General features: G+C 39.8%; 3 protein-coding genes across 3 annotated transcripts; 2 read left to right on the forward strand and 1 right to left on the reverse strand.

The window, feature by feature from the left end:
• The first annotated feature begins 24,090 nt into the window (after positions 1-24,090).
• On the forward strand, positions 24,091-50,915 carry FAM180A (family with sequence similarity 180 member A). Its single transcript, XM_062570017.1, has 4 exons — positions 24,091-24,129; positions 24,243-24,319; positions 46,924-47,024; positions 48,038-50,915. Exons 2-4 carry the CDS (start codon positions 24,244-24,246, stop codon positions 48,377-48,379), a joined length of 519 nt encoding a protein of 172 aa, XP_062426001.1. The 5' UTR covers positions 24,091-24,129; position 24,243; the 3' UTR covers positions 48,380-50,915.
• Positions 50,916-52,920: 2,005 nt separating this feature from the next.
• Positions 52,921-79,450, forward strand: SLC13A4 (solute carrier family 13 member 4). The gene is made up of 16 exons (XM_062570029.1): positions 52,921-53,019; positions 58,998-59,126; positions 61,720-61,856; positions 62,410-62,591; positions 64,362-64,416; positions 66,063-66,102; positions 66,767-66,844; positions 68,271-68,461; positions 69,769-69,888; positions 72,786-72,887; positions 73,867-73,968; positions 75,031-75,128; positions 76,274-76,404; positions 76,801-76,962; positions 78,513-78,650; positions 79,313-79,450. Exons 1-16 carry the CDS (start codon positions 52,921-52,923, stop codon positions 79,448-79,450), a joined length of 1,902 nt encoding a protein of 633 aa, XP_062426013.1.
• A 12,188-nt stretch (positions 79,451-91,638) lies between these two features.
• STMP1 (short transmembrane mitochondrial protein 1) lies at positions 91,639-97,410 on the reverse strand. Its single transcript, XM_062570042.1, has 3 exons — positions 97,256-97,410; positions 93,979-94,032; positions 91,639-92,098 (listed from the first exon to the last, which is right to left on the reverse strand). Exons 1-3 carry the CDS (start codon positions 97,268-97,270, stop codon positions 92,018-92,020), a joined length of 150 nt encoding a protein of 49 aa, XP_062426026.1. The 5' UTR covers positions 97,271-97,410; the 3' UTR covers positions 91,639-92,017.
• Positions 97,411-103,975: the final 6,565 nt, after the last annotated feature.

Genomic DNA, 103,975 nt, shown 5'->3' on the forward strand with positions numbered 1-103,975 from the left:
ATAGTGAACCCAGTCACTCTTCTGTGTGAAGAACTGTTAAGTAACATTGCTGTATTTTACCGAGTGGTCACTCCAAATCAAACTAACTTAATTCAAGGGGAGCTAACTAAAGAGCACTAACTCCAACTGTTACTGAACAAACAATTTCTAAATCCTCAGTACCTGAAAAACAACAACAAAAAGTATACTGAAAAGACACTTAAATGAGAACTTAACAAGACTGTCTATTTTGGCTGAGCCAATCAGTCCAGAATACAGAACCCGCAACTGCTCCAGATGAAGAGGCACAGAAGAACAGTATGCATATGTGCCTTTCTGTGGGAGATAGAGAATAGAGGGACTCTTCCAAGACCTGATTTATCTCATAACATTGCAAATGAAACTGAACAACACAAATATTCTCATTTTCACAACCTGAAGGGAATTCTTCTGGGCATCCCACACAAATGGTACCAATGTAAGAAGAATGTAGCTTCTGGAATTGTACAGGTTACAGAAGCTCTTACCTAAGCAAAGCCATCTCCTAAACAGGAAAAGACTTCTAGTTAACAGACCTGTAAGATTTACTTCTAAAAGTAAATGTATCTAGTTTTACTATGACAGATACAGAGGCACTATGGAATAACCTGAGGGTGGCAATTTTTAACAACGTACCTCATATTTGTTTGATGAAGTTATAAAAGATAATTTTTATAACAATTTTTATGAGTATATTGTTCTACCTTAATGGAAGCTGAGAAAGACATAAGCTGGAAAAATGTGATGATACTCCAGGGAGAGAGATGGGAGAGGAATAAGTGCAAAGACTGTTTTCAGGTATCAAACCACAGCAAGATGTCTGCTCTGCCAATGTTGATATCAGTCACCAAAAAGCTGCAAAGCTGAGGAGTCCTGTTGGGAGAAGTGTGAGATGGTCACAAGATTTTAAGCAGTCTGTTGTTACCCAGAATTATCTAAAGGAGTTGAGTTCTAAATGCAAGAAATAGCAAGTCTTAGGGTGCCAGGTAAGGACTGACTAGGGTGCCATGTAAGACTGACTAGTTTCAAGGGGTTTATCCTAAATATTGTGTTTTAGGGAAGCTGTTTGTCTACTGAAGATCTCTCAGAGTTCTTGGAGATAAGAGAAATGCATTGTCGCAGCCTGGCCAGACCTGCTGAGACAACTGCAGCTGGTAAAAAGAGGATTGTAGTACACAGACCTGGCAGAGAGCAGAAGAACGTGGTGCCTCCCTCCGTACACAGGCATTTAGTGGGATGTGATGGCTAGGAATGGTGAGCTGGGAAGGTCAGTGGTAGCAGCCCTGTGTTCATGCTACATTTCACTGATCTACTTAATCCTGAAACAACGTGATTGTATTTAAACTGCAAGCACTTTCACGCATTTATTCTTTTTCACATTTCTCTTCTTACTGCTGGGTTTTCACATCCCTTCCATCTTCAGCTGCAGTTTACAGATACTGGTCTAAACCACAGCAGGACAGGCAGGCTGAGCTTGCTCTACACCTCAAGAAACAGAGCTAACAGCATTTCATTTGTCATCTCTAAGGACCTATGTCCCAGGAGCACCCTGTTCCCAACCTGTTATGCTTAGTGCTCGTTTCTGTGCTTCCAGCCTCACCATACAGCAGTGCAGCACTGCCAGAGTGGGCACCGGAGATGGCTCTGTCCCAGGCAGGGCTCTGGAGCGTGCTGCCATCCCCGGGCATGGGGCAATGCACAGGGCAGTCCTCCCACTTTACCTGACGAAGAGGAACAAGAAAAAATCTTGGTGTAACGAGCGATAAGCTAGCCCAGGAACCCGCAACCCTCTGGCACAGATGAGGATGGCACTTAGTATGTGAGTTCTGCCTCCTCCTTCCTTCCCCCCACCCCCCCCAAAAAACAAAAAGAAAAAAGAAAAAGCCCATTTCTCAGCAACCTGTCTTGTAGATACTCACTAATAATAAGTTGGTACTCCTTCCATTATAGAACCTCACTAACAATTAAAAGAAAAAAAAAAACACAAAACCTAACTTCTCTGGCCGTTACAACTGTTCATTAATAAGCCAGTGCCTTTCCCTTTATATTTGCTGTCTAATGAAGCCATCCTTTTCTTCACTAAAAGTATCTAAGGTAGGTTCTTCTTAAGGTGGTAGAACTACTTTCCTTTGTATGAGGATTTTAACTCTTTCATTGCCTCATTGATTACGCCTGTGTGGTCCCACTGACCAGGAGCAAGTACAGCAGCTCCTCAACTTTTGGGTTTTCCTCTCACTTTTTACTCCTCTTTTCAGCACCTCAACTATACTTCTTATATTATTCAAAGATATATAGGCACCTAGTTCCCACTGAAAGCAATATGAGTAAGGCTGTAAATAATGCAAAGGACCTGACTAAGCTCTCTGAGGCAGGTGTTTCTGGCTCTCTGCCTACAGAGCTTAGGACAATAGAGACCTGATGTTAAGTTTGGATTGCTAACCTGGCTGTAACAGCAAAGATAAAAAACATCCCTTAACATTAGGTGGGTATTGGCTTATCAACTACTACAGTTGTTTTTGTTATGAGCAGAGGCAGGGAGAATTGAAAGGACTTTTAAGAACATTTTAAACAATAGCACTTTTTTTCCATGATACTAACCCATGAGAAAATAAACAACTATCCCCTCAGGAACTAAGTACAATATTAACAAAAATACATTTAGTAACATGTTCATAAATAAAGCTACAGACTGAGGACTGCTGATTTATTACATGTGTATCAAAGAGCAATGCCTCTGGGAAAAGCCAGGTCTATTATGTACGAGCTGGGCAACTCTGGGCACGTGTGCAAAGCCCTGTTGGGCCCCATGCACAGGGCCTATACTGCAACACTGGAACACTTCCAGTGCGACTTCTTCTCGCACACGCAGAAGATCTTGGCTTTCCCAGCCAAAAACAAGGGGTGGGCATCAGTATTTTAAGCTGCTAAAAGAAGTAGAAACAGTCCTGGGTGTAGGAACTGGAGCCTTGTCTCTTTGAGCTTCCACATTGCTGTTAAGGCAAAGTAGACTGGATAGCTACTACTTTATAAAGTAAACGAAAGGTTTCAGCGCTCACTCTTTTAAGCAGGACATGTATTTGTACTTCTTCCTAAGTGGATTCAGTGCAGATTCAATGGATTCACTTCCTCCCCTTTCAATCAGCTGAGGAGTCATCTGCTGTCTTTCTCTAGCTCTGTGATAGTTCAGTTACTCCATGCAAAATCATTCCTTCAACGAAAAGGTGACTGATGAGGTGACTAATTCTACCCAGTCAGATTACTCTGTTGGAGCTTCTTCAGGTAGGTAGCAGATGCTGAGCACACAAGTTTTGGACTTAAGCACCTAAATTCCACTTTATATGTCATCATCCTTTTGCAGATTTGGACTTTTAAAAATGTAGATTCTTGTGCCCACAGAGTAGAAGGATTTTCAAAAACTTCCTTTGCTCTTTCTCTGCATATTTAGATACCTAAATACCTTTGCAAGTTCAACCTGAAGTAACCTAAACAGTTCAGGCATTCCTTCTCATTTGTCACACAGTTCATGACTATCTGAAGTCTTTGATCTTCTAGGCAGAATATCCAGCACACTGGCATTAAACTGAAATTGGGGAACTACAAAGTGTAAACATTCATGCAAATTTATATGATCAGGACACTTGTTTAGGGCTTTCTTAGGGTGAGGAGATACAATGTCATCTCTGGAAGAGCAAAATGACTTTTAACACCCTTTGTCTCATTTTTTGTGAAAAGGACAGTGGGTTATATCACTAAGCAATAGGGAAATTAATATTATTACAATCTATTTCTTGATATATGACTAAAAAAATACACAGAACAGCTGAAGCCAGGGAGGCCTGTGAGAAGCCTTGGAATAGGACACTATTCTTTAAACCATATGCTTTAAATTGACCATATTAGTTAAATTAAAAACTGATTAAGTTAATCTGGTATTTACTCTTCTATACACACAGCCTATTCTTTCATCCCATAGAAGTATGAGTATGTACCTCATGTACCCTGCATCATCTCACTTATTTAATGATTCTCCAAAAATTCTTGAAGTCACACAAGTACTAAAGTCTGGAATAGGCACTGAGATAGTCTAATCTCATATTTTAAAATTCGTGAATAGCATTAAAGGAATGATTAACAGTATGCTAGAGCCTTTTTGCAACACTAGATTCATAGAATCAGAAAAATTAAAGTTAGAAGGGACAAGGGACCTTGGGACATAATCTAGTTCAACTTCCCACTCAAAGTTAGAGCAGGTTACTGAGGGCCTTGTCTAGTAAAGTTTTAAATTTATTTCTAGGGATGGGTAATTCTTCCAGTGCTGCAGCACTTTCAGGAGAAGACATTTTTCCCTTTGTCCTGATGAAAATTCCTGTGCTGCAGTTTGTATCTATGGCTGTTCTTTGGCCATTCACTGTGCACCCTGAAGGGGAGGATGGTTTCATCTTCCCCAAAGCTTCCCTGTATGTAGAGGAGTAACTAGATGTTCTTTTAGCTTTTTCTTTTGCAGGCTGAACGAGCCCAGTTCCCTCAGCCTCTCCTCATATCATGTGCTCCAGCTCCCTGACCCTGGTCTGGTTGCTTTCCATATTGCTGCTCCCTAGTGTCCCAGGATGCCCTGAAGGTGAATACAGTCTTCCAGATGTGTCCCAATGGTGCTGACAAGGGAATAACCACTTTCCTTCACTTGCTGGCTATGCTTTTGCTCATGTTGCCCAATATACACTTCAGTATTCATCTGATGTTTTTGTTTTAAACTAGCTAGATTGGGGATTTTTTTATTTGTCTTGAGGGTTGATAATTCAGTACTTCTTTGCCACGAAGACTGAAGAAACACTGTTGATGATTGGTTTTATTTTCATATTAAGGGAAGCTAAGTTCTCAAGAGAATACCAGTTCACTGCAGTTTAGGGATTAGGGGAAAACATCAAACATTACAGATAAAAATTATGAGAGCTGGCACCAAGAATTGTCCGCTACTCTAGATCCTGTAAAAAGGAAAAGCAAAATGCACTTTGGAAGGAAAATGAAATTGCGTTTGTGTTTTTAAAGGTGCCATTCAGCCACTGTGGATGCCATTTGATCTAAAACAACAGTCTCCCCTAGGATGTTGACCAGTCAAGCTATTCTGTGCAAGGGGAAGAGTGATATTGGCTCCTGACACCAGTTCCGTTGCTGGAAAGTCAAAAAACATCAGGAGTCCATAACTGTTAAAATTTGTCTTCACTTATCCTTTGGCCCACAAGTGATATTCCTTTTACTGGAAACTGCATCAAAATGTCAATACTCACTAGGAAAGAAGGCTAGGAAGAATGAACTAACAAACAAAAGGTTTGGACTTAGCCCAGCTCTTCTTATGAATTCAGTGTCCGTTTTTCCTTACTAAAAATGGAATCATCTCTTTTTTTAATTCATGTTCATTTATCGCTTCTTAGACGGTATCTGAGAGCCTCAAAGGTGTAGTTTTGTAGTGACTCTCATGATGCAGATCAATGCTGAAGACATAAAACTGAGATATAAAAGGACTCAGCCTCGTCTTCCTCTAACCTCCCAGCATGCCACCTCTTCCATGCTCTTTCCTGCAAATCTTGATGCTGGGGTGATGTTCATAGTGGTCTTAGCTCTGCTGTGCAGCCCCAGTCTTGCTGAAGAGCCCCAGAATAATGATATATTAAAGACAGTGCAATTTGTCTGAAGTCATATGTATGGTACCAGTCCAGTGCGAGCATCATCACAAAATCACTGTTCTTCTGCAAACTCGATATGTAATCTTTGTACAGTCTGTTTATATGTGTTAAATGTGAACTTTGTTTACTGAGACTAGATTGCTATCAAGTTTCCTTAAGAAACTGTTTCACTTACTTTCTGTTAATCTTCTTACTTTTTTCTCATTGCAAAACACAAAGTAAATTACCACAGAAGTTCTAATACACCAGAAATGTGTGACAAATTATCTTTCTCTCTTAATGGAGTTAGCAATTACAATGCAACAAGTGAAAAAAAAATACAGGCTATGTATTTTGTGTGTGAGCTACCCAAGTATATGAGCAGCTAATTAACTTGAGAGATTAAACATAAGACATTTACAACTTAGACAGTGTATATAGCAGGGAAAAAAATACAAAGAAGCACCTATGCATGCACTTGATGCTTGCTGCTGTTTCTGTACTCAACTGTTTCTACTCTTAACTTGTCTGTATTTGAGTCAGAGATCAAAGCAAATATTAAAATACTACACAACTAAATTACCAAATAAATGAAGACGAGTTTGACCTTTCGCTCAGTTGTAGGAGCTTGTAATTAAGACATAAACCTATAACAATGTCTTCCCAGAACTCTGAAATTGCAAAACAAGCTTTGCTGAACAAGCCAGTTGCCATTATAAGCAGAAACAATACAGTACAAACAGTCCTGGTGTCTTCATTCATCTTCCATCAAAAAGAATGCTCTTTTTAAAAAAGTGTGTGATTGTTTATGATTTTATTCTTTGCAGAAGTGGCTTTGAATTAAAGCACTGAATTCTTGATAATGAGACAAAGCTTAATGAGGTGAATTAATCTTGGACTCACTGTCTGAAAGTACCCGAGTGGCAGTTAAGGCCAGGTTTGTTTTGTATAGCTACAAAACATTGTGCAAACCTGATGTAAGGTATTATTCATATGCAGTGACAGAGCTTTATATTCATATATTGCTCATATTGCTCAAAAATCAAGAACAAAGGCACAGAGTAAGAATTTGTGTGCACCCAGGTGATTTCTATGATATTGAGCTTTATCCTTTTGCTATACTATTAGGAAGACCACCTTATGTTTGCCTGTATGGTCATAAGACTATGCTCTGAGTCTCAGTGTCCTCCTTATACTTCCATTTCAAAATAACACATGCAGGACTATGTAAGTTCCATTTAAGTAGTGATATTTTTTGTATTTATAAAGGCTGAAAGGTTTTCATAGTGAAATCTGTCTGGCACATGAGTTTAGTTTTGGCCAGTGGTGTTCTGGTAGATGGTATGTTCCTACTGTCTTTAGAGTTGCTTCATTTTGGTGAGAACTTCTGGTTACTTGGAGGATATAAAAGGCAACTATAACAATGAGAACAATTAATTTTGAAACAAATTTAGAAGAGACTTGGTAAATTCACCATAAATTTACATAATTTTACCAGGACAGAATAGCTAAAGATGTAAATCAACCATGTATCAATGGAGTAAACATGGACATCAGTGGATCCAGCTCTGTGACTGATGCTTTGCCATAGTTCGTTTTTTGTGATTTTTCACGTTTCTTTTGATGTTTTAATTGGATTAATACATTTGAAGGTGACCATTTTATTCCCTTTATTTCTAGTCTCTATCCACTCGTGTTTTCTGAGTAGGCTGTCAGTATCGGTACAGAGGTTCAGGGGAGTGGAAAATAGACTAGTATTGTTGTGTGGCTGCTTCTGGAGTGTTTACATACTGGCATTCAGTAGATCAGGCTGTACCTATAACACCCTGTACTTTGTTATACAGCAGTGTGAAGGACATACTAGAATATTTAGAATTAAAACAAGGGGCATGTTTGGTCTGAGGGCAAAGTGTCAAGAGTCAGCTGGAAATGCAATACTAGCCAGTTAAAAATGAGAACACTAGTGTATTACTAAAAGTTCAGTTCTCTTTGTAATGACTTGTTTTTCAGCTAGTTTTTAAACTGATTTTGTTATTTCCTTTTTGTTTCAGAATGCATTAACTTTTTAAACTTTAAACCTTAATCATTTCAAGTTTTAATTAAGGTATTCCTTGGAAATAAGAGGATCTTTTAAAAGAGTTTTAATATGTTTTCAAAAAGTGTGATGAAATGTGATACCCAAACAGCACTCAAATAATTTTTTCTCTTTTTCTCTCATTTTTCCCCTTCTGGCTTTAAACTGATGACTTGAAGTTTATTTAAACTTTGAAATAGGAGGAACATATAACTTGTAAAAGCTAAAAAAAGTCTTGATACCAAAACTGAAATAAACTTTAAGGAAGTCCTAAAGTCTATAACTATCCGTAGGTTAAAACCTACTGTGTAATTACATAGTAGATTTTAACCTTCTGTATGCAGTTGTAGTAGATTTTAACCCACATAGTTACAAAAAGTAGCATTCAAATGCAATTTAATTCTTAGCTGTATTTGTGCTTAAATGGGAGGTCCAGTCTCTTTATTTTCGTCAGGCTTTGAAATTCCAGAAAACAACAAGAAAAAATGGACAAAAATCCCATTGTTGTTTTCTACATTTTGGGGTAAGTAGAAGTTGGTATAAATTTGCTTTGCTTTACTACTAAATGTTCTACTATTAGGTCTACTATTACAGGTTTGCTTTACTATTTACAGTATATTCCTAGTTAAATTCTACAGCTGACCGAGTGACAGGGATCAGTGTGGGCCAGCTGCCTGGAGCTGCAGCAGAGCAGGGACCTCGCTGCCCAAGCCACTGGGCCGTGATGGTGACGGGGCTCAGCCACGGCCCCACGGCCACCAGGGAGCCCCCAGGCCCATCTGAGAGGCCATCCCATGGCAATGTTACCCATGTCCCATCTCAGATCATGGATATGGGCAGCTGGAGCCCTAGGAGAGTAGTTGCAGAGCCCATGGGTGTGCTCTGACAGAAAGAACAGGATTTCCTGCTCTTCTAGTGTCAGTGAAAGCTCAGACTGAAATCTTGGCCTTCTTAGGTGAAACTATGTCTAATTAGCTTTGTCCTCAGTACTGCCAGTATAGCTTTCTCTGCATCTAGAGAGAACCAGACAGCTTTCCATAAGACAAAAGAGGTTTGCACTTGAGCTCTGATCCTGGGGACAGGATGGTTACATTAGATTTAAGTCTCTGCTGATCAAGCTCAGACATGAAATGTTAGAGGAAGCTACCAAAGATAACATTTACATAGCAACATCAGGAGTTCACCCTTTTTTTGGTAGCATACATCTTTCCCATTGAGACATGCAGGAAATATTTTTACTGTTCAGTGCATGATCACCTGAGTTACTCTAAAAAATGCTATTTTCTTTCTACCATACAATTTAAGACTTGCTTTTATAGATTTTTCACAGTGTAGGTTAGTTCCTTATTTCTTAACCTTTTCCATTTTTCTCCAATTATTGGTCTTTATACAACAATACTTTAGTTCTGATTATATGTAGCTTTCATATATGGATATTTATGTGACTTTCACCCTGTAGACATAATTCTAGTCTCACAATCAGTCATATATTGAAACTTTTCTTCCTGGAATGAGGAATTATTTGCCCTCATTTGTTGGACAAAGCATTCTAAATACTGTAATAAATAAAAATCAACAACTAGGCAAATAATGGACCTCTCAAATGTATTACAGAGGTGTTTTCCTTCTTATGTTTTTGAACATGCAGTCTACATAGAAAAGGCTCCAGGCCCAGGCTAATGGTTATAAGGCTGTAAAGAATATAATATTAATTTTTTCGAGAAAATTTAAACAAAATGTAGCGCATATCAAACAGCAACATACCTTCCTAGTTGACACAAACACTAAACATCAATGATCTCATTTGCTCACCACAAATTGCTAATTAAAAAATAATCTATATAATGCTTCCCCATTAAGAACAGACAATGCATAGGATAGGACTGCTAGCCTTCATGCCAAGTCTGAGGTCTTAAAAATTTGATTTCTCTGTGGGAGGAAGAAGCATGCTTTTTTCTTGACTAAACACAGCTTTCCCGGTTTTAAAAAGGGAGCTTCTGAACCACTGTGAGACATCTGTCTGTGGTCTCCTAGATGACCTGCCATGGCGACGGTAAGAACATATGCTGTGTGTTTCCTTTCCAGGTGTCATTGACACTGCAGAGCACCAGTGCACAGCTCACTTCTACAAGGAGTTTCTCCACCTCCTGTCCCCTGTCTTCCCTCCCTGCTAAGGGGAAGAAACTTCAAAAAGCAGAAAGCAATAGGATAAGAAAGACTGCTATCCAGCATGTCTTTCAGGTCCTTTGGTTCTACCACTGAAGAGCTACACCTGGTAGTGTAAGTAGTAGCCCATGGTCTTACATGTCTGCTATAGCGGGGTATAGCATCTGCAGCTCCTTCCCAGCTAGTTGCAGGAAAACTGTCCTTTTTGGGGATGAGAGTGGAAGGTGAACCGTGGAAAGAGGATTGAAGCTGCGAATGTCCTTCATAGGTGTCTCTTCAGCAAGGAAAGGAGATACCAGCCCAAATCCGAGCTCAACTTGGGCTATAACCTCCAGGCTTAGAACACCTCTAATCCAGGTCAGAGGCTACTCTGCCCAGAAGCCTATTTTAACTGTACAGAGAGTGTTCAGGCCAAGACACAGCCACAAGCTAAATAAAATACATTTTTCCTTTCCCTGTCACAGTGGTGAGCACTAATTTTAAAAGTATGTGTTCACTATAAGCCTGACCAAGAGTCTGTTGGGCGTCTTCCTAATGACTTCAATAATCTTGGGTGGGGTCTTGGACATTTTTAAAATTACCTTCTTCTGCCAAGAGGCCAGCTGCTTCCTCTGTGTGAATGTGTGTGTATGTGGGAGAGCGATGGTAACAGGGAGACTTCATTGGCACATACCTCTTCACTACCTATCCTGTAATTCAGTAATGTCTCAGCAGACTGTCTAGTAAGCCACAGTGAACCACAGACAGTAGGCACTCGCAGGTATTCTAATTTTGAGTAAAGTAATGAGACTTGCATTTGGGCAAGGAGGAAGGCACAGTAAACAACTACAAGTAAACAGTTCAAACCCACAAATTTGGCATTCGACACTTGGCTCCCAAGACAGCTGTGCTCCTGCAATTCACCCCACGCCGTGGCTGATATCAAGACGAAGCATGACACTGGGTCGCTAAAAGAGGAGACTGTAGGACAAGGAGGTAGAAAGAGCTAAAAACAACATGCAGAGCAACGGTAGCTGCTGGAGAGAATTTAAATCCTTCCTGTTTTGTGGCTGCTGGTTGGTGGACGCACAGGGAAGCAGTCTCTGCTTTAGCATCTAAATGTCTTATCTCTTTTCTGGCAGTCAGACACCGAACATAAAGTTTCTCCCCATTCATCTATCCATAAAGACATAACAGCTCTCTTGTAAATCCTGTTCTGTGATGAAAATGGGACTGCTCTTATATGTAAGGGTTCCTTGCCCGAGAGAGTATTTCAGGACCAAGCCCTAGTTTACTAGGAGAAAATTAGAATGACGTCAGAGCTATTATCTCCCTGGGACACATGCTTGAACCCATTTATCTCCTAAATTTCTTTCTGCTTTCCAACTAAAGACAGCAGGACATGGACATCCCCAGAGGGAGGGGGTGGAGGGAATGAAAGAGGTTATTGTCACAGAGGCAGTAACCTGCAAAATCTGTAAAGCTGCCTTCATCTCTCCTTATGCTGTCCAATGCCTCAGATACTTAGCTCAGCTGTTGGTGTTTTCCATTAGGATTACTGTCAAAATAAAAATAAAAAGGGAAGATAGTAGCTGAAAGAGAGGAGGAAAAGAGAAGAGATCAACTATCTTCAATTTATAATTTCAAAAAGGATTATGTTAAATGCCTTTTTTATGCTTCTTCAGTTGCTAACATTTACATTCAAACTCACTTTCATACTTGCCAGCATCTGCTTTAGCATAATCTTCCTCCTTCTCTCTTTCCCCAGTTTTACCAAAATGACACAACTGTTAGAACCAGCTGTTAAAGATACAGTGTCACATTTTTCTTTTCCCTGGATGCTTGCAAATGCCAGTATTATGCCAGCAGACAGCAGGACCCTTTAGAAGAGAAATGTATATCATTTTGTAAACCTCCACACATCCCGGTGCTGCTGTTTTATTTTAATGTTCAAGACATTACCTAGGTCACAAAAGGAGGTTACGCAGTAATGAACTGAATAGTGATAAACATTGTGCATTCAGAGATTGCTTGGGCACACTCATGGTCTTGGGGGGGGAATTGTGTTATGACTTTTCTTCTATTTTTTTTAAGTACTATTAGGTTTCTAAAATGCCTGTGAGCACAGGACGTACACAACACAATTATTATAACTGCAATGGCATCAACTTGTGCTTAGGCAAAAATTGCTTTACATTATTTCTATATCCAACAAGTCCTGCACCCTTAGTGGGCACCTGGCATGAGACCTGTTCCAGAACAGAGTTAGCTCCAGGCCAGTGAGTCCAAAAGTTTCCCAGCTGAGCCAGCCTGATCAGCTGAAGAGTCGTGAAAGGAGGCCAGTTAGGAGCCCGGAGATTTAATGAGGATACAGAAATGGAGGAAACCATGCTGGTGAACCTTGTCCTCATCCTCAACCACAGACCACAGGCTTCCCCAAGTATCTGGGGGGAATGGGGATGCTGATGGCCTAGTGAGGCCCCCAGCAAATCTGCTTCTGTAATAGACAGTGGAAATGTCAGGCTGGGAATGAAAAGCAGATTTTTTACACATGTATAATTTGGTGCTGCTATTACTCTGCTTTAAATGGGTGAATCTTCATTTCTGGTTTTGGCTCAGGCAAATGCTAGGGGTCAGAGTCCAGAGCAAGCACTGAAATGAGATCAGAGAGAGGAGCCCAGAGGTGGGATAGGAAAGATGAGTTTCACTTCATTCAACTTTGGGAATCTCTAAGTATAAAAGTACATATGAGAAAGCTATCTGCATTCCTTCAGTAGTCTGTGAATAGTCACTTTGACTGCCTGAGTCTCTGACCCGCAGAAATTTAGTGCAAAGAGTGGCTCCGCTGGGCAAGCAAGGTTCAGGACTCCTGTGCTTTGCACTTTATGTTAAAAGAGAATTTCTGGATTTTTTTTTTTTTTTTGACTCCAACCATGTTCTTCACTCTGGCTCAAACCCTTTCTTTCATGTTACGAATACACATGCATTGCTAGGAGGTAACATCTTTCTTTTTCCACATTTCCTTTACTGTGCTCTTCTTCCTTTTACTATCTGGCCTGCAGCACTGCAGCAGCAGGACTATTCTTTATCTTCCACTGTTACCGAAAACTGGAATAACACCGTTACACCACTGCACACTTTCTTGACCATCGTGCTTCTCCATGAGAGCAGTGTAAGACTTTCCAACCTCTGCTGCAACATTTAGTCTCGCTATGCCAGTGGTGTAGGTCAGTTGCCACCAGCCCTGGTGCAAAGGGTGGGTGGAGCTGTGCAAGAAGACACCAGAACTCTGTTGATGGTACCTGGCCTCTAGGCCTGATGCATTTGTTCTTCTTGCACTCTGGATAGCGATACCTCTGCACCCTCTCAATGCTGAGCTCTTCCAGGCAGAAGATATTGTTATAGATATAAATTCTGCTTGAGGAAATCTGAAATATGAAGTCTGGTTTGAAGACAGGATGTCAAAAATGTGTGATCATAAACATATGAAACAGAGATAGGAATTAATTTTGCATTAATTTGTATGTTTCTCCAAAGAAGATATTCATAAAACCTGTATCTATAGATAAAAACTCACTACCACTTTCTGCAGAGCCTAACATAAAAATTTGGCTCCAAGAGAAGCCACATTGGAACCATTTTTTGAACTGTCTGCATAATTCCTATGAGGTTTCTGGGCTCAACTAACAGAAGTATTAAATCCAATCCAATCTTGGTTTGGATTTTAGTACTCAAACATCACTTACTCAAGTTTGTTAAGCTTAGCTTTGCTCATTGTATCTCATGTTATAGGGGCATAATTAATGCTGAGTGGAAACCAGGCTTCTTGCCCTGCAAAACCTTTTCCAGTATCAAAAGTGTTCTGCTTGTGTCAAGACAAATCCAATAACTTTCAGAGAAGGAGATTTTACTTCATTTCTCTTCTTTTGTTAAATGGGTTTCACTCTGTGTAAATAATTATTCATTAGAAGAGTAATGAAGGTGTTATCCACAGATCTAAAGTTCAAATGGGATGTGGAAAAGCCAAGTTTGGGTCCCTGCCTCAATTAATATTAGTTTACTTGTAGAAAGTGGAGTACCAACATCAGAGGAACCTAAGGAACACTAACTCTCATGTAACCGATAGAAAGATACAGCTCTTATCTCAGATGTGAGAGTTATAAAGGTTTGAATCTAGATTTTGCGTATCTTGGAGCAAGGCATTACAAGATTTCATTTATCCATTGAATACTGGATGTTCTCTCAAGCTTGACCAACGGTTCCCTTTGGACTTAGAAATGTTTCCTCCCACAATAGGTACACGTTTTCTTCTCTACCTGTGAAAATTTCCATTTCATCTAACTGATGTTTTGCAGGAAGAAATACATTCATCATATTGTTCTTTGCTATCTCTAAACTCAATCTCATTGATTTTCTTGCTTACAGAAGGGAGATAGTCCTTTCTCCTCTCATAGTAGTACAACAATCGCCATCTGTAAACAATTCTCTTTGTTTTAGCCACAGGTGATGTAAAAAGAACAGTGTCAGTCTGGCCTCCATTACAGTTTTTGCTATTGTGTGCTGCAGAAACAGTTGGGGACAGTTGCGGACGATAATAATGTTTCAAGCTCCACTGAAGTAAAGCAGCTTAGCAATAGGGAGTTGTTCAACTTGCGTCTACGAGCTAAATCTCTCACTGCGGCCAGTACCATTAGTTCATGGGAGATTTTGTGCAAGTCTAGAGATAATTAGACTGTTCTTTTGGTCTGTTGGCACTTGATGGCTCAGCCCAAGATGCAAGGAGCAGCTGATACAAATTTTCTTGAATGACAAGTGCAAATATAAGAGATGTAAGATCTCTGCCACTACAAGATATTCCATATTACCATGCTTTGCAGATATGAAAGACATTTTTCCTTCTCATGGAGGGTACTCCTCTAAGCAATACACTGTCTTTCTCCATATGTATGCACACACACACACATGGATATACACTAATATACACATATACGTAATTCTTCAAGGAAAAAAAAAAGGAGTTGGGATTTTGCTGTTTTTTTCCAATATATTTGCTTTCAAGCTTTTACACCAAACTGAGAAAGGAAGAAAGAGAGAGCACTTCAAAAAGAAAGTAGCCCATGCCTTTCCTAGCACTGTGAAAGGTAATTTGGGTACTTTGTCCCTCGTGTAATCTGCAGTACACAGTCAAGAAAGCTTGGCAGATAGAAAGAACCATATGCTATTAATTTTGGCACTTTGTGGATGCTAGGCACAAGAGACGCAGCCAATTCTCTAACAGGTCAGAGAAACACAGCAGGCTGCTGCAACACAAACTAGATTTTCCCCTGAGGCAACACGTCTGACACCATTCCTCCTGCCTTTGCATGTGAACTGCTCCTGAATGCCTCCCTTGTGCTGGGGCTGGTACCGAGCTAAATGTGGGCCTGGTGCCAATGATTACAGTCCTGTTAACTGGAATAAACATTAACTTGAGAGATTATGGACATCTCAAGTGAGGGAATAGCCTACTGTGTGTATCCATTATTTTTCTGGAGAAGGAGAAAGGACTTTGTTGTGCCTATTATTCACTCACAGATTCTGTTTGGTTTTCTTTTACTTCTATTTTTTTTTTCCTTTTTTTTTTTTCCTTTAGGAAGCTGTCGTTTTTGTTTGAAAACAGCTACATAAAGATACTGAGCCAGTTTCATCACCACGGTGTAGCACTTTAGTTTGTGGAGCAGTGTGGTGCTGGTCAGCTGCAGACTGCTGAGGAGAAGGACAAATCCTCAGCACTGAAGGACTCCTCGGGCTGTGCAGAATGGCCAGGAAGTTTCCATCTACATCTCCCCACACCTCATTTACACACACAAAGAGAGAGGATGTCCTGGGAGCCTGAGTAGAGAAAGGGATCACAGAGAGAAAGAAAGCCTCTTGAAAGCTTCAATAGTTTAAAACATTTGTAAGAGCTCTTTTGCCCCCATGAGTTGAAAGTTGTTCTTTCACCATAACTGTCACCATACTGGACAGATTTTTAGTCATATTCATGAGCTGTTAAATCCACAAGCTGTCCTTCCTCTGGGAGCAAAAGATGCAATCTAGGGCCTTAAGGTGCTATTTAGTTTATTACTGTTCATCAATAAAAATCATGGTGCATGCAAAGGAAATAATGTCTTGAACTGTCACTCAGCACTTCATGTGTCATGGTATGTACATGGTATTGATTTCTAGTTTAGTCTGTGCAGCCTGGGCCATTTAATTGGTCCTGACTTTCTTCCCATTTCTAGCCTGCGTGTGTTATTTTGTGTGCTGTCAGTAAAACTGCGTGTCTCAGTTCTAGTCATTATGATCAAGTTGATGATTTCCAAAAGAGAGCTGAGGAAAAGCCTAGAGAAGCGAGGAGTTAGTACGTGCTGCCTTTCGTCTGTCCTCACACCCTTCCAGACCTGAAACAGATTTCTTGATTTTCAACTTGAAGGATCTGGTTTTTTTCACCCTCTAAGGCTGCTAAACAAATCTGCCTGCTAAATATCCCTGCTGATTAAGTCATTTGACAATGAATTGAGATGTGACCTCCTTGAATAAAATAAAGTAAAAACTCCTTTATCTTTTTTCTTCGACTTTGTGGCTCACTGCAATCAGAGGCAAGGTATGATGGATTGACTGGACACCTGAAGTACCTCAGAATCCCAGCAGAGGTGACAGTTCACATGTATGATATGGCATAGACAGTCTCCAGCCAAAAGATTTTATGGTCTAAAGAGATAAACAGAGGAGAAACAAAGGCAGCATTGCCTTCCTTTTTCTACACATAGGGAACCAAGACAGAGAAAAGTCAGTGATTTACTCAAAGTCTACCTTTTGCCTGAGGCCTGCATCCTGCAGAGAAAGAAACTGAAAGGTCCCAGAAATCCTCTCAAAGGCCTTGGCCCCAAAGTTGTTCTCATATTGGAAAACCTTCTACTTCAGAAAATGATTTATTGCTTCTCTGGAGGCCTGACAGCCAAGAACACCAGCAGCATAGAGAAGTAACTATTGCATCCCTGAAGGTCTGCACATGAGCTGTAGTTCTGCAGTGCTAGACACACATCAGGCCTCCCAGCCTTTCGGATTTTTTGACATCCTTCATCCTCCCCACCTGCAAACTGCCACCTTGATTTAAGGGGCTTATTTAGGCAACCAGAAAGGAGAAAGACTTGCTGTGCAGCAGTAATACAGCTGCTTTGTAATTTCTGACTCTGAAGAAGCTTGGTGGGTTTGAGGAGAGATCATATTGCAGTGGGGAATGCTCAGTGTACACATTAGGAGTTTATCTCTAGGTTCCTATTTTGCTTTGCAGGTCACCTGCTGTGCACCTTATTGATTTGCTCTTGTGCCTGCTGGAGGGGAAAGGAAGAGCTGGATTGCTCCACTTTTTCAGCATGGAGAGCAAGGGTTATAGTTGCACTAATGCTAAACTGGAATAAACAAGCAAGAATGTGAGTGTGGTGCAAGCACTGAGCAGAGAAAATTTTCACAGCAGGAAAAGCTGAGAGTGGGTTTGAGTTTTATTACGAGTCTTTTATCTTGATCTGCTCTGTGTATCCTGATTTCATAATCTTCTCTGCACCCCTATTTTATCATCCTCTTTATATAATCTAGTCTCATCCCATATATAATCCAACCTCATCCCACTCCCATATCTCTTTACACGATATCACTTCATTACTCTCCACCTCTAACACTGTCGCTACATAATCCATCTTCATTGTGTTTCTGGTCTAATAGTTTTACAAATCATTAGCCAGAGCATTTTGTTCACTCTTTTCCTCAGGACATTTCCACAATTTCAACAAATTGTAATGAATCTGGAGCCATGTTCTCAACTAAAACAGAAAATTTGCAGAAAGCTCTGGTCTGACAGTTCTTGGTAATGCCTCATGGTAATGAGTCTGTATTTATCATCTGGTGTTTCTCTCTGCTCCAGAGATGGCACTAGTTATTTTGATTTTTTCTTGTCAACCTCTTATTTTTTAACATTTCATGGCTGTATTTACTGAAGAGGCTTTTTTATGCTGTTCTGAGGAATTAGTTATAAATCACCTCCTGTGAATGTTGACTGCTGTGGTTATTGACTTTATAGGCTGAAAGGCAGGAAATTCTCTGAATAGTTGACCTTATTTTATGATTTTAGCAGTGATTTGTGACACAGAGTTCTTGTCTGCTTCATTTCAGGCCTCGCCCTACAGTAGCACTGCTAACAGCATTTTCTCTTGCTTAACTGCAAGTCATGGCCTTGGTGTTTGCGCTGGCTTCACGCCAGTGGAACTTACACTGAGGGCCAAAATGCTGCAAAGAAGTAGGCTTCCTGGAATCTTTAAAAAGTTTAATTTACCCAGAGGATGGTAATGCCATACTCACTAAGGACTACATCCTCGTCGGCTGATGTAAATCGGCATAGCTGCTTCTCTCAAGTGGTGCAACTCTGGTGGTTACATCAGCAACTACCCAGCTGCACAAACGAAAATTGACAGTCTATATTTTATAAGACACAGGGAGAGAAAGAAGTCAGACTCCCATCAGTCACTTTCCATGCTAACTTATGCTGACTGCTGTATCCCCACGCTCCTTCCTCTGCAGGCTGGTGTGAGTACCACCTCCTTGACTGATACTTGAGGAACTGAACTAAAAAAATATAAATAAAGAAATAGGGCTTGCATTTTCTCTTCAAAATTTTGGGCAAAAAAGAAATTGTAATTCTCAATGTTCATATAGTGCTACACTGTGTTTTATGAAGACTTGATTCAGGAGCGGCCCTGGGTCAGCTTTCCTATGTTTACTGTGAGCATGCTTGACTTAGCTCCCAAGAGCATTCACAATCCCAGTTTTTGTTTCTAGGCTATCTGTACAGTGCAGAGAGTCTGATGTCTGAGAATGTGCTTCACATAAATGTAGGCTGAAATACAGAAAATATTTAGGCTGGTCAAGAGGAAATACTGAGGAGAAAATGGCATATTAAATTTGGTATCTCTTTGGAGAAGTTATTTGTCTCTGTCCAGGTTCATAAACACAAAGCTTCTCCTAACTTTTGGGCTCTAAAACAGGAGGAGGATTTCTTCTTAGTTAGTTAGCTAGTGTACTTGACTAGGATTCAAAAACTTTTTTCGAATACCTCTTCTTCCTGAGGCAGCTTGAATTTTCGTCTTCCATATATGAGCCAGGTGTCTGTCCTTCTGTTTATTCTTTCAACCAAATGAATTCTACTTCTAAGTAAAAAAGATGGAATACCAGAGCAAGTGGTAAGGTACACCTGCACCTCCTGTGTGAGTGCCGTGGCCGAAGAGTCATCTTCACTTTCCTTCCCTCTGCCGCAATGAATATGTAGTTCCCTCCTGTAAGTAGTAATAGACTCAACAACAGAGCTGAAAAGCTCCATCCCAGAAGATGCCGTAATTTAAGGTTTAGAATCTTTTTCTATGATAAATATGCACATCCCCTCAGGCAGAGAAAGGATCTGAACCAAGGTACCTTATAAAGCAGATGAGTTTTCAAACAATCAAATCACAGAGCAAAAGATGTGTGCCCTCTGCTCTCTGACTTATTTTATGCAGAAAAAAAACTGAGATGTGCAACATGAGACTTGAGAAGGGACATTTACAGTCATCTAGTTTAGTAAATATTTTGTTTGAAATATGAAATAGGAAGGGAGCTGTTCCATGTTTCTAGGGTAGAGATGATGATACAAACATTTAAGGAATTTCACAGGAAAAGCTGAGGCACACAAGGAATTCAGACACTTGCAAAGCTGCATGGGCAGAATCTAAATATTGAGTTTTTAAATGTAAGCCTGTTACGAATCCATTCAGAATCCAAGTGCCCTTGTGAGCCCAGGCAGCTAGCTCAAGGTAGTGAGAGGACCGTGGGACGGGAAGGCAACTGAAAAACGCTTCAAGGTCCCTTCCAACTTACAAATCCAGGGTAGCACTGTATGGCAATGTAAGGTTCATACTGTCCTCTTGCAAGGTTCAGTGACACTGTCATCTAAACCACTACTGTAAACTGCAACTGAGAGGCTAGCAAGAGTCCTCACAAATAATGGGATTCAGCTGCCATTAATCTGGTTTTGAAAAAAGCTTCTTTTCTTCCCCCAGAAGCTAGCGTGCGGATATTTTGTTTGTTTGTTTTGTTTATTTTGTGTTTACGAGGATGGTCTTGCAGCAGATACTTTCTCTTCTTGGTATACAGCACTATTGCTGTATGATCCAGCAAGACCTAGCAGACCTTTGACATTGGATCACCCATTGCCTTGTTTTCCTTATTATCTTTTTAGATCGTAAGTTATTCTACACAATGAATTACTAAAAGATGAAATATAGGGTCTATTCACCTGAAGCTTTAGTCACTCCGCAGCATGTTGTGGGAAATACAGATTTTTACATGCCCAGCCTGCTGGAAAATAGCCAAATGACAAAAGTTGTCTTTTTTGTATGAGAATATCCATGATGGGGAGGAATGACAGCTTCTGAGCACCACCACCAGCTCTCTACTCTCACTGTGCATGGACCACAGAAAGGCAGCTGGAACCTTCCTTGTTCAGCCTTCATCAGCATAGATATTGGTATGGAGGACCAGATAGAAGGCTGCTCCTGCGGAGTGGAGTCATACTGCTGAGAGTCACAATTTCACCTCAAACAAACTGCCAGAGGCAGAAGCTGGTCGCTCCTTTCCCATGCCTGAAAGATTTCACATGTTTTGGAAAACTCTCAGCACTAATATCTGACTGGCCCACGTGAATAAATCCTGTAGTTAATTTTCAGCTCTAAATTTCCAAGAATTGGCAAAGCATGGATATTCACCTTCAGATCACTGTGACAGAGTCCATCATTACACTGCTTTAAAACTTGTATATTGACCAGCTTGCAGACAAGCTCTCAGCCTTCTGGTTTCAGTGACATAGTACACTTTCTCAGCAGACACCTCTTCAGGATGAATATTTCACCATAAAATTCTTCCGCTTGATACTTTCAAAGTAATTTAGGAGTGTTTAATATTTATGAACAGTGGGAGTTTCTATGCAGTTTCAACCTTCATTATACTTACAGTGATTCAAACCTCTAGCTAAGGCAGAATTTGCCTTGAACTGGAATTGGACTTCTATGTAATAAAATACAGTCAGTAGATGAATAGAAGGTGTATAGTGAAGTGCCCTGAGCATGTTTGAAAGTTTTATCTCCTGATATCTTCCAGAGTTTTTTGTTTTCTTTTGTTTTTTAACAGGGAGGACTTGACTTTGTGTGCGTGTGCATCCATAGATGGCCATTTACACTTCTTGAGGAGATGCCACAGAGGAAACATACTTTATTTTACACGGGCCTGTTACATATATAGCTGCATTTCCTGTAAGAAAACAGATGTTAGTACATCATTCACAGTTGTGATGTCAAATCTGCTCTGCATTTGGGGTACACACAGAGAGGCAGGCAAAACTAGAATGCTCAAAAGCTGCACTGGGGAGTGGAGCCTTGAACCACAGCTGGGGAGAGTTTCAGGTAACAGAAAAGCTACTAGTGAAGCTCCTGTAACCAGGTTCAGATTATGGAAACATAGGGAAATACAGAAAAAAGTGCCCATAATGTAACTTCAAAGCAGCACCTCCAGGGTCTTAAAAAATGAGAGGTCTGGCATCACTTCATACCCTCATATCCCTTTGACCTTTATGCCCTTCATGGGCAATGTGCTCTTGGTGACCCTACTTGAGCAGGGGGATAGGACTAGATGATCTCCAGAGATCCCTTCCAACCCCAACCATTCTGTGATTCTGTCCCTGCTGTTGTCCCTCTGTTGCTCCCACAGTGCTTGCTCTTGGATGGGAGGTGGATGTGAAGGTTAGGAAGGAAATTCCTGGGTTTCTTCTCCTCTTCCTTTCTAGGTGGGAAGTATGGCAAAGAAATGGCAATGATTAAGCAGTACAATTGTGCTGTTGCACATAGCGAGGAGAGGAGCCGAGCCATCCGGCAGCAGTCTTTCTGCAGAACAGTTTTGACTCTGATTTAGAGGGGGATGGAGCTCTTTTGGCCTCCTTCATCGTCCCCTACCTGCTGCTCTTTCCTGAGATGTAAATAATGAAGTGATAGAGTCTTGCAGAAGATTCCCCTCCTACCCGACAAGCACTACTAAAAATGTGTTCCTTAGTTACCCTGTAGGATTTTGAGTTTTCTTATTATTTCTTTCATTTCTCAAGTCATCAATGCACATTCTAAGCATTGTATTACTTCTGCCTGGTTTGCCTGGCTTTGAAACATCTTCTTCGCAAACCCCTCCGACACTGAAGATCTTCGTATGAGAGTAGCTAAACTGATGTAGTTAGGATAACAAAGCCACATATATCCACTATGTTGGCTTGCCAGAAGGCTTGCATTAAAGTGGTTTACAAAACTAAAATGTACTCCTCACACCCTACTAGTAGAGGCTTTTCCAGCAAGAGTTTTTTCCTCCAGCTGGCAGACCCTTACCGCCTTATTACTGTGCAGCTTTCACCTCCTCAACACATACATGTCATCTTAGAACTGACCTTCTGATGATTTGATCTACCTCCTCCAGAGAACAACTCATCCCATCCTGAGTGGCGTATCTGAGCAAAGTAGGATTAATAGCTCTCTTATAAGTAGAAGTAAGGGCACTCTCTCTTTCTCTCTTGCCCTCCCTAGGAAACTTATAAACTAATTTACTCCAGCTCCATAACTTCTGGACTGGTATATTTGAGTGAGATCAGTCCCACCCTAAGTTTTAACCTCGTATTTAGACCCACCCCTATGGTAGCAGAACAAGTGTATAGTTAGAGAGTTAGTTAGCCACCCTGTGCTTTAATTATACCTTTTGCCCTCTCATTGGCATGTAAAGTCCTCTGTCACATTCATGTGCCATTCATATGGGAGTAACCTAAGGCAGTCTGCCTATAGGAAAATCTGTATACATAGGAAAAGAAGCAGAGTCACCTCAGGCAAGACTACCTTATTTGACCCTTCTCCTTCCTTTACAGCTGGTGTTGCCTGAAGCTGGTATTCAGAAGAATGAAAGGGTTGTAGTGTAGGCCAGAACTTGGCACGAGGCAGACAGGAGCTGAACAGGTTCCTTCCATGCATCACTACTAGTTCCCATTAATCCCGAGCTATAGTGCCCTCTGTCACTCCAGTTCTTCGTCTTTCCTCTCAATTTTGCTATTTATACATTTTGAGCTGGAGTTTCCTCTCGTATATGCCAATTTTATACCAGTATAAATTCACTGATGCCAGAGGATTTATTTCTGCTCTCCATGTACCTATAGAAGAAGAGAGTTATATTCAGCACAAGTTTCTAGGTACCCAATGGTGTATTCCTTGTCCCTTCATTCTGGTAAATGCTCTTTGTATCCTTATTTTTCATCCGTCTGTTCCAACATACAGCTAACTGCCTTTATTCCAATGCACTATTCCCACAAAGCACTCTGTGGTACTCCTCAGCCCTGTCCTGAAATTGCTATCAGAGCTGCACCATGGACCGCATGTACTTGCAGCTCCCTCCATGCTGGGTTCCTCTTGGATAAGCGATGATAAGCATCAACTTCCTGGGCACAGTGTCAGCGAGGAGATGTTTATCAGTAGCCTTTTTGTTCATGCTCTTCTTATTCTGTCTGGGTTTTGTAGATTATCCTTAGGATTGTTTAGTTTTCCCCATATTAGTACTGAAGAGAGCCAGTTAAGGATTTGGACCCTGCTGTGCTCTGCCTGGCCAAATAGAGGAAAAGGCCAGCCCTTGTCTCTCTGAAGAAAGCACATAGAGCTGAAGTCTAAGCGCTGCATTATATGTTCCTAATAAAGGAACGATTATATGAATCACAGTAGCAAAATGTTCTTTCAGTGCATATTCCCCACTCCCTGTCTTAGGCGTCCAAGTGTAGCTGCACATCATTCCAGAGGACACTTTCAGCGTAGACGCAGGTTAATCTGTAGCCCCCTGTGTTACTGAGGTGCAGCCAATGACCCAGTGCTCAAGTGCATCCTCTAATGAAGTTTCTCGTGGCTGTTTATTAGACAAAAATGAATTCCAACTGGCCCATGTAACAAATGAAACTCAACTACAAAAATGTAATGATATTTATTCTCACAGCTGCCAGCAAACTCACATGCACCATGAGTCATTCCAGATGTGGATAAAAACAAAGTCTGTCTGTGAAAGTAAGTTTCCTGATCCCGAGGAGACTTGGTTTGGGAGAGGAGCTGTACTCAGAAGAACAGACAGGTTCCTCTTTCAAAGGGGGAGGGGAAGAGGAAAAGTCATTTATATTCCTGAAAAGAAGAGAGGTAGGAAATAACAGATAGTATATAGTTAGATATACTTATTTTAAAGAGAAGGATGCATTGGAAGACTTTGCTGCTGCTGCTGTTCTATTACAGTGTTCATGCCACTATGACCTACAAATGGAGCAGAGGTAAGATTTAAACGTGAAAACCTATTTAGGGAAAAACTTTGAGTATATAGAATTGGACAGAAACTATATTTCATTATACTTTAATTTGACCCTCCCAAATATGAAATTCTTTTTTTCTATTAAACATGTGCTTAATTAAATAATTGTATAGACAAATAGAAAATATATGTGCATAAATGCATAAAAATAAAATTATAATATCAATATATAGGAAAAAATCCTAAGAATCAAAACTCTATTTTCTCACTTTTTCCTTTCTCATTCCCTCTTTTTTTTTCTCTTTGTTAATAAAAATTCCAGGTCATGAAATCTCAAAGTAAAACTCTTTGCCTGTCACAGGTGGCATGATTTTCTGTTCCACCAGGCAGATATCTGTTAATTGTAAATATGACAATAGTTAAAGTGTGCAAGGTGCCTAACAATGCCCAAGAATCTACCCTGCTGGACTTGCACACGCCGCATAGAGAAAGCTACTAGGTAATTATCAGTTTTCAGCTGCCAATATGACAATATGTGGTGGTGATATATTTGTATTTGAGTGGGTAGCATCAACCCATGAAAAAGTTTGGGCTATTGGATTGCATAGGAGATGCTTGCTTAAAAGCTAGTGATGATATCTTTTCCCTTTTCTTTTCTTTATTCTATCCTCTAGTATTTGGCACAGGTTCTGTAGCTGCTGGGTAGAGCTTCTGGAAATGGAGAAAGGAAACCTCCCAAAAGATTTCTTTGGGACTAATACAGAAATTCACAGAGTTTCAAAGGAACTGGAGTCTGCTAAATCATCTTCCACACACACACAGGCTCACATTTCTTACTCATTATGGCTAGTTCCATTCAAATTTGTGCTTTAGATTTTGTTTGGATTTTGTGAGGGGAGGTAATGACTGAATGGAGTTATGCTGCGGCTGTAATAAAGTTTAATTGTTCTTTATAGTTAGTGGGGGCTTGCTGACAGGGTACTGACCTGAGATGCAGAACAGCAGGCTCTTTTGCTAGTTTTTCCACCAGCTGCTTGGATGATACTGGATAAGTCACTATACCTGCACATGCTTTATTTTTTGGTGACTATATAATAAGAGTAGTGGCACTAATCACTGTTGTAAAACCCTTCAGTTCTGTAGATAGGAACTTGTCTTCCAGTGATGATACCTAAAAAGGGGAGGAAATCATAACTATATCTGTATGTCTGATACAAATCGTACCTTTTGGGAGAATGAGGACACTTTATAGATAAAGTGGAGAAAACAGAAAGGGTTCTATTTTCATGAAATTATGACCTATTTATTTAAGGATGTTCTTTGTTTTTCCTAAGTTACTCATTTTAATTAAACAACAACACAACCCTAAAAGAAATTCATGTAATTATTAAGGTCCAATTTTAATCACCATGAACATTTAAAGGGAAAATCAGAACTTTATTCTTCCCTTTGAGATAATAAATTATTTTAAAAATAGAAACTCTAAAGCTTGTTTTAGCAGACTTAGAGGGAGGAGGAGATTCATTCCCTGTTGTGATAAGCAATTCAGTTTCCACAAACATTATGCAGAGAGATTTGCTGAGGAAAGAGCAGAACTTCCTCTCCACAGCTACTTGGACTCTTCAGCTGCTGTCTTAGATGCATGACTCCTCCAGCAATAGTTACTTCAGAGTACCTCCGCTCCCCTGAAATACCCATGTGCCAGCCCAACCAACCTCATCCTATTCTGCAGCATTTACAGGGCAAACCCTCCATTCTCACTTATGAATTGCTTAGAAACCCAGTAGGAAATTTGAGTTCTGAGGCCCAACATGCTGTTCTGCACACTCAGAGCTCTTCAAGCAAGGGACTTGTGGCTGCATTACAACTCAGCCCATTAAGTCTTATCCAAGTCTTGACCTGAGTTTGGCACTGGAAGAGTAAGGACAAGTCAGCATCTGGTCTGATGGAAATGAAATATAAACCTCCATATCATCTTCATTTTAACTAGTAGTCCAGACTGTTTACAAAAAAAAAAAAAAAAAAAAAAAAAAAAAAAAGTAGGACAAAAGGGCCCATTTTAATTATCGACAATTGTGGTTTGTTTGTTTGTTTTTTAACTGTAGAAATGAACAGTGGACATTGGGTAAAACAGTCTAGATTTTCCCCTTTTCACTAGGGGGCCTCAGGATGGCCTTGACTGTCCAGTCCTTGTCACAAAGTATTTAAGCTTTTGCTAAGAATAAAGTCACACCTGAGGAAAGATGAACATGGACTTGCTGAATAGTGAGCGGGAACTCCAGTATGCCACCTCCTGTTACCTTTGTGAGCATCAGTAAATGGATAAAAAAAGTATTTCTAGCAGGAAAAAGAAATACTTCCCTTTTTACCCTTTCCTAATACACAACAGTTTGTGTTGAAAATGACAGGGATTCCTAATCTGCTTAGATCCAGCTGTGGTCATCAATCCAAATGTCATAGCTAAAGCTTGGGTCTTAGGAATAGACTTATTCAAAATAACACAGGAAAGATCTTGAGTGGTGGTGAAATTATTTTGTTTACCATCTCTGTTTTCCTCAAGCCTCCTGTGGCCTTAACTGCATGGTTTTATCTTCCTGGATTTTGTGAAACAAGTGCCTTTTGAGAAAATATAATGATGTTAGGTGTCTAATGAGTGGCATCTCCATGTGCCATGTTACAGGTGAGGTGATAGTTATTCTGAAAGGTCCAAACAGGAATTCCAGACCTTTATAGACATTTGTCCTGTAGAAAACAAGGGAAAAATACTATTCTTTACCACAAAATAAAAACAAACAATCACTGCTGTGGTAACGTGAACCAGTGTCACTGCTTGCCACTCAGTTGCTTTCATCAAGCTACTCTGATGAGCACTGGCTTGATGAAAAGTTAGCCTCAGATCCACATTCTAGGAATTGCTTGCTCCCTGTGCAGAAACACTAAAACAAGACTTGTTTAGTGCATTTCTTCTCTGCTGGCTGTAGTTTATTTGTTTTATGAGCTTCAATATTCTAATAAATGGTACACAGACAAGAGCATGCTTGTTATTTGGCTGCTTGGAGAGTGAATATGCAGTATGATTCCTTGTGGCTGCGGCTTCTTGGAAAGCAGAGAAGCAGATGAAATTGTATGTTCACCTGTCAGTGGGAGCTGGAGAAGGAGAGGATGAAAGGCACAAAAGGAGAAGGCAAAACTCTTCTCACCCAGCTGTGAGATAAGTAAGGAGGCAAAAGGTAATGTAGCCACTGTATTAGCACCACCAAGGATTCACACTTTGGGAATGGCTGTACTGGGCCTTTCAGTCCTCCAGTTTTACTGCAATCACATCTAGATCTATCTTGTCCACATACCTTACTTCGTACCTCTTTTCCAGTGCTCAGTGAAAGTCAAACTGTCATTCCATAATGTCAAGGGAGGATTTAATTTTCTTTAGAGCATCTCTGCAGAAGGAATTCCTTGGATGAATAGGATACTTATTCTCCTTGATTTCCCCACAGAAGCATGAACCTTAAGCATTTGCTCTAGTGTTGAGGAAACAGAGCTTGGGAATTTGCTGGAGCAGCTGCTACATGAGCCACAAACTCTGCAGGCTGTTGCTGTTCATAGGCTCAGCTGTAGAAAGCTGATAGCTCTCCAGTGTCAAGGGAAGGGACTATGGACAAGAGAGGAAGTCAGACTGGCTGATGCTGGAAAACCAGTCAATCATTTTATGAGAAACCAGTGTTTAAGATCTGCTATCTCTGATCATTTACTACATGCAGACTGCTGGTGTGGACAAAGGATGAGTTCCTTGGATGTTAGGATATGCACTGCACACCCTCATCTTTTTACATTATTTGTTTCTTTCCCAACTTATCACATATTGCACTGTTACACCCAGGCACTCTCTTCTTTAGCAACTTCTAGGCTTCACTGCTGACAGTATTGCTTACTTAACACTTTTGTTTTGGACCATGTGAGTGAAAGGAGTATGGTCTGAAGACAACATGTAATTACTTCACAAGTGGTCAAACATATACCCACAGCTGACCTCTAGGATACCAAGTCACAGTTCTGGCTTATCTAGGGCATGCTGAGATTTGCAAAGGTCTGACCCAAGAATGAAAACAAATTACACTAGCTGGACCTGGTACAAAAACTTTTTAAAATGCAACATCTATTTAACTTATTTTAATTTCCATAAAGTCATTGTTTTCCAAGTTGTAAAATATGTATTGAACATAAAACTATGAAAGATGTGAAATACTACAAAACAGAGTCAGCTCTGTCTATGCCTGGCTGTGTAAAACATGTTTCTTCTTATGGAGAAAATATAAAGTTTTCCTGCTCGCTGACTCCCACACAATCACTTGGAAAATTACCTCAGCTGCCCTAACTTCCCTGTTTATTGAATCCATTCCACTGGCATCACTGGAGCTGCACCAGCAAAACACTTGATCTGCTCTAGAGGTTGTTCCCATCTTCCTTGACTCTCTTGTGCGCTAGTTCTTGAGAATGCATGTTTGTAGGCTGAAGTCTCCTGGTTTGTAAGCTCATTTGTATGGTACAAATTACTATACTATGTATTACAACAGTACTTGTAAAGAGAAAGAAGCATTGCCTGAAATAGACAGGGATTGAACTCAGGGGTATTAATCTCAGGATGGCCTAAACAAGACAGCTTGTATGCCTATGCTTTCATTTCCTGAATTCCTTTTATAAAGAGCTGTATAAGAGAGGAGAATAAATGTACTTCCTAGACCTAGACAATAATCTCTTAAAAAACAAATTGCCCCCAAACTGTAAGAAGTAGGAAGGAAGGTTTAGAAAAAAATAATAGAACAAAGCAAATAGATTTGTTTTCAAACAAGTCTAGAAAAGAACTGAGAATTAATGAGCTAAGGAAGCAACCAGGATATCTCCATGGCACAACAGAGTGTAGTGCTGAGACGATGCAGCCAGTGCCAAGGCAAGCACAGAGCAGGTCCCAGGCTCTAGCTGAATTCCCAGGAGGGTGACAGTCACGTAAGCATGGTATAAGCCCAAGGGAATAAGTGCTGCCCCTCAGCAGGGCTGAGTTGGCCTGAAGCCACATGGACATGATCATACAGCTTCTGGTCTGCTACCTCTGCCCTGTGCTTCAATGAGTGGTATAGAAACGGCCGTCCTGCTGAATGTGGCAGATCCCTTGGGCATCAGCAGTGGTGGAAGTCTGAAACTATAAAGTTATTGCAGGAAGACTAGGGCAGCAACTGAAGAGAAACTTGAAAACAGATTAAATATTGGTACCTGTTAAAGCTGCTCACTGTCATAAAAGGTAGCTGGAATATCAATATCCTTGAATGCATAAAATAAATACCCAATATGGTAGGGCTGTGATTGTGGTCAAAATCCTTTCTAACATGTCCTGACTCCTCAAATGTGCTTTTAGGGGCATATTTAATCAACTTAATCTGAACAGAGTATGAACCATGAATCAAAATCCACAGTAGATAAGAAAGATATAAAAAGAATATTTTTAAAAAATCAAAGTTTGCTGTTTTAAAGGGGAATGGTGGTAAACTGTGACGGGAACAGAGTGGGGACAGACTGTAGAAGTTCTCTTGTTTCAGTTTAGATCACAGGTGGAAACTGTAAAAGCAGTCCTGCTGTCAGCAAGAAAGGATCTGAGAGATTCCGAAGCTCTTTTCACAACAGGAAGCAGCAACAAATGGCTAAAGCTAGGAGCCAGCATAGTCATAAATTAGTTGAAAGAATTAAAAATTAAAAGAAAGGGTCTAGATAATTTTCGTGAGAGCTGGGTAAGCAACATTAGAGAAAGGGGAAGACATGAGGTAAAACAGTTTTTGATATGCACTAGACTAGATAAAAGTGTGAACTGAAAGTCAATTCAGTAGATCCCAGTATCATGAGGACTGGTGATTCAGTAAGGTACTCCCTGTTAATCTGGGGTTGTTTCAAAAGCCTGCATACCATAATATCCTTTGTATTTGTCTTAGTCCCAAGCACTGAACTATCCTGGCATCCTGATCAGTTCACACAAGGATACTTATATCCCAACCAAATTCCAACTCAGAAGTACTTCCTGCCATTCAAATCTCTCCTTGCAGTTTCAAACTGAAATAGTTATCTTCACCTCAGCTTTAATAGCTGACTCACTGCTGTTAACGCATGCTGCTAAACCAGCATTCCCTTCACAAGAGAAGAGGTTCAGTTATGAATAAAATAACTCAAGTGCACATGTAAAGACTATAGAGCACTCTGAGTCCTCTCCTGATTGTCTCTTGCTTGACTGCTGCGTCTAGAGTCCTCACTTGTACCTGGCATTGTACAAACGCACACGGTTAAAAAAAAAAATCTTTCTCTAAAGAACTTTCAGTGTAATTAATGAAAGAAAATATTAACATTCCTTTTCATTGTGGGGCATGGAGTAATTAAGTCATTTGCCCCAGATCTTTTCAGGATGACTGCATATGCGTCATCTCGTATGTTCTGTTTCTAAAGTATAAAGTGCTTTTCTTGTTTTTCATAGGGTAGATCATGCCATATTTGGCAGGAGGGTAATGACTTCTCAGGCAGAATGAAATCCTGTCAGAGACACTGAACAGAATAATGTCACTGAAAGGAAAATCAGCAGCTCTTAACGGACATCTCTAGACTGCAGAAGCTCTGATTACTGAAATTGTGATGGGCAAGATGTAAATTGCTGAGGTACATCACAGGCCGGTGGAGCAATCAACTTTGCATGCAGTGCCAGTACTAAGGTTCATGGCAGGGCAGGACCCAAATGCTTGGCTGCAGCAGCAGAGGTGAATATTGGTGCTTGCCTGCATGGACAACCTACATCCACACTGAACAAGGGCTCCTGAAAACCGTGTACTATCCCTTTGCACAGGCCTATAGGAGGGAGCTGAGTCTACCTGAGACGCAAAGAAGCTAGCTGGATGTATAGACCCTGTGTGCAGGAAAACTGGGAGCCTCACACGCACCAGGTGTACAAGTGTCTTCTCCTGGATCTGAAATGTGCAAACCAGCTCTGCTTTTTGCTTAAACTTTGAAAGCACTGAAGCAAACTGGTGCCACTGAGGTTAACAGGAGTTTTGCCGCTCTCTTGAGTGAGGCCAGGATATGAGTTATTCCCTATAACTTAGCTTCCTGTAGTAAACCCGAGTGTCAAATCTTTCAGCCCAGACGTCTTATTTGTTGGTAAAACTGTTTTCCAGTAAGTGGCACCGGTGTGGGTGAAGTTCATGAGGGTCAGGTTTATAGATAGCTGATGATGGGAAGGAGAAGAGAAAATGTATCAGGGCATTTGAAAATGAAAGAAAAAGCAGTTATCCTTAACATCAAGTTGAGGATAAGCTGCAGATAATACTTTTCTGAGGAGACATACAGACAAAAGTCCCCAGGGGGCCAGGCATCTATGGTGTTTTCACTCCCAGCAGAGGGAAAGAAAGTAGATGAAGGGATCTTGTACGCTTTCATTAGGCCTGTGTCTCTTCTTACCCTGAAATCCTGTTTTATTCAGCTATTGTTATGGCAGCTTTATGGTATGTCCCCCAGAGCATACTTGCTCATTCAGAGACAGTAAGCTAACCTCAGTCAACATTACATGTCATGGGGCTAGCTTGTCTACTCAATGACTTAATCTTTAGCAAGTAGCTTTTTCTCTACTCTCTGAAGTTCTCATGGCTGCTGCAATAGTCTTGCTTTTCCTGCCTTGTGTTGGGGAGAGTTCTGTGCTAGACTCGAGACAAAGAAGAATGTCAGGAAGAAAGGCATGGAGTTAAATAAGATCCACTATTCCCAGTTTCCACAAGCATTCCTTTCTTCTGGTAAAAGCATATGTGGGGCCTTTCCTGGCCTGGTTTGCCGATTACGCTTGGCAGCTCACAGTTACCCTGAGATCAGCACACATTCCACTCGTCCTTTGGAAATTCCTCCCTGGCCACAGCGAACCAGCTCACTCGCCAGGAACCGAACTCCAAACTCAATGAGTCTCTCTCAGCACAGGAGGAGCCAGGTAGGTAGCTCAAAAAAATGTTGCTGAGAAAGAGAAAAATAAGTTCTTCAAATTTCAGAGGTTATTTGGGAGGAAATGGGGCACTGGAAAGGCAATTCTGTGCCCCCTTGTTGCAGTATCAGGTTGGAGACGCAAATGCACAAGGTCTTCTGTGATGCCTGCGCTACCCTCACTGCTTGTATTGTGTTGAGGGAGCAGAATTAGATTAGATTTGGCTAGCTGTGAAAAGAGTAAACTGCACCAAACTGGATGTGGAAATCTGTTGAGAGCTAAAACATCAGGATTTCATTGTTTCCATCCATTTGGCAGGTGCTGGCATGCCCCAAATGGAGCTGATACTTCCAGTCGCTTCTCTGTCTTGAAAACAATACAATCTTTTCAATCTGGCAGTGCTAATTTGAGCCATAGAGAGGGAAACAAGAGAGGCGAAGGTAAAAGTCAGGGATGCTAAGAAAAAATAGAGGAAAAGCTGGAGGCAAAGATGGCAAACAAAAGCAAGTAGAATGAATGAGGGGAAAAGAGGAAAAGGAAAGTTGAGTGACAGAGATGAAATATGATTAATATGGATGGGAAAGATAAAAGCACACATACGCTTAAGATTAGGGTAGCATTCCTCCCCTTGTTAGTGTGCTATGCCTCCCCATCTGAACCTGCTGTTCAGATGTCCATCTGTTAAAGCTGGCCTTCATCCTAGCCATCTGTTTCTGGCTGCATTTCTCTGGAACTGTCAGTGTCAATTCCCACCTATTTCTCATGAAAGCAGGACTCTCTTTTGCTTCATATTTCCACCAGCCTCTCAACACATCAGGATATTGATATACACTAATCTTGGCAATTCACCAATGGTCTCCGTGTAAAGTTATTTCCACTGAATCAGAAATTGTCCAGAGTTCTGCTCATCTCTTTTCTTGCTTCCCTATGACTTCTCAAACTTACGCTGGTATGCAAAAAGAATCTTTCCATTCCCTAGGAAACAGCCCTTTTTTTTTTTTTTTTTTCCACTGAAGTTGCAAGAAAGTAGCACTTTTGCATTGCTATGGGACTACAGTATTCCCCATTAATACCAATCATCCTTTCCTACTATCATCAGTCAATCATCAGTCACTGTAGCAGTGCCACAACTGCATGAGTCTCTGTTTTTCCCCAGTTCAGTCCAAGGAGGGGATGGATTAAGTTGTGCAAACCTTCAGTTTTCTCCCTGTTTTTGTAATGCTCATGGCCATGACATTACATTCCTGTTTATGCCTGACTTTGAAGAGACACAAAGTAATTGTTTCTTGAATTTTGTTTATTTATTAAATACAGATTTTATGTCTGAGAAAACTGTTTCTGTCTTAACCCCCCCTTCTAAAATAAACGGTATTTAATGCATGCTTCATTTTTATTTGCTGATATTGTTCATGACTTGGCAGTGAACAGACTCTATTTCCAGTTAAAAACTACTTGAAGATACTGTACCTAATATGGTACAGTATGTTTTACGTGAAACCATTCATTTATCACAGTTACAGTAATTTCTTTTATTATTATTATTATTATTATTATTATTATTATTATTATTATTATTATTTTGGATTGCCATGCCAACTTGGCAGAAAGTTCTGGAAGGCAATAAGTCCAATGATGATAAAAATGTATATACAGTTTGTTTATCTCTTTCTGCCATCAGGGATAGGTTTTTAATAAACAAAGCTGAAAGGGACTAGCTTAGTTTGCTTTCTACTTAGCTTAGCAAGTCTAAAGCACATCTGAGTCCTTACAAAGATGCAAAAGGATAGATTTTTCCCCACTCAGGTGCCCTATAAAGGAATTAGATACGAGTAGTGCTTAGGCTCAAACCACCACAGACAGTAGGTGACTCTCAGGTTGAAGCTTCCAGCAGAAAAAAAAAAAAAAAAAAAAAAAGAAGATAACATGCGCCTGCTTTCACACTTTCACATAGGCTGTCTGAGAGAATCCAGGGTGAAATAAACACTCAATACAGTGTCTGAGCTCGGCTCAGAGGGTCCCTGTTATGATGAAGGAATCACAGCCACCAGCAAGTCTTCTGCCCATCGTCAAGACCAATGAACAGCCAAAACCTGCTTACAGGCCCAGGTTGGCTGCTCTTGCCTGCCTTTTCTAATCCTCCTGCCTTCTCAAGCAAAATCCCTCTCTCTCCCCCTGTGCCCATGTCTCCGTAAGACCAGCCTTGCTGCGCAGGGGAAGGCAGCAGCTCCTTCACTGAGGTCTGTCAGTGCAACATGAGGTGAAAGGACAGACTCTTCTGGGGACACAAGGAGCACAAATGGCCACTGAGAGGGACATTTTGGTGTTTATGAATGGGCCTGGAGCAATGAGCCAGTCACAAGCTGGCAATCACATGGGCCAGGGCTTGTCTTGTCCTGGTGTATTTTTCACCTTCACTGCAGGGAAATGCTGTGGGCTCCAAATTTTGAAGAAGTCAGTCTTTAGAGAAGTTGTCTAGTAAATAACTAACATTTATGGATATCCTAAGAAATTATATATATATACATATATATATATATATGTAACCCCAAAAATTTCCTTAGAAATACTCTCCTTTTCTAGCCAGAAATTGGTTTTAGGCAGTAGGCTGCTAGAAGTTTGCTAGGAATTTCTGGGTGCCCTTCAGACCCTGAATCACTAGTTGCATGTGTCACAGACCATCAGTCCAGCATGCACCCTTTTATCCTTTATCCTTTTAAGCCCTATTCTTGTATGATAGTCACAGACAGCATGGTCCAGCAGAGATGAGGTCCAAAGCCAAATGATGCATACATACACATCCCCTAAGTGAAAATACAGGAAGCATTGTCAGTATGAATAACTCAGTCTCTACTGCCACAAATTTGTCAGTGAGGTAAATGCAACCCACTGGACATGTTTGTCAAATGCCCTCTTCTCCTCTCCTTTCTATTCACACCATCAAAATGGATGTATGTATCATGTCCGGCTGGCTTTTCTCTCCGATCCATGATGACCTATGCTTTTCACTCCTGACTGAGTTCATAGGGCCAAAGAAGATGGAAACCATCACAGAAACAAATACACCTCCCCTAACACCTCTGCATATGAATACTGTTGAACTTCAGGTTCGATTTCAGCACCCACTGAAAACCTGCTGTGCCTGATGGACTAGAAAAGAGTTAGCTCTTCTAAGCACAATTCAACTGGGAGCAGCTATTTGGATATATTCCATTTTACTTCTCTGTTGTCAAACCCCAGTACATTTCCTTATGGGTACTTTTGTTGACAAAATACTACATACATTATTTAAAAGTAAGAAGTTATAGATCATCTTCTGAATGACCTTTTCACAAAAAGCTACAGCACTCAGGCCAGCATCTTTCTGTAATCCTTTGCATCTGAGAAGCTCAGCCACGACAAACTAGTTCCATTTCTGCTTCACACTCATTATCTGTGTGATACTGAGGTCAAAATGAGGGTAAGTAGCCCCTACCTCATTCTGTGGTCACACTAATTGTCAATCTACTCCTAAATATGGTCAGTGGTACAGCTAGGTGATCTCTGTCTACTTTGCTGGAAGATCACCTTTACCATCAAGCTGAGAGAGAAGTGACATGCAAATTTGTCACACCACGAGGTCTAGTTTTTGCAAATAATATTTTTCTAGGTGCAAGAAAACAGATGCCATATTGACCTAAAGATTTTTCATTACTAGCCTATAATGACAGCCTGGTGAGTGTGTATATACCGGCAAAACCTTGTCTAAGTAAGCATATTTCACTATAAAAAGTGAAAGGTGTTCAAATCTGTTAGAACAAAGCCCAAATTCAGGAAAACATAGGTTTCTTTTACAGTGTGAGTATCACAGCAACTTATCTAAGGTGCTGCTGCACCGTCATAATGGCATCCTCAGTCCCCACACACGAAGGGGTTAAATTGAAAAATAAAATGCCAGCTGCTTTCAGTCAGCTACATGCCAAAGGTTTTCACTGGAAATGAGGCCTAACTCCCTTTCTCTAAATTCAATTTTCCTAAGTTTAGGAAATGATATCATTAGCATTTTTTCCCTAAACATTTACTTAAGCTGTTTTTCTGGAAGCTGAAATCCATTTTACAATCTCAGCTCAAAAGACTCCAAGAGAGGTGACTGTTTGGAAAGAAAGAACTGTGCTGAACCAAACACACTAGGATGAACTGGCAGAGTCCTTCTGGGCTGCAAGCCGTTGTGAGATGTTATCCACAGAGGATGGGAACCACAGCAACGAAAGATGTTGGGTCTTGCATTTCCATCAATGTCAGTAGCAATTGTCAACATTTCACACTTTTCAGGTTCTGTCCTTAGGAAACAAAATATTCGAGTTATATTGTTGACTGAAAATTTTTGAGAAGCCTGAATCTAACCACCTTCTTTCCCCTCTGATCCTGAGCCTACATTTCACAGCAAGCGGATCTCTCTCTGGCAGTCTGCAGAGCAGCATCATGGGGCTGGTCAGGTCATTCGAGGACCTCGTCCACACTATACAACTGAATTTAGCCGTTTGCAATATTCAAAATTCTGGCAGGGCATTCTGTATTTAATGGTGAATCCGGTCATACATCAGTCTCAGTTTTACTTCAGCAGATTGTGAAACCTGAAAGATCTAGGAATATTCAAATTTTAAGAGTGTATGCAATATCAAAGAATAGTGGGAAAAGAACCTTGTAAAATGGAAATCCCATATGTGTGTATGGAGCACAGAGAGGCAGCTGTAAAAATAATTCACCTTATGTTTAACCTCCAGGCAGCTTTGCAAGATTTCTAGCCATATCACAAAGATTGATGAAATTCCTTTGGCCCACAATTACATCTACCTACATCGAAATCCGCCAGTTAAATTTAGTGGACAATTATGTTTTAGTTATGTTAATTTATTAATAACATTTTCATGCAAATGTAGAACCTAACACAATGGGGCCTGTCATTCACTCTGTTTTGACAAAAACTTGGCAGAATAGACATTTTCTTATGGTGATCTTCCTCACCACCACAGGAAGGAGAGAGTGGATCCTTTGTCTTTTACCCAGGGATACAATACGATTTTCTCCTCAGCTGACCAAATAGCTGTACGAATTCAGTTCAGAAATATATCAGAATCCACCTTCAGTTTTTAGTTACTCTCTCAGACTTCTTGCCTTAATCTTCACTTCTTGGAAATATACAATGCTTTGAAAAGACATTGCTTCCAGAAATAATTCATTTCCTCACAAAAAGTACTCAGTATCTCCTTTGCTTTTTGATTATTGGACAAGGCTGATTTATATATTTTCTTCATCCAGCACATCTTCATGTCATTAAGAAAATGAGCAGCAGGTGCACCAACATTTGGAACTCACTGAACAGCTGGAAATGCAGCTGGAGTTTCCTTATTTCTGAAGAGCAAGTGAAATCTCAGAGCAGAGGAAGCAGGGGAGTGGGACTTGTGTATTCTCCTCCTACCAATTTATTTGAATTTGGATAGAGATTTGGAAGGAAGGATGTTTTTGGTCCATCCTAAGCTGAGCAGGAAAAATGAACAATATAGTATTTATCTCTCCTCAGCTTTGAGCTGCAGGTGTTCATATCTAATTAGTTAAAGGAATAGTTTGTCGTTTCTCATGTGTACAGCTATATATGGCTAAGCAGTTCATACACAATTGAAATAATGTATGGTTTGTTATCAGTTCAATAACAGTTCCTAGATCTACTGGCAAACCCTTTACTTTATTTGCTAGCTGAAACTATTCACAAAAGCCTTAAGCAAATAACATCAGGGCTCCCATCATTTCTTCTGTTTTTCGTGATCTCAGCTAATAACTCCACAATCTTAGTGGGACGGTTCCCACAGGATAATTTACCACAGGACAATTCAATCAGCAGTAGTGAGAATATTCCATTATTTCTCATAATCTGCAGGTTTTTTGGCCACAGATTTAAAGTTAGAAAACCCGTACGTCTTTCAGTTTGGTCCCCTACATAAAATTTCATTCAGTGTCCCTTTGAACAGATCCACTGTGTTTCTCTGATGCATATCTTCTGAAAAGGCACATAGGCTGAACTGGATGATGTCAAGTGATGGAAATCCTGTCACTCCCCCAGGTGAAAATGCAGGGTAATTTCAAAGAGAGCCTCTAAATCTACATACTATATGGTTTATGCATATGGTGTTGTTCCTATTCTCTTGAAGCTTGTCAACAACAACAGTACGTTTTTGCACTGAAGAATGTGAAATACCATTTGGAATTTATAAAAGAAAATCCATACTGTTCGCTGCTAGGTCTGTGGTTCAGACTTGACCTTTGATTTATTTCTCAGCATTCAGTCTTAGAATAAATTTTAGATATTCTTCACACCAGTTGAATTTATTCTGTTAGAAGTTCAAGGGGTGCAAACAAAAAATGGAAAGAAATGATTGGCAATGAGGGGTATCTACAGTATATGCTCACCTTTAGCTTCAGCAGGAACCACAGCTGTTCAGGTAGCCATTTGCAGAAGTGAGACCGTGCACCTGGTGGTTAGGTCAAAGGATCTGTTACCATGAGAAACGGCTCCAGCTTTTTCCTAACCAGGGCTGCAACCCATCATTATGTCATCCAAGAACTGGAATCATCACCAAATATCCTAAGAGTAGCTGTACCACATTTGCACAGAAGTTGTTCGTATGGAGGAAGGCTACTGGCATAGTAACTGTAGTGGGGAATGAGGCAGCTGAAATCTACCATGATTTTTTGGTTTGTTTTTTCCCTTCATTCATGGCCAGTCGATCTCTGGCTTGGCTCACCATACGGTCACACAAAGCAGGGTCAGAGCAAAGGGAAGGATGGAAAGCATGACTGGGGGGCAGGTGTGGGACTGCCCCTTGCAGCTGCAGCTCTGCTTCAACTTCAGCAAATTCCTAGCTACATAGTCACCTTTGTCTGCCAGCAAAGCAAGGAAGCCTGTATGAAAAAGAAAGCACAAGGAAATGTAAAAAGATCCTTCTCTCTACTCCATGCTTTTCCTCTGTACTTGCTGTCTCAGCCCTGTATAAACATACACCTGAGAACTGGTGTACGGCTCAAGACCATCCCTTTCTACTCCCCAAGGGGGAGATATTTGCTGCTTGCAACTGAATGAGAGCTCTGTGGTGTTAATAAAAAAAGGACAGAGAACTGGAAGAACAGAGTGATTTAGAAGGTTTCCCTTTCAGAGGAGCAATAGCGGGATGCATACAGCTCTCTGAGCTGCTGCAGCTCTGCCCTTTTCCTGTGTAGCTCTGATTTCCATTGTTCTTTCTCCAATGCTCATCAGACTCACCTCCTAGTTCTGCTTTGCTGGTCCTTCCTATCAGCTTGGTGGTGAACCTGTACCAAGACACCAACACCCAGCTTCATTTCTTCCTGCCCTCCTCCCTTCTCTGCTTATTCCTGGGAATAAAAATGGAAGGAGATTGGATCATTATTATATCCCTTCATTTGCTTGTTTGTAAGAAATATTTTCAGATGTATTTAATTATTTTAAGATAGCTTTGTGTCTTCCAGTGTTAAGAGCTCTCAGAGAGAGTTTTCACGAGCAATATGACACAGATAGGGAAGGTAGCACTGAAGGCAGGGATCTAAAGTGTTGGTTCAGTTCTCACCTCTATGTGAAATTTCCTGTGTTATTAAAATTGCTTAGTACCTCTGTGTTAGATTTGAGGAATAGGATTGCTATTTCCTTTCATTATTGCTGCACTTTTCTCATATAATGACCACTATAGCCTATCTAAAGTTCCTGGTAATATGGCATTAAGTTAAAGGACAGCAATATATTTCACTTCTCCTTCTCTTCAGTTTCTCTGTGTTTTTTTTTCTTTCCATATCTGATGCAGCAACTTTACTTCAGCATGTTAAAGCCCTCTCTTGGTAGTCTAAAGTTTTCTGTGAGCATAAATAATTCCAGGTAGGGTTCCCCTCTTTATGGCCAAAGAAGAATAAATAACATAGCACACTTTTCTCCAAACTGGGATGAGGTAAAAATGTTGCATGATGGAAATTTCATGTGACTAATAAATTCTGAGATCATTTTAGTCAGTTGATGCTAATCATATCTTCCCAAACCATTTTATTTAACTATTCTTTTTATGACTAAAGAAGAAACAAGTTCCTATTCTCACTTCTAGCCATCAGTCAAAATAAAGAGAGATCATTTCCACTCTTAATTTTACATTTAGAAGCTCATGTATCAAAGATATGGGGCTAAAAGTAGAAAGAGGCAAATTCTCTTGGTAGCAGATTTTAAAAATGTGCTAGTTCATGTTGCTTTGTAATTAAAATGTCTTTTCCATCTCATTGCTATGTTCTCTTAAAAAGCATTGGGATTTCATCTCCTAGTAATAGAGATTTTAATGTATTAAAGCTGAAATGCACAAGGCTTTGCATAGCATTTGTTGTCATGGGAGCTACTTCCATGAGTAGCTACAGCTCAGTATAAAGGTTGCAGAAGCTAGCCTATAACAATGTGATGTTTCTTTTCCTTGTCCTTCTAGATTTTCATGCATGCTTTCCTTATTTCTATCCCTCTCATTCTTCCTCCAGCTTTCCTTCCTTTCCATTTCTTTTGTGCTATGGTAAAGTGTTCAGTGCTTTCAAATATAGCAGTTTTGTTACTGTAGGCAAAGCCTCAGGAAATAAAAAGAAGCTATGGCTGAAGGCACTCCATTTCAGTGCCTCTGGCAAAGTTCACACCTGGACACGACAGTGGTTGCAACACAGAAGAGTATAAACACTTTGCATGACTACTGGTCCTCCATCTCTCTGGGTACAAGGCAAGTGCAGGACAAAAAGGAAGAAGGGCGGGATTACTATGCATAAACTTTCTCACTCCCTGTTAACACTATACTCTATATGGATTGTGTTACGCCTGCACTGCCCAACATACACTTCTAGGCCAACACCACTCTGCAGGAAGCGGTGCCACAGATACAAAGCAGGTAGTTTTTCAGGGCAGCTAAATTTTAGTGAGTGTAGGACCGGTAAGGACAGGTATTTCACAGTGAGCTGGAGGCAGTAAATTCAGGAATGTGAGTTGTTACTCTAGCAATGGAGCAGCTCAGCAAAAAGATCCACTGAAATGTCCTCTGGCAAAAATAAAGCTCTTTACAAATAATATATTCCTGGTCTGATGATGATAGAAAATTCTCATAAGTAAGGCAATCAAATGGGATATATGAAACAAAAAAACTTTCTCAGGGGTATGCTAGCTCTGAAACTCACATCCTCCTCTCTTCTGCAGTGCATGGTCAGAGAGAAACATAGGGTCTAAGGCCAGAAAAACCCCTCACCTAAGCTAGTAAAGAAAATTCTCTTGTGAATTTTTCTGGCATTTACCCAAAGATCCAACAGCAACAATCACCTTTGGGAACTGCCTGATAGCCTCCTCCACCAAATAGGCTCAACCAGCCTAGATCAGTCATGGTTCTTACGGGGCATTATAATGGCTGCTATATTTGCCTATACAATCACTTAATGGGCAGCGTTCTGTTCGTCTGCTTTGGCAAGTGCTTGACTTCATCTGGAATAAAAAAGGTACTGTTAATAAGAAAATGTAGTAACAGGTTATCAGTTAGTGTCTTCTCTTGACAGGATCATTGAGGTGTGCTGAGATCCATTTATTGCAAATCCTAGGTAGTTAGAGGGAGAAATTTCATGACACCAGAAAAATTTGCAGCTCACTAGTGAAATGAACATATACTCCAAACTGATTAAAAGCAAGTGTAAAAGGAGTCTGTGTCTGGCCTAGGAGTCAGGGTTTTTGATTTTCGAAGAAGATGGCTTAAAAAAAGGCAGAAGATGGCCATGGAATTTTGTTATTGGTTTTTCTAGCCATGTAGTTTTGAGCCCAGGGAAAAATTCTTAGAGTTCTCTAAAACACTTAGAGTAAAATTCAGATCCTCTATTCCTATGGGTTTGTTATAGGACAGAACAAAAAAAATAGTCAATGTGTTTATAAAAAATGTTTTACAAGTTATCATGTCTTCATGAACAGTAAGCTATGAAGTTTTACATTTTCATTTCCTCTCACGTAGAAGGCAGCATGCATATTCCTTTCCAGCCATACAAATACACTCACAGCAGTGAGCATCTGCTTTTATTCTCTGCTTTAGTACTAAAATAAAGCCAGTAGGAAAAAATTGTTCTTATTATAATTTAGGATGCATTAACTTCCTTCTATTGAGGTTTAGGAGTCCTAACTTCAAAAGCTTTGGGGAAGAAAGGGAAACTTTTGCTGTGGAAGACTGAGCTAGACATACTACTGAGCCCACAGCTGCTTCTTACTACTATGGGGTGATTGTGAGCTTGCTGTAGAAAGACAGTTATAGTGGTTTGAGAGGATATGGTTTTGCAGAGCCCTATGAATCCCAGCTACACCTATGGCAAGTATGCAAAGAAGTTTACCGAACGGGAACTGCTGCTGCCTGCACAACAATTCTCTGCTTCATAGTCTCAGAAATAAGAGGCTTGTCCCAAAAAGCCAGTAAGATCTAAAGAAACAATTTTCACTAGTTTCTTCAGAGTCAGGTCATAATCTAAGGCAGTGACACAGCTGGCAGCCTGCAGACTGAATCTGTTTCATAGGACAGCTCCAGCTGGCCCACTGCCTTTTCCCTGTCCCAAAAGGCAAAAGTCCTTTGCTCTGCTAGCAGGGAGTCAGGAGTTTATATCTATAAGTCACTCGAGCTCCTCTGTCCTTCCTGTCCTTCATAACAGGGGTCCCACTGAAGTCATGAGACAGCCTTTTTCCATGGCCCTGAAGTGAAACAAAACAATATTTACTGAGTCATGGTTGCAGTTAAATCAAGTTTCTGTCCTGAAGCCTCAGGAAGTCGTTGTCACATTCTGATGGCAGAAGTACATACTTTGAAGTGATGGTCAGCACAGGACCTGATTCATGCTCTTGGCTTGATACCTTACCATAGGAGAAGAAGGAAAGGGCATTGATGATACACAAATAATTCAGTACTTCTGCAGCTATGCCTGTATTTACTTATTGAGCAAGCAAATTGCAGTCAGCAATTGGGAATTATGCGTCAAGAGCAGAAGCATGGACTGGAAAGCAAAACCAAACATCCATCCCCTCACCAGTGAAACTATACGGAAAATCAGCAAGAGCATGACAGACACTTATCATGTGGCTAACGAGGTCCAGAAAATTCTGACTCAGTTCTTCAGAAAGATTAAAATAGCTTTCAAATAAAGCTATTGCCAGCTTCAGAGCTGACATTACATTTAAACAATAAAGCAATTTCTAAGCTGTTTTGAGCTAAATAGTTAGAAGGTCTAAATAGTTAGAAGCAAGCCAAAGTTGGCAAAGGCTACTACAGCTTTTGTTTAAAAAACAACTGGATAGTCCTGAAAGAGAACCAGAAAGGAGTCAGTAGAGGTTTGTGAAAGTGGCCAGGCTCTAGCAGGGAGCAATCCAGCAGTGAGGGAGATAGCTGTATCTTTTATTGTATTTTGAGGGGCACTGATATAAAATGTGGAGCAGAAAGATCTGATCACTGTGACAAATAAGAATTGAACTCAGAAAGAGTGTCTGAGTAGAGTTTGTAAGAGCCGCAACAAAGTTGCATATGTTTTGGGAACAAGATAATGAGTTCAGGGAGTCAGTGCTGGCCTGGTCCCTACAGAGGATGATATGATGATACGCTTCTGACATGCACACAAAGCTCTTTCTCACAATATAGCAACTTGTCTCTTTGAATTCCTTAACCTAATCCCTGCCAACCTGGTAAAAGCTGGACAAGAAAACCCAGCTGCCCTCCAGAGCTGTCACCTGTGATTCAGCGAATGGGTCAGTACTAAGTCAATACTATAACATTCAGGGAAGGAGAAATCCTTTGGTGAGGGTTTTCTGGACAAGCGGTCCAGAAAACTGAATCAGCTGAATCTGAAAACTTCTAGCTCAGCTCAATGGTAGTAATCTACACCTGACCAAAAACCTAAGAGTGATCGGTGTGATGGCAATAAGCATGACAGAAGTGGTGCAAGACACCACAGACACCCTTTCCATGGCTTAGGGAAGTTTTGCGAGATAAACCATCTGTATATGTTTAGGTACTCTGCACCCTGGGGCTGTTTCTATTGAAAGGGCATCTAAAAGAGATAAAAATGAATCATCATCATTACAAACTGGATTTCTGCCAGCTTCTTAGTAATTAGAGCTTTAATTGCCCAGTAATAAAAATTTAAATTACTCAGCAATTAGTGCTTGAATTTTCAAGTGCTACACATGCCCTCAATTGCATTTCCAACTACCAAGAGCAAAAAATGGAATAGCTCCAGCATGCCTCAGCAAAGCTCTGAGCAAGAGGGATGAACTCTAGTGAAGGAGCAGTAACACAAAACAGAAATGGCCTCTGCTTGCTGGTGACCTGCCATGTTTGTTGGATTGAAACCAGGCTGCAGCAAAGCTGAGTATATCTGAGCAGACAGATGATAGGAAGGTCACTAGAAAGACTGAGGGCGTGAGACAGGGCATGCTGAGAAATGCCTGTCCCTTTCTTTGATCAGCTCATCCCTCTGGTGGTCCCATGAGCAGCTATTACCTAGGGGCAAATGGACAAGATCTGACTTAACATCGTCATTGATGGTGTGAAGCTAAGCACTCTCAAAGAGAGCCTAGAGGTGACTTGTGACCTTTCCAAACTCACCACCTCCTTAGCTTGGCCAAGATGATCAGATCAGATCAGGCATCAAGCTGGAGAAAAGCTACAGCAGAAAGCAAGTCCTTTTCAACACCTCAGGCGCTTTACTTGATGAATTCAGTCCTTAAGAGTCCTTCAGACTCTTAGTCACATACCCTGCAAATACTGTTCCATTATTTAAACAATAATTAATTTAAAATCATACGAATCCAACATGAAAAAACCAGCTTTGTAGGTGTCATACCAAAATGCCAGGCACCCATCACTGAAGTACCCATTTGCAGTTAGTAGTATCCAGTTCTAGTATGTATATTGCAATTTAACAAACTATTCTACCTATATTATGTTCCCTAATTAATTCAAGGCCAAAATACCCTTTGCTGGGTCAAGCATGAATTATTTTATACCTGATATTATTACAATTAATTTTCCTTATGCCAAATAGTAAAGATCCTAATTAACTAAATCTCTTGGGGCCTGGTTTCCTTCTTTTTACATAACTAGAGGTTAAATATCATTAACAAGTCAAACTTTATTAAAGTCAACAGTTGGCAGTGGCCCAGGAAACAGGACTACATTGAAGCAACAAAGTCTAGAAGGAACTATTTGTTTGTTATCTGCTTGGGTAAACAAAGATAAAAATTTTCTGAGGAACTGTGTGGTCAGGGAGCACAAAATTTGTGCATACCTGACAGAGAGACTTTTAAATGACCTTCAGGTTTTCTACAGGTAATATGAAAAATCTATCACAAGAACTTCAGAAAACCAAAACAAAATTGAACCATTCAGGAATATTTCATGGAAAACCAATCTGGTAGATAAAGCATAGCATGATTTTTTTTTCAGACATTCAGAAATAACCTACATGTTCAATTAAATGTTACTCATAAGCATAGAATTCTAAGGTTTTTCCTCTTTTCAGACTAGTTTCCAATATTTTGCAATGTTGAACAATAATTAAAGTGGAGAAGAGAAAATGTACCAACAATTGCATAGGCACATTTTTTAAGAAGTTCCTGTTCCCAGGCATTAGGGTGGAAAAAAAGTCCGACTCCAACTAGTTCATATACACATCCAGTTCATATACACATAAGGTCAAACAAAACAGTTTTCTTCTCTGCTCCAAAAGGAATTTAAACCTCCTAAGGAGTAATTATAGTAGTTCAAAGCATTTAGATGATCTGTTATGCATCATCAGATGTGTTCTATACTCCTGACTGTGGAGGCCCATGAGTACCACAAATACTCTACATTGCTGAGGTAGCAGTGAAAAATATCTGACCACAGTAGACTGAGCAATATTTAGCTATGAGACTGTGTAGCATTTAAGTCATGGTAGACTGGGATTCACCTCAGTTTAGCTGTCTGGCCTAAGCTGGTCACAGATTCACTCGATGTCATTGAAGAGGCATAGGCATCCCCTAAGAGTGAGTCACTCTTTCCAGATCTATATGACCAGGTTAGGTGAGGTGATCTACTCTCTGGAGGAGAGGTCTCTCTATCAGCTAATGAGATCAACTTTTAAACAGCTGTAATTAGGAGAAATGTAGGGTCTTAGAAGTGTAACAATAGCAGAATGGCCTGAAGAACACAGGCTGTATGTAGGGTCAGTACTGGTTTCCCTCGCAGATTTTCTTCCCTGGTCCTGAGTCAGGAGTAAAATGTGCATGTCAGGCTCTCTTGTTATTGCAGCTATAATTATTATTCGTTACACTGCGGCTGCACCTCAGAGTCCCAGGCCTGGATTATAGCCTTACTGTGTGCTATGTAGGTACAGGGCAAACAGCTGATCTCTATCCCTAGCAGATTACTATCAAAGCAGTCCATGTAGTCCATTTTATGTACAAGGAGAAGTCATGTTTTACAGTAAGTTTTTACAGCAGGCAGTTATTTCATTGAGTTACTACTGAAAAGTCCTTCCTGTTTTCAGTGCTGGCCACACTACGAAACTTCTCTTTTCACATTATTGTTTTCCAGCTATGCTCTTCCCAGCTGCTCAGCGACTGAAGAGGTCCTCAGCCACATTTCTTAACCCAGTGCTACAAAACTCACTGGAAGACGTGGTCCTGCTTTATGAGGTTCAGTATATGGAAGCAAATGGTACCTCCAGTCCTAACCAAGACCAGGGTTACTGTCTATATTGGGGTTGTCCATTATCTCTTTCCCACTTAGTCTCTTTCATACTTATCCCAGCCATAAACCCATTGCTAAAGACTGGGCATATATATGCCAAACTCACCTCTTTCAGCTCATAAAGCAGGCAGCAGCCTGGCACACTTCGCGTGTGAGCTCCAGCTGATCGACAGGCAAAGTGAAAACTAAAGCCAATGGCTTTGCATTGGAAATAACTTCCTTTCAGAACAATTATGTATTAATAATATAATGCATTTAGTTTGATCTGAATTGCAGTCCCAAATGAATTGACCAAACTATCAAAGCCACCAATATCAGTCATTGCAAAGTAATTTCTAGGACATGATAGTTTCACTTCAAAATGATTCAGGTCCCTACTTCCATACCAGCAAGTGTATTGCACAGTCTGGAACAGTTTCACATTACTAGCTGAGAAAAGGTGGCCTGTCTGAAGAAGGTACCTGGGCCAAATATGTCTATTCCCCACTTTGAGGAGACTGGTATTGGATGTCCAAGCAGGAAATGTCAGCTGGGAAGCCAAAAGCCATCTAGCCTGTGCTCTCACACAGAGCAAGGCCACTGCTGCTGTTCCTGAGGGGTGAAGGATGGGGTGGGGAATGGCCTTTCCCAACTATGCTGCTATCTCTGGTCTTTCTACTCACCACATAGCAACAAAAGCTATTGCTGCCTGTTTTGGACAACAGAAGCATACTTGCTCTTCCCTCTTCCTCCCCCACCCATACCCTGTCTCTGATTTTCCCATGTAGGTGACACAAAACTGAGTGCAACATTTATGTAGAGACTTTCTGCTGTGCCCCACATCTAGTTAGCGCTATGAGAGGTTTGCCTATTTTTGACCTAAAGCAAAAACCTAAGAACATGTTGTGAATTCACATTTAATCTGCCCAAACTCTCTTGGAGAAGATAAATAGCTTTCTGTGTTCTGATTTTGTACCAGTTTCTTTTAGCTGAGCTTGACATTGACAAAAGTCAGAGAATCTCCATCAAAGATGAGGAGCTGGCTTCACTGAGGAAGGCTGCTGAATTTGACACCATCTGCAATGAGGTTATCCCAAAGAGCATCACAGAGGTCCGCAGGCTGAGTAGCAGACTGTCCACCTACCCGAGGGTCCTCAAGAAAGAAGACTTTGAAAGGACAGTACTGACTATGGTCTACACAGCCTACAGGGCTGCTCAGTCCCAGGGGCACCAGAAGGACACTTGGGCTGAATCTTTTGTTAATCTTTACAAGGCCCTGAAGCATGACTTGATGTTCCCATACAACAAAGAGCCATCATAGTGGAAGACTTAATATACCACCAACTCAGCCGTCTCTTCTGGTTGATAACATGTGTAACACGTCCACCACTTTATTCTGCAAATAGTTTAATAGCCTGCTTAGTGAAAGATTATTTGTTTTCTAGCTCCCCCTCGTGGAATCCACTTTATAGATACATGTTAAAAGGGGAAAAAATTATCTTCAGTCTCTAGAATTCATTTATGAACTGGCTAGGAAGTATGTTCTGTGACAGGGAGAAGAAGGGTGTCTGCATACACCCTTCTTATATATGTATGCACCATATAGATATGCCTTTATTTCATCCCGTGGAATTCCTATAAACACATACATAAGTATATGATGCTGGTATTCCCATATTGATATGTATGTGCTGGAGAATTCTACTTTCCTAGCTGAGAAAAAAAGGTGTCCAGGGGTGTCCAATAAGAGATCGTTATAAACAGTTGAAGAGGCCCTCTGTAAAAGAAAGAGGAGCCATAACTGTCGGTGCTCAGAAATCATGGGAAACATATTCATTCCAAATATTCTTGAAAATAAGTAGTCTGACTCATTTCATAGTCATTTGGCTGAGCCAGTTTTTAATCACAATAACATTTGCAGAAGACAAAGGGCACTGTGAATACCAGCAGCAAACAATTCCCTGCTCCCCAGAAGAGTTCTACCAAACAGTATGTAACGATCCTCTCACTATTTGCACATGACTTTGCTTCTGCTCCTATTTCTTAAAAGGAAAATGGATTTGTCCTCTGTGGAGTCCAAGGCAAGACAAAGGCCCCATTTAATTTAACAATAACAAATTTTTCCTGGTTCTATCACTTGAACCATAGCTCATCTAAGACTGTTCTTCAGAATCCTCTGGAGGCAAGGGAAGAAAGTAAACTATGTCATACCTGGTGCTGAATTTTGCAATGTGGTTCATCTTTAATTGTAAATTGCACTGTGTATGTGTGTGTGTGTGTGTGTGTGTGCGTGTGCGCGCGTGCACCTGAGTGCAAGATGAATCCTAAATCATTCAGTCAGGGAGCAACCGTATCACACAGCTTGCTAGAAAAGGCCATTCACCAGTCCAATGGCAGAAACTGTCAATATGGGGGCAGAGAGGAAACTGCTAGTTCATAGCAAAAATTGCTTGTAGAAATAATGCAATAGATTATTATAAATTGTGAAAAAATCGTGGAAGATATGGCCTTAGTGAGCAGAAAAAGGAGATATGTGTTGTCTGACAAGTGACCAGCAATGGAAAAAACAAAATCTTCTAAAGCTAATCTCCTAATTTTTGTGAATGAGTTACATAAATGCTGTTTCTCATTTATGCCAGAGATGTTTTTACTTCCAGAGTGTGGGAAAGCAACTGAATATCTTTTTCTTCTTTTCATGCCAGTACTCTCTGTCTCTCTATTTACATAATATATTAAAGAGACAGACCCAAATCCAAAATCCCAGAGGCTCTAAAGGATGAGTGAGGACCCCAGCCCCGATTCTGAGCCACATTTGCCTCCTTCTGTATCACCTGGGCAAAATAAGCAGTAAAATCCCCCATGTTCCTGAACAGGGATGCTCCAAAGACTGGAGCTGGAATAGACGATCCGGCACCCCATGACTGCAGTAAAACCCAAGCAGTGCAAGAGCTCAGAGTGCTGGGCTTTGATGGTTGCCAATGGGCCTGCGGCAGCTTCCAGGGTAGGCTGGCAATGGCATAAGCAACTGGACAATACCTTTGTAAAAGAAAGTGAATCGTGTATGTCCCTAGCAGTTTCTGCGTGAGTATGCATGGGTGTAACGTGTTTACATGTATAGGTACGTATGTGCAGGTGCACATTTCTACGCAGAGAACTTCGATGGCCATCTTCAAAGTCTGGTTGACATATGACACAGCAAACTGCAAACCTCACCCACAGAGCTATGAGCAACAAATACCTCCATCTCCTCTGCCTGCATACACAGCTCTGCACCTACAAGGCAGTCTTGCACTGCTGCCTGTGTGTGCTTTGAGCCTTCAGCATGATCTGTTTGTGTTTTCCTCCCACACACCATGTTTTATTACAGGAACTCAGCAGGAGAAGAAACACCATTGAGCAGGTATCATCTCCCTTTCAGGCTTTGCTTCTTCAACTCCCTAAAGCACCTCTTGCTGAAGAGCCTGCAACCTGACCAGTTCATAAAACCGTTTACAGCCAGTGATTCCAAATCTGCAAGGATAACAGGAGAGAGCATGACAGCAAGTATTACAAGCGCTCACTGCCAAGAGAAATCACTTCCCAGCCACCCTCCTCACCCTACAGCAGAACTATCTAGCAGTCAGAGTTTATTCATCAGTACGTATCATAAGCCCCGTAGAAAAGAATTAGAGATAATTTTGAACATCCTATCATTCCCTATGGTACACTGTACCTCACAGATTGATAATTGAAACCTTTATTTCCTCTGCAGCAAATAAATTCTTCTTGAGTTTGTTTTCTTATTCCCATTACTATGTATAAAGTAAGAAAAGAGATTTATTTCTTGGTACTGTGCTTGGACTGCCCAGGTTAATTTAATGGAGAACTGTTAATGTAATAATAAAAACATTCTACAAAAAACTATTTGTTTTTTTTCCAGTGTATTGATTTCAGCAGCAGATTTGCTATTTAATGGCTTGCAACATGGATAATAGGATGTCTCAGTCTGTGAAACTATTTGTGGGATCAAGGGTACAGGAGAGAAGGGGGCACAATCCTTCCCTCTCCCGGAGAGGAGGAGGTAATACATAAGAATGAGAAAGTTTCCTTTCCCCAGAGAGCCAGAGTGTGAGGGAGTGCTCTGCCTTAGGGCATTTCTCTGTGCTTAGTGCAGCTTCCTCCCCCCAGAACTGCTCAAAATACAAAGGTAAGTCATCAGCTCCTAAAGGAGAGAGAGACAGATTGCTGGCTCTCCCTAGCTCCATTTGCCTTTCATTACCTCAAACAGAGGTAAAGTTTATAGACCGTGCTTCTCTCATGGGATATACAACCATTGCCTCTGAATGGTTTTTACCATGCAGATCATGCAAAAAGCTCTAACTAGACATTATTTTGTTCGTGTCCAAAAAAAGTTTTTTTAACTTGTTGAGATTTTATAAACATTCTTTGCCACTTTTACAGTACTCAGTGTCATAGCAGCATCTCAGCTCAGCCTGGGACACCCACCTTCTGTCTGATGAGCTGAATGTGGGGACATGATAGGCAGGCTGAGCAGGTTTGAGAGCATGGGAAATCTTAGATGTGTGGCTTCCTATGAGATACAGGGCAAATTGATATTCACAAGCAGTGTCTGCAACAGGCCAAGGGATTCAGTCCTAAATCTCCTGTATTTTCTGCCCCACAAAGAGCACGAGTAACAGAAGTGTTGCAGAGGTGTTTTCACACCCACTAGAAGACCAGAGTAGAAAGCCTAAAAATTCTGAATTTGAGTCTGAATCCTGCTGTTACTGATGCCATATGTATCAGTGCAGAGAATAACCTCATGAATAAATAGTTTTCGTGGATCAGGATAGAATGATCATGAGCGAATAATAGATACTGTCTGGAAGTCAATGATTATTTATTTATCATCAACACTGGGACCCTGAAATAATGCCAAATTGTTCAGTAACTAAGAAAAAATCTTTTTGTATATTTGTGTATGTGTGTGTCTCTATGTAAGAAAGAGGAGGCTGCTAATTTTCTTAAATGTCCTGACTGGGTTTTGGGTAATGGGTGGAGCGACTACTAATTTCTACATTCCTCATTGGTGATTTGGACTTACATGAAGCTTTTTAACAAGTTTTTATTTAGAGAACAAGCCTAATCTGTGCTGGAATTACTGCCCAGTGAATTCCAAGCTCGGGACAAAAGTAGGGTAAAGGTAGATATTCAAAGTTGAAGTCAAACCTAGAGAAAATCTGAATAGAGCAAAATATAAAGAGCAGGAGATGTTTTAACTTGTTTTAAAGAAGACTATCTGAAGCTTTGTTTGCATTCATTGAACTGTAAGTTGCTGATATCAATCATTTTCCAGCAGAAAAGTAATCTTGATTTGAGACTTTCAGACTAGCAAACAGGAAGAAAAGCAACATCAAAAAATACTGGAACCAGCCATAGAAATATTCAACCTGGTTTATGAAAAAAGGAACTAAATTATTGCAAATCAGATGATGGAAGAGAAAAAATCTCCCAAAACATGGGGATGAGAAGGCAATACAGCTACACTTGTGATACTGAATTAAAAACAAAAATTGTCAAAAGATTACTATGCCCCAGCTTGCAGACTTCTACATGTTATGTTGTGATAATCATTTGGATGGGCTGGTGAGCCCTACCTAAACTGAATATATTCTTAATAGAAAAATCATTAAAGTTCATTTTCAAAACAACTGAAGAATAAAGAAATTAAGAAAGCTATTTTATGTGACTGGTTGGGGAAAGAAAACAAGACGGAGAGAGCCCTTTCAGGGAAATCCAGGCAAACATAAAGAAGAACGTGGAGTGGAATATCTGATGAATTAGAGAAGAAATCTAAGAAGAAAGTAACTAAAGTAAGGGAGAATGGCAATGATAAAGGAAATTCTCAGATCCAGAAATCTCTTGCTGGTTGTTCTCATTCCACTTCTGCTGCTTCCTTTGCCACTCTTATACCCCAGCAGTGTAAGTACCTTTTCATTTTCTTTCTTAACAAAGTCTTTGAGTGTAGTAGGTAGTCATGCTGGGTAAGTCTGGAGTGGGTAAAAAGAAAGGTGAGGGCTTAGCTAAACATTGCTTTTAGAAGTATCAAGGACTCAAATCTGAAGAACTATGAAATACAGGTCATAGAGAATTTATAACTGTTATCATCAGAGCTATCTTGAGTCATGGCAGAAGTGAAGTTGAAGAACCATGGGGGAAGCTAGGAAGCACTATTTTAAGGTAAAGATATTGTATCTATTCTTTTCTTGCAATAGTGTGCTTGTGTGAAGGGGAACAGCAAAAGCATGCCAAATAAACTTTTTTTTTTTTTTTTTTTTTTTTTTCAGAAGAGGTATTTAAAAGGAATATGTTAAGTGTTCTTGGTTTTTTATTTATAAGCACGTTTGGAGGGATTTTCAGTTTAGGATGGGTTTAAAGGACAGCAATTCAAGAGAACACAGCAAGGAGCTAGGTCTCAGTAAGAGGCACATAGGACCATACACAGACTCTACTAGTCTAAATCAAGTGTAGACACCTCTCCTGCCACACTGCAGCCCTGGTAGTGGCTAGTAGATGATGGCTCAAAGACACACACAACAGTACAAAGTGGGAAATAGTTTGCGTTTAACACGCAGACCATGGAATAGGAATGAATGTGATAGTATTCCTGACACTTTTTAGGAGTTTCTTAATATTCTTAACCCTTCTTTATGCCTTTTTTCTGCAGTTGCAAAGCATAAAATAACTGTTTTTCTACATCATAGAGATGGTGACGTTAAACTTGTCAGCATTTGCAAGGTATTAACAATTCTGCTGCTGTGGGTTCCATCGAGCTAGCCATAAATCTGACCAAATGGTGCAGTGATTTCCATCCTTTCTGTACCCTGCTAAAGATTAATTCTTCCTTTCAGCACCAGAGAATTTATGAATACTACTACTTTATCAAATAGAAGTGCAAAGGAGTAGAAATTGTATAGCACTTTTCAAAAACAAAACTGTAGAGTTTTGTTTGGAAAGAGAAACAAGATTCACAGAAAGGAAATGTTCCAACACTAATGAATTTTATGTTCCATTTTAGTGAGTTTTCCTGCCCCGAACTTCACTGCTTATCTCTTGGTTATGCTGTTATAGTAGTTTTCCATTTCTTCTACATTGAGAGGGTTTGAATGACTCTAACAACACAAACTTTAGCAGTCTTGCCAGAATCTGACTTCCATTCTGCCATTTCTTACAGAGAGTCATGCTTCTCTCCAGAAACAGCAAGCCCCATCTTTATATAGAAGCATGTTTTTTTAAAAAATCTTTCATCTCCCTATCTCACTGGAAGGGTGGCTTAAGAATAGATTCTTTCTGACATGCATATGGCACTGTAAATAGAGAATGCTCTATATCCCTTGAGATCCTCTCTTAGACAGCATGAGACTCACTAAAGTGTTACTCAGGTTGGCTCCCTACTGGATTCAGAGGAATAGGGTGCAATAACGAAACCCTTTAATAACCAGGGGAACTGTAATACCATCATACATATTTTGAAACAAAAGTTCAGTGACAGCATTCCTGCAAGAACTGTTATACAGTACACGTTCCTCTGCATTATCACTCTATACTTCATGTTCTTCTTCTACAAAGTGATATAAAAAGTTATCGAATGATATTTTAAATCCACTTTGCATATGTGTAAATGATCACAAGTAGTAAAACATAAACATGAACCTGACCCAGAGTCTTATAAGGAAAGACAAGTATTAGTAATGCCATCAAGAATATATCTAAAACTAATAAACTCAGTTGACAGGACACTATTCAAGTGTTCTAGTGTAGTATTTACTTTGTTACAATGCATTGACTATGATTACTTCTTAAACCTGAAGATTAAATTCCTCATCTACTGACTTACTTAAATTTTAATTTACCAGACAATTATATTTAGTTTCCTGTCTTTTAGAGATCAGAATTACCAGGTGGTTAATATGTACATTTCTACAGGGAACCAGCTTGCAGCTTCTTTGATGATATCAGCACAATTCTGGAAATGACAAAGGACAACAGTATGTGCAGTGGCAAAAGCCATCAAAGAGAGCTCATCAATACTGAGGACTCAGTATTACTTGTGGATAAGTCTTACAGGGAAACTGTCCACAGCTTCCTTTCTACTATTTTACAACAATAAATAGTTGGGTTAAAAATGTACTCGAGAGTTTTTGCTTGCTTTCTTCTTCCCTTTCCAAAGTTTGTACCTGAGCTGTGGCTTGTACAGGTGGTTTGGGACGCTCAAAAGTACCTTTCAATCCCTATCACATAAAGAAAAAAAGAAGGCATGCTTTCCAAGTTCTGGGTCCTTATTTCCTCATTGTTAGCAGTGATGGGCAAGCATTTCTACCTCCTTTTTCTTCTTTATCACCCTCTGTGATATCATGAAGTGTGTCATGTGAATTGAGTGATCTATGGACAATCTCTTGAGATGCCAGGTCCTGTGGCCACCCTGAACCCATTTGAAAGCACATAGATGGCTCCTCAAGAGCCAGTAGGAGATGCTGAAAGGTGACAGATGCGCAGCATCAGGTGATGCTGATACCTCAACATGCAATTTCAGCTGGATGGACTCTAAGGCACAGAACATAAACAGCCATGGTTGACATTCACCTCAGTTTTAATTCACACAGCCTGAAGGGACAAAATCACAGTGTTATCCCATCTATTCAGAGATAGTAGTCTGCTTGATTCTTTGCACTGATTAACCATATGCCTGCATGCAAGATATGCATAGCACGTCTATAAATGGGAACATCTTCAACCCACAGTTTATTCTTCTTTTTAACCACCTTGAGATCCTCAGATGTTTTAGTGACAAAAGTTATACGCATGATCCTCATTGTGGAATATTTTAGCCATGGCTTACTTTCAGCTCCTCTTTTCTTTTCCCCTAAGTGACTGACTGAAGATAGGTTGTAGGTCCTCCAACCATACCATCCTCACTCATTTCACTGTGTTTTCCTATTCCCTGCTTCAGGTCTTTGGGTTAGATTAACAGTCATTTTCAACTGTTCAAGAAGAAGGAAGAAGGGTGAAAATAGTTAATATTATACAGTCAATACTTCAGTCCAGTACTTAGTAGATCTAGTAACTATTAATTAAATATATAAATTCAGTTCAATGGAATAGAAAAGATTAGTATGGTTTCTCCTGGAAACAAAATTGTTTTAAAGAACTTGGAAAATAAATAGCAAAAATTGCTAGACAAGTTGATTATGTTTTTAGCAGAGAGGATCAAGCTTTGTTTTCTCAATACTTGCTATCCAATTTTATGCCATTTAAAAATGTATTTTCATTTAGTTTTGTTGATACACTGATCACAGACCAGCGTATAGGATACACAATAACTTGTGCCCATTCCAGTCAGCTTTTGATAGAAATACTTTTCCTTTGTCCTATCCCATTACCACTGTTACTCTACTTTATTGCTACATATAGAGGGCAACAGAGAGTAACAGTCTATGCTCAAAGACTTACAGAAAACTGTTAAATGGAAGAAGAAATAGTTTGGGGTTATGCTAGGATGAAATTAATTTCATGCATTTTGGAAAAATGTTTCTCTTGGATACATTTCTACTCCTTTAAACAAAAATCAGTGTTTTCATTATACACATTTTTTCTCTTTAGACACGTTCCATGTATCATACAGAGTCCACACAAACACTGAAGTTTGTTAGCAGAAACTTATGAGTTAAAGAATAAAAAATGTGTTATATATTTATAAAACGACCCTAATTCTACTCTCTATGGAACGTTAACCATGACATCTAATAAGGGTTTCTAAGCAGGGAGCTGACTAATGTTTTTGAGACAGTAAGCCTGTGATTCTCATTGAAAATAATTTTGTCTTTCTATTGCATATCATAAAAATAAATCTCTAATCTTTTTAAATGATTTCCATTTTTAATTCAAAATCATTTGTCTGTTTTTACTGAGGGTCACTTGAAGCTGCTATCAACTTAACACCAGTTCTTGGAGTTTCAAACAGTACAGAAATTCCATTTCATAAAATGTTTGCTCCATAATCCATTAATATGAAAAAAGAAGACCCCAAACTCTGGTCTCATCCATTCTAACATAGTCTTTTCTAGCTTGTCCTGCTGGTTTTCCTTGGTAACAATGAAGCTCCAACTACAGTACACTTTTTTAGTGTATTTTGCTAAAGGACTCAATCATAGAGAACTAGTGAAACACGTACCAGAGAGCTTAAAATATAAACAACTCTATCATAAATGTTAAGGAAGAGAAACAAATATGCACATGTTTCTGTGTGGTCTAGAATTTCAGATGTGCTTTTCCAATCTTGAAGGGGCAAACCAGAGCTTAGTTTGTCTACTTGTCCAATAGCACTTCAGAGACTTGTTACAGTCTCTAAAGTCATTGGAGTCTATCTGATGCAAGAAAGTAATTCTTTTTCACTTATTTTTGTGGGCCTGGTTACTTGAATTAGAAGTGTTTAACGTTACACATTTCTGAAATAAGGGTCAGACCAGGACCTGGCAGCTAATCTAAACCCAGGCTTCTGAATAAGCCTGGCTATAATTTTCAAGCAGAGAGAGGAAATGACATGCAGAAATCTGTCTTAACCTTTTCCCTGGGCTGTGTTCTGGCTGTTATTATTATAAGCTATACTAAGAAACAGGAACAGCAGAACATGGCCCTTCATTACATGATATAACATAACATTTATAAACGTGAATTTAGTTAAAAGCTACTGATTCATTCTGATGAATGCAGACCACTGTATAGTCTTAGTTTAGATTTTGCCATCTTGTTTACAAAGCTGATTGTAAACAAATGGAGAGTGACACAGACTCACTGATTTGCACAAGCACGCACTGATTTTGCACAAGGATGTCTTGTTACACAGTTCAAGTAGTCATCTATGAATAGCAAGTTTTCTAAACAATTGTGAATTGAAAATCCATAGACTTGCTGTGCTCATATGAAACTTCCACTGAATAATGAAGAATAGATAGATGTTTAGCTAGTGTAAATCAGTGTAGATCTGTTGGCTTCCATAGACCTCTCAGTTTACCTCACTAGCAAGAGGAAATATTCCTAGAATTCTAAGCGTAATTAATAAACTGAGCCAAAGGAAAGCTCTGCTGAATGCCATAAAGACATACCTATCTGAAACAATGAGACACAAGACTAGGCTAGCTGTTTTTTCCTGTAACATATTGTAGCCTATCAAGCAGATACCATCTTTCTCCTTCCCCACTATGAATGCTCAGCATGGTGTTGTTAAGGCTGAATGTCCCAGAACCTTGCACAGCAGCAAATTCATTTGATTAACTTGGTGGTTTCTAACCTGCGGCCTCTAAGCCCTTTGGGTCCATGAACTTCTCCTAATGTCTTTGTAAATTAATTGAGAAAATAAAATCTAATAACAAACAATTTAGATTTGTATACTGTCTAAAAAGAGCAGCCTCTCAGAGTATTTCTCAAAGCAGCCACTGCACAGATTTATATATGATATGGTGAATGAGAACATCCCCATCTGATCCTGAAAACTCCATGTTCCTGGGCTTGTCCAGTATTAGAGAAAGCTATGTAGAAATAATATCTCCACAGGCTCAATCCAAGGAGTCACAGTTGAATGGTTGGTAAATATTAGATTATAGAAATTAAACAAACTGGACAATGCACTTGGAGACATTATTTTTCTTACAAATAAGTTTATCGTAATGTTTTTCCCTAGCTCATGTGCAAAACCTTTCAGTAACATCATCATCTTCTGTAACTGGCCTTCAAGATGATAGCCTAGATTTCGGGTCCAGATAACAGCACTTCAGGAGATCCTTACCTGGTCCTTGTCAAGCACTTTTGGTCCTTAGGTGGATCAATTCTGTGAACATATTTACAAAATCTTCAACAACATGTTTATGGTAATAACATGTAACCTCAACGATTTCTCCCTACAGGAAGCCTCATGTGCCTATGTGCTGATCGTGACGGCTGTGTACTGGGTATCTGAAGCAGTACCTCTTGGTGCAGCAGCTTTGGTTCCTGCTTTCCTATACCCACTTTTTGGAGTCATGAAGTCCAGTGAGGTCTCTCTTTTTTTGTTTTTTACTCTCAGTTAATTATTGGAATAAAACAAATCTTAGTGGGTTAGTAAGACCAAGGAGTCTGAGAAGAAGTATACTTCTTACAAATGCATAACTTGGGCAAACCAGTGCTTTCTTTTACCAAAGAAAGATAGACATAGGAATGGCCATAACAGCCAAGAGGGGTGTCCATCCTGTCAGCTCTTGCATCATCAGCAATTTCCTACACCTATTGTATCAAAAGATTCCACCTTTCCCTGCCTCCAAAACCATGTATACAGCAATTATAAGACAAACTGGGAAGTTCCCTTTCAATTATATTTATTATAGATGATTCATACATGATGCTAGATAATTTTATTGTCCAGATGAAAGTCTAATCATTTTTTCTGCACCTTAAACTTAGCACTGCCTTTGGCCATAAGTTCTAACGTGAAAGGAATAATTGTACGTATAAGTTCTGGATTTGCCTACCTCAGTTTTTGTTGAATGTCTTTTTCTTTCAGAATATGTGGAGAAGTTCCTTTGATTCTGTCTACAGATTTTTCCTGCTTTTTTCCCCCTCTTTTTTGGGAGGGGGTGTCAAACCTATTTTATAGGGACTGGAAATGCAGATAAGAACACAGTATAATATATAGCAACTATAAAGTTTTTGTATTTCTAACACAATCTAGTTCAGGCCATGTCCATAAATGAACGGGGTCAAGCAAGAACCAAGAGTTTTATGGCCTTATTCCTGACAATGATGTAGCAACTGTGTAATATACCTAGTTACATTTCCATAGCAACACACAGTTAAGTATTTTCAGGATTTTATTTCCCTTAACACGAAGGTAAAGTACTTAGGCATTCTCATTACAAAACTCTGCAGTATATTGGAGATGCAAAATTTAGGCGCAGCCTGACAGAAATCCAATGTAATATCAAATTAAATGATATTGGAACAGCTGCAGAGAATGTATTATTTGCTTTAGAAACAGAAATAAAAACTTTTATTTTAAAATAAGCAAGTTTGATGTTGCTGCAGTATTTCCAGTCTGCTGCTCTAAATGCCATAGAAACCCAGGGTTCTTGCCTTGCAGTTTAAGCCAAACATAACTCACAGGGGCACATGAGTCTGTGTGCTCTGTGTGTGAGTATGTGTGTGAGAGTGTTTATAAGAATATTAGCATTCACTTGTTTCTCCAAAATGATTGTGAAGGGGATAAAGAGAAACAACAGATTCTTTGTGCTGTTGGCTCAAAAGATTCCTTTCATTCAGTTCAAGGTTTGTTTTCTTTCTTTATAACAAGGTAGCAGGAAAATAAAGAAAGTTAATGAAACAGAAACTAGCAGAAGAAAGTCAGAAAATTGATATTTAAAAGTTCTGGCACACAAGCATGACAGCCAAGTCTATTTAGGTCACCATGGGGATTACTTAAATAAATATAAGTAAATGCGTAACACTTCCCGCATCATTCACAAAACACCATTAGTGTCATTCTTGCACTTTTATGGAGGTGTTGGAGAATGACTGAGATCAATGGAAGAAATGCTGCTCCTGTTGATTTTAATTGTGTTTACTTGCTAGAGATTAAATTTAGTTAGAAAAAATAGTTTTAATTTGAAGAACCAATGTTTTTGGAAAAATACACCAGAAGCAGCTTGTGAGGAATTTCATTAGAACCAAATACAAAATTCAGCTAGGCTCTGAATGTTTATTTATTACTTTTATTTTCTCCCATTTAGCTTTCTTTCACATAAAAGTGCGTGTGTGTGTGTGTATGTATGTACATTTTCTTTTTTTTCATTTATTACTTTTGTAGTCCCTTCACAGGACATCTGTTGATGTCTCAGTAATTCTCATGTTCAGGAACATTACCTTGGAAGACCATGTACAATCTCTGAATTTTTTTTACCAAGTTGATTTTTTCTCAGTAAGTGGCTTTTCCCCAAGTTGATTTTTTCTCATTCCTTTTAAATTAAAGTTTTCTTTTTTAAAAACTCTGCCCTATTTGCCTAGCGTAATGCAAATGGGTTTCCACTGTGAAAAGTTCTGGCACATGGTTTGTGGGTCATCACAGCAATATCCCAGTCTTTCACTACTGGGTTTAGTGAACATGTTCCAAAGGATTTTTTGGGAGGGAAATAGTAAGTTCTAGAGTAGTCACAATTTGACCCACAGTTGAGCAAGACATAAGACACATAAACAGGATAGGCAATGACATTTCCAGAATGAAAAAGCATATCACTAGCTGCCCTCAGTGCAGTTTCTCTGATTGTTACAGTTTGGGCCTAGCTGGATATGATTAACTCCATGAAATGAACATCCAGCCCAAAGAAATAAGAGCTTTCTCAATCTCTTCAAAGCTAAGAAACCCACTAACAAGGGGGTAAAAAACACTGTTATTTGTAAACACAAAATTAAATAGATTAAAGATAGTATTTTGACTAATGGATTCTTCAGCTTCTCCAGCTCCATGTTATTCTTTCTGTAGAGAGAAAAAATCTCACAACACCAGATTTCTACTCAAATAGCAAAATTCTTTTCATTATCCTCTGCTTAGGGTAATTACTGCTGTTTTAATTGATTGTTTCCCACTTGCCCTTAATGCAGGTGGCTGCCGAATATTTTAAGAACACAACATTGCTCCTCATGGGTGTGATCTGTGTGGCAGCTTCTGTAGAAAAATGGAATCTCCACAAGCGAATAGCCCTACGCATGGTCATGATGGCTGGAGCAAAGCCAGGCATGTGAGTGTCTTTGACTTCAGGGTAGTTTGCGATTGACAGCAGCAACTTAAAAGAGCAAATAATAACTCAAACTTCCCCCTTCACGAGGAAGGGCTGGCTGTGTTTTCAGGCAATTGTTTTGACTCACCACCGCTTTCAGAGTTTGGAAGCTTACACATTTTCTCATCCTCTTTCTGCCACTTCTAACTCATTGGCTTTTTGTCCCATTACTTCTAGTTTTCTGTCTATTCTCTTAGTCTCTCTGCTCCCCCGTTCCCTGTTGTTTAACAAACACAAAAGCATTCTTAAAGTAATGCCGGATGTCCTGAAAATCACTAGTTCTCACCTCACACAATGATTTCCAAGTGGGGGAGCAATGGGTTTCCAATAATGAATTGTCTTGTGCTGGTTCTCAGCACAAGTACATTTTATTTGTAAACAACACAGTATTTTGGCATCCACAGAGAAAAAAGATCCAATGTAGTAATTAGTAGACTAATGGAAATGTTGGGTAAGGAGGCCTAATAAAATTTATGAAAGTGCCTCAAGCAGTTTTCATTGTGTTGTACTCCAGGTTGCTACTTTGCTTTATGTGTTGCACCACGCTGCTATCCATGTGGCTTTCCAACACATCCACCACGGCCATGGTGATGCCAATCATGGAGGCAGTGCTCCAGGAGCTAGTGAATTCAGAGGAGGAGCGTGAGGTCATCAGTACTGCAGGCAGCACCATTACTGAAGAAAACAAGCCAATAGGTATTTCCCAATATTGCCCATTATTTTCTCCTTCATTAATCAATGACCAGAATTGTGTATTATTAAAGTTGTACTGAGGTCAGCGCTGTCTGGTTTGTACTGGAAAAGATGCTGATTTGTGCTGTTTCTTTTTCTATAGAAATTTCTTTCGTAGTTTGAAGATGTGATTAGAGAAGTGGAATTGGGAGACTATTTAGATTAAATTGGGACATGCACATTATGACATCATGTGTCATAATTTCTTATGTTGCAGAATTTCTATGGGGTCAGAAGGAGGAGATGTTGTCTGGAGACTAAAGAAGTACTGAGAAATCTCTGGGAAGAAAGAGATAGAAATATAGCAGAGAATAGGCTCCTCTGGATCCTAGAGCTGCCAGGGCTATCATGTGCTCAGTTACAATTCCACACATTCCTGCTCTTCTGGGCAGCTCAGTTCAGAGAGGGTACCAAAAAAAAAAAGTCTCTGGGATAGATGAGATGTCTAGGGTTATTTTTGTTCATTCTAAAAAGAGAGTTTTATGGAGTGCCTCCTCAGCAAGTCTGCTGATGATACCAAACTGGGAGGAGTGGCTGATACCCCAGAAGGCTGTGCTGCCATTCAGAGAGACTTGGACATGCTGGAGACCTGGGTGGAGAGGAACCTCATGAAGTTCAATAAAGACAAGCACAGGGTCCTGCACCTAGGGATGAACAACCCCATGCACCAGTAAAGGTTGGGGGTAGATCTGCTGGAATGTGGAGAAGGATCTGTGAGTCCTGGTGGACAACAAGGTGACTATGAGCTATGACAATGTGCCCTTGTGGCAAAGAAGGCCAACGGCATCCTGGGCTGCATTAGGAGTAGTGTCGTCAGCAGTTCAAGGGAGGTGATCCACCCCCTCTACTCACCCCTGCTGAGGCCACATCTGGAGTACTGTGTCCAATTCTGGGACCCCCAGTACAGGAGAGACATGGAGCTACTGGACAGAGTCCAGCGTAGGACTATAGACATGATTAGAGGCCTGGAGCACCTCTCCTATGAAGAAAGGCTGAGAGAGCTGGACCTGTTTAGCTTGGAGAAGACTGAGAGGGGATCTTATCAATGTATACAAATGTGTTAAGGGAGAGTGTCAAGAGGATGGGGCCTGACTATTATCAGTAGTGCCCAGCAATAGGACAAGAAGCAACAGGCACAAACTGAAACACAGGAAGTTTCATCTGAATATGAATAAAAGCTTCTTTACTGTGAGGGTGACAGGCTATTGAGTCTCCTTCTCTAGAGATATTCAAAACCACCTGGATGTGATCCTGTGCAACATGCTCTAGGTGACCCTGCTTGAGGAGGGAGGTTGGACTAGATGATCTCCAGACATCCCTTCTAACCTCACCCATTCTGTGATTCTGTGATTTCTTCCCAGAAAGGAGGGATTGGGGGGGGGGGGGGGAGGGAGAGATCTCTCTTTCTTCTTCTTTCTTTTTTATTTCTTTTTCTTTTCTTTTTCTTTTCTTTTTTTCAGGCTGAGTAATGATGTTATTTAACCCTGCTGAACTTCTGTCATGTTAGCCTTAGATCATATAGACATGATTGTCTTTTAATTGCCAGAAGAATGTGAACAGGACAATACAGAACAATAAAATGCTGCATGAGGTCACAGAATATCTGAGAATGTTCTTCCTAGCTTTTGTTTGCAGTAACTCTTCCATGTTCAATGGTGTGCCTCTAGACTGAAGCCCAGGGACTCAGCTCAGTTGCCACCTCAAGAGGTGACAACTTCTCTTCTCTCATTGCAGGTCTCAGCGAAAAGCATGGCCAAGCTTCACTGGAGCTTATCTTCATCAATGAGGAGTAAGAATGAATCCTGTACATCACGACTGGAGATTTGAGCCCTACACAGGTTGCAATGAGATGGACACAGGACTAGAGCCAGGAAGGGAAACAGAAGCATACAAATTAATATTTTAGATGTGATTGACAACAAAGGCTTGTATGAGAAATGGGATTAATGTAATGGTTTGGATCTCACTCGAGCTCACCGGTATTCATTTATTTTTTAACACTATGGTCACTTAGAGGGAAGGGAAATGTTTCTCAGGTTTTGAATGACCTTTTTAAAAAATCTGTGTTTGTGCTGTATGAGAGAGTGCTGTCAGCAGATTTTTGTTTCTGTCTCCTGATGAAATAGTGATGGAGAGGATCCAAACAGTGTGGAGTGCCCATGGGACATGTCTCAAGGAAGACAGTTATAGAGGATTCCATAGGAAAGCTTTCAACTACCAAGAGCATTCAAGAGACAGATGTCCAAGCAGAGGGAAAAAAATCTATAAAATATTTCTTTTAGTAATCCAAAGTTCTCTAGAAGTTTGAAACACTAACAGCTTAAACCACTTTTCTATTTTGGGTAAAATCCAGTGGACAGAAAAGAGGTGATCAAAGAAATGGCTAATTAATTTAGAAAATTAACTAGCATTTCAGGATACTTGGGAAAATGTACAAAGCTATTGTCCCCAGACTATTTGATAGGACAATTTCTAGGGAGTACGTTGTTACAAGGAGCAAGAATAAATTGCAATCCTTCCCTGAGTGCTTTCTATTTTATTCACAAATACTCAAAATAAAAGAGAAGTAACTTCAGGTTACATACTTTAAAAATTACTTAATAATAAGCCTTATCATCCTAACGGTACATCTTGATGGGTTTAGGTTAACTTGGAAGTTCTGAGTAGTTTTCATATTATCTGGACACTAATGGGTTCTCCTGTAGTCCCTCTGTTGTTACCTCTTTTTAGCCCAGACATATTTTCTGTGCATTATGGAATCAAACTCTCAGTCAGGCATTTTGCCATTAATCACTTTAAGACCTATTAAAAAGTATGTAAGGGATATTTCATAACAGAACCATTATTAAAATAGTATTGCTTGAAAGGGGGCTTGAAATTTGGTGTGGAAAAATAAACTAGCTAATTCTATTTTCTGGAATTATATATGATTTCAATATCAAAGTAAAGGTTTAATGAATTGTTTGCACGGCCCACAAGCCTCACAGGACAGATTTTAGTGAAAGCTTTAATGTGGTACAGGAAGGTACTCAGAAACAACATTGAAGAGATGGTTGGAAGAAGAACAAGAGTAGAATAACACAGCAGTAGTGTTGCATTGCCTGGTGGTTCAGTACATTGTGAATGGAGTCCAATCTTAGAACGGAGTTTACTATCAGAAATGCATATTTTTGCTTTTGGGGAGGTGGAACTCCCATTGCTACACAGCTAGAGCTAGAACTATGTAATATAATGACTGTTCCTATGTATCTAGCCAAGATACTAAGGTATCTTGATACTAAAGGTACTAAGAGGTACTAAAAATGGTGATCTTTTTGCCATTTCAACAGACACTAGTTCTTCCGCAGAAGTTTCACTTACCTGTTGTGTCTGTCTTTTGAGGGAGGAAAAGAGAGGGTGGCTTTATTAAAGCATATTTTCCTTTCTTTGTTTTAGTGCTACCACTACTGATTTCAGCTCCTTGATGCATACTAAGGTATTGTCATAGGTAATACCTGTATCTTCTGCGCTATACTGTTTTGTAAAGCAAGATCAAAATAGCCTACACAGTTCTGCAGCAAATACTGTAGTTCCTTTATTTTAAACAGAAAGTAGTGATTGCTGGCAAAGAGCGTATGTCACAGAACGTCCTACTTTGTGTTTATCCTATATCAGCCTGCTTTTGTAGATCAAGATGGGGAACACTGACTCAGTAAAGTTTGTTTTATATATTATTGGAAAGCCTGAGATCCAGTCAGTAGATTTACTCTGGGTTAATATAGACTCTAGGTTTCTTGTAAGTTCAGAAATAACTTTTTACTGTCCAAGTATTGCCAGCTTCTGCAGCTGTGACTCATGAGTCAGTCAGAACAACATATACATCTTAAAAATCACAGCTTCTAGTAAAGAGTCTGTTAGATTCTACTATATAGTAGAGAAAGAAGACCTAAATTTACCATAATATAAATTTTAATCCAAATTTAAAATAAAAAACCTATTCTTTTAATTCTTAGTTTTTTCCAGAATAAAGTTTATAACTAAAATTGTAGTAGATCCATAGAAAACTTACTACCCAGGAGATTTTAAAAGCAGTCACTTCTAATCTAAGTGTCTCTTGGAACAGAAGAAAGGCTAATCTAAAGGCATTTGCTTCCCAGTAGAATATGAATGGCATGCACATGATAGCCAACCCTATTGGGACGGTGAAATCCAAAAGCAATGGACAGCACCTACCTCAGGTAAGGAGATATTAAACAGGACAGGTGAGGGAAAGGACAGATGTAAACATCATCTGCTTATCACAGCTTCATATTTTTTCCTTGTAACCTTGAATCATTGTTCATCACCTTAGAACAGTCAAGGCTTGGTCCTGTACCAGTTCTTGTTCCCATTTAGATTCCCCTATCATGGGTATTTTCAGAGGATCCTCTCTCCGTAAGATATTTCCCAAGAACTGGTATAATATTCATTCAGCTTCACATTCAACTATATATTTGTAAGTTTACCCTTCTATTTGACTGTTTTACTCACTCGTTTCTGCAAAGCTTCTCCAGGAAATAAGTCAACACAAAACTAACAATCTCTGGTGCTTAACACTCTACTCAGAATCAAAACAATAGTGGACATAGATAGATCCTTCAACTGTTCAATGAATGGGTTTGACAGTCTTAGTATCCACCTCCTTCCTGTCTTGTCTAATACCCTCAAAATCCCCCAGAACAGCAGTCCTTTGCAAAGGTCAGAAAAGACTAGGCTAAAATTAACAAACATGTCTGCATTCATAGTTGAAAAGAATCTAAATTTGTAAATCTAAAAAAGGTTTTGCTCATGATATCTGATTTCCTCTTATGCCCAACCTATCTTCCATACACATTCAGTGGTTATTTTGCAGCTAATAAGCTCACTTCATTTTTAGTCTGTGAAGATTTGAGCAGGGATACCATGATGAGGATGATAGACCTACAGCTTCACTGATTTTATCACATAAACCCAAGTCCAAATTAACAAATTGAAAAAAAAAAATGTCTACCTCACTTGCTGCCTTACTCCTGATCCTAAATTACAGCCTTGGGTTCTATGTGGTTTTGACCTAAGATGTTGTACCTTTATTTCTAATATAACATGTTGATTTACATTTACCAACATGGATACTTTCTGCTAGGGAAGTTTCTTCAGAGCAACATTTTCTTGCAGCTTTTTCTCTCATCTTCCCACCTCCCAGTCTGTTATCACGCACTTTTCCCATTACTAGCACTCTATTCTTAACTAAAGGCTCTTAGCCAGTATGAGTGCAAAAAGTGCACCAAGCATTTGTTTGGTGGCTGCTCATAAGCCTCAAGGATTATGGATTCCTACTGCTGAAATACTGCAATCCCTGCAGCTCACAAAGGCCGTCGTATCCAGCTGAGATTCCAGTGAGAACTAGAGCAGGGTCAAACAGTGATCAAAAGTCTAATTATTGTTTGTCCTACATTTCTGCCACAGATCAAGCAATTTCAGTTGTGCAGGTTTCTAGTTCTGATCCCAGTTAATCCCCACAAAGAAAAAAGCCTGCTCCTTCTTATGCAAACCTCTTGTTTCTCTGGACTCAGTAGTGCCTTGGCATTGGAGCGGGCTGGGCTGTTATAATCTACTGCTTTCTTTGGTGAATATATCTCTTTACAGGCTCAGATACTGGTCCTGCCTCCTAAGCCAACAGAACTGGACTTGACCACTAAATACCAGTATCAATCCAGACATGACCATATGGTCTGTAAATGCCTTTCACTAAGTATCTCCTATGCTGCAACCATTGGAGGACTGACAACCATCATAGGGACATCCACTAGCCTCATATTCTTAGAACATTTCAACAAGTAAGTGATATTGTGCATGTGTGAGGATAGCAACTGGGTCACTACCACTTCTGTGGCTTTCTCAGTGGTTTATTACCCTAGGGACCTCTTGTAAGCTAGTCTATTTGAAGGGAAATTTTCTTTCTTCTCTAAAGTATTACTATGGGCTAATGACTGAAATTGGAAGCTTTAGTTCCTACATACCCATGTCCTTCTCCCATTCCTCAGTATGTGATAACATTTTCGTTTTTTCAGCAATTACTTTTGATACTGCTAATTGAATAACATGAAGGGAGCAGGTATTCCAGAAAATTAAACACTAACTAAAATCATGCAAACATAATGAAGAAGACAAAGAGAAATGCATGTGAAGAAGAAATGTCACAAAATCAACCTTAAAGTGTTCTAGGCATTCTTAGAAAGCCAGCTCTGATGATGAACCTGGGGCACAATTAGCGCTACTTGGGCTGCTTCAACAAGTAGTGAAAAAATAAATAAATTTAGAAACATGGCCTTGAACCTTTGCTTCAGAAAAGATGGGAAGCAACTCTATGATCAGCTAAATATTTTCTTTATCCTGTGTGCCTGGCACTCTGAAGGACAGGAATTCCACCTCCTTCAGAAGAGGTAAAGAGTGAACTAGTGGTGTATCTTCTCATGCACAGATAGGCAGCCAAGTTCAGATCTACTTCTCATATTCTGTTGCTGCCACCGCTGCCATTATGCCCTGGATTTCTCTCTCTGAAATGGTGGTAACAAAGGAAACTGAATTTGGAATCCATCTTCAGCCCAAACATTTGAATTTCACAGCATTTCCAAAGAAGATCTTGCTATTATGACCCTTCGATGAATCGCACATCAGACATCTTTGTTAGAGCCCAGTATAGTCATTATTTGTGTGGTGCATGGTAAGATATACAGAGATTATGGGCAAAATCATTCTCAGCTCTACAGACAATAAAAAGAGTTTTAATGATAACCTTAGGTAGGCCAGGATTTAATTTCTGGTAACTCTGAAGGCTTTTTAAGCTGGTTAGACAATCCAGGCCATCTGGTCTTAAGGATGTGAAGTGCTATATGGCTCATCTCTTGGTCATGCATGGTCAGATGATGGATATTCTTCAGAAAGGGGTTTCACTCTGCACGTGCAATGCAGCAGTCAGTCATAAATACATTCTGATACAACCTTTTTACTGTACCATGACAGATTTATATACATACACTTATATACATACATAAGTGCATATATGTGTGTGTGTCTATGCATGTTGAAGGTGTCTGTTCTTTTACCCTTCCAATTTCTTGTGCAACTTTTGTTTCCTTTACAGTCACTATCCAAATGCTGATGTGGTGAATTTTGGGACCTGGTTTTTATTCAGCTTCCCCATCTCCCTCATCATGTTGGTCCTGACTTGGTTCTGGATGCATTGGCTGTTCTTGGGTTGCAAGTAAGTGCAAGTTACTAAAAATATATGGATTACAAAAGCAGAACACTGTGTGGCTCTATTAGAACACGTCTCATAATGGTGCTCCCTGTCACAAATCACAAAAACAAAAGCATAACTTTCTTCTCTGTGCCAGAACTATTACAGGAGACCATCCTGTTCCTTATCAGAGATGTATAGGCAACATAATACAGTGATGTGAGTAGAACATCTAGATATTCCTGATAGAAATCCTTACTACATATTTCACTGACTTTTTGACTCATAACAGTAGCCCTGTGTGGACCAAAAATCTTGTTAAAAGTCTTTTTGGAAAAGTGCAGCTGAAAAGATCAGTGGAAGAATAAGTGGAAGAGAGTAAGTTATTTCTCAGATTTCTTCCCAGCTCTACAAAGCAAATGTAAAACCAGTTAAAAATAAAGGTAAACAACTTCACATATATTTTTCTTTAAAGTGGAAAGGACTCATGGCCTAAGAGACAAATACCTTTTGATATTACCAAGTGAAGAAAATAAGAACAAGGTTCTGTCTCCTAGTTCATTTATACCATGTCTTCTCTTTGCAGAGACACTCAGCAAAGTTAATGAAAATTGACTAAATGTGTGCATTCAGAGTGGATTAGCTAATCTGCATTAAACTGTGGTGCAGGTACACTTATTCAGAATTAAAGTGGTCTTAATTTGATTTAGTTTACTCTAAAAAGTAAGGTGATCTGACATCACTAATTTATATCACTTAAGAAAATGTATAAGTTGATAATGACTTCTGCTTGCTGCTGACCTTGACTAGATTTGAAGGGGTAATTTAGAGGTGAATATCTGTGTCCTCTCAGTCAGTTCCCTGAGCCTTGTAGTTCCAAATTAAAGGAGAAAGTAAATTAGGCTTTCTTTTTCTTAATCTTGAGAGAAAACAGGTTCTAACATGATCCTCAATTTTTTTTTTAATTATAATGATTGAAATTCCACATTGCATCCAAGACCTCATGCTGATTAATGTTTTTCTAAAGAATACCAGAGACTGCAGCATTATTGACTTCTTGAGAAGTGCTTTTTGATTCCAAGACTCTTTAATCTCTGGCTCCTGTTCACTGCAGTTCATTAAAGAATATATTATGTCGGGAGCTTGACTACAGTGTTTTGCCTTCACATCTTCCCAAGCCAAGCAATATGGATAAAATGTTGAAACAGCAACCTAATTCCTGTGTATAAACGTTTATTGAATTCCAGTAATGTTCATGGTGCATGTTCTTTTCCTAGAAAGCACAGTGTAATCACTCTGCTGTTATTTGACCCACCGGAACAATATCTCAGACTTGCTTTTTAGCCTAGAAAGCCTTATGGCAGGCTCTAGACTAGATCAAAAGAGAAGGGAAACAGGCCTACCAAATAGTTAATTCCAGGAAAGCAAAGTGAAAGCTAGAGTCACCCCTTTAGAACTGACCATTAAAACCTTGTATAGCTCTTCACTTCCAGTAGTGTTACTGCTGGTGGGTTTTACTGGAGTCTAATAGGAAAGTTTGCAAGGATATTTAAGTAGTTGGACATGCAGGACAATGCTTAGTGTGATAAAAACAACAGTGTAGATAGATGCCCGGTTACAACAGAAATGGAAAGCCTACTTAAGACATTTTGTAGATCAGACAGAGTCTATCTGCACCTTTAACTGCTCAAATCCCTTTGAAAATCTGGCCTGAACCAGACAGAGGGATGGAGATATCAGTCCTCTAGTTCGCTAGTCACATAGCATGGAACTCTCGTGGGGTAACAAATGATATATTAAAATAGCAAGAACTTTAAAAACAGGCTGTTCTGCTTCCAATGTATTTTTGTCACTGAAGTCCAGCTGCTGCATCCTATTTCAGAACAGTTTAAACTGCAGAGGTTTCCCAAACTACACCTCACTCCTCTGCGTGACAGATGGTATAGCAGAAAAGCAGAGCGCTGTGGCTCAAAGTACAGCTAGAGGACACTACTGGAAAAAGTAAAAGGAACAAGCTAAAGTGAGCTCTCAAGCTTCTTCATTTCAATCAGAAGTGTCCCAGCTTTGTTATAGTTTGGCAATCTGTGTAAGCTGAGGTCTTCATGTAATTTGCATATAAATATAATGCAAGTTTAAAAGTATTCAACTTTAAAAGAGGCTTGTCCTTCTATTTCCCTGATAGAAGTACACACATTTTTCACCACGACAAAACACTATGCTGATTGTCTTGGCATCTGTGGCAGAGACAGTGCATTCCTGCACTGACTGTGTCTGATTTAGAAACTGCTAGAAATACTGAAAGTAGCCTTGTCAGTCCCACAGCCAACTCGCAGAAGTTACTGGGATTTCCGGGAGAGCTCTCACCCACCGCTCAGTGTGAATCCCAAATATTCAAGACAAACACAAACTCAGAAGCCAGACTGCGCCTCATATGTGTTGAATACCCTTGTCCCGAATGGAAAGTGTACAGCTCTCCCACAAGAAAATCTATTCATAGATGACCTGTGTCACAGTTTTTCTATGGGATGGTGCAAACAAGCCATAGCCTTTGAAGATTTCTGGCACCGGAAAGATCTGGCCTCCCCAGACAGTGTGAGAAGGCCTAGGGAAAGGGCACCTAGCCACAGCTCTGGGCGGCTCTGCAATACCAGTCAGCATGAGTCAGAGCATCTCAGGGACACACAGCCTTCACACTGCCTCTGGCAGGGTGTCTCACAAGTCTTGGAAACCAAACTGCACAAAGATTACACGCAATAACTTCCCTTCCCATTACTGTCAGCTCTTGCCAAAATCACACCTTCTCCCAACAGCCCTTGGCAACTAAAATTTTTATTTTGCTGTGTTGATGTTACTTTATAGAACATCTTCTTTTCTGCCTTCTTTGACTGCCTTCTCTAATCTTACTGTGTTATTTACTTCAGTTTTAAAGAGACATGTTCTGTGAGCAAGAAGAAGAAGACCAAACGAGAAGAAATGTCAGAGAGAAGAATTCAGGAAGAATATGAGAAACTGGGAAATGTTAGGTAAAACAGATCTTCCTTCTTCAAGAATTTGCCTCTCTGGTAGAACCCTCGTTTCATTTTGTCCTCTGCATTGCTTTTGGCTCATGTATTATATTTAATTATATTTAAACTGTCAGTATTGTGTCAATTCAATCACATATTTATTTTGATGGAGAGAAGTTCACTATTAGCAAAGGCTTATCTCCCATCATAAGAAGTTCTGTCTTCCCAGTTGGTGATGATCCTTACTGGTGATAGCAAGAAATCTTTGTTAAAAAACTTATTTTGCAAGAATTTCATTTTACAAAGGGATGATACCTGATAACATCAGCCCTTATCAAAAGATTTTTGTGCTGTTTAGCTGAAATTTTAGCAGATGAACTCACTGAATTTTAGCATAATCAACTCTGAATCTAGATCTTTGCTCACACTGTCTCTAAACATGAAACTATGAAACCAAACTTAATTTAAATCTATCATATATTAAAACTCAGTGCCCTCAAGCCACCTTTAATCTTGTATTTATTCCACAAGTTCAAAATATTTGTGCTGATTTAATTGCCACCTGCTGTCACGCTTTCTACAGGCTTCTAAAAAATGCAATAGAATAGTTTACAATGCAACAGCAACATGAGCTTTACCTTGTTACAGTATTTCATCTGATAGTGATGCAAATACATAAAAAGCTCATATAAATATCTTTCTTTAGGAATTGGCCATGAACAACTGAAGTACAAATACAGATAATGGCATATTTAGCTTTATTCTTTACTGGGTGTAGTAGGTTATCAGCTGGCACCCAGATGTAGAATTCTGTAGTTCAAACTATTCTTCCTTTCTATTTTCCTTATAGATTTTTCCCCCTTTTTTGGAACTAATTTCTAATTCCTCGGTTCTGTAATTTGCTCTTGGGTTTTCAAATTGACCTTCAATTTGATTCCTTTTTTTTGTTTTTTTGTTTTTTTGTTTTTTTTTTTTTTAATTATTATTTTGTTTCTAGCTATCCTGAGATGGTGACTGGGTTTTTCTTCATTCTGATGACCTTGCTTTGGTTCACTCGTGAGCCTGGCTTTGTACCAGGATGGTCATCTTTTTTTAAGAAGTAAGTGAAGTTCCTTAAGTAGCAGTAAAGGCTTGGTCTTGGATGTGCTGACTTTCTGCAATAACTTTTGGCTATCAAATATCATTAGCAACTTTTAACAAGGTGGTAAAAAACAAATCTTCATTCAAAATTAAGGATTTTTGCTTTTAAAACTACAGTTCTTCACACAGCAGTAAACTGTACTCTTCTTTCTTAGCAAGGCAAAGTAAACTAATAACAGATGGTAAAATAAACATAATTCTAAGATAATAAATGAGAGACTCATATTCTGAAGTTAAAAGCAAATAACATTTTAATGCATTCATGGAATAGCTGCCACTAGGATTCTTTTTGGAATAGATTACTGTTATAATTCACATTAAAACCTTGTGGGATTTTTTTTAATGTCATTTTGAGGGAATGATTTTTGACAAAAACCGCATTTTTGTAAAAATAAGGTTTATCAGAAACATTTTTATTTCAATTAAATATTAGACAGAAAAGTGACAATTATACCTTTTTTCAAATAATGTTCAAATAACTTATATTAAAAGTAACTACAGTAAACAATACCTATCAATGTCTACATGAATAGAAGTGAAAATTTCTTTCCATTTCTACTATATAAAATTATTTTAATTTTTCATTCTAATTCAGATAGAAAAACAATATCTAATATTGAGATTTTCTGATGCTTTTTGGAGTTTAGCACACCTCAAAGTACTTTTTCAGACTGCACTTTGAAAATAACTATTTAAAAGTAATATTCAGAATCAATCTCCAATTAGTTTATACAAGATTACTTGGGCTTTTCCCCAGAATGTGTTTACTGTTTATTCCTTCTAGTAAACATAATATTTTTCTATAACTAGAACTTTTATAGAAATCAAACTTTGGGTTTCTATAAACCAAAAGTGATCTTTTTGTCACTGCAATGTTAATAACTGCTGAGCAGAGACAATTTAATAAACGGAAAAAAAAGAAATACAAATCCACTTGTAACTATTTGCTTGCAGCCATGCCCCTTGTTGGGGAATGTCTCTGTTAGTGTGTTTTTATGATAACCCACTGTTTCTTTCCTAGAAAAGGCTACCGGACTGATGCCACTGTCTCTGTATTTCTTGGTTTTCTCCTTTTCCTGATTCCAGCAAAGAAGCCATGTTTTGGAAAAAGGGAAAAAGGTGAGAAGGATGTGGCAAGAACGAGATATGACACATTTTCTAGTGTCTTTTAGGATATTTTTCTGCTGTCTGTTAAATGGCCCAAGAACAGATTTTTTATTGTGGAAGGTCAAGGTTCACTTTATCCTCTGATACCATTCCTTTCTGCATCAAACACCCATTTTGATGCCTTAGTTCATGTATTCTCATCCAGCAGATTACAAACAGATCTTGCATTTATGGCCACCATCTCTTCTGTGTCTACACTGAGTTATCAAAACCTAGAACAGAGGTTTATGAAAGGTTGAAATGCAGTTCCATATTAAGAACTGTAATGGAGAGGTTTGAAAATTTGACTGAAGAGAAACACTAGTTAATATTTTGATCATTACTTGTATGGAAAAATTCACTGGTAATCTAATCAAGAAGATGTAGAAGAGATCAGTAGATGTCAGTAGACTGAAAAGCTCAAATTTTTGCCAATGTAGCTGTCACAGTCTTCTTGGTGATAATAATTACTCTTATTTCATATTCACATTTTGGTAGCTCTCTGAGGTATCAATCAGTTTGCTGTGTCAGAGTTTAAACAGCCATGCATGAAAATAGAGCTTCCTGCCGTTAGTCTTTTGTAGAGATTATAAATGTATATAGATATGTTTATTTCTTATACTGAGATGCATGCAGCAGTTAAGTAAAAAAACCCTCTAAATCCTACTTCAAAAAGAAAACTCAGGTATCTAAAAATAATACCCTCAGATAAAATCTGGCAACATAAATGAGCTTTATCAAGCATTATGGGTTACTGGAGAGAGTCTTTATTTGAGTAAAAAAAAGAAACATTGTAACTCCATCTTTCTAGTCTACAGATAGTTAGGACACAAGTATATGTAACAGAAGACAGTCCTTCAAATACCTATACTATAAAACATAGAGCTTTATCTGCATCAACGGAGCAGCCAAGGGAAAGTCAGAGCATTTGGAATCAATATGCTACACTTCCTGAGGCTGAGCTAACCAGAGAAATAGGTTACTATCATCTTCCTTATCTATTTCTCAAGATAAATCCCACAGATTTTTACATTATTATTATTAGTGTGAAGTATGCAAAGATCTCTACAAAAATGCCAGTGTGATATTGGTTACACACTTGTTTTATTTTGATATAGAAGAAAGCGAAAGGTCAACAGACATTAATACGTTTGATCCGATCATTACCTGGAAGGACTTCCAGAAGACCATGCCCTGGGAGATTGTAGTGTTGGTTGGAGGTGGTTATGCCTTAGCAGCTGGATGTAAGGTACTGAGCTAGATTTTATCTCACCTTATAAAAAAAAAAAAAAAAAAAAGATAAATCTGGATTTTTAGTACTCTAGTTCATATGCTGAAGTAAAAGGTGGGCTCACACTTTGTTCCTATTCAGTTCTGATTTTCTGCCCATCGACAATGCCTATCAACAGCTTGTGCCATTTATTACCAAAAGACACATTTGTGTGTCTTTTATGTTATGAATAACAATTTGTTAGGCACTGGACTGAAATCTAGTTTAGTCATCAAAAGGGAATGCAAAGAGTATTGACCTAAACATTGTTTATTTGCTGTCTCTGCCGCAAGAGAATCGTCTTCCATAGAGAAGAATTTGGTTTAAAAATATCCAATGTATTTAATAATTCTTGCACTTCTGTCCTTTCCCCAGACCTCTGGCCTCTCCACATGGATTGGACGCCAAATGTTGTCCTTGAGCAGCCTTCCCTACTGGGCTGTAACACTGCTAGCCTGCATTTTGGTGTCCCTGGTAACGGAGTTTGTTAGCAATCCTGCAACCATAACTATCTTTCTGCCTATTTTATGCAGCATGGTGAGTAAAAACAATGATATTTTTAGACTGTTGTTTCCTGACAGGCTTGTGGAAATGCTTCGGGAGGTTAGGTATTGGCTCTCTGAGAGCATGGAGCCCAGTATCTGTTCCCAAGCTGTTGTTCTGCTTTCTTGGGTTTAGGAGAATTAATGAACTCTGCCAGCCAAAAGGCCTGAAAGCATATATTAGCACAGGGAAATGTATTCAGCACCTCTCAGGAGAGGTAAAAATACAGCTCCTGCCCTAAGGGGTGCATAATGTAAACATGAGGGAAGTTGAAGACGAGAACTTCAGCAAGATATTGGTGAAACTCATAAAAAGCTTGAGGGTTGGGATACTCTTCAAAATATTATTTTAAATGTGTTTTTCATTGGTTTGTAGTCACCTACTCACTACTTTTAAGAGAAGGCTGTAAAAGTGAATTTTATATCAGATTGAAACGTGTTCAAAGATGAGGCCTGGTAAGTACGCTGGCATCCAACATGAGAAGCAGAGATGCTTGTAAGGGACAGAAAAAATCAGGGGACTGATGACATAGGCAGAGGAAAGAAATACAAGTTACATTCTGTACTGGAATAGCAGTTACAGAAATCTGTCTTAATTTCTTTTCTTTTATGTAATACGAAACTTTACTTATTAGGAATGCAGGTAATGAATCATGTTTCCCTGTTAAAATAATTGTATTGAGTAGTCCCAGAGTATGCTACAGTGAACAGCTCTGGGGTAATATGAAGATACAGTCAGATGAAAATAAGTAATTACATTAGAATGGCTTATGAGCTCAAATTCACCCCTGCTCAGCTCAGAAAGAGATCTTCCTAAGGAGAAATTTAAAGTGGTTATCTACTTTCAGAGGTCTGAACTTCCATCTTAAGGCAGTCTCTCTTTTTTGACTGCAAAAGAAGCCTACAGACATTTCCCTCTCTGAAAAGAAGCTAGCATTCCCTTTCATTGCAGTATAAACCTAATCCATGGCAATGCAAACTAAAATGCAAAATTTAACAACCACTGAAGGCTGTAGTGGAAGAACAATTCTTTGGACTATTCTAAAGAATATTCTAACATTATCAGATCCTCACAATCTGAATTTGGACCACAAACACCTAATTTTTCTATTCACAGTTCAGAAGGACTTTAGAGAAAGTTCTCAGTATCTTCCACAGCTGAAAGAAGTTTCTCATGTCAGTTTGTTGTGATCTCTCTTGGATGAAGACAGAAAGCAGGATCACTGATTAGAACAAGAAGAAACAACACAGTGACATGGAGAACAAGGGGGAGAAAGAACAAGGAAGATCTAACAGAAGTAACGTCCACCACCTTCCAGTGTGAAATGGCTCAACAAAAACCCATGGAGAGTTACCAGCTTCAAATCCTACCACTACCCAATTCTAAAATACAAGAAAAATATTGAGTCTCAGGTTTAGATATGGGAACTGAGATTTGTAGAATCTTGTTATCATCACATAAAGCAGAGAAGGTCCTTTTATCCTAATTATAAGCAGTGGCCTTTAACGGTTAAGTGAAACTTCTCCCCTCCTCTCTCCTTCCAGTCAGAAACTCTGCTTATCAACCCTTTATATACTCTGATTCCTGTCACCATGTGTATCTCCTTTGCGGTGATGCTGCCAGTGGGTAATCCTCCAAATGCCATTGTCTTCAGTTATGGGCACTGCCAGATCAAAGATATGGTGAGTCTTGAAATCAGGTATATCCTCTCATGCTTTATGCAGCCTCAACATCTTGTCCCCACATCCAGCAGCCAATAATAATAACATTATCCGTGTTAGTATAAAGTCATATTGATCTGCACTGCTGTTATTTTATAGGAGCTGTCAGATTAAGAACATCTACATTAGGATATACATATTTTTCACCTTTTTTTTCAAATTAATAAAATAGCCTAAAGAGCAGAGTGCTTGAGGAAGTTGAGAGATTACAAGAAATGAGATTTGCCACAGAGTTCCATATTTAATCATGCAGTCACCCTGCTATGTGTGGTTAAAATCCCCATTCTGACAGTGTGATTGAGATATCCAAGCAACAAACTAAGAGTCTTCTGATGAGCTGCATATACCTCTGATTAGCACTCCTGAAGTCTCCCACAATATATGTTCTGATACACAATGTTCATTGGGCTTTTTATGGCTCTAGAAATCAGTATACATACTTTATCACTATACATAGAAACCAACAGACACACATACTTTATGTAAATATATTCTACAAAAAACAAAAAGTGCTTGGGCATGCCCTTTCTTCACCGTGCACCCTTCTGCCTTCTTTCTTCCACATTGACTATTCTTGATCAAATTATCATTGGTCATGCTCTGTTGTGTTTTGTTTTTTGCAGGTGAAAGCTGGCCTGGGTGTAAATCTGATTGGTCTAGTTGTTGTCATGGTGGCAATTAACACATGGGGAATTAGACTCTTCCAGCTGAATACATTTCCAGAATGGGCAGTGGTCAGTAACATCACTAGCCAAACATAATTTGTAATGAAAACAAAACAAAACAAAACAAAACAAAACAAAACATGCAAGACCAAAGTGACTTGGGACAAAATATTTAATCTAAATTGCACATCTGAAAGAAAGGAGAAAACTTATGTATATAAGGAATCTGGATCCTGGGCCAAACCATGAAGAAAATCATCTGCATCAAGTTTTTGCATAAGCTTTTAAGTTCTGAAAATCAACATGAGATTAAAATAGATTAGCATTGATGTATTGTTGCTTTTCCTGTGATACCACAATTCTGAAAGTAACCTCTCCTCCAGATTCTCAGTCTATAGTTTTTTCAAGCTCTAGAATAATTACATAGGACTTATAAAATGGGTGATATAAGACTCCAGTGACAGAAAAAAAGCAAATACACACCAGTGCACTCAACAAAAAGATATTCATTCCCACCATTCTGACTCCTGCAGTAAATGAAGGGTGACATTGCTAAACCCACAGTTTTCTAAGCCTACTTAGAAAAGTAGATTATTCTTCTTTTTCTGAGGTGAGACATCACTATATTGGAAAGCCAACTTTCCCAGCTAATCCATATGGCCTGGAAAGAGACACAGTAACCAAGTACCAGCAATACCAATTGAAAGGGACAGTAGACACTACCAAACAGACAGAAAATACAACTCTTCTGGGAAGGAGAATTGGAGTTTTTCCACAGCACTAGTACAAAGCTTCCCATATAGCAGTATTTGCATTCTCTGCTTTGGAAAGAAGAACTTCAGAATTAGATAGAAAGTTTTGGTCAGTACCTTCTTTCCATATTATTGTACTGATGTGGGAGGTTTTTTCAGCAGAGGAAACCATGACCAGTAAAACTATATGTGGCCAACAGACCCATTGCACTCCTCTCTCTTTGGTTGCTGCTTAGGTATAGACCTCTCATTCCCCTGACAGAGCAGTTCCATCCCTTCCAAGAGAGTACACCATGCTGCTCCATCACTAAGATGGGAGAGGGCTGAAATGGAGTGGCACTGGCCTGCCTCCTCACCATGCATACTCTGTTTAACATTATATCCACCTGCTTTCCAGCAGCCCTGAGAACATCAACTTCAAATACAGCAAGCTGTGAAATAAGGTAGATAAGTTAAAAACAAAAGGTCAATCTCTTTATCATCTGCAAAGTGAATGCTCTGCTTTTATGACTGGATTCCTGCAATATGCAGACAATCTTCTCTTATAACACCCATTGTTTTTAATCATTTCTTTAATGTCAATGTCTTTAAGCTGTATATTAGGATAATTGGATCATGTTATCAAACTCTTGATATACGTACTTTAATGAATTCTTATACTTCCCACTTATAATCTAGGGTCTCTAAATGTTAGTGTAAATGCCTATCTGCATAAATAAGATATTAATAAAATTATCATCACCGCATATTCTTGTGCTCTGTAAGAATATAAACATGATGCTTCCCAACTCATAACCACTAAGCCCTGCTGAGACGGTAGGAGGTGTTGGTTTTCTGCTTCTGTCAAAAAAGAGTGATCTCACAGATTGCTTTGCAAATAAGCAGATACAGTAAGAGGTCATAGGCTGGTAGGGGGGCAGCAAAACAGGGGGAAATCACACAACGCTTCTTAGCCTTTTTACCAAAAGCAGGAGGCAGCATCTTTTGGTAAAGCAATTTCTATTCAGAATATGCACTGTAAATTCAGTTTTGAAAAAATTTTTCTGTAAATCAGCGGTTCAGTGTATCAGCAGCCCTCCTGTTCCACAAAACAAGACCCCAGCCCCACTTTTTCAATCCTTTTCAACATCTAGATTCCTGTATTTCTTCATCCTGAGCCTATTTCTCTTCTGTATCCCAATATACAAAAACTGTTGGTGTCCAGATCTTTCTCACAACTTTGGCTCATGAATATCTGGGTGGCTTCCTGTTCCCCTACAAGCACCTGCCGCAAAGCACAGAGTCCTGCATGGTGCTAAAAGCATAGACACCTTGGCTTCCCTCCCAGCATCAGCTGCACCCAGTACCAAAGCCACTGAAGCAGTAGAGAGGGGCTGCAATGCTTATGCACCAACAGTGGGAAACTTCCCTCTGCAGCCAGCACTTCAGTGGGTGGGGGATGTCTACAGTATGAATAGTCCTGTTCCCATGGGTAACAAACAAGACCCTTTCTTTGTTCATAATCCCCTATAGGCACTTTCGACCATTCCCCTCTGTCAAGAAATTCTTTCTGGTTTGCTTTCTTCCCTAGGCTTTAGTCACACTGAGTTTTTTACTGTGCACTCATATTCAATCCTTTTCACTTCATGCTTCATTCACCATCATCATCAAACTGCCTAGCTGTTTGTTTACAAATCACTCTCCACACTCCTAATACCTCTTTCTCAGTTTAGCTTCAACTTCCATCAGGCTTTGCTATCTTGGTCCCACATGGTAGCCAGGGGACATGAACATGGAATATTCTTATCTGTGACACAGGTAGCTGATGTGCCAGCAGCTTTAGGGAGACCAAGAATTATTTACGAATGAAACCCACTAGCCACCAACACTCTTTGGTACAGCAATAGGTAAATGGAAATCATTTGTTGCTGTGCTGCACATCCAAAGCAAAATTCCATTTCTGCAGTAGTATTTCCATGAGTTTCTAGCAGAATTTGGATCTCCCAAGACTGGTGAAGAGACATCTGGAGTGAACTCCAGCAAGGAGTTTCCCTAGCTACCTTCCCTCCTGTATCAGTGCTCTCAGCACATTTTGATGTCCACATATGTTGGCATTTGTCACTGACATGTTCCATCAGATGTTCACAAAAGGATGATGTGCTATACCAGCCCTTTTTTCTTATTAGGCTAGTGCATGCACAACAGGCAAATTTTGCCCTTAGATATACACATATGATTCTCTTCATTTCATTGAAGACATAAGAAAGTACACGAGGAAGTATTTAACAGAAGAATTTGGGTCTCAAAAAGAAAAATAGAAGCATATCAGTTGTAAGCTTAGAGTCAGGAAAACTGCACAACTCGTAGTACACCAGAAATGGGTGCCGATAGCACCAAGGAATTTATTTATTTATTTACTTTTTTTTGAAATGAGAATAAATGACAAGCGGACAAAGAAGTACGAAACGTTCACTGGTAATTTATGACACACTATTATTGAATTTCAGATTTGTCTTTACTAATGACCAAAACTGAAGTCTTTTCTTCAGAGGGGAAATAAGACTGATATTAAATTAAGGGATTTTGTAGATGCTTTGAACATTCAGTACATAGATCAATCCCTTAAAATAAAAAGCGTTTTTCAGGCTGTTTTAATGTTCAAGATTCCTATCAAAAAGTACTATCACATTAACTAGCAGCAGTATACTATTTTATCTTTCAGTTTTATATTACCTTTTACTAGAATCCTATTAGGATTTCCTACATATTTTTTCACAATGATATAAAACCAGAATAATTTCACTGCAGTAAACTGAGGTGATTTATACTGAGCAATTTTTCATTCTGTCGCTGATGGAGTAATATTTTATTTCCCAGGAAAAAAAGCAGAGCATGGTAGCTGTTTTTAATACTTGTATAGGGATGGTTTGATTCTGTCTGACTTGTAGAAAAAGTGAATAATAGAATTTAAAACAGTCCCTCATATTTTTTGACACTTCATTGATTAGTATCTTACTTCCTGTGTTGCACCTTTGAATTCAAAGATGCAGTTTCTAGAGAAAGCCTCTAATCAAAGTGAGACAAGGCTGTATAATTCCTATTTTTGCAGTATGTTCCACTTTAGCATTTGGGCTCAGAAGTGAACCATCTCTGGGAGCCTGGGGAAGGGATAGGCTAGAATAACAAACTTCCTTCAGCTTGAGGCAATCTGCATAAGTGAGAAGGAATCCATGCAGCATCTCATTCTTAGCAATTGCCCTCAGGCTGAATGATCTTGTTTGGTTATTTTTCACTAGGATCATCTCCATGTTAAAAGTTTACCAAAACTCTCAGAACACAGAAAAATAGCACTATGATAAATATGCCATCTAAGTCAGGGAAAGGGTAGGAAGGTTACTAGTGTAGATAACGTTTCCATCAGTGATCTACAGGAGGGGGTATTTAGTATTTAGGTATTTTCCAGAAGTATTAAAGACTACCACTAGACTTAAGTTGTTGAGGGCATCTATTTTGAAAGTAATTTAAGAGATTTACTTTATTTGTCAAGCAACTAAATTTGACTGCGATTAATGCATGTTTCAGGTGAGAGAGCAAATAAAATCCACAGCTATTTTATCTCAGTACAAATTCAATAAAAAGGGCCTTCTGCTGGGACTTCGTAAAGTAAAGGTTAGCAGATACCACTGAGAAGTTCAACAGATAGAATTAAGTATCTGCTTGCTATCCCTGAGGCAAAAATCAAAAAAGCTGTATTAGAAATTTGTCTCTGTAGCGTAATAGTACTGTCTACACTGCAATATATGCCATCACTTTCTAATCTCAAAAGTAGCTGTGCCTCACATACAGCAGATATTAAATTTTACATATAACTACCAATTCCCAGCCATCTTTTTTATGAATATAAATATAATCTAGGCTTGTAAAATCATCTCTGTCAATTTTGAAAATACTGATTTCTTTCTCTCCAATGAGGAGAGGCAGAGAGAGTTGGTACTGGTTAGCCTGGTAAAGCAAATGTTTGGAGGGTTCTTATTCCTATGTATAAACAATGAGGGGAACAGTAGAGAAGACGGATCCAAGTGCTTTTCAGTGGCACCCACTTAAAGTATTAGAGGCAATTGGCACAAACTGAAATACATGAAATTCCGTTTGAATGTATTAAAACTTCTTTACTGTGAGGGTGATCAGACACTGCGATAGTTTGCTCACAGAGGTTGTGGAGACTCCACCACTGAAGATACTCAAAAGCTGACTGGACATGGTCCTGAGCAAGCTGCTATAGCTGACTCTGCCTTGAGCAGAGCGGGGGTGGACCAGAGACATCCAGAGGTCTCTTCCAATCCCAGTGGTTCTGTGACATAAAATGGCACAACTGAGTATTCACTTTAGCAAAGTTCTCTGAGTGCCAAAATTTCTCTCTAAAAATTCATCTCTCTTATTTGAGCTCTGCAGCCTGGTAAGCTAATAACTAGCTTTTTTATCTAGCATTTTGTGTATTTTCAGTATTAACCCCTGACTATATTTAATGAAAGATTGTCCACAAGAGCCTAAGGGTAGGATGAACCATCATCCTCCATTACAAGGTAACAGCCTCAATTCAGTTTAAATAATTTAATATTCTGTTAGTAGTTTGGATATTCCTTTCCTCCTCTTCTTTTCCAAACCTTCAGCTCTTAGGAAATGCCATGAAAAAATCAGCACTAGAAAATGTATATAGGTGCATTTATCCTAAGAGCTTTTAGCAAAGAAAACTAGATTACATCTAGCTGGTGATTCCAGCTATCTACACAGGCATTTTTAAATAGATACAAATAAACAGAACTGATGGTAAGTAGGAAACTTGTTCCTGGGTGTCTTGAAGATTTATTCATCCCATCTGTGTGTCTTGCTATGACACCACTGCATCTAACAGTCGCTCTGAGCCCTCACGGATAAGATGTGCATCAAGCAGTTATTATCCATGTGTACTTCCTGTTATTTAAAATACAACATAAGGCTAACCTTTCACATGATCTGGGTTGGCCTCAGGCTGAATTAGTTAGGTTAAATACATTATATGGCAGTTGCAAAGTTGACAAGAACTGAGTTGTAATATGTTATCAAACTCTCTAGCCTGCTATACGGGCCAAAAAAGTCTGAACTAAAATTGGAAGTGTTGCAAAAATTTTGGAGTGCTTAAGAAGTCCTGTCTTTTATTATTAAAGTACATATATTGTTTCCACAGTACTACAGCTGTGGCTGGTTCACTTCATAATCTAATAGAGAAAAAAAAATCATGACATCTGCTTGGTATGCTCAGTTGAAAGTTTCAGTGCCAATTTGCACTTTTAGAACCACACAGATCTTGAATATTATTTCCCTTCTCATCTCTGTGTGAAGTATAAGAAGAGCATGAAGCATGTCTGAGAGAAGAACTAATTTCAACATTAAATGCTGATGTAATTTTGTACAAGAACTAAAGAAAGTTACAGTCAATATTTTTCAATATTTGGTTCAAGAACAGAAAAGAAAGAATAGCAAAAATACAGAAGCTGGGAGAAATTAATTTCATAGTATTCACAAAAGTATTAAAACAACAGTAGGCTAGCTAACATAGTGCAGTCTCATTCTGGAAAAAAAACTGTCTGGAACACAAATTTCTTTCAGTCTGACTTAAAGCCCGTGAAAGTTAATGGAAATCACTTTCAAAGACTGGGATATGCTAGTATTTCAATAACAGTTAAACATAGGTGTTCTTTATTTGTGAACTCCCTTCACCAATCACTATCTTGAAATCTTGAAGACTTACTGCCATGATAAGTTTTATGATACCTAATGTTTAGGTAATCAAAAGTATTTCTCCATCTTTGAGTTGTTAAGTGTTTACTATAGTTAGTATTAGAGCTACTAAGACCATCTGACAATTCCTACTTGAGGTGGCTTCTAATCTTACCAAATACTCATTTGTAAAGACTGAAAGTAGAGAGCTTTTATCTCAGTTACACATTTCATGGCAGATGGCAAAAGAAAGCAGAGGAAAGATGGGAAAATGAGTGCAGTGAAAAGATGTAGCAGTTTGCGCAGCAATTCATACAGAAAGTTGCAAGAAGGCACCTTCATTTCCAACTAGTATTGTACACTTCCTCAGATATGGTCATGACATACCACAGAGCACATTCCCCAGTACTTGTTGGAATTGCTGCATCAACTGTGTCAGAGGCTTCAACCCAGATAGCCCCTCTCACACCAGATGCAGCTCTACAGGTCTCAGGCTGTTGGGAGTGCTTGGGCTGACAGTGAAGCCTATGTGAGGCTTAGGCTGACAGTCAGCTCTCCTGCAGACGGTTTGCTGTTATTGACAAGTTGTGTTGTCAGGTAAAGGAGTTATGGGAGGAATTTAGTAGGCTGTGTCACATCCAAGAAGATGAGCATGAGATAGACTGGGTATTCTTGGAAACCATACAGATCCAGGAGTCCCTCATCTCACAGTATTGGAGTTGCCAGAGGGCTCTGTGCAGAGGAGAAAGGCTCTTACTTCTCCTGAAGACTTGCAATTGGCAAATAGGTTTAGTGCTCTGCAGGCTCAGGAGGAGGTGGGCATGGCTTCAAGAGAAGCAGTTGAGCTGACAAACCCTGTGCCACACAGGAACACTAGGAAGAAGTGGCGAGTGATTGTTGTGGGTGACTCCCTGCTGCAGGGTACAGAGGTACCTATCTGCTGACCTGACCTCTTGTCTAGAGAGGTTTGCTGCCTGTCAGGGGCTCAAATATGAGATGTCATTGAAAAACTACCAAGGCTTGTCCACACATCGGACTATTATCCTCTGCTGCTCTTCCATGTGGGCACTAATGATACCAAGGGCAAATTGAAAACCATCAAACATGATTTCAGATCTCTGGAGGTGGTGGTCAAGGGTCACTCCAGAAAATGAGCCTAGGTCATTTTCCCCTCAATCCTGCCAGTGAGGGGGAAGGATGGAGTAGATGGATTTTCCAAGTTAACAACTGGCTTCGTGCTGGTGGTGGCAACACCTGGTTTCTATGACCATGGGACCTGGCTGAAAATCAACAACTGATGGGGAAAGATGAGATCGACCTCGCTAAGCAGGTCACTTGTGTCTGCCAACAGGTTGGCCAGCCTGGTAAGGAGGGCTTTAAACTAGGAAAGATGGGTGAAGAGGAGAGTTATAGAGACAGATAGCCAGCAAATGTGGCTCAAGTCAGGATGCCTCCAGTGGGTGCATGCAGCTGGGGAAGTGTGCATGGAACATGACTATGGAGGATACTCTTGCACTTCTGGGAAATCTGCATGCTTAAGTACCTCTATGAAATGCCTCTACGTCAATGCATGCAGCACTGGGAATAAATAGGAAGAATTAAAGATCTGTGTGTGCTCACAAGGCCATGATCTCACTGCAATTACAGAGACATGGTGGGATAGCTCGCATGACTGGAATGCTGTCATGGATAGCTATGTGCTTTTTAAGAAAGACAGGCCAAGAAGGCAGGGTAGTGGAGTTGGTATTTATGTGAGAGAACAACTGATATGTATCAAGCTCTGCATAGGGGTAAATGAAGAGCAAGTCAAGAGCTTGTGGGTAAGGATTACAGAGCAGGCTAATATGGGCGACGCTGTTGTGGGTGTTTACTACAGGCGACCTGATCAGGAAGAGGAAGTTGAGGAGGTCTTCTGCAGGCAGCTGGAAGCAGCCTCACAATCACAGGCCCTGGTTCTCAAGGCGGACTTCAACCACCATGATATCTGCTGGAAAGACAACACAGCTAAGCACAAACAGTCCAGAAGGCTCCTGCAGCATATCAATGATAACTTTTTGACATAGGTGGTGGAGGAGCCAACGAGGAGACGTATGCTGCTGGACCTTGTAGGAACAAAGAAGGAGTGGTTGGAGATGTGAAGGTTAGGGACAGCCTTGGCTGCAATGACCATGAGATGGCAAAGTTGAGGATCCTGCGAGAAAGCAGCAGGGCAATAAGTAGGATCGCAACCCTGGACTTCAGGAGAGCAAACTTTGGCCTCTTCAGAGACCTACTTGGAGGAATCCCATGGGTTAGGGCCCTAGAAAGAAGGGAGGTCCAATAGAGCTGGTTAATATTCAAGCATCCCTTCCTCCAAGTTCAAGATTAGTGCATCTCTCTGAGTAAGAAGTCAAGCAAAGCAGGCAGGAGACCTGTGTGGATGAGCAAGGAGCTCCTGGAAAAACTCAAACAGGAGAAGTAAGTATAGAGAATGTGGAAAAAGGGACAGGCCACTTGGAAGGAATATAGGAATGTTGTCAGAGTATGCAGGGATGTGATGAGGAAGGCTAAGGCCCATTTGAATTAAATCTGGTAAGGGATGTCAAGGACAAGAAGGGCTTCAAATACATCAGTAGCAAAAGGAAGACTAGGGAAAATCTGGGCCCGCTGCTGAATGGGGTGGGGGCCCCGGTGACGAAGAATACAGAAAAGGCAGTTACTGAATGCCTTCTCGGCTTCAGTCTTTACTGCTAAGGGCAGCCTTCAGGAATCCCAGAGCCTGGAGACAAGAGAGGGAGTCTGAAGAAAGGAAGGCTTTTCCTAGGTCAAGGAGGATCAAGTTAGAGATCATTCAGGCAAACCTGACATGCACAAATCCATGGGCCTTGATGGGATGCACCCATGAGTGCTGAGGGAAGTGGTGGATGTTATTGCTAGGCTGCTCTCCATCATCTTTGAAAGGTTGTAGAGAGCAGGAGAGGTGCCTGAGGACTGGAAGAAAATCAGTGTCACTCCAGTCTTCAAAAAGGGCAAGAAGGAGGATCCAGGCAACTACAGGCCAGTCAGCCTCACCTCCATCCCTGGAAAGGTGATGGAACAGCTCATTCTAGATGTCATCTCTAAGCATGTGGAGGAGAAGAAGGTGATCAGGAGTAGTCAGCATGGACTCACCAAAGGGAAATTGTGCTTAACCAATCTGATAGCCTTCTATGGTGCAATGACTGGCTGGGTAGATGAGGGGAGAACAGTGGATGTTGTCTACCTTGACTTCCGCAAGGCTTTCAACACTGCCTCTCATAATATCCTCATAGTTAAGCTCAGGAAGTGTGGGTTAGATGAGTGGGCAGTGAGGTGAACTGAGAACAGCCCGAATGGTGGAGATGAGCCAGCAATGTGCCCTTGTGGCAAAGAAGGCCAACGGCATCCTGGGGGCTGCATTAGGAGTAGTGTCGTCAGCAGTTCAAGGGAGGTGATCTCTACTCACCCCCGCTGAGGCCACATCTGGAGTACTGTGTCCAATTCTGGGATCCCCAGTACAGGAGAGACATGGAGCTACTGGACAGAGTCCAGCGTAGGACTATAGACATGATTAGAGGCCTGGAGCACCTCTCCTGTGAAGAAAGGCTGAGAGAGCTGGACCTGTTTAAGCTTGGAGAAGACTGAGAGGGGATCTTATCAACGTATACAAATACGTTAAGGGAGGGTGTCAAGAGGATGGGGCCTGACTATTATCAGTGGTGCCCAGCAATAGGACAAGAAGCAACAGGCACAAACTGAAACACAGGAAGTTTCATCTGAATATGAATAAAAGCTTCTTTACTGTGAGGGTGACACAGCAGGGGAACAGGTTGCCCAGAGAGCTTGTGGAGTTTCCTTCTCTAAAGATATTCAAAATTGCCTGGATGTGATCCTGTGCAACGTGCCCTAGGTGACTCTGCTTGAGCAGGGAGGTTGAACTAGATGATCTCCAGACATCCCTTCTAACCTCACCCATTCTGTGATTCTGTGAAACTGCAAGTAAAATATATCTTGACCTACCTATCTTTAAGCAGAAGAATTAAGATTAGAAATTATGTTTTCCTTAATGGTAGGACTGTATTGTAGAGGATCACCAAACCTTGAAAAAGGAAGTTTGCTGTAATACAGTTCTGTAAATGTGTCTTTTGCTGACTCTGTGAGAACTCCTGGACTTGGAATCACCTAGACTTGCCCAAGTTAAAGGCTTTGAGGTAGGGAGTCCTATACTTAAAAACTTTAAAATTGTGTTTAGCTTAATAAGTAGTGCTGTCCAGTGAGTTTACAGAGCAAAATGGTTAGTGCAGATGGCCCACCATTTGTGATCTTTTACCTCTAAATATTTCTAGTCCGGCCCCATAGACTGAATGCCCATTAGAGATCAAAGCGTATCTTTCACTTTAGTCTTTTCCAAAAGGAATCCAGTCCATGTGGCTCTACAGTTGTCTCATGATAAGGAAGAGGGAGATTCACTTTGAAAGCACGCTTCTTAACCTAACTAAAACATTAATGTAGATATGCTTTAATTATTCTTTAACCTATACCATGATGAAGTAGAGGTGGTCATTCTTTGCATTTGTTCCTCTTATTTGCCAGTAAAGGCTAGCTTACCAGGCACTGTAACTAAGAGCAAGGAAAACATCTTTCTGGTCCATTTTTCTAAGTTAGTGATGAATAGAGAAAGAGAGCACCTCAATTTCAGCACAGCAGATGAAAGCAAAGTCCATAGTAATTGTACTGTGATTAGTGTATTTAGTACTGAAAGTAGGACTAATTATCTATCACTTCCTACTGCAGCCCTTCAAGTCCACAGAAGACTGTTAAGGGGACTCAGCGATTGCACTCATTACAGAGTTGAAGGTATTCTTCTGTTTTATAGTAAAAAAAGATCTAAGTTAATATTTTTAATTCAATAGTTCATCAAACAAAACACTTAGATCTATATAAATTCTTAATTACTACAGTATTCTCCTAGGAATTTACAATAGAATCTGGGTAAAGCAATGGTTCCCAAAGGCAGATTTTGCTTTCAGGAAGAAGAGGACAGCACTGTAGCATGATATATATTTTTTGTATACACATACAATTTTAGTGGATGAAAAGGGTAAAGAACACGTCAAACAGAAAATAAGGGGCACAGCAAAAAGAATGGTTCTAAACTTAAAAAAAACAAAAAAACAAAAAAACAAAAAACAAAACAAAAAAAAAAAAACGCATGGTAGGCAAATGAGCACAATGCAAAGGTAATGGGCTGAAGACCATGCAGAAGAAGTACAGCGAAATACCAAACATATTTGGCAGAAATACTTAGCACCAACCCTTGCTCCATATGAGGAGGCAGTAAAAAAGCATATTTAGAATAAGCACCTGAACTGGAACACTAACCAGAAGGAGGAAGTGGCTTGGATTCATACTGTAATTGCAGATCTTCTCATGACCTGGTTACCACATCTGGAAGATGACTCTGCTTTCTCCCATCCTATCTCTCACCATTCCAAGAGACATCTTCAAGTGACCAATGAGAAAAGAGAAGAGAGGAAGAGACAGTAACAGATATAAAAATGAACTTGAAATGCTAGTTAAAGATGATTGTCTTTTGCACTTTTCTGAACCTGACATGTTTGTATTAAAATTTATGCTGGTGGAAGTGACTACTTAACATAATGAAAAAAGAAGCACAAGGTCCTTGTTCCACCTCTCTTTTTATGGCTCCCAGGGAGTTCCCATCTCCAATAACGGAACGCAGATTTTGAGGACAGTGAAGTCGTGCAGCTTATAACAAATGACAAGAAACCCAGAAAGTTACCTCTTGATGCATTTAATTTATTTTGTGATGTTTTAAAATTATGGTACTACAAAGTGTGAGGTATGGATAGTAACAGGACTTACACCATTCTCCAGTTGGATCAGGTAAAAATGAGTTACAAATATTAGGAAAAGCAATAACAAAAAATACAAACAATATTTTCCAGTCACACATAGCTGCAAATCCAAAATACTGAAACCTCTTAAAATTAGTCCTAGGAAAAGTTCATGATTGTTCTTTTAAAACAAATATATTCCAGTTCTTGGAGACTAAATGTGGAAGAACCTCCCAGGCCAAAGTGCTGCTTGGCTTTTGCTGCCTGAAGGGTAAACTGCATCCATGACACTTGCACAGAGGTGATCTGGTAACACTCTCTCAGGACTTGTCATTGGGAGGTTTCTTCTTAGCTTCCACATCCTTCTTAAAGTCTTCAAGCTTCTTTGCAAGGTTAGGAATCTTAAAAAAAGAAAAGAAAGAAAAAAGAAAGGAAGAAAAAAAATCAAACCAAAACCACCTAAGACACATGAGCTTCAGCATGCAAGACCATACCATAAACACAGAAGCAAATTCTACAGTTTAAAGTGGTTTCTAAAAGATGCTCGCTTCCAGGACTTTGCACAAAGGTCAAAAACAAGTAACACTAAGAAAATAACAGTGGAAAGAATGTCACAGGAGGCTTCAAGAAATATTTTGGAATAGGCAGATATTTAAGACTAAATAAAGTCAGTGTTGCCAGGAACATAAAGGAGAAAATCTCACAGCTTCAACTAAAACTAGGAAGCGGCAGCATATAATTTCACAAGCTACTTGACTAAATGAGGGCAAAAAATAGTTCTCATTGGTATTTGTGAAGAAAGTCATGGATATATACTTTAGCTGTACTCTAGTCATAGAGCAGAAGGAGAGTAAATCCAAAAGACTGCAGTCCTCTGACTGGATGGTTTGACATTGATAGCACAGGAAATACCAGAAGTTTCTTCTTCCCTTCACAAGTCAAGCTCCTTTTGAGAAAGTGAAATTAAGAACCGAGCCCGTAACACACCTCACATTTAAACTAAAGCAAGAGAAGTCCACTACTGTGAACAGAATTCTTCATGTATTTATAGTTAAACATACAGTTGAAGGATTGGGACCTAACTATGACAAGTCATCTTAGATGTCATTTAAGACAAATCATCTCAGATACCAGCAATAAAAATACCAGGTTCATACTACAAGTCAGTGTTATATTACCAAGGAAACATTTCCTCCAAATCAAAAGCAGAAGTCCCCCTCTTGTGGCAATATATTATTAGCATTGCCAGAAAAGCACTGTACTATGCTTACCACATGCATTGATACATCCAAATAGGTTCTCATGACTATGTTTTCCTAACTTTTAAAAACAAATAGTGATAGCACTACTATTAATCCTGTTACTGGAGTGACTGGACAGGAAGTATCACAGAAGTTTGCCAGTGTGCAAGAAGCAAAAATAAGAATTCAGCTAGCAAGATGACTTAAATGTCCAAGGAAAATAAAAATAATATCAGAGATAGAGATGCATCAGCATCTCTATTTTTTAAAAAAATTTGGGCTAGTATAAATTGCAAAAGAAAAGAAATAACTGTATGTTACATTTACTTCCCCAGCCTGTAAACAGCTAAGCGGCACTGCTCTTACATGGAATCCTGCTGGCTCTGCAGAACTTAAAAGCTCATATTGAAAATAGCTCCAAATCTTCTTCTTCTACTCTAACTTTCACCAGGAAAAGTCTCAGTCCACAAAGAAAATAAAGATCACAGGTTAATATACTGTTCCCAGGCAGCAGATATTGAACTCTCTCAAATAGCTGGCAAAACTCATTTTCATCACTGGTACAGCAGACAGAGATTTCAGAAGCCTTGAAAGACTTTTAAGTAACAAATGGTTGTACTGACTGGGTATCACCATAAGCAGAGTATCGGTGTCAAGAAATCAGTATTTTATTGATGGTACAATCCACGAGCAACTGTCAGACCAGCTCAATTTCTCCCATTTCTGTATCTCTCTTTATAACTTTTGTACTCATGGGTTGCACTATGTGGATGCCTAGTTAAAATACTCGTACTCTAGGGGTCCAATACCAGCTGAATATCTAAGCATTACTGTATCATAGACAAGAAGTCAAACAGGTAGCAGTTTTGGTTCCACTTAAATTTGAATTCAACTGTAACTAAAGTTAGCATAATTTGCATCTTAGCCAAATCCAAAAAAATCTCATCAAAATAAAGACTAATTCAATTCTGACTGAGGGAAAACAGCTTTGTATTTTCATTCAGGCTTAGATTAAATTTCCAGAACATAAGACTACTTACATCATAATTCTGAGCTAGATAGATCCCAACCACATTGCCAAGAGTAAAGCCAACCTAAAAATGAAGGAAAAAAAATATAGTTTACATCTCTTCATAAAAAGTATTCCGATTAAATTTTTTTTAAAAAGAGTAAGTCGTGAGAAAACTAAAAAGTTTCAAATTTATACTTAATTTTGCACCCTTCTTCCCAAAGAGGGATACATTTTACTCAACTTCATCACCAGGAAAACTTTACCATCATTTCCAAAATATAGCACAGCTGTCTTTTAAGTATACATCCCCAAAAATATTTGGATCAGGCCATGATCATCTTTGCCAGTAAAATTCTTTGCACACCCACAAAGGCAGTAATTCCGATAAAAGTGGGGGAATAGAACTGTACAACAACAGGGATCTACAGGTGACAGGGGTGTTGGTCTGCAAATGAAAAGCCTGAAGCAGTATGTCGCTAAAACAACACATGGTACTAGGGAAGCACATTACATAAGAGATGCAACACAATAACACACAGTAATAAAAAGGATCACAAGTTTGAATCTTTAATCAGAGGCCTGACTGCCAAAAGATCTATCTCCCTTTAGGAGGTTTAAGAGTACAGCTCTCCTACCTAGCCAAACTGATGTAAAGCTGCACTCTCACTGAGAGGCAGCTTCCCCCTCTCCCCCACTCTGTACTTCTGCTGCTTCTCTGTGCAAGGACTAACAATTAAGTATCTTCCAAATCCCTCAATCCCCAAAAGATTAGTTTTCAGTCAAATCTACTCCGATCTAGGGGCTCTTCTAAGAAAGACAGGTTAGAAAATCATCTGGTTAGAAACAGGGCACAATTTCTTTTGACAACAGTGCAAACTTGTATTTGCTGAAAGCTGTCCCTGAAACTGCACACTGCAAGTAGAGCAAGAGAAAAACACAAGCGTAGTTTGTTCCATACCCTGCTTGCGGGATGCAGAAAATCTTTAAGTGTCATGTCACTTGGGGAGGGAAAGAAATCCCTCTCTTCAAACACAAATGATACAATTTCTACTCGGCAGTTCCCCCAAACCCTACATTATTTTTACTGTTATATTCATAAGTCTACACATATTATGGAAGCTCATCTGACTGTTTTGGAAGGGGAGACTACTAATACCGTGCCTTCATTCACTGTCACTGGACAAATCACTCCATATGGTAGCCAAGGCCAGTTCTAAGAAAACTGTAGCCAGTGATGGCAGAATATTTTATTAAAATAAAAAACCACTCTCCACAATAAGAAATTTGCCACTAGACATTTTTTCCATGCCCAAAGCAGAATACAGTACAGCTCATCCTTTCAGTGATTCAGACTCCACAAGTACCACTGGTGAAAAAACGTGTTTGTCTGGTAATTATGGAAAACTAAAATTGGTTGAATGCTGCCACATGAACCACAACTGCAAGTAACTGAGAATTCACTTGAAAAGACAGACTAGCTCCTTGTTTACTAGCAGTTTTCTAGTTTCTTTGCCCAGAAAAAAATTCCATTTCCAAAGATGGACAACTTCTTATACTCCACTGTTGTAAACCTTTTTCTGTACAGCTAAAGGACTAACACAAGTACTCCTTTTGAGTACGCTCCTTTATTGAGAAGACTATCACTCCATTCAAGATCAGTCAGTAGACAATTCAAGACAACTGAAAGTCTCACTGTTTAGACTCCAATTATTTGGACAGCAGAAAATACAGGATGTTAAAAAGCACATGTTAATTAAGGAAAACAAGGGCTGACAAGAGTTCAGCATTTTCCAACTGCTACCCAGCATTTCAAGTTCTGTTTTAAACATCACATAAACACTTGTTTAACTCTGGACAGCAAAAATACAAGGTTTGCAAGATTATCCCTTTATCTCTCTCCTACAGCCCAAACAAGGGAGAACACCCTCCCTCCACCCAAAAAGGAAGAAAACCCAGAATCAATATGCCCGTTCTTCAACTTTTAGACATTAAACAAAGGTCTTAATTAAAGAAGTGATTTGATGTAGTAATTGCAACCAAATGCTATTAGCTGCAAGCAGCTGAGTTGAGAAACATAGGAACTTAGAGAGTGACCAAGTGTTTTCAGTGGAGTGAAAGATTATAATGAGACAGCTACAGAAATGACCGAGACTTTGATATTCATTTATTATTACATTATGGTTTTAAGTTGGGGTAAGAGAATAAAACTTATTTAGTAATTTTATAAAAACATGCAAGGCTTTCCCAGCTTAAAAAAGGTCATCTTATCTGGCTCCCTACCAACACTTATTATGAAACGTTAGCTAGCTAACTTATTTTTCCCCCAACAAAACAGAAGATTAAAGGATAGCACGTATTGTTTGTAGGTACTGGAGCATATCTGAACACAAGTAAAAACCAAGAGTATTCCTCAAAGATTTACACAGAGATATGAGAAAACAGGAGACTGTTGCCATGCTTTGCTACAGGACAGGATCATTTCAGCTGGGCAATTTATTTCACATCCAGTAGTACAAATAGCAGTGCCAATAAAGTATTCAACCAGAGTAGTCAGGCATCTTAACTTCAAACATCCAGATGAGTTTGTGGGAACACACAGAAGGGAAAACAGAAAATGAGAGAAGTATAAAAACCTTTCATCTACTGGTTTTCAGCACAAGGGTTGGCAAAGAGGTTTCAAGAATTATGAAAGGTAGTAATGAAACAGTAACACTTGCTTTTATGTATATATACATAAACATACATGAATTCTGGTCTCCAGGGGTAAGTTTTGGGGGTGTGCAAAAGGCCAAAACTACTGTTCTTACAAAAAGAGGCAGGTGCATTTGCCCAATGCAGGCACGGCTACCCCCTCGACACCAACGCAGCACCTGTGGTGGCTTCCCAGGTTTCGGCCAGCTGCGTTTCCCCCCCAGCAAGCACCCAGCACCCGAGGAGAGACCCGACGGGCAGCTGAGCCACGCAGCGGGGGCGAGCAGCCAAAGGGGCCCGGCGGCAGCGGCTGGTTTCTGAGGCCTCAAGGGGAGAGACGCTAGGCACAGCCCGGCTCGCAGCCAACGCCGAGCCGCCCCCCTAGGCCTAGCCGGAGCCCGGCGGTGTTATGAAAAAAAGAAAAAATAAAAGGGCTGTTTCGGTTAAAGAGGGTGTTCACAGAGGCGGGGGGAAGCCGGCGGCTTCGCGGGGCTGGGCGTCCGCGGAGGGTCGCGGCCCAAACCGCGGGGGACTCTCGGCGCCATGACACCGCCACGGCCCCGTCTCACCCCGCCGCGAAATGGCGGCGGCGCCGCCGCCGCGCGGAGCCTTACCAAGAACTGCAGCATGGCGCCTGCCTGCTTCCCTGCCTGCCTACCGGGGAAGTCAGGCAGGCTGCGGCGGCTCCTCTTCCGGCTCCCGGCCCGCCCTCCCCGCCGCGGAGGGGCGGGCAGAGCGCGGGCCGCCTGAGGCAGCCGGGAGGCCCTGAGGCATCACCGCCGCCTCCCCTCTGCGGGGTGGCCAGGGGACGGCTGGCTGGGGAGGCTGTCAGCAAAGGGGTGACCCCAAAAAACACCACAGTCTGAGCTCAGAGATGACCCTGATTTGAGGAGGAGGTTGGACCAGAGACATCCTGAGCCCTTTCCAACCCAAGTTCTCTACTGATCCTATGAGCACTTCCAATAAGCCTGTGTTTCTCTTTTTTCTTTTTTACCAACACAATTAGAAAATGAAGAGCAGCTGTTCTTTATGAAACACTCTCGGTTTAATTTTTTGTAATGACTGCACTCAATTAACAGATTTGGGTACTAAATGTCAATTAGAGACATTGTTTGTGCTGTAAGTCAATAAACTCTCCAACCTTTTATTGCAATATATTCAAAATTTTGTTTTCACAATTTCAGCTGAAAAAGACATGGCTGTTATGGAACTGTTGGGCAACTCTGTCCTGAAATCAAGTTTAACTCAGATGCGAGCATCGGTTCCCACGTAGCTCAAAAAAATCCATCTAAGCAGAATATGTACACCTAGCTACCTGCCCTTTCCCGGGCTGCTTGGTGAGGCAAAGGAGCATCTCCTACCCAATTTATGAAAGGGAGTAGAAAGAGATACTAAATGGCTCTCTTTTATGATCATGGTGATACTGTAGTGAGGAGCTGGAGGTGGAACTGCTTTCTCCTACATTTCAGTCTGGCACTGTTCTTCCCTGCCTAGGCCAAAGCTAACATCTGGAAACGGCAAGCTGGGACTCATACAGATATGGCACCAGAGTTGGGGTTATGATTTCTTACTTCCCTGAAACATTTCTTGCCTGCCTTCCAGAATGCCACTCCTAAAAATGTTAGAAATTACTTTTGTTCTGAAAATAGAAGGAATCATCTGGTAATAAATATTTTCCTAATGTTGAGGCCTTCTACATATGTACAGTCAGGAAATATTACAGACTGCAGCCTGAGCAAATGACAGGAACCAGAAGGAGCAGACAGGTCCCCTTTTAATAACAATAATGCCTCCACAGTATTACCAACAGGAGATAGGATCTTCTTGTTTTCTGCTCTTTAAAACATGTTGTTATTACACTCAGACTATAATGAGCACAACATCTGTTAGACAGCATTGGCTCAATAGTGCTGTACATAGTTGTTTTCCTACATGCCATGAATTTCCTCTGTGACATTTAATGGGTAGCCAAAAGTCATTTTTTCCTTTAAAGTAAATCCATTGCATTTACATCAGCCAACGCTGAATCATTTTGAGTTAGAGACTGTAGAGGGTGGGTATGGTGGATGGCATATGTTATTAGAAGAAACTCAGTCTGGTTTTGACAACTATAAATGCAACTGTGAGGCTTTTGTAGCTGGAAAAAAAATAATAAAAAAAAGGCAAAGCTTATTTTTTTGAGCTTCCCCCACATTTGCCTTCACCTCAGACCAGAGAGTCTCACAAGCAGGCAGCACTCACTGCAGTCTTGACACTGGCTGTAACTTGGTCTCAGAGCATGTTTATTTAATCTTGGAGAAGGAAAGGAATCAGAAGGAGGTGCATGAGACCCTTTCCCCAACACCACTGATGCTATTTGGGCAGCATTCCCATAAAGTATGGAAGGCGCCCATTATATTGTCAGACACCAGACTGTTTATTTCCCCTGCTCAGGGATGGGTCAGTTAACATGGCCTGCTTTTTGTTCACTTCCCATGTTTCATTTCCTGCCTGTCCAGGCAGAGGATGATACAAGCCACAATCCTTCATCCTTCTCAGGCTTGAAGTTCAGACATCTTTCTTTTTTCTTCTCTCTCTCTCTTTTTTTTTTTTTTTTTTTTTTTCTTTTTTTTTTTTTTTTTTAAGGCAGCTGGTGTAGCTTCCTTTCTTGTAGCTATCAGCAGTTCCCATAAGGACTAGTAACAGTGATATGGAGAGTAAGGAGGGGATGAGGGGCAGCAGTCTGAATAGAAGTACATTGAGCTGGTATGATACAGAGCTTATGAGCTTACTACACGCAGCTGACTACTGCAGGGAAACCGGGAACCAGTGAGACTGATAGCTGACTTGCAGCATCTTTCTTTTACCTCCTTCCACCTTGCCACACATGAAATGGAGTCTTGTGTGCAAGAAGATAGTTGGTCCAAATCCATAAATGGCAATATCTGCAATGTAGACAAGAGCGTAAGAGTCAGGGAGCAGAAGTGAGATCCTGGGAGCTATTGCATGTGTTCAGACAGAACTAAATCTGAAATGCTGAATATCAAGCACAGTGAGTTCGTCAGTCAGCTGCAGACAAGACATGCAGACAGTCTGATAATTTTGAATGATACATATGCACAGGCAAATTGTAATGGCCGCAGTAATACATGGCCCATACATGTAGTGAACAATATCTTACTTTTAGAACAACCCCTGGGAATCCTGAGAAGTAAGCTACCCTAAATGAGAAGGTTGAAAAACCCAACTTTTAAAGTAAGATAGGAACAAAAAAATGCATGATTTTAAATACATTTGTTACTGAGTAAGACATTCTCAGTGTTATCTACTTTACCCAGGTGTTCTAGGAGTATAGTCAAACACACAAGATATCCAAAAAGCTTGTTTGTGAAGAAGTGCTGGCTACTTTATTCTTAATTGCAAAATCATATTTAAAAGTGCATTCATACTGATTTAATGTTGTTTTTTACATGCATGTGCTTGTATATATAGCCCACTCTATGAAATGTGTTTGTGAATCCCTTTCCTAGAAGGACAGTAATTAATTTACCCTCTTTTAAAAATAAATTTGCTAGTAGAGCACATACCAGGACAAGACAATTATATATGTTAGATGCAGAAGAAAAAGGCAGTGTTATGCCAGTATATTTTGAGAAATTCTAATAAAGAAGAGTTTACATTCAGTGATTTATGTCCCAGACACTATGGCTAATTTCTCCACCAACATCTGACACAATTTGTAGTCAAACAGTGTTCTTGTCACTCTTCCTTCCAATATGCTTTTGCGGTACAGTCAGTAAATATGATACTATCTGACCTGAAAGCAATCTCAATAAAGATTTGATGTGAATTCTTGTGCTAATTGTATTTCAAGTGTTTGGGCATTCATTTAAATAAAGCAGCAGCATTGATGATTTAGCCATGATAAGGATGTAAGTGAGACAAGTTTGATACAGAGTAATATTATTTTGGCAGTCTAACTGACATCGTGAGGAAAAATGATAAACTATTGGCCACAGAAGCCCTTTGTCAGATCTGAATATGATTTAAGTTATAGGATATAAAGACTGATAAAAAAAGTATTCTTTATGTATCTTCACTGTAGCTTATACACAATTGTGACTACAAGACATCAGAATACATAAATCTGAGAGTCTTTTAAATGACCAGTTTTCACTTCCAATCTACAGCTGAAAAAGAGAGTGGAAATCAATTTCCTTGTACTAGAAATTCTGTGAATAAACACCAGATGGAGCCAGATAACCATATGTTAAAACTTGTTTACATTTTGTTATGTTTAATTCTTAGATTTTATTTTCAGTTCTATTTCATTGCCTTGGGAAAATATCTTTTATATGATCTGTGATGTGCTTGGACAGGCCTTGAGGAACTCTACTTATCCAGAGATTTGTCTTCTGTCTTTATTTTTTAGTATATAATGTAGTATACTGTACACATTTTAGTGTGTGTGTGTGTGTGTGTGTATACACACAAATATATTCATATATATATGAACTAAGGAATTAGGATTACAGGGCAATCAGCTTATCAAAAACTGATCAGAACCTCCTAGCTTTAAATATACCAAGTAGAATTGCCTGTGTCACTGTGAAAGAATAGTTCTATCTTTCAGTTTGTAGTTCCTCAAATCTTTTCCAAAGGAGGCTTCATCTAGAATTAAGTTAACTTAAACCTGTTGAAATTTTGTTTTGCATAATAACATGTGCTATGTCCTCTCTCTTCTTACATGTCATCCACAGATTCTCCAGAGTTCACAGATCATTGGCCTTGGAAATTTTTCATGCACACAGAAAAATAGAAGATATCAGTGACTCACTATGTGAGTTTGAAGTTATTTACAGCCAAATTTTCAAGTACAATTACTAACTATAAGGGGTAATTTTTTATGGTGGCTTATATTGACTCTTGTAAGGCCTTATTTTTGCACAGAGTACTATGAGATACAAAGAAAATTCCTGACACCACAAAATCCAGACAATTGGCCTAATTCAATACACAATCCAAATACTTAAAACAAATATATAAAAAAAATTTTAAAGTGTCAGACCATTTACTTTACTTATTTTTTTAAAAGAAAAAAATGTAATTTTCCTTATAATGGATGTGAAAGTGCTGAAGTCTGATTTAAGTTAACACTACACCTGAATCTCCTAAAACCTGAATAAATAAATTCTAATAGGTGGAAAGAGAAGTGTAGTTCCAATGAGTCCACACAAAACCTGCAAGTGGAAGGTCTCTGAGCAGGAGCAGAAGGGCAGCATGACTCCCAGGTGGGAGCTGAGAGACCTGCTTCAGTCCTAGGGGTGATATAGCTACCAAGGAGTGGAGCCTAGCTTTGATGAAGATTGACTGTTTCTTCATTTTCCATTAAAATAGAAATTGCTCCTTAGTCTGGTAACATGGTCCTGATTCAATCTATGAACCTAAAAGCCTAGGACTTGCCCCTCTTTAGAGCAATCCCAAGTTGCTTGGCCCAAAGGAGGACAGAGGGACTTCGGAAGTAGCTTGACTAAACCAAAATACTGTCTCTTCTTTATATCATACTAATAATAATCAGATGCTTCTAAAACAAACACATAAATTTCAGAGAAATACTTGAGAGTGGAGAGAAAAAAGAGAGTTCGAAGTTGCCTCTTTTCTTCTGTAGATACATCAAGATGCATTTCCTGGTCAGTTCTGCTATTAATTCTATCCTACTATTGTCATTTAATTTTGCCTTCTGATAAAAATAAGAAAAAAATCTTCAAGCTCTATTTATGAATTTATCATATATCCTCAGATTACATTACCCACTAATATATCCTTAGCCCAGCCTGCAGATTATTTTAGCTCACCTAGCTAACATCTGACTTTTCACTTCACTGGTTCTGTCTTTCCCCAGGTAATGGACTTTACCTTATCCCTTTCTTCCCATTCCTTCTAAACAGATGTATGTACAAGTAACTTACGTACTGACTTAGCTTTCAACTGTTTCACCATGAGGATAGTCATGCACTGTCATGGGTTGTCTGGAGATTCTGTTCTGTTTCCATCCTTGGAGATTTTCAAGACCCAACTGTATAAAGTCCTGGGCAACCTAATCTGAGCTCAAGGTTGCTGCTTTGAATTGGAGGTTAGGCAAGAGACCTCCTGAGATCCATTCCAGCCTGAGTTATCTTATCCAGTGATTCAGCTATGTGCTTAGCTTTCTGTTTAGATCCAGCCACTCCTTTCTTCTTCCTGTTAATGGAGGAAGCAGATTTTTCAGTCTCACCAAAGCTTGCATCTAAATATCCTGAAATAACCTTCTGCCTTACCAGGCAAAGTAGAAACTTCTCACCCCAATAAAAACCCTATGTGCTTTTTTTTTAACCCCCCCCAAGCTTTCCCCCCAAAAAGAAGACTGATAACTTTGTGACATGTGCTCCCAAGATCTGGAATTTAAGAACATTAGAGGCTGAGTCAAGCGGTTAATTATTGAATATTGATACCTTTTGGCTCTGCCTACTGGCCTATGGCCCGAGAAGGACAGCAGTATGAGAAGGACCTCAATTCTTTTCTGGTCAGAGATGTTTAATTGCATGAGCTGATAATAAATATGTGTCATGATTTCCAGTCCGAGCGGGACCTGCAGAAGGCAGCAGTGCCAGCACCAAGATTTAGGTCTTAAGTTTCAAGCAATGGCTTTTAAGTAGCAGTGGGAGCTCCTAGTTCAGCTGGGTTTAGAAACAATTGTCACAATTACATCAGGTGCAAGACAGTGCAGAAACAATCCTGTAACTCATAGTATGACAGTAATCACCAGGACACCAATTTTCTGGAATTGTTTTTCAGAATAGTACTAGAACTTTTTAACAATTCAAGTTCTACAGAATGCACAGGATATTAAGTAAAGAAGCAAAACATTATTTACAACTCTGTTTCTACTGTCTGCACTCTGAGTGCACCAAGAGGCTATGCAATCTCTACTGCCATCTCCCCAGCCCCTGAGGTTTGCCTGCCTGTGCTCAAGGTCAAATCATATGTTGCATTTGTGACCTTGGGTTAGACTACTTCGAAAAAAGCCAGCCAGAGCTGGGAGAAGCCTCCCTGGGGGATTCTGTGCCTTGTCTCACGGACTACACTAGTTGTCCAGCCATCAATCCCTACTGGAGCAAGGTTTCAGTTGTACCAGCACCTGACCTCCCACCTCGCAGAGCTACAGCTGCACCTGGTCCCTGTCACGGCCTGGTGCCCTGGTCTGTGAGGTCTCTACCCTGTGACCGCCAAGCTGGCACCCTTAGTGTCCAAGGTCCACCCTGTGCCTCCTGGAAAGATGTCCCCTGCTACTTCCTGACAGTTACCTTGTTCTGACT

This window comes from Rhea pennata, chromosome 1 (assembly GCF_028389875.1).
Source record: "Rhea pennata isolate bPtePen1 chromosome 1, bPtePen1.pri, whole genome shotgun sequence".
NCBI classification, from domain to species: domain Eukaryota; kingdom Metazoa; phylum Chordata; class Aves; order Rheiformes; family Rheidae; genus Rhea; species Rhea pennata.

Bases quoted from the DNA above. Each gene is read 5' to 3' on its own strand.
- FAM180A (XM_062570017.1), top strand. From the start codon at position 24,244: ATGCATTGGAAGACTTTGCTGCTGCTGCTGTTCTATTACAGTGTTCAT. The intron at 24,320-46,923 runs GTAAGATTTAAA...ATTGTTTTCCAG, and splicing joins GACCTACAAATGGAGCAGAG to CTATGCTCTTCCCAGCTGCT. The intron at 47,025-48,037 runs GTTCAGTATATG...ATTTTGTACCAG, and splicing joins ACGTGGTCCTGCTTTATGAG to TTTCTTTTAGCTGAGCTTGA.
- SLC13A4 (XM_062570029.1), top strand. From the start codon at position 52,921: ATGGCAATGATAAAGGAAATTCTCAGATCCAGAAATCTCTTGCTGGTT. The intron at 76,405-76,800 runs GTACTGAGCTAG...TCCTTTCCCCAG, and splicing joins CCTTAGCAGCTGGATGTAAG to ACCTCTGGCCTCTCCACATG. The intron at 76,963-78,512 runs GTGAGTAAAAAC...CTCTCCTTCCAG, and splicing joins TGCCTATTTTATGCAGCATG to TCAGAAACTCTGCTTATCAA.
- STMP1 (XM_062570042.1), bottom strand. The intron at 92,099-93,978 runs GTAAGTAGTCTT...TCTTTTTTTAAG, and splicing joins ATCTAGCTCAGAATTATGAT to ATTCCTAACCTTGCAAAGAA.